General features: G+C 35.3%; 8 protein-coding genes across 11 annotated transcripts; 4 read left to right on the forward strand and 4 right to left on the reverse strand.

Annotated features, from left to right (window-relative positions):
- The first annotated feature begins 21,460 nt into the window (after positions 1-21,460).
- Positions 21,461-33,609, forward strand: LOC109813476 (aldehyde dehydrogenase family 2 member C4). Its single transcript, XM_083072638.1, has 9 exons — positions 21,461-21,682; positions 23,225-23,367; positions 30,684-31,067; positions 31,760-31,849; positions 32,215-32,388; positions 32,474-32,611; positions 32,817-32,954; positions 33,059-33,120; positions 33,232-33,609. Exons 1-9 carry the CDS (start codon positions 21,580-21,582, stop codon positions 33,503-33,505), a joined length of 1,506 nt encoding a protein of 501 aa, XP_082928764.1. The 5' UTR covers positions 21,461-21,579; the 3' UTR covers positions 33,506-33,609.
- Positions 33,610-43,013: 9,404 nt separating this feature from the next.
- On the forward strand, positions 43,014-49,128 carry LOC109813456 (aldehyde dehydrogenase family 2 member C4). Of its 2 annotated transcripts, none has more exons than XM_083072647.1 (9): positions 43,014-43,173; positions 44,549-44,691; positions 46,565-46,948; positions 47,432-47,521; positions 47,786-47,959; positions 48,062-48,199; positions 48,345-48,482; positions 48,588-48,649; positions 48,745-49,128. In XM_083072647.1, the coding sequence occupies exons 1-9, from the start codon at positions 43,104-43,106 to the stop codon at positions 49,016-49,018; spliced, it is 1,473 nt and encodes a 490-aa protein (XP_082928773.1). In that variant the 5' UTR covers positions 43,014-43,103; the 3' UTR covers positions 49,019-49,128. The 2 variants fall into 2 exon arrangements, with proteins under 2 accessions (XP_082928773.1, XP_082928778.1); XM_083072652.1 differs by having other exon boundaries at positions 48,729-48,899.
- Positions 49,129-53,156: 4,028 nt separating this feature from the next.
- MBF1C (multiprotein bridging factor 1C) lies at positions 53,157-53,922 on the reverse strand. Its single transcript, XM_020377659.3, has one exon. It carries the CDS (start codon positions 53,827-53,829, stop codon positions 53,389-53,391), a length of 441 nt encoding a protein of 146 aa, XP_020233248.1. The 5' UTR covers positions 53,830-53,922; the 3' UTR covers positions 53,157-53,388.
- MSH7 (MUTS homolog 7) lies at positions 53,900-79,106 on the forward strand. Of its 2 annotated transcripts, XM_083072655.1 has the most exons (18): positions 53,900-54,034; positions 70,422-70,738; positions 71,167-71,707; positions 71,832-71,927; positions 72,019-72,074; positions 72,274-72,340; positions 72,771-72,866; positions 72,952-73,083; positions 73,199-73,232; positions 73,529-73,576; positions 74,403-74,599; positions 74,705-74,831; positions 74,930-75,207; positions 75,588-75,782; positions 76,975-77,379; positions 77,709-77,805; positions 77,964-78,091; positions 78,418-79,106. In XM_083072655.1, the coding sequence occupies exons 2-18, from the start codon at positions 70,491-70,493 to the stop codon at positions 78,892-78,894; spliced, it is 3,222 nt and encodes a 1,073-aa protein (XP_082928781.1). In that variant the 5' UTR covers positions 53,900-54,034; positions 70,422-70,490; the 3' UTR covers positions 78,895-79,106. The 2 variants fall into 2 exon arrangements, with proteins under 2 accessions (XP_082928781.1, XP_020233249.1); XM_020377660.3 differs by lacking the exon at positions 53,900-54,034 and having other exon boundaries at positions 70,358-70,738.
- On the reverse strand, positions 54,845-55,249 carry LOC109813451 (AT-hook motif nuclear-localized protein 17). The gene has a single exon (XM_020377642.1). It carries the CDS (start codon positions 55,247-55,249, stop codon positions 54,845-54,847), a length of 405 nt encoding a protein of 134 aa, XP_020233231.1.
- Positions 79,107-82,295: 3,189 nt separating the features above from the next.
- GNL2 (GNOM-like 2) lies at positions 82,296-88,409 on the forward strand. Its single transcript, XM_020377641.3, has 3 exons — positions 82,296-83,115; positions 84,135-84,610; positions 85,123-88,409. The coding sequence occupies exons 1-3, from the start codon at positions 82,546-82,548 to the stop codon at positions 88,187-88,189; spliced, it is 4,113 nt and encodes a 1,370-aa protein (XP_020233230.1). The 5' UTR covers positions 82,296-82,545; the 3' UTR covers positions 88,190-88,409.
- A 2,198-nt stretch (positions 88,410-90,607) lies between these two features.
- Positions 90,608-93,996, reverse strand: LOC109813475 (Alcohol dehydrogenase transcription factor Myb/SANT-like family protein). 2 transcript variants are annotated; one of them, XR_003805501.2, is made up of 2 exons: positions 92,729-93,996; positions 90,608-90,907 (listed from the first exon to the last, which is right to left on the reverse strand). XR_003805501.2 is itself a non-coding variant. In XM_020377667.3 (2 exons), exon 1 carries the CDS (start codon positions 93,874-93,876, stop codon positions 92,803-92,805), a length of 1,074 nt encoding a protein of 357 aa, XP_020233256.1. In that variant the 5' UTR covers positions 93,877-93,996; the 3' UTR covers positions 90,608-90,907; positions 92,798-92,802. The 2 variants fall into 2 exon arrangements, 1 of the variants encoding a protein (XP_020233256.1); XM_020377667.3 differs by having other exon boundaries at positions 92,798-93,996.
- Positions 93,997-109,050: 15,054 nt separating this feature from the next.
- Positions 109,051-114,246, reverse strand: LOC145954842 (uncharacterized). The gene has a single exon (XM_083069540.1). It carries the CDS (start codon positions 114,244-114,246, stop codon positions 109,051-109,053), a length of 5,196 nt encoding a protein of 1,731 aa, XP_082925666.1.
- Positions 114,247-144,179: the final 29,933 nt, after the last annotated feature.

The following is a 144,179-nucleotide window of genomic DNA, read 5'->3' on the forward strand; positions in this document are numbered from 1 at the left end:
ATCATACATATATAAATATAAAGTATATACACATATGTCTAGCCTGGAGCTCAAATCAATGTACAAAATACATCAAAATAGCTACAATAAGTAGCCAAAAACAACAAAACATCAAATATCCACTTCATCTGCCAACTGCAGACTTGCCTCAAGACACCAACATATCCCTACTCTGTTCTCATACATAGTATGATCATTGCAGTCCAAACCACATGGAAACAACAAGGGTAAGCTAGTGAAAAGAATCAACATATGTATATATAAATACAGAAACTATCAACAACTACAGCTATCAGCATATCATTAAGTTCATCATGAATCAGCATACAACACATCACAGCATACATCTCACATCATTCAGCAATAACAACATTAAAATAATGCGTCATCACGCATATAAGCTCGGAGATCTCCTACAACAGCTCAGCCTTACAATAGCTCAGCCTTACAACCTACAACAGTTCAGCCTTACGGCCTACAACAGCTCAGTCTTACGGCCTACAACAATTTATATCAGCATGCAGCACAGCACAACATAACAACATTAACAACATACAACACAACTTAACTTTATACAACACAACTTAAACATCATAATTCAGCATAAACATCTCGCAGCACAACAAAATCATCACTTAACTCAACAACATTCATCATTAACAGCTTAAATCAGCATATATCAGCATAACATAACAGCATTAACAGCATACAACACAACTCGACTTTATACAACACAGCTTAAACATCATAATTTAGCATATATCAGCATAACATAACAGTATTAACAGCATACAGCACAGCTCAACTTTATACAACACAGCTTAAACATCATAATTCAGCATAAACATCTCACAACACAGCAAAATCATCACTTAGCTCAACAACATTCATCATTAACAGCTTAAATCAACATATATCAGCATATTAAAGAAACACACATCCGCGCCCAACCCAACTAGATAGCTCCAAGGCTCAAACGTGCCCAGCGCAATTCAAATTGCGCCCGGCGTGCTAGGAGGCAGAGACTCCAAGGAGTCTCACGCGCCCGACATGCCAAACCCGCGCTCGGCGCAGGGAAGGCAAAGACCTCCCCAAGGTCTCATGTCCGGTGCAATACCAATTACGTCCGGCGCCACCCCTGGTAGAGACTCCCAAGGAGTCTCCACGCCTGACGAGACGTAGTCACGCCCGGTGCCACACCAGAATCCCAAAAAGGTGAGTCCCTGACTGATCTCGTGCCCAGCACGGTCCAAGCACGCCCGGCATGAGCCATCCAGGGGCTTCCATTCTCAAACTCGCCCGACGCACACAACCTTATGCTCGGCAAGATCGACCAATAGAACCCTCTAATGGTCACGTGCCCGGTGCCAAGAACTGCGCCCGGTGTGCTACCAAGCAGCAACTCTCCAAGTTCAAAAATTTTCCCCAAACCTGCAAAAATCCAACAGCCCAAGCACATGCAAACCATCCAAATAACCACATTTTCATCCAACAACATGAAAACCAAATCATTTCCAACATGCAACCATAAACACATCAAAATCCCCAATTTTCACCAAAACCCTGAAACCTGAAAATACATTTTTGCCTCAAATCAGCACCTCAAACATCCAACATCAAACAACTCATGAGTTTTTCAACTCATTCTCAACCAATCCAGCGAAAACCTAGCTTTCCTTACCTCGGTAGAGAGATTCCGAGCTCCGGGAAGAGAAAGGAAGAAGAAGGAAAAAGGAAATCCAACACTCGGCTAGCTTCGCACGGCTTCAATCTTGAGGAAATGAGAAGAATTGAGGAACCTCCTAGGTGTTCACTGCTTCAGCTAGAGAGAAAAGGAATTTGAGAGTAAGGAAAAGAGAGAATGTAAGTGAGGGAGATGAGAAAAGAGAGAAGAAGGTTGCGGGGGTCTCACATATAACATGTATTTTTAATAAAAATTAGGTTTAGATCTGTTAAATTATAATATAACATAATCTGACTTAATTTTTTTTTTATCCTTAATCGTAATTGTAGATATAAAAACTTGTAAAAAATAATTATAATATATATTTATACTTTGAAAAATTATATGTAAATTTTTTAATATTATAAATATATGAATAAGTATTTCCCCCACGATCTAAATTTTTGGATCCTTCACTGACTATAATCATCGACAGTTTGTGTTTGACATTCTAGAATCAGAACGGGCCGTTCTGGTTCCAGATGCATTAAGGAAATTTGGCATCTACTTATGTATCTATGTGGCATCCACGTGGCCAACAGTTAACTCCGTTTAAATAATTTGGACGGAAGTCAACATTGCAGTAATTTAAATTATTAGGGACCAAATTGAAACCAAAAATTAAAGTGAGACTAAATTGAAACAAAAAAATATTATAAGGGACCAAATTAGGTTTTTAACCTTACTATTGCTTTATTTTATTTTTAATATATACTTATTGTGTATTTTTTCTCGTAATTTATTTTCTCTCATTGTAGTGCAATTATCCTTTTTAATAACAATTTAAATTTGGTTCATAAATGATTAGAAAAAAAAATTCTAAAAGTTGAATTTCTTAAAGTTTCTTACTATTGGAGTAAATTTGTGTTTGTGTTGCTTAATGTTGACATGACACACTAAGGACCACTTTTTTCATTTTTCAATGTATGAAGCAACTCAAATGAATTGCTTCCATTGGAGATGCCCTAAACATAACTGATATTTGTGAAACAATATATATATATATATATATATATATATATATATAGAGAGAGAGAGAGAGAGAGAGAGAGAGAGAGAAAAGGGATTTATTTACTCAAATAGACTTACTTCATTCAATCGTTGAATTTAAAGTTATTAAAGTATAGATCAAATCTGTAAATTAAAAAAAAAATAAAATAATTTGATACTTTGTTTCATTAATTCAAATTAATGTATAACATAATTTTATGATTATTCATTAATTTGAATTAATGAAATAAAGTATTAAATAATTTTTAAATTTTTTAAAAATTTGCAGACTTAATTTATACATTAAGAACTATAAATTTAACGATTGAATCATTAAAATTTGATGTAAAATATAAGTTATTGAACGGAATAAGTCTAGAATAAATAAATAAATATAAATAAATATATATATATATATATATATATATATATATATATATATATATAATTAAAAGAGGTCCTCTTTTACTTGTGAATGTAATATGTTGACAACTCAAAATAATATGCGATATATCTATGATGAAGCAATGCATCAAATGCACGATTTGTATTTTGCGGTGCCTTTTCATTATACATTAAAACTAAACTTATGTAAGGTGAAGCAAGATTATTCTAAATTTAGATTTCTACTAAAACCTATTTCATATCCACTAAATACATATTAGGATATTATTAAAGATCAAACTTATGTTCAGTGAAACAAGGTTAGTCTAAAATTACATATTTAGTAAAACCTAATTCAGACCCTCTTCTCACTTCTCATAAATATTTGACTAAATTGTATTTTTTATCGCCTAAAATATTTTTCTGAGATTTCTTTAAAAAAAAGTTATGCAATTTTAGTTCTCAATTTTTTTTAAAAAAAATCAATTTATCTAGAATTGACTGTTAGTAAGTTCTGGTGTAATATGATAACTTTGACATGAGGCTAATTTTGATTTTCTATAATTTATAGCTCGTAAGTTTTGTATTTTTTAATTGGAATTTTAATTTCTTAAATGTTAAAATCAGACGATTTTAATTCACATGTTCCCTATTTTTCAAATTGGCAAGTGAGTTTGTGATTTAAAAAATGGCAAAACTAATAAAGGTTGATTAAAACTCGTGATTTTTTCCTTTTTTTTTTAAAGAGTAAAATATATGTATATATAGTTATTTAAGTATAATTAGTGTTGTTTTTTAATTAAAATTAAAGTCTACCTTAATCATATTATACGTATATTTAATTAGTTGTTTTTTAATTAGTGTTGTTTAATTAGTTATTTAATTATACTAATATATGTATATTTAAGTTTGCCCAGCACATGGATAATTGTGGGCTTATGAATATACCTTTGTTGGGAAGAAAGTACACTTGGCATAGGATGCATCAGGGATTCGCCTCATTACATAAACAACTAGATAGAGCCCTTAGTGACGTGCATTGGACAAGAGCCTTCCCAGAGGCCGTGGTGGAGGTTCTTCCCCGAGCTCACTCAGATCATCATCCCCTTATTCTTCGTAGCAGTGGGGGTATATGGTCACGCAGAAAAGACCCTTTCGGTTTGAAGCAGCTTGGTGTTCGCATCAAGGATATGAAGCTGTGGTCTGGAATGCTTGGCAACAGTCTTCGGGGAATATTTTGGAATCACTGAAGTGCATACAGGAAGCCTCACTAATCTTTAATAAGGAAGTGTTTGGGAACATTGGTCTCCGTGAGAAAATTTTGGGAGCCCGATTGGGAGGGCTTGAAAGGTACCTAGAGAAGGTTGATTCACGTCGTCATGCTCTACTATACCAAGAATTATTTCAGCAGTATGAGTTGGTTCTTCAACAAGAAGAAACCCTTTGGTATCAGAAGTCAAGGGAAAAGTGGATAAAATTGGGCAATAAAAATACTGCATTCTTCCACACTCAAACAGTTGTGAGACGAAAGCGTAATAGAATACTAGGATTGCACTTGCCGTCAGGAGCTTGGTGTACGGATGGGAACCTGTTGAAGCAGGAAGCATTGGCGTATTTCAAGAGTTTACTAGGTGCTTCGGAGGCTATGCCTCAGGTGCTACCACCTTGCCCTATATCTTTATCTATGGAGGAACAAGCTAGTTTGGAGGCTCCGGTCTTTAAGGCGGAGGTGTTTGATGCCCTACAAGGTATGAAATCCTTTAAGGCCCCAGGACCTGATGGATTCCAACCAATTTTCTATAAACAGTACTGGTACATGATAGGGGATGATGTGTGGCGATTTGTGGCTTCAGCCTTTGAGAATGGGAGAATTGATGCTCATGTTACTGAAACTCTATTGGTTCTTATTCCTAAAGGTGATCATCCTCGTACTTTCAAAGATTTTCGGCCCATTAGCTTGTGCAACGTGGTATACAAGTTAGTCTCTAAGGTGTTAGTTAATCGGTTACGGCCATTTCTTATGAGGATAGTCAGTCCTTTTCAGAGTAGCTTTATTCCAGGAAGGGGCACTATGGATAATGTGATCATTCTTCAGGAAATCATCCACACTCTGTCCAAATCTAAGAAGAAGAAGGGTGATGTCGTTTTCAAACTAGATCTCGAGAAGGCATATGATAGAGTGGATTGGCGTTTCCTTCAAGAGGTATTAGCAGACTTTGGGTTACCTAATAGGCTGGTTAATTTGATACTTTCAGGAGTTACGTCAGCCAAGTTGTCTTTGTTATGGAATGGTGAATGTTTAGAGAGTTTTATTCCTAAGCGAGGGCTTCGCCAAGGTGATCCCTTATCACCTTACTTATTTGTCTTATGTATGGAGAGATTGGGCCATATAATTCAAGAGCAAGTTTCTGCTGGGGTTTGGGCTCCTCTTAAACTGGGTTCAGATGGCCCCCCTTTATCCCACTTGTTTTTTGCAGATGATGTTCTGTTATTTTCAAAAGTGACACCATCGCACATTAGAATGGTGACTGAGAGTCTACAGAGGTTCTGTAATGCATCTGGACTGAAGGTGAATCTAACCAAGTCTCGGATGATGGCTTCTAAAGGAGTTCCACGAAGCAGGAAAAACTCTTTGACACAAATTACAAATATCACTTTCACAAATGATTTGGGCAAGTATCTGGGTTTTCAGATGTTGCGTGGTAGGGTTACAACTCGACATTTTGGTGAGGTTATGACTAAGGTGCAAGGGCGCTTGGCTGCTTGGAAGGGGCGCCTTTTGTCTCGTGTAGGTCGGGTTGCTTTGGCCAATTCTGTGCTGAGTGTTATCCCGTCATACACTATGCAGACACAATGGCTACCTTCTGGGACGTGTGACCAGTTGGATGCACTCAGCAGGAGGTTTATTTGGAGTGGGGAAGGTGCACGGAAACTTCATTTAGTGAAGTGGGAGACCCTGACTCGACCAAGGAAGGAAGGAGGTTTAGGTGTGGGTATAGCGCGGAATAAAATATTTCGTTGTTGGGTAAGTTGATTTGGGATTTGTTTCATCATACGGACAAATTATGGGTAAGAGTGGTCATGGCAAAATATAGAGACAGAAATGTTACTAGTTTATTGCAAAGGCCATGTTCTTATGTTCTGACTTCCTTGCAGAGAGCTTTTGAGGAGCTGCGCCCGGGGTTTCGATTCCAGTTGGGTGATGGTAAGGCCAGCTTCTGGTTTGAGAATTGGGTTCATGAAGGGCCACTTGCCAACGAGAGGTACCTTTTGTTCATTTACATGATTTAACTTTACGTGTGCGGGATGTGTGGCAGGATGGGAGGTGGCATTTAGAACAACTCCACTCTCTGGCTGTCAACAGAACTCCAGGCAAGAATCCTTAGCATGCAAATTTGGCTGCATCCCTCCGCGTCGGATGGATTTGTTTGGGAGGCCTCTACAAACGGTGAATACCTAGCTCGGACAGGGTATCGGTGGCTGTGTGATAGGGATCTGGTCCTTTCCGGTGGGTGGCAATGGATTTGGAGGCTTCCATTGTCGGAGTCGATTCGATTTTTCTTATGGCAGGTTTTCCATGATGCTCTTCCCACTAGTGCCTTGTTGGTGCAACGACATGTAACTCCTGACGGGCTTTGTTTGAGGTGTAGAAACGAGGTGGAAAGTATTGCCCATGTGTTGTTTCGCTGTGAACATGCGATCAGATTGTGGCGTCTATTACATTTGGAGGAGGCGATTTGTTGGTGGTCGGGATCTTGGCCAAACTGGCTTAAGTTGTGCTTTCAGAGGTGCCATATCCTTCCACTCATTGCTTGTTGGGTTCTCTGGAAGATGTGTAATGAACGGGTTTTTAATGGGTGTGACTCTTCTGTGTGGGAGGCCTTACGTCGGGTCCATGCTTTGCATACTACCATGGTACATGCTTTTGCGGTAGTTGATGAACACACACCACATGATGCGGGGCTTACGTTGGTCTCTTGTATCTTTGCTGAGGGGCTACAAACTAGTCTACATGTTGACGCCAGCTTCAATACAACATCAGGTCAAGCAGGCATTGGTGGTCTTGTAAGAGACTCCAATGGTAGGTGGCTATGGGGGTTCTTTGGGGCAGTTGAGGCTGTCGATGCCCTTCAAGTGGAATTACTTGCCATTCTTCACGGGTTGCGGATTGTTTGGAGCCGACGCATACAGTTTGTGTTATGCGTTACGCATGATATCCAAAGTACTCACAGATTGACGGCTATCCTTTACTCAATTAAGGATCTAATGCATAAGCCTTGGACGATTCAGTTTGAACATTCCTTCCGAGAAGGGAATAAGTGTGCTTATCTATTGGCTAGACGGGGACAAATGTGAGGTCTAGAGGTGGAGGAACTTGTTTCCCCTCCACATGAGGTGGAGTCTCAGATGTTAGCGGACATAGTTGGAGGTCCGTTTGTTAGATTGTAATTTTGTTTTGTTTTTCTTTTTTTGTCGGTACTTTACCAAAAAAAATATATATTATACGTAATTGTATATTAATAAAACTTGAACTAAAATCAAACAACAATAACAATTATACTTAAGAAATTGTATTTAAATTTTGTTCTTGTAACAATCCATCATAGTTACTACACTATGTACAATCACTACTAGCAACGTGTTAGGAAAGATAATTGTATCTCATGATTCTTGCTGAAAATATGGAAATTATAATATTATAATAACTTAATTATAAGAACAGAATCATCAAATTGGAAATACATATTTATGTATATATTAACTTTATTTTTGAATAAAAATTACAACTCAATTATTCTCGATTTCTCTTTTATTTACACAGCGGAATTAGATTACTGGAACATGCAATTTAGAAATTTTCTGCTGATTTTTTTCACTAAAAATTGGCAAATAAAATAACATATTTGTAGTAATAATGTGGGATTTGGTGGTTAAAAAAAAGGAAGCTTGATAGATTTAGTCTCGCCTCAAGCAAACTAACAGAGAATGAACGAACTGAAATTATTTCATTTAAAAATTTATAAGATAAAAAATATATTTAAAAAAACAAGAATTAAAGATAATAGAGAATCAAAAGTGAAGATAATTAAAAAATCTACTTGGCTTGCCACTATTACGTCTTAGTTAACATGTCACAAGGAGTTGGCCAATGGTTAATTCATGGTTAGCAAATGATTAAATTAAACTTACTTGATTTGAAGATTTGAAAAATTAAAATTGCGTAATTAAAAAATACAATCGTAGATTAAAAATCATAAGAAGATAAAATTGTAATTAAAGTTTAAACATCTACTATTTCCAAATTCAAATATTTAAAAAAAACTTATATACGATGATTAAAATATAAATAAATATTAACTAATTTTATTATTTATAATAAAATGATCCTTAAAATTAAATTTTATTTATAATCTGGTGATATTAATCATGACGTCTATCTTTGAATAATTATTAATCATATGAATAATTTATCTAATATCTTTTCCAACATGATATCTCTATCTTTTTCCTTGATTTTGCGTTAGACACATGACTGATTGATCTCAATTTGGATTTTTAACCGTGGAGGCAAGGTATGATGTTGATTCATCTCAATCAATTTCAGACGTTACTTGAAAAAGTGAAGTTTTATATTATATTTTGTTGCAGTTTGGAAATTGTCTATTTTTTTTCCTAAAACATCAAAGTTACAAGTTGGTGCTCGCCATTCTAACCCTTGTGGAGGCCACCAATTGTTCCAGACCCGTTTTGTTAATCGTATTAAGTGGTTTAAGGTGTTTTGAGCTTTCATTATTTTGAAAATGGCAGTGTTATATACGTGAAGAGGTGTATCACCTTATGAGTTTGGGTTTCTTGAGCTATTACTGTAGCTGTGACCATTATTGCAAACCCCCACATCTCAGGAAATATAACTACAATATCTCATATTTGTAAATTATTGCAAAAATAATATGTTAATCTGAAACAATTTTTTCCAAAGAAAACTACTATAATATGATATCGTTGAGGACTTCTTTTACTAAATCTATAGTTGAGAACTTAGTAACATTGTTTATGGAGAAAAAGAAAGTGATGATTGTGGTTTTGGCAAAGGCAACATCGCGATGGTGTTGAAACTGAGGTCTGGGTTTGTGGTCATGCCAAACAGTACTGTCCTAGTTTACTGAAATGTTAAAAGGATTCACAATGATACATTACTCTTTAAGGCAAATGTTATCGCACGTTTCAAGTTATTAATGTTGAAGATTATACAAATTCATATTAGAAAGTTTATTTTAGTTCGTAATTGATCATAGACAACAATTTATAATAATATTTATTATTAATTAAATTAATCCAATTTTCTTAAGTGGATAGTTTCTGTTAGAGAATTGGAAAATAGTGACAATTTTGTTTTTTTGCTTACATATTATGAACTAATGTATTTATTATAATTTTGATGGATAAAGTTTCATTAAAAGTTTGGTAAAAAAGACAAAATAGTATAGGACCATGGCAATAACATTGTCAATGTTGGTACTGTTGAAAATTTATGGTCATTTTGATTCAAAGAAACAAAATGAGAGAAGGGGAAGGAATTGAATTTTATAAATAGAAATGATTAAATATTTTGTTTAGTTGAAAGGAGGAAGAAAGATAGATTTTAAAGGAGGAGAAGAAAATTAGTTTTTTTTTTCATTTTAAGTTCACAATGAGAATCGGAAAATTTTAAAAATTAATAAGTAAATTACATTGAAACTCTTAAAATTTTGTGAAATTTTAAGAATATTTCCTACTTTCTCTGCTCTTACACTAACCTCCCTCAATTGTTTGAAAAATACTACATTAGTATCTCTTATACATTACTTTAATCTCTGGATTATTTTAAAAACAAAATTCATATTATGACTTCCTAAAATAAATGTCATTATAAATCTTTAAAAAGTAGAGAATACTAATACAATTTTGTAAAATATGTAATTATTTTTATTCTATATATATATATATATATTATACAACACCTCCCTTTCTTATTTCTATAAAAAAAAAAAAGTCAATTTTCTTACAAATTCCCTCACTTTAGAGGGAATTTATTTTTGTCCTACTTCATAAAATTTTCATAATTCTTCACTATTTCTCTTGATCAAATAATACCAAAATTTTAATTTCTCTACATTTATCTTCTCTTTCTTCCTCTTTTTCTCTATTTCCCTTTTACCAGGCTAAAGAATCGGTCAAATAGTCACGTCAACTCTGCAAATGTTTGTGGCTTGAAGGAAATTTTTTTTTTACCGTTTTGTGTCGACAAATAAAGAAATTAGAAAGAAATCTTAAAAAAAAAGGAAAAAAAATGGTAAAAAGTAGTAGAATATGACAAAAGGTTATAATTGCAATATTATCATTCGCAAAAATTTGATTAGAAGTATAATTTATGAAAAAAATGGTACAAAATACAATTAAGTAAAATATTTAGTTTATATTTTAATAAAATATTAACAAAGGAGCATAATTCGTAAAATTTTCAAAATTTGAGAGTAAAATTCATGAAAAAATTATTTGTCTTTTTTTTTTGGAAAATTGTGAACTATATTAAACACTTCATAATAAAAAAGACTATTATTTTCGTTTCTAATTACAAAACTTTTTAATTAAGTTATATTCTTAAAAAAAATAGTTAATTTAATTAAGAGTATTAAATTTGTTAATAATTTATATTATTTTTCAAAATTATACTTAATATCTATTAAATTAAGATTTTCAATTTTTATTTAACCATTTTTACCTAATTAATTAATGTTTGATAGAGAAATATCTATTTATATCATTTTTCAATTCTAATAAGAGGGAGAAAGTTTTTATCCACTTAATACTTTTATTTAAAAAGAATGATAATTAAATGAGAGTATTTTAGAGAAATATATATATAATTAATGTAAATGACAATTTGCAAAAAAATCTTATAATCAAGGACAAGAAAAAAGTGAAGAAAAAAAATTTATATGTGGAGACTAACCTAGTATAAAAGTAAAATTTTGATAAGAAAAGTCTTATGGGCTAGGATTAAAGGGTGAACATATATATATATATATATATATATATATATATATAAACTAGTTTTTTACCAATTAAGAAAGATAATTAAAACGATTTAATTTTTATAATTTTATATAAAGTATATATTTTTTAAAAATATATTTAACTATGTATAATGTAGATAATGTTGTTATTTATTATCTAAGGAGTATTTTTAGATTAAGAGTAATAAATAAAATTAACTTTGTTAAAATTTATTTATATTTGAGTCAAAAATTAATTTTTTTCTTATATATAGATATAAAGAAAGTAATATTATTTAAAAGCTAAAACAAATTAAAAAATAAAAGTTTTTGTTTCACTTATTAAAAGTTCATTCTTAAAAATATGAGTATGAGATATTTCCATATTTATTACAACTTCTTAAAAATTATTCTCAAATATTATTCATTTCTAATAAAAAAAGTTATCTTAGTATATTTTATACAAGTTTATTCTGACGCTGATAGAGTGAAAATATATATTCTCCTGAGAATATGAAAATTTACATTCTAACACGTTAATTTCTCTAATTAATTATTTTTAATTTAAACTAACCATATTCTCATGAATAGTTACGTTCTAAACATTCTAGCAACACAACACAATAGGTGCCAATGGCGAAACCTATAGAATCATCCAACAAGGAAACATGCGAATCAGAGATAACTTGCACCTCCTTTATTAGTGAGAATGGTGGGAAATGGGCTGAACGGTTATGAACCATGGTGTGAACAATGATTCATCTTGATTCTTTATCTAGTGAATGATACTTCATGAGTGTGGTGATGGATGATCACACAAAAAATACTCCATAGAAATGTTAAGCATCATAACTCAAAGTTAACAATCTATCTATCTATTTATAATATAAAAACTGTTATTTTGTTTTTTATTGACATATTAGTCTATAATATATCTAAAACGTTGTAGCAAAAATACTTACGTATTATTATATAATGTCCCTCTTATTTTAATATTATCTAAATATCTAAATTAACTTTTCCATATTGTTCCTCCACCGTCGTTGCTCCATCATTGCAACGATTGCTCCTTTATCGCCTTCGTTGTCCCTCATCATCTACCCATCTCGTTCATGCTCATCATCCAAATCCTCTAAATCTTCACCGATCACGCCTCTTTGTTGAAACCAAAATTGTTATGTATCTATTTATAACGTATGAATGTCACCTTTATATGAGAAGTTGAGAGAGACTTTGCAATTTCAATTTTCAATGTTACAAACATGTCAATTTCACAATAAGTATGTCTTCTATTTACAACTCTCTAATATTAAATATTTTATTCAACCCACCTCTACATGAGAATACAAGAGAGACTTTAGATTGTGATTTTCAACAACAAACATGAGAATGAGAAATTGACAGAGTTGACATACATTATATGGGTATGAATAAATATGTCATAATTTGAAAATATTAAAAATATTTAAAAATAAAAAATTATATTAAATATTAAAATTGAATAATAGTAGAAAAGTTATTAAATTTATAGGTAAGAATATATTTATTAATCAAAATTATATTAATTATACAAAATATTTTTTAATTAATTTATATATATGATATAATTTAGAGTTGTTATATAATGAGTGTAGAATTACTTGAAATTGAAGTATAATAATAAATTATGCATGAATTTTTCAAATTTAAATATATTTTAAAAATGATTGGGGTTTTTAATAACAAATATGAGGAGAATTGAGAAATCGGGAGAGTTGACATAAGAGCACATGGTCGTCTTATTTTTTTTCTTACTATATTCTTAATTTTGTTTCTTCATATAATGTGAGATTGGAAAATTCATTTCATAAACAAGTAAAACAATGTTCTTCTATTATCAACAATGTGTCAATTTTACTATAATTTTATTTTTTATTTACAACTCTCTAATATTAAATATTGTATTCAACTCACCTCTACATGATAATCTGAGGAAGACTCTATGATTGTGATTTTCAATGAAAAACACAAGAATAATTGAGAAATTATGAGGGTTGACTAGTTGGGGTAAATTTTTTTTCCTTACTATATTCTTAATTTTGTTTCCTCATTTGAAATTTGAAATTTAAAAACTCATTTCACAAATTAGCGAAACAATTAATGTTCTACTATTGTGAAATCGATTTTTAATGTTTTGTTTCGATTGATATGAAAAATAACGGAAAGACTCTGAAAATATTTTTAATGTTTTATATATTCTACAATCTCTCACTTACGTGTTCATTGTTTATATATTTTTTTATTATTTTCTTAAAAATTGAAAGTGACATTTTCTATAACATTATTTTTTTACCATTATCTATATCACATCACTTATTGTTTTATAAATTTGATATAATTTTATCTTTTTTTATTTGTAGTTTTCAACAATAGACTTTAGTGAAATTGCGAAATTGAGAAAGTTGGCTAATGTGATATTTTTAACTTTTTTTCCTTATACATAATTTTCAAATGTAACAAGCCAAAAAAATTCTTAAAATTCTTATAAAACTTATTTTTCATCTCATTTGTCAGAACATTTGTTTCATGCTCTTTTATTTATTTATTGTTTCTTATTTCTTAATTTTTTATTCTATTTTCTTATTGCATCACTGCATTTTTTTAAAAATTATTTTTCCTCTTAAAAGCTTAAATATGTAATTTTTTTTTATCATTAACTTAATTCTTATATTATTTTATATAAATGATATATAATTTTTTTCTTTCTAATTACCAAATAAAAGTTGATTTTTTTTATAAAAATTATAATTGTGATTATTGTTGAGCAATATTTTTTTTATAACTAGTTAAATAACTGATAATTGAAAATTATATTTAATTAATAATTATATATTATTGATTACATTAATTTTAAATTAAATAATAAATTTGATTAAAATATCAGTTATAGAAAAATAGAAAATAGAAAATAATTATTGTTAATTATAAACAGAAAAGAAAATAATATAATTAATAAATACAAAACTTTGTATTAGGTAGTTAGAAATTATATTAAATTATTATTTACATATACTAATATTAATATGTAATTAAGAGATTGAATTTGACTAAAATGTTAGTTATATAGAAAAATTATAATTAGAAAGTAATTATTATTAATTATACACAGAAAATAAAATAATATGTAATTATTATCAATGCATCCATACAGTAATTTAAAATTATATTACTTGATCATAAAAAATAGATTAAATAGTATTTATATACAGATATTAATGTGTAATTAAGAGATTAAATTTGATTAAAATGTCATTAAAGAAATTAATTAATGATATGTAATTATTAACTCATTGTTATTAAATAATTGATAATTGCAATTTATATTTAATTAGTGATTATATATATATATATATATATTATTGATTACATTAATTTTAAATTAAGAGACTAAATTTGATTAAAAAAATCAGTTTTAGAAAAAATAAAAAAGTATTTATTATTAACTATAAATATAATATGTAATTATTTATCATACTAATTATTAATTATATTAATCAACTTATATAAAAAAATTATGTGTATTATCATTCGGATTCGGATACACTAATTAATTTGAAATTGTATTAAATTCATATTTATATATATATTAATGTGTAATTAAAAGAATGATTTTGATTAAAGTGTCAGTTTTAAAAAATAATTAATAATATTTAATTAGTATTAATTAACGATATTTCATTATTACTAATTATAAACAAAAAATATCTATTCATATTTATAATTTATAAAATGAAACAAAATGTTATCATCATCAATAAGGTATTTATTGGCGCATTGTAGTGTATATTCATATTTATAATTTATAAAATGAAACAAAATGCTATCATAATCAATAAGGTATTTATTGACGCATTGTAGTGTATATTCATATTTATAATTTATAAAATGAAACAAAATGTTATCCTAATCAATAAGGTATTTATTGGCGCATTGTAGTGTATATTCATTTTTTTATGACCATTGACCGTTTGAAAAATGTTGAAATAAAATTACACAGATTATTTTGATGAGGTACACACAAGACAAAATTTTATTTATCAAGCATTCTAAAAAAATATAATTAAAAATAAGTTTGATTTGATATAGCATCATTTATTATAATTTTTTTCCTCTCTCACTTTTCTTTTTTACATGTTAATTTGAAAAATATTATCAAACTTTACAATATATTTATATATATATATATATATATATATATATAAAAGTAATAATGAACTACGTCTCTATGTACAAAACATAATACTATACTATATATATACAGTCATCCAAAATATCCATACTCTCCTAGTGTCGGTCAAGTACAATCAAACAGTTACCCAAGATGGTAACTCTGACACTAGAACAAAACTTCACATCTCACAGTGATCACAGCTACCAGCTCCAACCTAACATTGACCTGCTCCCATACACAGTATGATCATCTCAGTCCATCCATATGGAAACAAAAAGATAAGCTAAAGTTCAATAAATAACCATACAAGTATAGGATAAAAATCTATACTACATATTCATTCAATCATGTCCCAAGGGACTTCCATCCCACTCAATCATCAACTCACCAAACATGAAGTCAAACACCATACACTTATCATAATAGTAATCATGCAATAACAGCAACTCATGACAAATATCAATGCATATCAATCATCTAATGCGTTGTCATGCATTCACCTAGGAGACCTCCCTAATAACAGAGCAGTATAAGTGACATCCCATCCTACCGAAACCACCCTAACCGTTTTCACGCCAATGCGTCTGCTCGGTCACAGCTAATCGGGATATAAATCCTCACTCGGGTTTACTCGGATAATGACACTTACACACTTGGAAGTCCAGTTCTACCGTCAGGTATAGTACAGCTAGGTACAGACTTACCACGACCTTAGCATGCATTACCAAGTCACTTGTGGAGTTCACCCACTGACTATCCGCAAAAAACCACGCACCTTCCCCAGTACTTATTGGATTTATATCCCTCGCTAACTGAGGGCTTGTGTGTTAGACCACTTGGGTAGCTGAGAGGAGGTCCTACCGCTGGTTGAGTTCACTTACAATAATAGCTTTCATGCTAGTATTGGGATGGCGCCGTTTGAAGCCTTGTATGGCAGAAGATGTAGGACTCCTCTGTGCTGGTATCAGGATGGTGAGTCAGTGGTTGTGGGACCGGAGCTGATCCTACAGACTACTGAGAAGGTAAAAATGATTCAGGAGAGGATGAAGACTGCTTAGAGTAGGCAGAAATTATATGCTGACAAAAGGCGTAAGCCTTTGGAGTTTGTTGAAGGGAAGCATGTGTTTCTGAAGGTGATTTCGACTTCTGGTGTGGGTAGAGCGCTGAAGGCAAGGAAGTTGACACCGAGGTTTGTGGGTCCCCATCAGATCATACAGCGTGTGGGTGCAGTTGCTTACCGGTTGGCTTTGCCACCGTCTCTTTCAAACCTACACGATGTGTTTCATGTATCCCAACTGAGGAAGTATGTGCATGACCCGAGTCATGTGGTGGAGCTGGATGATGTACAAGTAAAGCAGAACCTGACTTTTGAGAAGTTGTCAGTAGCTGTGGTCGATCATAAGCTGAAGGAGTTGAGGGGCAAATCCATTGCTCTGGTAAAGGTGTTGTGGGATGCATCTACTGTGAGGCTACTTGGGAGGTGGAGCAGCAGTGCAGGGAGCGATTTTCGTTTCTATTCCCAAGTAAGTCAATTTTCGGGGACGAAAACTCTTGTTGTTTGGGAGGTTGTGAGACCCCCGTAACTCTTTTTCTCCCTTCCCTCTTTTGCTCACTCTCACTCTCAATATTCACTCCTTTCCCTTGGATCCTTCTTTTGGATGTTACAAGGTGTTGGTGCTGAGTAACTTGGGTTGCTAGCTGGTGTGCGGATTTCCCTCCTCTTCTTCCTCTTTCGTTCGAGCTCTTTTTCGTCTCCGTCTCCATTTCCTTCTTCCCGGAGCTCGGATTCTTGCACCGAGGTAAGGGAAGCTAGTTTTTGCTGTATTTTGGCTGAAAAATGAGTCTAGGAACTCATTTGATTGTTGATGATTGATGATTTGAGCTGAGATGGATGAAAATTGAGTTTCGGGGTTTTCGGTTTTGGGTAAAATTTTGGGGTTTTCCCTTGATTTTGGTTGCATGTTGAAAAAGCTGGCATTTTTGAACTCTTTGATGAAAATGAAAACTTTTGGCTGGATTGCATGCTGGATTTTCTGTTGATTTTTGCAGGTTGTGGGCAATTTTCGAACTTGGGGAAGTTTCTGCTGAGCTTCGCGTTGGGCGCTGTTCTTCGCGCCGGGCGCGATATCAGTTGTGCCATATTTTGGGTTTTCTGGTGCTGCGCTGGGCGCCACCATTGTTACGCTGGGCGCGGAGGCTCCTTGGGAGTCTCTGCTAAAAGGGCGCTAGGCACAATGTGAATTGCGCCAGGCGCAAGACCTTGGTAGGTCTCTACCTTCCCCACGCTGGGTGCGGGTTAGGCCACGCCTGGCGCGTGAGAGCCTTGGGCTCTCTAGCTGAGGCACGCCGGGCGCGGGAACGCTTGCGCCGGGCGCGCTGGCCCCTGGTGCTCTCTGGTTGTGCCACGCCGGGCGCGACCATGAGTGCGCCGGGCGCGTATGATGATGTGGAGTTATATGCTGAAATTTGCTGATAAATGTTGTTTTATGCTGAACTAAGCTGTAATTGATGAATATGTTGTGCTGACTAGATGTTAATGCTGAAAAATGATGTTAAGCTGTACTAGAGGTATATTGTTGTGCTGAGCTGAGCTGTTATTGATGATTTTAAATGCTGATTTATAATACTGTTGTGCTCTAAAATGATGAGCTGAGTTGTGAGTAGTAGGCTGTGTTGAATACTACTTAGCCGTGTTGTATGCTGATTTGTTGTGCTGTGCTGTATATTAATGTGTTGTGTTGTGTTGTAAGCTGTTTGGCTGTGTTGTGAAATGCTGAGCTGTATGATGTGTATGGCCACTATTGTGATGTTGTTCTTGCCGCTATGTCGGTGCTGTTATTAACTACTATCGTGGTGCTGTTATAGCCGCTAAGGCGGTGCTGTTATTGTCGCTATGCGGTGCTGTTATAGCCACTAGAGTGGTGTTGTTATTGCTGCTATGCAGTGCTGAAATTGCCGCTTTGCGGTGCTGATATTGCTGAATTGTTGTGGTGTAGTATAAGTTGTGCGGATGTGCTAATAGCTGTAGCTATTTACCATTTATATTGTTTTATATGTATGTTGTTTTCTTTTCACTAGCTTACCCTTTGCTGTCTCCATGATGTTTGGACTACGATGATCATACTATGTATGGGAGCAGAGCAGGGATAGGTTGGTGGCTGGCAGTAGGTCTATAGCTGGCAGATGGAGCTGAATATTTTTAGTTGTTTTTTTTGTTTTAGTTACTGGGTGTAGTAGCATTTGATGTATTTTGTACACTTTAACTCTATCCAGACTTGGATCATGTATATGTATATATTCTAGACCCTATATGTATACACTTGTTCCTTTCTGTGTGGTGTTTCTAGTGTGTCGTGCCGTGTGTAGTGACTAGCCGGGTTGTTACAATATATCATACATATATGAACCAACTATACAACATAATATTATATAACTTTTTAATCCACATGATAACACCTTAACACCTCAAAACAACATGTGTCTCCCTTTGACAACTTTCAAAGAAGACAACACATGGAGAGTTATACTCATCCAAATAAGTTCAAATCTATCTCAAAAGAAAGATAAAAAGATAATCTACAACTCTTATGAAGACATGAAATTCTAAATAAATCATCTACTTGGCTAAAAATGTCAAAACTCGCAACAGATATGATCAATGTTGACAGCTTGGCTTCTATTTACTAAAATAAACATAACTAGAGTTCTAGACCTCCTTTTTAGATGATTCTAGCGCCATTGGAAATATAACATCCAAAGCTACAACTTTCATGAAGACATCAAGACCAAATTCAGTCATATACCCTCACCTCTGCAGCGCTCAAATCAGCGCTTTAGAGCTGGATTTTTTGTCATCTCAGTTTCATTCCCACGACTGCAGCCATGAACCACGGCTACGGCGGTGGATCTCGGCCATCCTCTCTTTTCCATGGCTACAACGGTGTATTTCTGCCATCCTCTCTTTTACCTCATGGTTGAAACCATGAGCCATGGTTCAAGTGGTGGGTGCATAATTTTCTACATTTTCATGGCTTCCACCTTCGATCTTCACCTTCTCTTCACCAATCTTCCTTCTAAACATGATCTATGCCCATGATTACTACTACATTTATTCAAGCAACCCAAAAACCATACAAATTTCAACATGCATGCATTAAACTCCATGAATCACTCACTTTTCCCCAATTCATCCAAGAACCCCACATCCCAAACAACATGCAACCTACCCAGCTTAACTACTCAGTCCCAAATCATGTCCCAATTGATAATCTAACTACATGCAACCCAAAACATACAAGAATTCGAGTTCTAGCTTTCCGTACCTGAAAATTGGCTCAGAAAACTCAAGAAATAATAAGAAGAAGAATCCCCTCGAAGCTTGACCCGCAGACTTCAATCCTCCAAAACAAGCTTCCTAGCCTGAATTCCAAGAAAAGGCAGAAGAGATTAGTAATCTAGAAGAGAAGAGGAAACAGAGAAATTTTGGAAGAAAAGGAGCTCACGGACCCAGAGCCCTTTTTTCTAAAACTTCTCTCTATATTTCTTTGAAAATGAGCTTATGAAGTTTCGTTCTAAAAGAAAATCTTATATACCCATTCTTTCTAGAATTAACTAAACTCTAAACAATAACTCACTATTTTACATAAATAATTTTAATAAATGTGAGGATAAATATTATATTATAAGAATTATATAATTATAATCCTTTTAATTAAATTATCTATAAATTGGTATGAAAAGAAGAATTGTATAATTACAATTTGAAAATATTAGTAATATCTATCATCTCAAGTATAATAATGTGAAACTACTAATTTTTAGAACATTTTTTCAATACTATTCATCGTGTATTTTTATTTATATCTTTGTTTATTATTTTTATGTCTTTAATTTCAATTATCATTCATGTATCTTATAATTGAGTTAAATTTCAAAATTAGTGTAATAAGAATTCAAAGTAAAAATATAACATATTTCTTTTTAATGTGTATTACCATAATATGAAAAATTAGTTATTTCAATTTATCTAATAATTCATATTAATGGTAGAGTGAACTTAGAAAACTAAAATCACAACAAATATATTATATAAAAAAATTCCATTCTCTTAATTTAGACATCTATGTATAAATCTTTTTTACATTTATTAAATATGATAATGTAACATAACTTTAATCTCTTCAAAATATATTATATACATTTCTTTAACACACAGTCAATATCTAGTTAAGGACTAATGTATGCTTTCGAAACATAATTTTCGTTGATTAAATATTATTTTAATATTTATAAAAATTTCTTATTCAAATATTTACAAAATATTTTATTAATGACCATTAAATATTATATTATTTTTTGTTGTGTCTTTTATTTAATAGTATACTTTAAATGTATATAAATTGATATGGAAAGTTATATATTTAATAAATATAATATATTTAATGAATTTAATATATATTAAGTTTAATAAATACAATATTAATAGTATTACAAAATTTAATTAAATATAATATTTAGTAAATAAACAAATATTATATAAAAATCACTTTATTTTTTTAATTTATAATTTCAATATTATATTAATAAAAAACAATAAATAAATATAATTGTGGCTGCTTCTATTAACATGCTTAAATAACACAAATATCTAAACTTATTGATAGAATACATCGAAACATGTATCTTAACTGATATAATGTATTTAAAAGGAAATTATAAATAATTGTAGCCGCTTCTACAGTTTTATCTTTTGTGTGCCATGTATAAAATTCTCAGTCCACTCGTTATTCCTTGTCTCATAGTCTGGTGAAAAATTGTATCTCACTATTTTTTTTCTCCATTTCTTTTATTATTAAATTTTTAAAAGTATAAATATAACTTCTCTTAGATCATCATTTTCATTCTATTAATTTTTAAAAAAAATTAAGAAATGAAAGAAATAAAGAGAAAAAGATAGATAAGATCTTTCCTCAATATGGTGTGATGCGTATATAAAAGGATAATTATTATTTATTTATTCATCTAATTTTATTCCATTTTTAAAATTTTTCTTTATATGTCATAACATGAATTAATTATCATATTTATCGCTCTTTCTACTTCTCTCTTTCTCTCTCTCTCTTTTTTTTTTAATCCATAGGCCTCATTTATGAGATAAACATTTTGTAACATAAAATGGCCCCTCCTGTCATATCCTTGAGAAGCATTGTGTGAACACTTGAGAGAGAGAGATAAAGATGGCTGGTGTCTCCAATGGCCACGACGGTTCCTCCTTCAAGATGCCCTCCATCAAGTTCACCAAGCTCTTCATCAATGGACAATTTGTTCATTCTATTTCAGGTAATTCAATCCTTTTCTTTATTATTTCTTTTTCTCCTCTTATTCCTATCCATCATTCTCTGTTTTTCTTTCTCTTTTTTATTCCCACCCAATATATTTTTACTTTCACACGAAAATGGAAAAGGCATATACATAAAAATGAGATGAAAACATTAAACATAAAGAGGTGAATAGATAAGAGTTCCCTCACCCTCTCCTCTCAACCATGCAACATTCTGGAATATTCATGGAAAACAAAACTTTAATATATAATTTACATTTTAGTTTCAAAAAAAAAATTATGTAGTTTTTTCCTTGTCGGTATCTCCAATTCACTTCACAGTACACACGATGAATATCGAGCCCAAAATTTTTTATTAAATAAATTATCATCACACAGTAATTGTCGAATTGAAGGTATTTATACATGAGAGAGATATGCTACTTCTTCGAAAAGTTCCTCTGAAACTATTATAAAGTTCATACATGTTAACTTATACACAGTAAAATGTTTATTTATGTTTAACTTGACTACCCATACACTCAGTAGGCAGATGTTTCAGAAGATTATTTTCTGAAATGAATCATTTTTCTATAAGAGAATATGAATTTGGAAAAAGTAATACTACTAATACTTTATTTTTATTAGAATTAAAAATATATTTTTATAAAAGGGTAATAATTATACTAGTATAATACTACTTAATAACTTTATATTAAATATAAATAATTTAATTATTAAATTAAATTTTTTTTTTAAATATACTGTATAATATTATATCGTGAAACAAACTCTCCAAAGGTAGAATACGCGTGCACACAACTATAATCAAATGCAATGACCAATGGCTAATGTTTCTCTCACAACTATAAATGCGAAGGTCAGAACAGAGAAATAGAATGGGAAAGAAATACTAGAAAGTAATAGATGGAGTATTATAAATGTAGTATGATAAAACAATAATAAATTAATGAAAAGTCAAACTACTTTGATCGATTGAATCAAAAAAAATATTTTGAATAAAAAAAAACTACTTTGATCGAGTAATTTTCTCCTTAATTATTAAAATCATGTGATTTTAGTCTTTTAATTATTATAATTATATAATTTTTAATATATTTAAGTTATTTATATTATTGATTTTATAAACCATAAATATATATAATTTAATACATAAATAAAAATTATAATATATAATTTAAATTAGTCAAAAAAATTATATAATTACAATATTTAAAAGATCAAAATTATATACTTGTGATTATTATATTTGAATAATTAAAAGTGTTTAATTAAAATTTGAAGAACTAAAATCACATAATAAAGATAAAAAAAATGTAATTAAATTTTTTATTTGATAAGGAGATATAATTTTTATTTAATAGAAAGTTGCAAATTTTAATTTCTACGCTAAAAATTAAGTTCCTGTCTTTATTATTAAAAAGAGAAGATTAAATAAATGGTGGTATAAAACTGCTATAAAATTGGTAGGGTAGAAACCAAAATTAAAAATTTTTGATGTGGAGAGTAATTTAATTTTGGTTATAAAAATGGAAAAACAGGAAAGGAGTTTGAGACAATAGATCCAAGGACAGAAGAGGTGATTACGAAGGTGGCAGAGGGAGCAAAAGAAGACATCGATGTTGCTGTCAAAGCGGCACGTGTTGCATTCGACTATGGTCCATGGCCTCGCATGCCCGGCGCTGTATGTTATCATTTCTCCATTTACTCACTCTTCTGCTATTAATTTCTCGCTCTGTTATTCGGGTACTATACAGTACTTTTATAAACGTGTCACTTTTGATTTTAAATTTTATATAATATCTTTTTAAAATTAAAATTAAGATTTTTAATCTTAACATTTATGTACCAAAAAAAAAATTTCTTAACATTTATTTTGAGATAGATAAACGATGTTTATTATAAAACTAAAATAAAAATTAAAAAAAAAAACGTGCGCAGACACAAGCAATCTTAACTCCAAATTACGTACAAGCAAACTCAACTTTTCAACACATCTATATAAAATAAATGAATAGGAGGCCCTGAGTCAAATAACATCATCACAACCTTACCAGTATCTTTACCCTTTCCCTTTACTAAATCAGATGAAGTGGAAGCTTCGACTCCGGTCAAAACAAACATCCTTCCAGCTATAGAAGATCTTTCATCCCTCGGGGCACTCCTGGTCTGTCTGGCACCTACAGGACAACTAGTCGACATGTGACCCATCTGGCCACACCTAAAGCACTTGCTCTCGATATGAAGCAATCACGAATGAAGTGAGGTCCACACATCTATAACATCTGAGAGTAGCAGCTCCACTCTAATCCCCACTCCTAGCTATGTCAATAGGTTTCCTTGTGACAGGACTCCTTGTTGTGATTGGAGCCTATCATAAGGCTTCCTCTAAGAACCACCACCACTCTTGGACCCAGCTGGTCTACCAACAATCTTCGTCGACTTGCCGACGCTCTCTAGCCGCTCTATAACCTTCGCATTCTCTACCAAGACTGGAAACTTCGTGATGGCCATAGGCACCACCACTCTCTTCAAATTATACTTCAAGCCTTCAACAAACTTCCTACACTTCCAAGCCTCAAAGGTGGTTTGGGTGTAGAAGTGTGCCAAGTACTCGAATCTTACGTCATACTCAGTCACCAACATTCTCCTTTGCTGTAATCTCATAAACTCTGCCTCCCGAGCATGCCTGACACTCACTGGGAAGTACTTCTCGAGGAAGGCCCTCTTGAAGCACACCTAGTCCACAACCACTCCATGGTCAATTCAGCATTTGACTAGTACCTCTCCAACAATACTCTGCCTCCCCTATCAACATATACACTGCATAGTTAAGCTTTCGCTCCTCTGAACAACCTAGAACTGAAAATATCATCTCTAACTCGCAAACCCAGTGGTCAGCCACCTCCAGATATGCATCACCTCTGAACTAAAGGGGGGACTACACTTCCTAAACTTAGCCAAAACCCGACTCTCCTATAACCCAACTGGTCTTGAGGCACTAGTCGCAGCTCTCTCAGCATCCATCCTAGCAAAGTAGGCATTCTACTATTGCATAGCTATAGCCATCATCTCCATGTCATGAGTTATCTGCTCATGTTCTAAGCATCTTCTATAAAATGAACAACTCATTTAACACACTACATCTCAACTACTCAACATAAATCAGCACAACATCCAACACAACACAGAGTTCAACACAACAAAAGCCTAAAGGAACCACCCCCATAGAGTGTCCCCTAGACTCGAACTGCTCTGATACCATAAAAGTGTAACGACCCGCCATGGCCATCACACTACGAACAACCTTACATACTACTGAAATTCATATATTAAAAGAGTATAATAAAATATTTTTACAACACAAGTTGTTAATCAAGCAACCAATAACAACTAATTATATACAACAAAATATGCTACCATAAGGTAGCCTACAAAAAAATCTATCTCCAGGCACCTCTTGTGGCCTCTAGCAGCTATCTCCAGTCTATCCCTGCCCTGCTCTCATACAACATATGATCATCGCAGTCTAAACCACATGGAAACATGCAAGGGTAAGCTAGAGATAATAAATAACTCATAATAATTTAATCTGCAACATAACAACTATAAAATCATTTTCGCATTCGACACATGAGACAAACAACATATATACTATATATCTTAACATCATTTCAACTTACAGCATAACAACACTATCATCATCCTCAATAAGGTCAATATACAACACAATCACAGCTTAACAACACAACAACGAATATACAACTCATATCAACAACAAATCAACTCATCAACAACTTATGCGTCTCACGCATTTCAACTCGGAGATCTCCTACAACATGGTAAGTAGTCTAAGTGGCTAGGTCCTACCGAACCGACAACACAACAAATTTGGATATCAATCCACAACACGATAATGGTTTCTCAGACTTTGCCACTTAAACAAGGAAGTATAGTACTCGATTAGGAACTAAGTTCCCGACTTCGTACTTTACTCAAATTGGCCACTTGTAATCGATATAGGTCGACCTGACGCCTATACCGTGGTCGCTTTGTAATCGGTATAGCTCGACCTTGCCCCTATACCGTGGTCGCTTTGTAATCGGTATAGCTCGACCTTTCCCCTATACCATGGTCGCTTTATAATCGGTATAACTCGACCTTGCCCCTATACCGTGGTCGCTTTATACACGTGTGCCTCGACCTTGCCCACACACGGGATCAACTAAGTCCTAGAGGAGAACAACACAACGACCACTCCAAGGGACAACTTTCCAAGGAGGGTTTTTCAACAAATTGGGCTCTCAGAGCACCACAACTATCTCAATCCACACAATGGGATGAACAACTTTGAAAACATCTCCCCTAGTCCTAGTGATCAACAACTTATCATCACAGCTTAATCAGCTTACAAATCAACAACACAACTTTACAGCAATAGGCATCATAACAACTTTACAGCAATAAGTAACTTAACAACTTTACAGTAATAAACAACTATAGTCATCAATCTCAACTTTAACAACTTTAAACAACATAGCAAATTTTTAACTCATCATCTTAATCAACTTTCAACTTAAATAACATGGTATATCAGCACAACAACTCATCAACGTTATTTAACAACACATTTTAACAACACAACAACTCATTTCAACTTTAAACAACACAATATTAGCTCAACTCATAATTTACAACTCAATCATCATAAGGTAATCTATTTTCAACACATGGCACAACATACAACTTTATAGTAACATACAACTCTCCTCTAACAACTTAACAATATTATCATCATGCATTTTACAACATATATATGTCCACACATAACATATAGCAACTTTATCAACTTAATTTCAACTAGCTTCAACAATATCATAGATCAACACACAACTTGTAAACAACTTCACAACTTAACTACAACATGCATCTCCAACAACCTCATTAATAAATATTTAATCATATATTAGCAGCACACAATATTTTCATCACATAATACAACCCATACTAATCAACCTAAGTACCCAAATGAGTTCCCAACTCACATACAACCAACAACTTTACAATCTAGCTTCCCTTACCTGAAGATTGACTCAGAATAGCCAAGAAGCGAAATTCCCTTTCCGAAGCTCAACCCGGAACTTCAATCCACCCAAAGCAAGCTTCCTAGTCTAGAGTCTTTCTCTCTAAAACTTCTCTCTAAAAACCTCCATTTCTCTTCAACCACCCAACTCTATTTATAGACATTCAGGAGTGGTCAGAACGGCCTGTTCTGAATCCGGAACGGCCCGTTCTGCACCCCTTCATCATGTGTAAAAATCACATGTAGAACGGTCCGTTCTGAAATCAGAACGGCCCGTTCTGGGACTCATCCAGAACGGCCCGTTCTCTATCTAAAACGGCCCGTACTCCCTCCAAAATGCCTCATACTCCATCTAGAACGGTCCGTTCTCCATCCAGAACGGCCCGTTCTAGGGTCTAAAACGCCTCGTTCTTAACTACAAATTATAGGTAAATTTAGTAGTTTGGAATGGCCCGTTACAGTTTGGAAACGACCCGTTCTGGACTACTGAATCACCCATACTGAACTTTTGGGTCTTCTAAAATAATTTACCATGTTACATTTTTATACTCCCAATTTTTTAAGAGAGAAGCACCGACTAATTTTTCATATTAATGTCATTAAAACATTTAATTGTATGAATATTTTGGTAATAAAATTTAAATTTAGAATATATTAATTATAATTAACAACTCAAATGATATTTATCTGGTCTGTCTAATTTTCATCCTATGTTTCATATGTATAAGAAGAGAATTGTTTCATCGTCCGAAGAGAAGTTTCGAAACAGCGTCCGAATGTATAAAATATTAATATTTTTTAATAAATTTATTATAAAATAATAATTTAATTTAATATTTTATAATTTAAATTATTTTTTTAAAGTTTCGAATATGTTTCGGAACATATTTCGGAATGTGTAGAATTTTTTATATAAAGAGGGAGTATTAATTATTAACTAATTAAGTAAATGAATGATTTAATTACTGAAATTGTAGTTTACTCTACTATTAGTTTTGAAATTAAAATAAAATATATAAATAAGTCCATGTATTTTTTTTAGAGTTTCATTTTTATTTTAAAAAATAGTTTTCCCTAAACATACGTTATTATCATTTTTAATAATATTATTAGTCTGATTTATTTTTACAGTTTAATGATATTTATTAACACTTATTTATTTATTTATTATTTAAATGAAATAAAATAATATATTTTTATCTTTGTTATTTATTATGTAATATATATTTTTTTATTAAATTTTATATCTAAATAATTTTAACTATAATTTTTTTAAAATTTTTAAAATATTTTAATACAATATTTATAATAAAATTTGAATAATAAGTATATCTAATGATTTTATTTTAATAAAAAATATTTTTATAAAAAATATTTATATATTTAAAAATATATTATTATAATTAAATATGAAAATCTTTAATTCTTGAAAATTTTATTTATATATATATATATATATATATATATATATATAAATTAAAAATTAAATGAAATCTTAAAATTAGAAACTTATTTCAGCTATTTTGAAATTTTCTACATTTCGGGAACAAACATAACAAAGAGATAACAATGTCAATTAGCATGATTCACGGCTCATCTCATCTCCGTGCTTGACACATACTATAGCTTGACTTTATTAGAAATTAATTTGAGAAATGTTCAATGTTGGTATGCATCACGCATAGTTGAATTTAAAGAAAGCTTTTGAAAATGGGACCCATCATTTAATTGGTGAAAACAGTAATTTAAAATAAAAATAAATGGTTATTAATTTTTTTGGTCATTAAATAGTTATTAATTAGTTTGGTTGGTAACATTTAAATAATTTTATTTTAATTTTTAATATATTTTATTGAACAACTTAAATAAAATAATATAAGATTCATACTTTATATTGAAAGTGAAAGATTCTTTATAAATTATATAATATTTAAATTGAATAACACACAATAGCATCTATTAGAAATTATAATTAGAAGTTAAATAAATATAATTGATATTATTATTTATCATCGTGATAGAATTACACAATTATTCTGATGTTACTCTTTTAAATAAAAATAAAAGATTCTTTGTTCAAGCCAACTGGCTAAAACTAGCTTTTAACTATTTTCAGTAGGTATATATATATAAAAAAAAAACTATTTTTAGTCCCCATCTGCAGATTAACATTTTTTTTAATATTATATGATAAATATCACATTATAGTTTTAAGAGAAAAAATGGAAAAATAAAGAAATATAATTAAAATACAATAAAATATACATGTTTTATATTATTTGCTAAGTTTTCGTTGTCATATTATGTAAAGACATTAAATTTTGTAATAATACTTTTAAAAATTATATTTAAAATTGCAAAAAAAAAATAAACAAGTTTCTTTTTTATATTATTAACTATTAACAATTTATAATATTTACCAAATTTTTCCATATCAAAATTGTGTAAATAATAACATCGAAATTATTAGGAATTTTAAAGGTGCTATCCTGAGTGCACATGCAGCAGGTATTTTTTGAATACCTGGAAATGGATTTTTCTTAATATAATATAAGCTTTGTCTGTACACATGATGTATTATTGCACAGATAAAGACATAAGGTCAACATTGTGACTCTGTGACACACAAAAAATTAAAATGATTTGGCGTTTTATGAAAACTATGCGAATAGGGCGTGGTCCTTTTTATTAATTAATCTTAGCAGACCAAGAAAAAGAAAGAAAAAAAAAATAGCAGGACCCTACATCCTTCAACTGATACATACCGACACTGTAAAAATATATGATTTTGGTACACTTCATTTTTCATTTAGTTACACGCTCTGTATCTATATAACTTTTCTCTATACATTGCAACCTTCTTAAACCAGATATTAATTATTTAATAGAAATTCAGAGATACAATTTAAGAACTATGAGATAAAGAATGAAAAAATATTTATACTAATTTGACCTAACAAAAATTAAATACAAAATTAATTATTATCAATTTAAAATTGACAGTTCTAAAACCCAACAAATTTACATGAGAATGGTAGAACTTATCAAAATATATTTTCCAGTTTAAAATAATTTTTTTGGAAACTTTTATTTCATTTTACTTGTTATTTTAAAATTGATTAGAGATAATATTTTTTTTCAACTTTAACTTTTTAATAACTTTACTTTCTTTTTCAATTTTTTCATTATTTCGTTCTTTACTTTTTCTTTTCTATCGTGTTTTAAACTTGTTATACGAACTTGGTTCGTTTTCCATTTCTTTCTCCTAATTAATGGGATATCATCTGTTTCTTTAAATCCTATAAATATGTATATTACTAAAACAGGGTGTGATTTGAATATATAGCATTTATGGATGATGACATAATAAGGATTGAAATATTTGAAAGAGTGTTGTAGTCAGCTATCCACCGGAGTCTCGAGGTACCTTGTGTTTAGGAGTTTTGACTTTTGAGTTTGACTTATATTTGGACCTGCAACTCTGCAAAAGAGATAAATAATTATAATAATTGATTATGAAATATAATATAATACTAAAAAAGATAAAATAATGCATGGTGCCAGTAGGATATTTGATGTTATTTGAATATCCAAGAATTATGATTGGTGAACAAATAATGTTGTGATACTTGTTATAAAATCCAATGAACATAAATGCTCAGACCAACGCTACACCGCACAGCATTATCTTTGCAACCTAATCACATGGGATGTTGACAGTGATATCTTGTTCCATTTGTTAAAAGTAGCAAGCCAAACTAGACACGATTCATGTGCAGTAGCCACAAACTTTTTAAACACAAACTAAGAAATATATATTTATACCAACATGTATCTATAATAACATTTTTTTTTTGTGTGTCAGTGTTTTGACGTGCTTAATTAGCGTGTGATTAAATGGATATTCTGTTAATCAGGAAAGAGGAAGAATTATGATGAAATGGGCAGAACTAATCGAGCAGCACGTGGAAGAAATAGCAGCATTGGATGCAATTAATGCAGGGAAGTTGTACCATATCCTCAAGGGTGGTGAAATCCCTGGAGCAGCAAGAACCATACGTTACTATGCTGGTGCTGCTGATAAAATTCATGGAGAGGTGTTGAAAGCGGGAAGGGAGTTCCATGCATACACTTTGATGGAACCAATTGGTGTTGTTGGACTTATCATTCCATGGAACTTCCCCAGCATCATGTTTGTTGGCAAGGTTGCTCCTGCCTTGGCTGCTGGTTGCACCATAGTCCTCAAGCCTGCTGAACAAACACCCCTCTCAGCTTTGTTTTATGCTCATTTAGCTAAACAGGTGTAGCAACACATGCTACTTCTCTCTCATATACTGCTTTTAAGACAATATTTTAGTATGTTTAATTAGGTATTAGTTTGATTAATTTATAAATTGGATTAATTAAAATAACTTTGTCTAGTGCACAATTTATTTTAGCAGTACTTCTAGGTTATTTTTATAAGTTATTTTAACTAATTTACTTTTTACCTATAAGTTATATCTTTTTTACTTTTTACATTTTTATCTTCATTCAAATAATTAAATATGTCTTTTCATATGTTGTTTTACATTTATAAGTCAGCTTATTGACTAATATATCAAACACTTTTAGTTTAACTGTTTAAGTTATAAGTTTTTGGCTATTTAGTCCCTAACTTAAATTATATAAGTTTCAATTAATTTATAAGTTCTGAGTCAATTTATATATATGCCTGTTTTGCCAAATACACTATTAATCTTTGGTTAAAATTTAGTGCAAATTACAAAATCATGAGTAGGAACTTGTTAAAAAGCAAGATTTACATAATTTTTTTAAATTTTTAAATAAATTTTAATCAACATAATTGAAAATGTACTTAAAAAATGAGTTGTTAGTATTTCTTATTCAACAAATGTTGAATTTCTTATAAAACATAATTGGCATTTACAAATTAATTACTAGAGGCTAAGCTGATTTTTATTTATTTTTTATTTGCTTTTATGTTTTGAAGGCTGGAATTCCGGATGGGGTGCTCAATGTAGTACCCGGATTTGGTTCGACTGCAGGTGCGGCAATATGCTCACACATGGACATTGACAAGGTAACTTAAATGTCAAGCATTTCGAAGTACCATGATCTAAACAAGAGTTTAATGGTTATCCAAGGAAAAAGTTTTACACAGTTAAATAATAAAAAAAATTATTATTTGTATGAATTTTGAGCTAATTATGATAGAAGTCAATAAATTTTTATTATAAATGATAAATTATGATTGTATGAAAGTATAAAATTGTTTTATGCTATGTATGCATAGTCTTTTTTTTCTTTTCTTTAAATAAAAAGACTTTTCGTTGATCTATTGTGGAAAGCTAAATTTGTGTGAAGACATATAGTCATTGATCCCAAAATTTAAACATGCAAGTTGTGAAAAAAGTATTGACTTAATAGTGATTTGTGGATGTGTAGGTCAGCTTTACAGGTTCAACAGAAGTGGGGCGAGAAGTAATGCGTGCTGCAGCCAACAGTAATTTGAAACCTGTTTCACTTGAATTAGGAGGCAAGTCACCCCTCTTAGTTTTTGATGATGCTGATGTAGATACAGCTGCTCAGATTGCTCTCTTGGGTGTCATATTTAATAAGGTGGAATTTTTCTTCAAATTTAATTCCACTTTACAATGTAGCCCGATTATATACATCTAACAATTTTTTCCCTTGTTCATTTCAGGGAGAAATTTGTGTTGCGGGTTCAAGGGTGTTTGTTCAGGAAGGAATCTATGATGAATTTGAGAAGAAATTGGTCGAGAAAGCAAAAGCTTGGGTGGTTGGTGATCCTTTTGATCCTAAAGTTCAGCAAGGGCCTCAAGTAAGAATTGAGTAATTTTTTTTTGTTCATAAAAATTATGACAATAGTAATAAAGTTTGAATTTAGAATTTTGTGCATATTATTTCAATTTCTTCATTATTAAACTGACTCTAATAATTACTAAGTAGTGGGCTAATTATTGAAAAAAAATGAAAGTTGTAAAAAATGAAAACCACTTTTCTCAGCTATTGTTTTCTTATTATAGGTTAACAAGAAGCAATTTGAAAAAATTCTTTCCTATATTGAGCATGGAAAGAGAGAAGGGGCCACCCTTTTGACAGGGGGCAAAAGAATAGGCAACAAGGGCTACTACATTGAGCCTACAATTTTCTCCAATGTTAAGGTGCATTTTAACTCCACAAAAGTATGGAATAAGGTTCATTCAAAATAATTGGATAACTAACTATTACATTGTCTTTATCTTTTTATTCATGATATCTTGTTTAGGAGGACATGCAAGTAGTACAAGATGAAATATTTGGCCCTGTCATGGTATTGAAGAAGTTTAAGTAAGTTATTATACATTTATTTATTTGTTGCTAATATATAGCAGTACCAAAAGCAAGTGTTTGTGAGTTTGTTCATGATTCAAGAATAATGTATATATAAATGAACAACAGGACCATTGAGGAAGCAATTACAAGTGCTAACAACACTAAATATGGCCTAGCATCAGGAATTGTGACCAAGAATTTGGACATAGCCAACACTGTGTCAAGGTCCATTCGTGCAGGCATTGTTTGGATAAACTGCTACTTTGCCTTTGGGGATGACATTCCTTATGGAGGGTACAAGATGAGTGGATTTGGAAGGGATTTTGGATTGGAGGCCCTACACAAGTATCTTCAAGTTAAATCTGTTGTAACTCCTATTTACAATTCTCCCTGGCTTTGAATATCTTTTTGTTTTATGCAAGTATAAACAATAGTCAATAATACAAGAGCTTTTACACATACATTTAATCAAAGTAATAAAATAAGGGCATAACATGTTATTGATGTTGGTGGAAATTTGTATCAACAATTTAAATGAAATTTGATATTTTCGAAATTAGTAACTTCTAACAATAATTGATATTGAAGTGTGTGCTTTTCAGGAAATTAACAACAAAATTTTCAACTTAGATTGATTTTATGTTTAGAGATTATATAAAATATTAGATATTAAGTATAAAATATTTATCATAAACAATTTGATAAAATAGTATAAATAAATATGAATAAATTAACAAATACGACTTAAAACAACTGCTATTTTATTTTTTATTTAATTATCGATAAAAATGACGCTAAACATAAATAAATACATGTATTTTAATATTTATAAACATATTACGTTGATTTTATTCATTAGTGTATACAATATTGTTATATTTTGGGTTTTAAACATATTTTTGAATTGAGATTTTATACTCTTTTATTTTTTATTTTTTTGAAAAAAAATGGATTTTAGAAGATTGTTGTTTGACTAAAAATTGTCAAGCAGAAAATAAAATAGTTAAGTGTTTCTTTTTTTTTTTAGTAATTTTTTTTTCTCAAAGCAAGGTATCATATGCTTGGAAACTACGAGACTAATCTCTCAAAGAAAATAAAATATCAGTTAAGGGGGTAACTTCCCTTCCTACTAGTTATAACTTATAAGTATTATTCTATTCACAAGTTCAAGAATTGAACACTTATCATGTGCTTATAAAGGATTCAAGTTACTAGCTGTTTATGTCACACCTTGTGGGATTATACATTAAAAATTTAGATTAGGAAAATATATGATCTATTACAAGGCAAGGGAAAATGAAAATGTGATAATAAACATAAAATATAGTATTCACTACATAAAATAAGTCCTCAAATAACAATCTAATTGTTGAAGTGTTTCATTGGAAAATGTTTTAACATGGATATCAACATATTTTTCTTTTAATAATAATAATATTGATATGAAGTGTTTATTGATTTTATTAATGATTAATTTTGTGTAGCCACTATTCAATTACGTTACTTGAAATCAAAATTTTACTTAAAAGGATTGAGTTTAATGTCATTTAAACCAATAATTTATTGATACATTAATGTGAACTTTATTTTTAATTGTTAGTACATATAAGATAATTAATTGATGAAACGTGTATTTTTTTCATATTAAAACTTTATTTTTAAAATTATTTTATTGTGAATTAATTATATTAAAAATTAATATTTAAAGGTCAGATTAATTAATTAATGAATTTATTGGGCTATTATTTCTATTATATGAAAAATAAGACTTTACCTAAAATTTTATTAATATTCAAATTATACGAGTGGACATTTGTTTAACATATGATAAAACTATTTCATTAAAAAATGTACCAATATACTTTTTTCCCTTAAGTAATGGTATTGTTTTTCTTACTTATGCCATTATTTAATTAATTTATTACAAATACCTATTATTTATTATTTTAAATTATTTCTTTCATACTATCAAACATGTGGATCAATTGATGCAAAGTTATTCAACTTAACTAGTAGTTTTGAGTTTGAATCCTAAGTATATAGTTATATACGTATTCAAAAGAAGAGTTTTGTTACTTGTAATGGTCCTAAAACTAGTGTGTTAAGGACATTTCATATCGGGTATTTAAGACATTTTATGTCAGATGTGACATAAATCTTAATAACATAGAATGTTCGCTTATTTTATGATGGGTCAACACGTGACATAAAAATTTACTTTCTATATCAGGTGCTCAACGCTTATCATAGTAGGAAATACAAAACATGGTGATTTGATACATTGAAACCCATATTTTATGGTGAGTGTGATATTACTCATTATAAAATGTGCACATTCTCTGGTAAGTGTGATGTTATCCGTTATAAAATGCATTTTTTTTAATATCCGGTTTGTTTTATGAATTTTTCAAAACCTGTATAATAGAAATACATTCTAGTACATTTCAAGCAATTCAAATCAACATATTGTTGTCCAATTCAATACTAACCTATATAATATATAATATTTATCATTTAAATTTAAATAATGTATAAATTAAACTTTATGGCAATGAAAGATATAATTAACTATAAAATTAAAGTTAATAATAATTAACATTAATTAATAACAATGTACACAAATATATATGTACCCAAAGGATAAAACTAAAATATAAATATCTAGTCATTGTACACAAATAAAATTAAAACATTGTACACAAATATTATACACATTACAAGTAATAATACAATACATACACTAAAGAGAAGGAGGAGTATCACTTGTGTTGGCCATAGGTCAGTAAAAAAGAAAAATAAATCATGTTAATAATTAAAATAATAACAAATATTATACACATATAACAAGTAATAATATAACACATATGAATATTATAAATTAAACACATTACTGGTTTTAAGTTTGAATATTCTCCCACAATCCTTTATTATGGTCATCACGTGTAACATGTATATTGTCATTGTCGTTGCCCACATTTAACTTACACATACATGTGGAGAAGGAAAGAGTCTCACAAATGTCAAAAGTTGAATCTTTATGGTCTTCAAAACCATACATGTTTTTTCCTTGTAGAATAATTGGCCAATTTTTATTAGCCAGACCAGTAACATAAAACACTTGTTTAATTTGCTTGGTCTATCATTATGAAGGACTCATCTTTAGAACCTTCCTTCTTCAAGTTATAACCAAGGTAAAACTTAGATCACCAGTCTTGACTCCAGGTTACTGTCAACCCATTTTTACACTTAAAAATCACACTCTAAATCTTGTGTAATTAACTAACCATATGTCTTGAATGACTCCAAAGTAACATGAAGAAGTTGTATTTGGGTTAGGGTTTTCAAAAGTTGAGAAATATTGTGACTCAACCACCACCATAATCCCACTGTTTTGCATGGTACTTTTTAGATCTTTCTTTTGGGTAAAAAACGTGTAGTTATTGATATCGTACCCAGTCAAACATGACATCAAAGTTAGGCTCTAATGCTAGGCATTTCAATGTTTCAAAAATTGTATTGCCATTCCCAATTTGGTGCTTGAACCACTTTGACAATGTTATATTATGCTTTTTGCTCAACCGTTTCTCAAACATTCACGAATAAAAAAATAATTTCACCATATCCTTGTGAGTAGTTGGGTAAGGTATAATTTCATTGATGTTATTTAATATATACAAATGTACCTACAACACTTCTTTTCATGTGTAACTCACAATATTTGCACTTTGTAAACCCTTACCAACAATTCTTTCATGATGATGGGACTTAGGTACCTCTATAGCTTCAACTTCCGATAGGTATTCGATACAAAATTAAATAGCTTCCTCTACAATATATCTTTCAACAATTGATGTTTTTGGATGATGTTTGTTCTTCACATACCTTTTTAATATCTTCATGTATCACTCAATTGGATACATCCACTGTAAGAACATCAGACCAAAAAATCTTACATGCACAATTAAGTGAATCATGATGTCAAAAAATGATGGAGGAAAAAACATTTGTAATTGACACAATATAAGAACTACTTTATTTTTTTAACTCATCCAACATTTTATGATCAACTACTTTACTATAAATTGTGTTAAAGAAGAAGCACAATCTAGTTATGGCATATGTAACATTCTTAGGTAATATGTCCCGAATTGCCATAGGGAGTAATTGTTGCATCAATACATGACAATTGTGAGACTTTAAACCTAGTAATTTAAGATCTTTTATTGAGACAAACCTTTTGACATTGGAAGAATAACCACTTGGAACCTTCATACCCTGTAAATACTCACAAAAACTTTTATTTTCTTTTTTAGACAACGTATGACATGAAAATGTTTGTTTACCATGAGCCTGCGGAGCTAATTGTTTTCTTATATCCACGTCAACCATATCTAAATGAGCATTTACATCATTCTTTGTCCACCCCTGAATGTTACGAAGCGTTCCAATAACAATGTCACAAACATTTTTGTGAGACCCTACTTCCCCTATTCATTTTTTTTCTCTCCCCGACACCCCCTTCTCCCACTCACTCTCCATTTCCCTTCACCCTTACTCTCCTTACTCCTCCCTCCTCACTTCACTAATCTTTCTCCTTGGGGTGTGAATTCAAGGTGCTGTTTCGGGTGTTGAGGACTAACTGAGGCGTGGGTCACTTTCTTCTTCGTGGAGCTTTTCCCCTTCTTCTCCTTTTCTCATTCCCGGAAGTTGCGATCTTCATTTTGAGGTAAGGGAAGCTAGTCATTTGGTTTTTCTGGGGTTGAAACGAGTTCTACGAACTCTTTGGTGGTTGAAAATGAGTGATTTTATTGGCTGAGCTGCTGAAACTTTGGGGGTTTTGTGGTCTTGAATCCAAAGTTTGATTTTCTCTGATTTGTGGTTGCATGCATATAAAGCTGGTATCTTTGAACTCCTTGATGAAAATGTGACATTTTGATCCATTTGCATGTTAATTTTCTGTTAAGATCTGCAGGATTGTTGTTCAAAAATGGTGGAGGGATTGTGTTCGCTGTCGCAAACGGCTGAGCCGTTTAAAGGCGCTGAGCGCTTTGGGGGCAGAGAGCCCCTGGAACCAAATGGCTGAGCCGTTTTAAGGCGCTGAGCGCTTTGGGGGCAGAGAGCCCCCTGGAGCCAAACGGCTGAGCCGTTTTAAACCGCTGAGCGCTTTAGAGGCAGAGAGCTAGAGGAGAATCTCTGGAGGCAAAGCGCTGAGCGCTTTGGAGGCGCTGAGCGCCTTTGTACTTTCATAATTGGACTTTGTAGTCTTCAAGAAAGTTGTAGCCTTGGATGTTAGCTTTCCAATGGCGCTGGAATCACTCAAAAAGGAGTTTTAGAACTCCAGATATGGCCGTTTTAGTGAAGAGGGGTCAAGCTATCAGCATTAGTTATAGCTGTTTCGGTTTTTAAAATTTTTCACATGGTAGATGAAGGAATTAGGATTTGGGGTCTTCCTGAGAGTTGTAGGAAATTTTCTTATCATTAATATGATATAAGGATGAACATGATAGAAGCATTATGACTCTAGATATTCTATAATTAGTAATGGTTGTCGTTTTACAATGAGTGATTATGATAAGTTGAAGGTTGTTTTGGATGTGTTTTTTTTGAATATGCTGATTTATGCTGACTAATATTGATTAATGCTGTTGAGCCAAGCTGAGTTGTATGATGTGTTGAAATGTTGTGCTGTGCTGTAATATGCCATGTTGTACTATGTTGAATGGTGTGGTGTTGTAGCCGTTAAGTCGGTGCTGTTGTTTGCCACATACGTGGTGCTGTAATAACCGCTAGCTGGTGCTGATATGTGCCTAATTGAGGGGCCATTATAACCACTTGAGGTGGTGCTGTTGCTGTTGCTGCTGCTAAGCAGTGTCGATGTAGCCGCATCGCGGTGCTGATATTGCTGAATAGTATGAGCTGTGCAAATGTGCTATTAAGTATGAGCTGATATTACTATGCATTTAATTATAGGTTGATTTTTAAAGTATACTAGCTTACCCTTTGCTGTTTTCCATGTTGTTGGACTGCGATGATCATATTATGTATGGGAGTAGAACAGGAATAGGTGGGCGTCTTGGGATGAGTCTCCGACGGACCTTGGAGCTGTTTTGCTTGTGTGGATATTTTGCTTGTAGCTACTTGGGATAGTAGCATTTGGTTGTAATTTTCTTTGGTGCACTTTAACCCTAGTCAGACCAGAACTTTGTATATTTATATATTCTAGATCCTATATTTATATACTTGTTCTATATGTCTGGAGTTTCTAGTGTACGATGTCGTGTGTAGTGACTAGCCGGGTCGTTACAATTTTTCTCCACATGCATGGCATCTATACAATGTTTGACATCAAGTATTTTCCAATACGCTAGTTAATTAAAAAAATATTGACATTTTCTTCCATATACTTTTCACAATTGGTTGTCTTTCATTTTTCCTAAGTACTACAGTTAAGTTATTCACCCATTCATAAATTTGGTCACCAATTAAGGGTGTTGGAGCTACTTCATTTTTCTAAAGACCATTAAATGTTTTCTTCAATCTACACCAAGAATGATTATGACTAAGAAATCTTTGACACCCAAAGTAAACTAGTGTCCTTCCATGATACAATTGATGGTGACATGTGTCATTTTTACATATAGGACAAGCTTTGTGTGCCTTAATACTATAGTCAATTAAGTTGTCATAGGCAGGAAAGTTATTGATTGTGCAAAACAATATCACACGCATGTTAAAAGTTTTGCCAAAAAATATGTCAAACACGTCAACTTTTTTTTCCACATCCTCAAGTCCTCAACCAAGAGACTTAGATAAACACCAATATCGTTTCCTGGTTGTCTTGAACCCAAAATCGTCATATATAACATCACATATTTATATTGCATGCACAACCATAAAGGTAGGTTGTAAATCACTATCAAGACAGACCATGAATTATGTTTACTACTTAAGTTACCATATGGATTCATTCCATATGTAACAAGTCTAAGCCTCAAGCTTCTTGGATCATTGCCTAATTCTATAAACATAGAATCTATTTTTTTCATTCCAAAGATTCATAGAAATGTGTGCATTAGAAAGAAGCGGGCTCAAGATCATGAATCATGTTCTCTAGCCGACCATCCATCTCTAAATCAATTTTTTTTTTGTGTCTGTGAAACTTCTACATGTGGCATGTCTAACAATTTATTATATCATGTCCATATCGTATAGCCTTTGAAAAACACATCAAACAAAACATGTTCTCGTATAATGTTTATTGGTTGCCTTTGCAAATTGAAATAATTAACACACAATGACAATAGAATCTTCCATTACTATCTATAACATTTCTTTGTACAAACTAAAAAAATTCTTCCACTTCATTCTTATATTAAACACTTATGCATAAATAATTTATCCAACTCTGATCCATCACTATGTTCGTTTGACATAAATAATGTCAACATCACTTTTTAATACAAGGTGTCTCCCTACACATTCAAAAAGATAATTTTTGATACTTAATTAACACATAAAGGTAAAGTCTCTTACATTAAATTTGACAAAATTTTAACAATATTTTGCATTGATCTCTAAGTACACAAAATGAAGTGCTAATATCAAATTCATTATAGTCAAGTATGCACCTAAAAAACTACAAGAAACGCAGTTAATCGAAATCTTATTAAATTTAAAACGAGACTTAACTTTTATACATATATTAATCAACTATAAAAATATATTTCTTTTTAAATTTTCCAAACGAACAATTTAAGATTCAACACAATGATTATACATTAATTATATAACCATTGTAATCAACTTCAAATGAAAAATTAAGGTTCACTGACATATATTGATAATTATGAACATTATGGGTGTATACATGTAGCATTACTAAATTTTGTTAAATTACTCAAACATATTTTAAGAGAACAATATAAAAATTCATTATATCTACTAAAAAATCTCTCAAATGAGTTCCAAAAAAGTCACATTAATCATTAAAACAACTCTATTATAAACGCAAAAAAAAAAAAACCACAATAGGGGATAAAGAAAACCTGACTGTAAAGATAAAAATCTCTTTATCGATCAAAATCAGTAAGATGGTTGAGGAGGGAGAAATTTTTAGCTGCAAGTAAATGAATCTAGTGAAATCGAACTAATCAATTATAATGTAACTAAAAATCTAGAAATTACAGTTAAATTGAAATTAATAGTAATCATGACTTAAAAAATTAAATAAATAAATAAAGGTGTGCTAAGCAGCAAAACTATTCACTCAAACGGAAAAAAAGAAGGTTACAAAATTTCATCCATAGAGGGAAGTTCTACTACTCTAATTCACACAATGATATATATTATTGTGGGACAAATTCAGAATCTATTTTATCGCACTTTTTTTATTTCTAAAAATCTTAAGATAAGGAAGGAAATATCTATTATGTTTTTAAAAGAAAATATAATTATAATTATTTGGTGAAATATCTCTAACTTTATTCATTTTATGTTAGTTAGCTAGTTTTAATATATTATTTAATTATTTTTTATTTTTATTATTTCTTTTAGCATTTTATATGTGTTAATTGTGTGGTCTTTGTTTATTTTATGAATATTAAAAAAAAGCTGGATCGAAATTTTGCAATTGAAAAAGAAGAATGGATACGTGTACGATGAGGAAAGAAAAGGAGAAAGCTGAAATGACAAGTTTCAGACTTATCTAGGAATAAATTGAATCTCATTTATCCAAGAACCACAAAACACCAAGAATTCCACATTTTACTTCTCAAACTCAACAAATCAAAGCTATCATTGAGCTAGAACAACTAAGAATCAAAACATCCAACTCAACAAGTTTAATCTGAGTTTCCCTTACTTCGAATTGTTCAGGAATGGGAAAAGGAAAGGAAAAAAAAAGAGAAATCCCAAAATTCTTCATATGACAAATCTTCAAGATTTTCAACACCAAGATTTTGAATCTTTAATCTAACATCACTACTTAGATAGAATTTTAATACTCTTACAAAATCTGAAAGAGTAAAGGGATCTCTTAGACTCCAAAACCTATCTTTTTAAAATTTTTAAGAAAATTAATAAATCATGAAATTTAACTCTTAAGAAAATTTTATACACATCTCCTAAAACTTAGCTAATAATGCCTCAACATACAACAACTCCTAAACAATTAAACTTATACAAATTTCTTAATTTTTAAAATTTTAAAACATTAAAACAACAAATCATATAAATTATATACTTAATAAAATTAATTAAACAATAATACAATTTACAATGTTACAATAATAATATATAAAATGTTAAATTTAAAAATTTATGATTATTTAACTATTTAAAAAGTTATATACGTTTATCTTATAATTTTACCGGTCATAAAAAAATTACATGTCAAATATATAATTCTCGTTTTCCCGTAATAACAACAGTTCTCATCACATAAAATTGTTGTATTTAAAATTTATGCATCAATAATGTAAAAAAAAAAATCTTACAAATCTACCAAAAATTATGACGAAACTAAATTTAAAATAATTATTATAAATTATTTTTCCATGTATGATAATTTTAACTAGATTATTGTATAAAAACATGGTAAACTATTAATTAATTCTACTTACTCTAAATTAGTTAACTATTTGGAGCTGGATTTAGCAAAGAAACTAGTTTCCACAACCAAAATTTGAATCCTCAGTGAGTAAAATGTTTGCATTTAATACAAGCGTATCTCGAATAAAAATTCTCTAAAAGATATATGTTTGAAAAAAAAAAAGTATATACAAATGGAATATGGAACAGATATAACCTTACCAAACTTGTTTTAAAAATGAACTATTTATCACGTGTGGTAATAATAAACCTAAATTATTATGATATAACCGTTGTTTCTCATATATATATATATATATATATGTGTGTAATGGTAATGGATTAGCCACTTTGATAACTGGTCAGTTCCCTTTGTCCTCAATTTTCTTTGTCGGACTGAGACACCTAAGATGACTAATCTCAACACCGTCAAGTTCACCAAGCTCTTCATCAATGGAGATTTTGTTGATTCACTTTCAGGTTCTTTATATATATTTTTCACCAAAACCCTTTTCTCTTTCTATTCTTTAATTTCCTTTACTGCATGCCCTTCACTTTATGTTCTTTCTTTCTGGGTTACCCTGCTCCCTCTTGTTCATCCATTTCTGCAAATTTTCCCTTCTTTTCGCATACACTAGATGAAATGTCACAACTTAACTCCATATAAAGTTCATAAGGAAAACTTGTCTTGTTTAGGGTTAATGGTTAAAGGAAAATTAATTAGTGAATTGATGTATCATGTATGCTTTGGATCGATTTTCAAACCTTTGCCTTAGTGGTTATTCTCAGACAATCGTTTTCTTTTCTTTATTTATTTTTAATTATATGAAATTAAATTATATTTTTTTCCTTTTATTTTTTTATTAATATATAATTTTAATGTTTTTATTTTAAAATTAGTCTTCTTAATTTAAAAATATATTTTATTATTAATTTAATATTTATTAATTATTAAAATTTAATATTATTTAATAATATGTTACTATTTATATGACATGATATTTAATAATATAATATATATAAAAAATAAAAATTAATATTAAATTTTTTTATTTATCTTTATTTTAATAAATTAATAAATTTTATTTATATATATTTTTAAATATTTTTTACCTTCAAATATCATATTATTTAATATAACATTATTTATTTATGAATTAACCGTTAAAATTTAATAATTAATATATATTAATTTGATGAGAGAATGAATTTCATATTTTTAAGATTTGAAAGAATAAATATCCCTATTTAAAAATATAAGAATTAAAACTATAAAATGATGAAAAAAATTAAAAATGTAATTTAATTTAATATTTATTTAATTTATATTTTTAACTTCGAAAATAATCATGATATAGTTGCTTTCTGCGTTCATTTAATAACTTTTTTATTTTTAATTTAGTATTTTATAGTATATATTTTTTTATCCCCTCTGGAATATAATTAGTGAGGGAACGTGAATAACAAGATTAGGCCGATTCCGTTGTCGACAATATATTATTTTTCTTTCTTTTCTCAGAGGATAAAATAAAGTTAATCGTGACTCATGAGTGATGGCATAAGCGACCTCTAAAGTTATTTGTTTTTTAATGTCTTATAAGGAAACTCGGTGTTTTATCTGTGCCTAACTTTATCTTTATTTATTAAAATAAATAGAATAACGATACAATTTTATAAAATTTTCTCGAATCATCCTTCAAATATTAAAATATTAATATTTTTAATAAATATATAATAAAATAATTATTTAATTTAATATTTTATAATTTAAAGTATTATTTTAATTATTCAAAAATGCTTTTCGGAATATTCTTTCTAATATTTTATTATTTTTGAAATAAAAATGTGAAAACAGGAAGGGAGTTTGAGAGCATAGACCCAAGAACGGGAGAAGTAATCGCAAGGATCGCAGAAGGAAGTAAAGAAGACATCGATGTTGCTGTGAAAGCGTCACGTGTCGCTTTTGATCACGGTCCATGGCCTCGTATGACCGGCGTGGTACGTTATCATTCCTTTCTTCATTACTTTTTTAATTTCAAATTAATTATTAAGACCGTTTGTTTTAAATTATCAAAAATCATATTTTCACTAATCATGTAAATATGTTAAAGTTGTGAAGTGTGTGATTCTTGTCATGTCTTGTCACTTGTTCAATAAAAGACCATAGAATGGACAAAATATATTATAAAAAAATATTTTTATTTATTGATAATTTATTTTAAAATATAATATTTAATTTAAAAATTATTATGATAAATAAAAATTAAATTAGATATGAAATTAATATATATATATATAAACTTTTTCGTTGAAGAATTTTTTTTAAAATAAATAAAAATTCGTATTTAATATATCAAAATTAATTATTTTAAATTTTATAATTTGTAAAAAATTATATTAAGACAACATAAAATATAACTAATTTTATCTTAAAATTCAGTTATCTATTCTATCGTGTTGATTTGTTGATAAATTATAAAATCCTTATTTCGCATTTGTATGCCGATGATATCATGCCTTACGTCAGTCTGTATAGAAGCATATTTTCATAGACAGAATTCCCATTTGAAGTGTATATTTTTTTTTTCTTTTTTACATAAACACCAAATTGTCATTTTATTTAAGGCATCATTGGATCAGCACGCCACACCTTCCAAGACAAATAATGCACATTTGCTTTAGAAAAATGCTTTAAACATATTTTCTTTTAGAATATAATAAACCTCTACCCCATTTTGAATGAAATGAAGAGAGAAATAACAGGAAATAAAAAATAAAGAAATAAAATGATAAAATAATAACAATTTGATAGCAAATGTAAAAAAATATATAACAAAAAATAAACTAAAAATTAGTTACCTATAAATTGTTAATTAGGGTGAAAAAATAAATCATGACCCACAAATCAGTGCACAGGCCTATCAAAAATTGGTGATCAGACCATGTATTGTGATTTATCAACTCGTTTTTTTTTTTTAATATTCTTTATTTATTATTTTTAATATAAGTTTAATTAAGTTATTTTATATTTGTTTTGTATATAATATGTGATTTATAGTGTAATAAATTTGTTGTGCATTTGATTTATTTTATTATGTAGATATATTGATTTATATAAGTTTTTTAGATATTAATAAAAAAAATATGTTAAAAAAGTAATTTAAAATGAATATATAAACTTTTTTTTTCTTTTTTTTTTTTGGGCCAGCCTTTAGATAGTGTACTATGATCTGTGATCTATTTTCTTTTGATAGATCATACCAACTTGACTCGTTTTTGACAAGTAGGTCTAAACGATCCATGCCATCTCATTTAATTTGCCATTCCTATTGTTAGTAGTAGTATTGGACTTGGTCCTTTTTACTTAAATGTTGGGTTTGAATTTTATGTATGAAAAGAATATGATTAGAGGGGGATATCCAACTAAAAATAATCAGTTAAATATTCTTCGATACAGATTAGTTAATAATAAAATTAATTGATATGTATTTTATACCAATAAAATGATTAAAAAGAATTAGAAATTAATTATCAGAGAACCTGATATAGGTTCATCAATACTCTTTAATCTATTACGTTAATGGTAAATGCTTCGGCCACTGTTTAAAGGCGGTAGGTTGTCTTGGAGTTGTTTACATTTTTTCCCCCTTTTATCACAAAAAAACTCTTTAATCTTTTTTTTTTTTTTTCTTTGTATTTCTTTTCAATATAATTATATTGTTTATTATATGTATTATTTTAATTCTCTATTTTTATTTTTCATCCAAGTTTTTAAACATTCATAGTAAGACTCACCTGAATTGAGTTATTACTTGTCAATTTTCGTGTTGTTATGCAACACATTGAACTTAACATGATTCTCTCCAAGCAGGAAAGAGCAAGAATCATGATGAAATGGGCAGATTTAATAGATGAAAACGCAGAAGAAATAGCAAAACTGGATGCCATTGATGCAGGAAAGTTGTACCATAGGTGTAAGGCTTTTGAAATTCCTGCAGCAGCAAATACTATACGTTACTATGCTGGTGCAGCTGATAAAATTCATGGAGAGGTATTAAAACCAGCACGAGAGTTCCATGCATATACTTTGATGGAACCAATTGGAGTTGTGGGACACATCATTCCTTGGAATTTTCCTAGCTCCATGTTTGTCTCCAAGGTTGCTCCTTCCTTGGCTGCTGGTTGCACAATGGTCCTCAAGCCTGCTGAACAGACACCTCTCTCAGCTTTGTTTTATGCTCATCTAGCTAAACTGGTATGTTTTCTCAGAATAGCAACACATTTTTTAACATACTTTTTTAACACACTTTTTACTATTTGTTAAAGTTTCTTAGAAGCTACAAAATCATATATGGAAACCAGTTAAATAAAGGGCTAGACATTCAATTTTTTATTTCTTAATAAATTTGAGGTTTTTCAATCAATAATAAAGAGAGTATTTAAAAAGGATGTTTGTTAGAAGAGAAACTATTACATGATCTCAACAAGAATGCGTGTTAGAAGAGAAATTATTACATAATCTCAACTATTGTTGTCTTGGTCAATCTCCATGTGTTATGTAGAGATTGACTACGACCATGGCCACTTAGTAGTTTTTGAACCATATAATAATTTCTTGTATTAGAGTTTGTATTGGTATTTCTCATTCTACAATTTTCTTAATTATAAAGCACAATTGACATTTTCAAGTTAATTATTAGGGCTATGATGATTTGTTTTGGTTGCTTGTGTTTTGAAGGCTGGAATTCCAGATGGAGTGCTCAATGTAGTACCCGGATTTGGCCCAACTGCAGGTGCTGCAATATGCTCACACATGGAAATTGACAAGGTAAATTAAAGTCAAGCATTTGGAAGTACCATCATTTAAATAAAGTGTTTGAGAATAGAGTTAATTAAACACCACAGAGAATTCAACTAATTGGTTATTAAATATTAACAAACTACACAAATCAAATTTATATTACATTTTAATCCAAAATCTTAAAACATCAAATTTATTGTCTTTTTTATTTATATATTACTCAATATATCTAATTATTTTTAATGTGTGAGTCTAATAGTATTTGCTTGATTGTGATTTGTGCATGTGTAGGTCAGTTTTACGGGTTCAACAGAAGTAGGGCGTGAAGTAATGCGTGCTGCAGCTAATAGTAATTTGAAACCAGTTTCGCTTGAACTAGGAGGCAAGTCACCCCTCGTAGTTTTTGATGATGCTGATCTAGATAAAGCCGTTGACCTTGCTCTCTTGGGTGTATTGTATAACAAGGTGAAGTTTTTTTTTTTTTAACAAGTTATTATCCCCTTTACAAAGCAACCCATTTTTGTACATTTTACTAACAATTGTTTATTCTTGTTGTCTGGTTTTCAGGGAGAAATTTGTGTTGCAGGTTCCCGGGTATTTGTTCAGGAAGGGATCTATGATGAATTTGAGAAGAAGCTGGTAGAAAAGGCAAAAGCTTGGGTTGTTGGGGATCCTTTTGATCCCAAAGTTCAACAAGGGCCTCAGGTATGGATATATAGTAGCATAACCTCCATCTTGTTCTTAACTGTTTCAGAAACAGAGAAATGGGATAAGTGAATATCAATTAGGAATTTAGAAAGTATGGCATTGCATTATCTCCTCTATTGACTTGCACAACTTTCTATTGCAGGTTGACAAGAAGCAATTTGAAAAAATCCTTTCCTATATTGAGCATGGAAAAAGAGAAGGAGCCACCCTTTTGACAGGGGGCAAAAGAGTGGGCAACAAGGGTTACTACATTGAGCCTACAATTTTCTCTAATGTTAAGGTGAATTCTAACTAAAAAGTATGGCTTCATTAGGACAATTGCATAACTAAGTAGCTAACCATCATATTGAATTATTATTTTTTTTACCCTCAACAACATATTTAGGAGGACATGCTAATTGCCCAAGATGAAATATTTGGTCCTGTGATGGCACTGATGAAGTTTAAGTAAGTTGAAACCTTTTCTCTTTTGTAGTACTATTATTAAAAAAAAAAAGTGCATTGTTTGATGAATCCTAAATTTAAGCATGATATATGAGCAGGACCATTGAGGAAGCAATTACAAATGCTAACAACACTAGGTATGGCCTAGCAGCAGGCATTATGACCAAGAGTTTGGATACAGCAAACACTATGTCAAGGTCAATTCGTGCAGGCATTATTTGGATAAACTGTTATTTTATCTTTGGAAATGATATTCCTTATGGAGGTTATAAGATGAGTGGGTTTGGAAGAGATTTAGGATTGGAAGCCCTATACAAATACCTACAAGTTAAATCTATTGTAACACCCATTTACAATTCTCCTTGGCTTTAAATTCATATGTTCTCTTTGTAAACTGTAATGACTAATGAGCAAGACATGAGTTTCTGCCAATATGCTTTCATCTAAGCAATAAAATTGGGCACATTTTACCTTGCATACAACCCAATTCACATGAAGTATTTTACCCAATGAGTTGTGCTTTTATGCTCTGCATTTTTTTCTCTCTCTCTTGAATGGAATACACTTAAAAACAAATTAGTTGAAATGTATTATTTTATTTTTGGTAAAATTTTAAATTATGTAGATTTGAACTACATGCTTATGATGAACGAGACAAAAAAAATGTTTATAATAAAAAAGGTTTTCTTTAAAAAGAACAAATGATTACAAAATGTAATTTAAAATGTTTTCTGTAACGACCCAGCTGGTCACTACACACGGCACAGCACACTGGAAACACCAGGCAGATAGAACAAGTATATAATATAGGATCTTGAATATATGTATATACAAGGTTCCAAAAGTATATAATATAAGATCTAGAATATATGTATATACAAGGTTCCAAATCTAACTAGAGTTAGAGTGTACAATAAAAATACATCAAAGCTACTACACCCAGTAGCTAAACAACAAAACATCTAAATAGATCAGCTCCGTCTGCCAGCTACAGACCCTACACCAGCCACCAACCTATCCCTGCTCTGCTCCCATACATAGTATGATCATTGCAGTCCAAACATCATGGAGACAACAAAGGGTAAGCTAGTGTAAAGAAATCAACATACACATATAAATATATGAATGGAAACATCTACAGCTATCAGCACACTCGCACAGCTTATACTACACCACAACAATTCAGCAATATCAGCACCGCTCAGCGGCTATAACAGCACCACAATAGTGGCTAACTGCACTAACATAGCGGCTATAACAGCACCACAATAGTGGCTAACAGCACCGACATAGCGGTTATAACAGCACCACAATAGTGGCTAACAGCACCGACATAGCGGCTATAACAGCATCACAATAGTGGCTATAACAGCATACAGCTCAGCATTTCACAGCACAGCACATCAGTATACAGCACAGCACAGTAAATCAGTATACAACACCGCTAAGTAGTATTCAACACAGCTTACTACTCACAACTCAGCTCATCATTCTAGAGCACAGCAATATCATATAAGACATCATTGAAAATCATTAGTAACAGCCCAGCTCAGCACAGCATTAAACATCTATCACAGCTTAACATCATATTTTCAGCATCAACAACTAATAAGCACAGCATATCATCAAATTCAGCTTAGTTCAGCATAAAACAACCTTTCTCAGCAATTTCAGCAAAGTTTAACAGCTAAAAGCACATCAAGTCAAAAATACTTCCTTTTTACACATGCAACCATGAAACAAGTGAGAGACCCAAAATTCATCAAAAACCCCAAAAACCCCAAAGTTCATTTTCAGCACTTCAACCAAAAATCAGTAACATCAGCCAACAATTTTGAGTTCCTAGAACTCGTTCACAACCAAAATCAGCAAGACCTAGCTTCCCTTACCTCGGCAATGATTTCCGAGCTTCCGGGAACTTGAACGCAGAAGAAAAAGAGAAGGAATGGAGCTTGAACGAGAAAGGTCAACTTGAGCAACTGATTAGAAGAAGAAGAGCTCCGATTCACCTACTCAACCACACCACCTTGAATCCAAACGGCGGAAGTGAAAATCAGGAAAGTGAGAAGAAGAGAGTAAGGAGAGTATGAGTGAAAGGAAAAATGAGAGTGAGTAAGCAAAGAGAGTCGAGGGTAGAAAAGGAAAAGGAGAAAGGGGTCTCACATTTTCCACTGTTAATATCTTTCATTAAAATTTAAAATATATCTTTTACAAAATGCTAGAAGGTTGCTTTCAATCAAAACCTGGTGTAAAAAAAAGTTGATAGAAAACTCCTTAGAGTTGACTAAGCTCGATCAAGATTAAAGAGCCAGTATTCCTTAGTTGAGTCAATAATCACTTAAAGTGGGAATCGTTATAGTTTTAGACAATACAACAACTAACAATTTTTTTTACACAAATATAATTTTGACACGCATGATAAAATCAAACATGATTCCACTATAAAATCTACAATTTTACCATATACAACGTAAAACTAATTTTTAACCTATTTTCTCTACAAATAAAGAAATATTGGATTAGTGTTATTTTACATCATTTTAATCAAAATTCAAATTTTATTTTGATAAATTATATTAATATTTAATTTACGCTTTATTTCATATTTTATTGAAATAAAACTAATATTTAATTAAAAATAATATTAAATACACCAAAAGAAATTCAGCTGAATAATACCCTACTGTTTGAAAAAGTACAAATAAAATATTACATAAACGTATATGCGAGACTAACACATCAAATGTAATATAACATTGTATATTTAATAGATAATTTAAGGGTATATTGGTTTAATACTTCAAAAATTTTAAAAGATATTTTTTTATTATAAAAAAATCTTATGATATTTAATGAAAAATTTTTAATATTAAAAAATTAGATAATATTTAATTAAGACAATCAATATTCTTTTAAGAGTATGTCAAAATTTGAAAATATTTAATTGATAATCATGATTTTTTAAGAATATCTTGATATTATTTGATTAAAAAAATTTACTTAAAAAAGTCTTTTATATTAAAATATATATATAGAGATTTCAATTGCTTATTTTATTAGAATTTATATGTAATTTACTCATTCAATAATCTTCTCTCTCTTTTCTCTTAGTCTTTTGTTTTATCTTTTTTATTTCTCTCTCTTTCTTATTTTATTTTCAATTTTATATTCTCTCTTTCTCTTTTTGTTTATCTTTTTTATTTAATTTTTTTCTTTTTCTCTCTATTTTTGTTCTATAATTTTATATCTATCAATATTGATGTATAGTTTGACAATATTTTTTAATTATTGAATATTTAAAAATATTTTTAAATTATTAAATATGACTCATAATTACATTTAACTATAATGTTTGATTTTCAATGAAACTTAATATTAAAACATAAAAAAATATATGGTAAAAAATAAGTATTTCAAATAAATTATCTAATAAAATAATTAAAATTTTAAATATCAATTTTTAAGTTTTTTTCATCTAAATACAACTTAAGAGAAAATTTTAATTTATTTATAAAATTAGTATGTGAGATGTATATTTGATAAAAATAAAAATAAAATATTGAGTGTGCATAATTATAAGAGTGAAAGTTTTATTATTTAAATTATATATAATATCATATTAAATATAATTAAAATAATATATATATATATATATGTTAAAAAATTATTTATTTTTAATAATTTATATGTAATTTAAAAGAAAAAATTATAAAAACAAATAGGTTTAGTCATCCATCAAGTTGTTAATGTCACTTTTGATAATCTTACCAATTAATAAATATTTAATTTTGAACATATTATTTAAATTTAATAATATAAATAATAAAATATCAACTTATAAAAGATTATATATATCTATACTTTATATATAAAAATAATAAATTAATTCATAATTATTTTTCATCCTCATATCATCACTTCATTTTGAATAATTTTATCCTTAAATTTTTAAATATAAAATATAATATTAAATATTAAATATTATATAATCACTAATCACATAAAATCATTCAAATCTTCATATTTTTAATCATCCTTATTACTTAATCTTAATTATTCATTTTATATTAAATAAAATACAAAAATATAAAATACGTCACCTCACTAATATATTAAAAAATTACTTATGAAAATATTAGATAATTATTAATCAATTGTATATTAAAAGCAAAAAAAAAAAATAATACTTTTATTTTTTCATTTAAACCTTATAATGTTATTTTTTTTAATTAATTATATTATTTTCTAAAAATCTATATTATCATTTTTAAAATCCAATAAAACCATACAAATCTTATAAGTTCCATATAAATTTATTAAAATTTGTATTACAATATTTAAGTATAATTATTTTTAAAAATATAAACAATTACATTGCATTTCTACAGTGTCTTTAAAATTTTGTAAATCTTTTTATAATAAATAATTTTATAAAATTCTAATAATAATAATAATAATAACCCCCAATCAAGTGCAAAAACTAATATTGCATAGGCAAAGGCGAAAATAATTGACAGTTAAAATCGCTAATCATTTCCATTAACATCTCGTTTCAACCTTTAGTCGTGGACTCTAAAAAACTTGCACCCTTCAAATTCCCCTTATCGTTCACAACATGAAAGCAAACGCACACAAATTTCTTTCTTTCTACCAAAGTACCAATGATCTTAAAAACCCTATGAGTATGAACTAATGCTTACACACACACACATCAATCATCACAACAGAAAGCGCTGATAAATTCACTTTCCGACTTTGCCCCTCAGCTTAACACCAAGCACCCTCTCCATCTTTGCCAGCACGGCCTGGTTCGGCACCGCCTTCCCGTTCTCGTACTCCTGCACCACCTGCGTCCTTTCGTTTATCTGCTTCGCAAGCTCCGCTTGGCTCATCTTCTTCTCCACGCGCGCCTTCTGGATCGCCTGCCGCACCTCCCCCGCCACGCGCTCCAGCGACGCCGCCTCCGTCACCTCGTCCAGCTTCCTCGCGTACACCGCCGGACTGCCGCCCGACTTCTTGTTGGCGCCGCCGTCGAACTTCTTCACCGTCGCCACCTCCGCCCCCGACCGCAGCGCCGCGTTCACCGCCTTAGGGTCACGCAGGTCCTGCGCCTTCGGCTTCGCCTTGTGCAGCACCACCGGCTCCCAGTCCTGCCTTATCACCCCCGCCGATCGATTCGGCATCGTAGAAGAACCAACGGAAGTGGTAAACTGGTAATCGATTATTTGGAATCGGAGAATGAAATGATTACGCGATGCGTTTGCGTGAACGGTTGAGCAGTGGCGGTTTTTTTATATTGGTGGCGACGTGTCTCTGGAACGTTCCATCTTGCATGTCTGACGTGGACGGAATTCGATTCGGGTTTTCTCGCGAAACTTCTCTTCCTTGGTAAAGTATCACCGCCGTCGAACTTCTTCGAATTACTTATTACTACCATTTTTCTCCGGTTATTAAATAATTCACACGTTCACAAATATTCATTGGTGAATTGGTCTAGGTCTTAATAAACTTTTTTAAAATTATTCAAGACAAAATTTACATAAATCTTTTGAGTTATAAAACTTTTTGAGTTAAAGACTAGTTTATTCACAATTTAATTTGTAATTTTTTAAAATAAGTTGTATAAAAGAGTTTTTACAAATTAACTTATATATAAGCAATGGCAAATGCTTTGGGACAGTCATAAAATAATGATCAAAATAAACATGATTTGTTTGGGGATTGGATTACGGTTTCCCGGTAGCATAGAAAAGGCAAACAAAATGCTAGCAAATTATTAATGGCGACCCACAAATCTTCTATTACTTTTGGGAACAAATTTGGTACGTTATAGAATCTGGAAATATGTACGATGCACGTGGAGACTAAGGGGTTGCATGATGTCACAAGTTTTGAGGGAACACGTCAGGTTAATATGGTAGGTAATTAAGGATGAATTAAATGAAGAGAATTTCTATCGTACCTTTAATTATCGAAGGGTTTTGGTATTGTTAATAATGTGAATGTGTTGTTGATGTGTATTTATGTGTCATTATTTAAAGTCTATGTTAGTTTTAATTTTTTATTTATTTAAAATTCACGCCAGTTATATGGTTAATTGAAGTTTACGTTTTTAATTTTTCTTTTCCGTATCTTTCTGACTTCTTTCTTGCTTCTTCTTCTCTCTCTTCTTGGTTCTTTCTCGTCGACGATTTGGCCCTACGGGCTGGCGAGTGAGACGGCGAAGGCGGAGATCGCGATCGCCGACGAGGCGTGGAGGAGGAGCATGGCGGAGAGGGAGAGGACATCAAAGCGGTCGTGGAAAGTGACGGTGGCCCCCAGGGTGACGGAGGGTTGACAGAGAGTGATGTTGGTGACGATTCTTGAACTGGACAGGACGCATAGGCCCGTGTTCTTTCTGCGACTGAACCGGGCCAGGGCCTCGACCATGTCGCTCCCGCCCGGGATTTCTAAAATAAAAGGGGTCATAGTGGGCTCGGGCTCCCGGGTTATAACGAGCGGCGGTTTGGGATTGTTTTTGGAGCCGGGAGGGCGGCCCCTGGGGTGCCTGACAATTTGTTCTCGCTGGCTCGCGGAGGGGATGTCCACAAATTCTGTTTTCATTTTCCCCGTATATCTTCACGAAGCAAGAAAGATGTCAGAAAGATACGAAAAAAAAAATTAAAAAAGTGAACTTCAATTAACCATTTAATTGATGTAGATTTTAAATAAATTAAAAGTTAAAAATGACATGGACTTTAAATAATGACACATAAATACACAAAAGTTATACATCATCGACAGTACCAAAACCCTTCTTTTATAAAGGGTTCAGTAGTAATGCCCTTAAATGAATCCATATTAATAATAAGAAAAAGGTTTTCACTAGGTCAACATTAGGCACTTAGGAGGACCAACTTAAGTCAACCAAGGATCTAGTTGTCCTGTAATCACCTATTGTTGATGGGACCACTCGATTTTCAAGAAAATGGAAGCTACACATGTTGATGAGTGCATAACTGTTGCAGCTAATTGTGAGTCCCATGCATTTATGTTGGGACCCATAGTGGTAGTTGATATGGATGTGGTGAAACTAATGTCCTTGGGTTTCTTGGACAAACCACGACAACCAAATCTGCATGTGGCATCGACGTTGTCACTTCCAGTTATGCAAGATATGAGAAGCATACAATATGCTCATGAAGAAGAGGAAGTGGTTATGGTGGATGGAACTCCTCTTACCTTATTACTTAATGAAGGTAGGTTTGAGTATTATGTTTATCGTTATAATGATAGTTTTTAATGATACATCTATTCTTTCATGGAATGTTTGCAGATTCACAAGTAAAAAATGTCAGTCTTTCATGCGACAATTGTTGGTGCAATTTAAAACTTCTCTAGTGTTTTATTTTTGAAACTCATGTCTCTTTTGTATCTTCTAAAATGTTTTAAGATAAGGAAGAATTTGTTTCAATTTCTGTGGTGGAAGCTTATGGTCATTTTGGGGGTATTTGGGTTTTACAAGCTATAAGATGTGGGTTCTAGGTACATGTTTTAGGTGTTATGAACTAGTGTGTTACTTTGTCTCTGGTATCTAGGGGTTCCTCTTGGTGTATTTTAGTTGTTTATGCAAGCCTGTCATATCCAAAGACAGGATGAGATGTGGTCTCATTTAGCCGAGTTGAGGAGTATTCTTTCCCCTAAGCTTTATTAGGAGATTCTAATGACGTCCTTTTGGAGTTTGAGCAAAAATGAGGAGTTTTGTCTCAAGTTAAGGTTGAAACTTTTGAATGAAGATTGAACAATTGTGGTTTGGTGGATATGGAGTTTTCTAAGAGTAAGTTTATGTGACAACAACCTTGTAAAGGGGAATTTTTGATCTTTCACAAATTGGATAGAGGGGTCTGTGATTACCAATAACATTTGGGCTTTCATAAAGCCACTATAAAGCATATGGTTCGTTCCCAATTCGATCATAATCCCATTCTTCTTTGGTGTCATCACTTAGTTGCTTATAAGGATAATCGCATCTTTCGATTTCAAGAGTCCCAATTTACCCATCCGAAGTATAACATGGCATAAACATATGAGTAATGTTCCTTTTTATTTTGATAAGGTCATGCAGGATTCTATTAAGTTTAATCAAGAGGTTTTGGTAATATTTTTTTTTGAAAAAAAAGGTGTTGGAAGCTCGACTTTGAGGTGTTCAAAGGTGTTTGGAGGTGGTGGACTTGTTGAGGCTTATTACTCTCCAAAAGGACCTGTTGCACAAATACAAGCAAGTTCTTTTTCAGGAGGAAACATTCTAGTTCCAAAAATTCAAAGAACATTGAATTAGATCAGGAAGCAGGAATACTAGTTTTTTCATGCCCAAATAGTGGTTAGATGGAAGCAAAATAAAGTTCATGGGTTGTTTATTGCTTTAGGGGAGTGGTGCACCAACCTTATTGCATTACAAGAGGGTGATTGCAACTTTTTTTTTTCTTTCAAGATTTGTTTTGTACTACGGAAAGGACGGGGCACTTAGATCTTCCTTTTATGCCATGTGTTCTATTTACCGAGGTCAAGTCAATGCTTCTTGAGTTTGTATCCAAGGAGGAAATTTTTCGAGCCTTTATGTTTATGAAATCTTACAAGGCATTAGGGCGGGATGGTTTTCAACATGTTTTTTTCAAGATGTATCAGAAAGTAGTAGGGGATTATGTCTGGCAGTTCATGAAGAATGCATTTTTTGTGTGGATCTTTTGACCTAAAGGTAATTGAACCTTTGTTGGCTTTTATTTTGAAGGTGGACCACCCCACTACCTTTAAGGAATTTAGACCCATCACTTTGTGCAATGTGATCTACAGGTTGATCTCAAAGGTCTTGGTGAATAGGTTATGACCCTTTTTATCCGATCCAAATAGTGCTTGCTAAGTTTTATGATGCATTAGGCCATGAGGTTAGCACCCACAAGTCCAAAGTCTTTACTTTGGCCAAGGTTCTTCACAGTAGAAAGGAGAAATTGATTACTATCACCAATATTCAATTTACCACTAATTTGGGTAAATATTTGGTACCTTTTGTTAATATTGCTGATACTCTTTGGAAAGTCTCAAATGTTTGGGATGAGGGATGTTGGAAACTCAATATGTTGCATACCATTCTTCCCGATCCTATAATCAAGCTTATGACTTCTAAGAGTCTTTTTTTAATGGCTCTTATTCCTGATGATTGAATGTGGTCCCCTTGCATGTCTAAACAATACACACCAAAAAGTGCTTATAACTAGTTGAGAAATAGAAAAGATGTGTTAGAAGTATCACAATAGTGGTCTTGGATTTGGATGGTGCTGAATGTGGATGGGAATTTTAGTTTGAGAGCTGGTAAGACAAGTTTCAGAGGACTAGTGAGGAACCACTTGGGCGATTTCTTGCAAGGATTTTATAGGAGTTGTTCCCGTGTTAGGAAACACACTTCAATTGTCCTTGTTGTAACGGGTCGGGTCTTAGGTCTCGGTCTTCTCGCTCCTATCCGGGTAGTCCGATGTGAAGGGGGGGTGTGCCTGCAAAGACACTCCAACGCTCAAGTAAGTGCTCGGCGTAATAAATGCGGTAGTTGAAAGTTGGTTACGTACCTTAAGAGGGGGTCTATTTATAGTGTTTGTTGTTGGGCCGTGATTAGGGATTGGGCCCCGGAAAATTAGGGGACTAACCTGGCGTATTATGCAAATTAACCCTTCCGTAATCATACTGGTGAATGTCGTCAGTTCGGCCGAGCACAACGAGATGTTCCATTTCGTGAATGGTCGGTGTGATCGGGTACACGGACTATTCGGTTATAAATTAGAGTGCTCGGCCGGGTCGGTTCCATACAATTGTTCGGTCAGGTCGGCCCATACGTATACAACCCCCACAGCGTCGAGGATGTGAACGACGAAGACGGTTGAAAATTGTTCTCTCGAACGCCGCAGTTGTGTAGTGCCGTAATGCATCGGACTATATTAGTCGAGAACGTGATCTTTATGAGTGGCAGTAATGATGAATCTGGCCAAGATGTTGGCCGAGACCTCGGATGAATGGTTATTATGCTTAGGCCGTTGATGGGGTGAACCCGAGCTGAGACCTCTACTGGACAGTGATGAGGCCGAGGTCTAGGCTAGTTGAGGCTAAACCGATGCCTCAAGTGGACGAAACCTACGCTGGGTCTTGTTACTGCTCACACGCGATCTCGGTTGGACGGACTTTGTGCCGAAGTATAGTTACAAAACTCAAGCCGAGACCTTTACTGGACAGTGCTTAGGCCGAGGTCTAGGCTAGATGGGGCTAAACCGATGCCTCAGATGGACGAAACCTACGCCGGGGTTTGAAACGATTGGAGTTTACATTTGGGCCTCGGTGGATACGGCCTGCCACGTTGGCCCTAGCGGTTACGGGCCCAACGGTTACAAAATCTGGACCGTTGGATGGCTTGGATCGAATGGCTGGGGTGTCGGGACGTCTTTTCACCTCCCCATTCACCTTGCCTATAAATAGGGGGAGGGCTGCTGGTGAATTTACCTGTTGTAAATTTGCCGAGCGCTCTCGACTCTCCAGGACTAACCGAAAAAAACCGACCAAAGGTAAATTTTGTATTCTTTTTTCTTGGTAATAAATGGATAAGGGTTACTCCTCGGGTAGGACTTGTACATCCTCGGAGGCGTCGGGTGCTTCGTCGGATCGGGAGGGGTCGGATTCAAGTGAAGTATCGAGGCTGCCTCCCCTGCAATGCGAAGTCGTCTTTCCTATTTTGCTGAGCAGGACGACAGTGGAGACGAAGTGGTCGAAGTATCACCCCCCAAGACTTTGGCCGTGGCCTTGGCGCAAACAACCGAGGTGGATGCTAGGGGTTTCGGACGGGTTGGCAATCAAAGTGTTCATGCCGAGGCAGGCGTCGCCGAGGCGGATGAAGACGCTTTGGCAGTGGTTGACGCTGGTCGGAGTAAAGCCGTGGCCGTTTCGAGGGTTCAGCCGAAGGCGAAGATTGATTACGGTACGGTGGAGATGCCCGGGTATGAATGGGTGGACGGTGAGGTCGGTATATATTTTTCAAAGTTATCCGACCAAGAACTGTTAGACACGTTCGTGTCTCTAGAGAAATGTTTCGGGAAAGGGGAGGACGAGATCTCGCTACTTGCCGAGGCATGTGAGGACGATGGGCCGAACACTGATTTCGTGTTCTTGGAATCGGGGTCCGATGAGGACGACTTTTTCTACGCCTACATGTGTTTGTTTGAGGATCTCGAGGTGACATTGCCCTTTGATGATTTTCAGATGGGCGTCCTCCGTGCTTTAAATGTGGCGCCGACCCAGTTACACCCTAATGCCTGGGAGGCCATGCAGGCGTTCCGGAATCTATGACTTTGTCTCGGCCTAACACCTCGACCCCTTGCTTTCCTCTATTATTATATTTGTCGACCGAGCAAGCCTGTAAAGTGGGTGTCGCTAGCCCGAGTGCCGAAACGTGGATTTCTCCGAACATTCACCTCCTCTTATAAGGGATTTAAGAGTGGGTTTTTTAAGGTTCGTTGGGGTTCGGATTTAAGAAATTGCTTTTATGACCGGGAGGGCAGCCCACTATTCCCCTTCTATTGGACGAGGCGGCCGACGCGGTTCGAGGCGATGCCTTTTTCAAAGCTCCCTGCCGAGGATAAAGAAATTGTGGAGCTTCTTGACAAGTTGCCGAAGGGCATGCCTGTCCGAGACCTCTTGGACGTATTTGAAACGTCTCACTTCGAGATGGCTTTGCTAGGTATGTGTGTTAGGCTTCGGTAGTGTAGCAGTGTTTTAAATTGATGTTAAGACTTTTTGTGTTGCAGGACTGATGGCCAAAGGGGACCTTGACGTGACCGCCATGCTCGCCAAACGAGCGAAAGATGCAAAGGCTAGCGGGCAGGTGCCGCCGGCGAGGTCGGACCAGAGAAAGAGAACAGGGACATCTCGGACACGTCAGACTGATCAGACCGTGGAATCCGAGCAAACGGGCCCTTCCAAATGTCAAAAACAAATCACGCTGGAACAGTCCGGATGCGGGGCGTTTGCTGTCTCGGCTGTTGTTGCTGGTCAAATTTTTTGGCCCCGGCCGTCCAGTCCGAGAACCTGGTTAGCCTGGACCTCACTACCGGAGGTGGGCTTCAATACTTGGAGGGTATGTCTACGGAGGCCGAGTATAAGCTCTTCTGCGAGCTCGATGTGCGGACCTCATTGGTGGCCAAGCACGTGATGATGAGATCGGCCGTCTCAGTTGAGCGACTTCAAGCCCGGTTAAAGGAGGCCGAGGCCACAGTGAAAGAGGCCTTGACTGCCAATGCAAAGGCTAACGAGTCGGCCGAAGAACTGAAGAAAGCGGCCGACGGCTACAGGAGGGAGGCCGACGACTTGAAGTTGTCGGTGCAGAAGATGAAAGTCGAGGTCGCGGCTGCTGCGACCGAGATTGCTAGGCTAAACGAGGCACATGCCAAATTGAAAGCCGAGGCCACCGATAAGATCCTCGATCAGCACGATGCGGGATTTCGGCAAGCAGTCCGACAAGCTCAGTACTTCTGCGAGATCCCGGCTGATTTTAACTTTGATGTCAGTCGGGATTTTTATGGGGGAAAGTACATCAGCTATGCCGAGTTCCCTAAAGGGGCTAGCCCTGATGACGAGGCTCCCCGCCGAGGCATCTCCACACAAGCACCGGAACCACCACCCACGGAAGAGGATGACCCAATCATAGACGTGGTTGGTGACGGGAATTCGGGGGGCTTGGCCGATAAGTAGGGGTCGGCTTTGATGGTAGAGTAGGTTGTTTTTGTAACCGAGCCGTTAGTGCCTTTTTGTAGTTTGGCCATTGGCGCCGGTGCATAGTTGATGATTTTTTTTGTAAGTAGCCGTTATGATCGGATATATTTGTTTTAAATATACCGCATTCCAACTTTCTGCGTTTATACATTTAAACTTTGTATGTGTGGCCGAGAGGCCTAACCTTTCGATTTATGATTGTGATCAACGCGTGATGTTTGTTTATACGAGAGTGTTCGGTACCCGTGAGCGTTAGGTTAGCGACGCCTCGTTCCAAGTTTACTCGTTGCGCTAGCGTGTAGTACTCTGCCTGTGTCTAGTCGAGAAGGGTTCGTTTTCGAGTGCTCGGCCAAGGATCGTTCGGTTATGGCGCATATTGCGTGTGATGCTCGGCCTAGGTGCCTTAGCCGAGGACCAAAACCTGCATAGCGTAGTGGTCGACCTAGGTGCATTCTTAGCCGAGGGGGGTCTTCTGGAGGGAGACTCGTAAGGCGCGAGTACATTTTCGAGCGAACGACCGAGGCTTGTTCGGTGCCGACGCGTTCTAGCGTAGTGCTCGGCCCAGGTGCATCCTTAGCCGAGGAGGGTACTCGGGAGGCTGTCAGACGAGTACGTTTTCGTGTGGTTTGCCGAGGATAGCTCGGTGCCGACGCGTTCGTGCGTAGTACTCGGCCCAGGTGCGTCCTTAGCCGAGGAGGTTACTCGGGAGGGAAACCTGTCAGGCGCGAGTACGTTTTCGTGTGGTCTGCCGAGGATAGCTCGGTGCCGACGCGTTCGTGCGTAGTACTCGGCCCAGGTGCGTCCTTAGCCGAGGAGGTTACTCGGGAGGGAAACCTGTCAAGCGCGAGTACGTTTTCGTGTGGTCTGCCGAGGATAGCTCGGTGTCGACGCGTTCGTGCGTAGTACTCGGCCCAGGTGCGTCCTTAGCCGAGGAGGTCACTCGGGAGGGAAACCTGTCAGGCGCGAGTACGTTTTCGAGTGGCCGGCCGAGGATTGCTCGGTACCTCTGCGTTCGTGCGTAGTACTCGGCCCAGGTGCATCCTTAGCCGAGGAGGTTACTCGGGAGGGAAACCTGTCGCGCGAGTACGTTTCGTGTGGTCTGCCGAGGATAGCTCGGTGCCGACGCGTTCGTGTGTTCCGAAGGAGGACCTGCATGAGGATGATTTGAACGTGTTCGTATATGCAAATAGTAAAAAAGATGATCAATATTTCAAAAATGTGTTGCATTAATGGAGTGCCTCGTTAAAAACCTTGCCGACCCAAAACCCTCCTTAGGGAAAAAAAGGTCGGTCAAGGAAAAGAGAGCACTGTTACATCAGCTGTAATACACTTTTAAATGTGAGGAGTTCCAAGTTCTCGGAATTGGCTCCCCTGACAAGTACTCAAGCTTGTATGCCCCGTTGTTTAGGTTGTGTCGTATTCGGAAGGGTCCGTCCCAATTTGGGGCGAGCTTTCCTTGTCTCGGATCTTTTCTCGCATCGCCGGTGGCTCTCCACACAAGGTCTCCTTGTCGAAATTCTCTGGGCTTCACCTTGCTGTCAAACCTTCGCTTGTAGCGTTGCTTGGTAGCTTTGGCCACAATTAATGCTCGGTCTCGAATTTCCTCAACTACGTCTAGGCTCGTTCGGAGCTCGGCCTCATTATTTGCTTCATTAAAGTGGTCTCGGCGGAACGATGGTTCTTCGATTTCGACCGGGATCATCGCGTCGGATCCATATACTAGGCGGAATGGGGTTTCCTGTGTGGTCGACTGAGGTGTGCACCTATAAGCCCATAGCACCTCGGGCAATTGCTCGGCCCAGGCTCCTTTTGCTTCTCCTAGCCGTTTCTTTAACTCCTTCAAAATAACCTTGTTGGCGGACTCGGCTTGACCGTTTGTTTGTGGGTGCTCGACCGAAGTTGTCTTATGCTGTATCCCTAGGCCGGTGAGGAACTCATTAAGTTTTCGATCGGTGAATTGAAGACCGTTGTCGGTCACCAGGGTGTGCGGGACGCCGAACCTTGTTATGATGTTTCTCCATAAGAATTTTTGGACTTGATGAGTTGAGATGCATGCCAAAGGCTCGGCTTCGATCCATTTGGAAAACAGATCTACGGCGACGATGAGGAATTTGCACTGTCCCTTAGCGACTGGAAAGGGCCCGAGTATGTCGGCCCCCCAAGTAGTGAATGGCCATGCTGAGGGTATGCTGTGCAGCTGCTCGGCCGGTTGGTGGATTAAGTCGCCGTGTTTCTGGCATGGTTGACACTTCTTTATGAACATTGCGCAGTCCGTATTCATGGTCGGCCAATAATATCCGGCTCGTAACAGTTTGGAAACTGTTGTTCTCACGCCCGAGTGCATCCCGCAAATGCCCTCGTGTACTTCTCTCATCACGTAATTGGCCTCGGCGGGTTCTAGGCATTTTAATAGCGGGGTGGAGTAGCCACGCTTATACAACTGATCGGCGATGACGACATATCTACTGGCTTGCATCCTCAATCGCCTGGCATCGGTCGGATTAGCTGGTATGACACTGTTAATGATAAATGCCCTGATTTCGTCTCGCCAGTCGGGCGTGTTGATTTGTCCGGTGTGGTCGGTATCCACGCTTGCTACCATGTCCGCTTCGACACTGGGGTGGTCGATTTCTTGTTGAATGATGGTTCTCAGTTGTCCTGGCTTCTTGGTTGCGGCCAACCTCGCCAATTGGTCGGCTTGAGTGTTGTCCTCGCGTGGGATGTGCTCGACCAGCACCTCTTCAAAGTTTGACTTCAACTTCTGATAAGCATGGTAATACTTCAACATGTTGTGGTCTCTTACTTGGAAATTACCCCCGACCTGCTCGGCCACCACCTTGGAATCAATTAAACACTTGATTTTCGAAGCCCCCATGTCTTCGGCTAGCCTCAGTCCGGCCAATAGCGCTTCGTATTCGGCTTGGTTATTCGAGGCCTTGAATCGGAAACGGAGGGACTGTTCTAGAATTATCCCTTTGGGTCCTTCCAGAATTACCCCTGCTCCGCTCCCCTGGCAGTTTGAGGAGCCGTCCACATGGAGAGTCCACCAATGTTCTTCAAACTGGCCATGCGGATGGAGCTCATTTATGAAGTCGGCCAGACATTGAGCCTTGATCGGCCCTCTCGGCTTGAAGGTGATATCAAACTGCGAAAGTTCCACTGACCAAGCCATCATCCTTCCTGCGAGTTCCGGCTTGCCTAAGACCTTCGAGATTGGGCAGTCGGTGTGAACCACTACTCGGTGGCTCTGGAAGTAATGTCGTAGGCGTCGGGAGGTGTGCACTAAACCAAGCGCCACCTTCTCTATCAACTGGTATCGGGTTTCGGGATCTTGTAGAAGCCGACTGATAAAATAGATGGGGACTTGGGTGCTTTCTCTTTCCTGCACCAAAACCGAGCTGATCGCCTCCTCGGAAACAGCCAAATACACAAGTAGTGGGCTCAGGGGATCAGGTCTCGTGAGTATTGGTGGCGTCGCCAGAGTTGTTTTCAATGTTGCAAAGGCCTCTTCACATGGCTCGTCCACGTGAAGGCCGAAGCCTTCCTCAGAAGCTTCGTCATTGGGCTTATTTTGTCGGCCAGACGGGGAAGGAATCGGGACAAGGCGACTAGTCTTCCTGAAAGTCGTTGCAATTCCTTCAGGTTGTTCGGGCTTCTCATATCCAACACTGCCTGACATTTGTCTCGGTTTGCTTCTATCCCCCTGGCCGATAACATAAATCCTAGAAACTTTCCTCCTTTAACTCCGAAAGTGCATTTCTCGGGATTGAGCCTCATGTTGTGTTTGCGTAGTTCATTGAAGATTTCGGCTAGGTCAGCCACGTGATCGGCCAAGGAATTGGACTTGACCACCATGTCGTCCACGTAAATCTCGATGTTTCGCCCGATTTGGCCCTGGAACACCTTATCCATTAACCTCTGGTAGGTCGTCCCGGCATTCTTCAATCCAAATGGCATGACTTTATAACAAAAATTGGCGTTGTCGGTGATGAACGCCGTCTTTTCTTCATCGGCAGGATGCATCTTTATCTGGTTGTAGCCGGAGTACGCGTCGAGGAAGCTGAATACCGAGTGGCCGGCTGCCCCATCGACGAGTCGGTCAATGCAAGGGAGAGGATAGGCGTCTTTTGGGCAAGCTTTATTAAGGTCGGTGTAGTCAGTGCACATTCTCCACTTCCCATTCGCCTTTTTGACCAACACCACATTGGCCAACCAGGTGGTGTAAGTGACTTCTCTGATAAATTGTGCCCGTAATAATTTCTGGACCTCGGCATTGGCGGCCTTCCTCTTCTCGTCTCCCATTTTTCTCTTCTTTTGGGCCATTGGTCGAGCGTCTCGGCACACAGCCAATCGGTGGCATACGAAATTGGGGTCGATCCCTGGCATGTCTGAGGCCTTCCAAGCAAATAGGTCCCTATTTTCTCGGACTGCTCGTTGCACCCGGTCCGAATCTGCTTTGCTTAGTAGGGATCCCAAGTATGTGACCTGTTCGGATGCTCGGCCAAGCTGAAAAGGGTTAAGGTCCTCTGCGGGCTCAATTCGTTCCTCTTCGCCTAATCGCGGATCAAGATCGATACCTTCCGCCACCTCCTGTTTGACCGCATTCACACCTCTTGCTGCTGTTATGGGGTCGGCAAGAGGTTGTACCTTCAAGCTAGAAAGGTAACACTCCCTTGCTGTCTTTTGATCGGCATGGACGGTTATTACCTGTCCATCTTTCGACGGAAATTTCATGCACAGATGAGGGGTCGAGACAATGGCTCTTAGTGCGTTGATGGATGGTCGGCCTAGCAAGATATTGTAGGACGTGTTTGCATGCACCACGATGTAGCGGATCTTTATCTCTCGAGATAACTTTTGGTCGAAACCAAAACGCGTGTATAGGTCGATGCACCCTCTCGTCATCACTCTTTCGCCTGAAAATCCCACTAGCGGTTCGTTGTAAGATTCTAGGCTTTGTTCCGGAATCCCCAGCTGTACAAACGTGTTCCAATATAAGATGTCGGCCGAGCTCCCCTGATCGACTAACGTTTTCTTCACAATGCAGTTATGCATTTCGACCGAAATTACCATGGGGTCGTCTTGTACAGGGTCGGCGCCACGAAAATCTCAGTCAGTAAAAGTGATGGATGACATCTTTGGCATTCTTGGCTGGTTCACATTATTCACTGATCGGATAGCTCGGAGGTGTCGCTTTCGTGCTGAGGAGGAGGAGCCTCCTCCGGCGAAGCCACCGACTATTGTATTGATCACCTTCCGTGTTCGGTCATTGTCCTCCCTGGGATGCTGTGATCGGTCTCGGCGTTCAGCCGAACGGGACCGGCGGCGTCGGTCCCTCGGTGGACGAGCTTCACGAAAATGCTCTCTTTCCCTTGACCCGTGGTCTTGGGAGGTGGTAAAGCTTTTGAGGTGACCCTGTTTGATGAGGTCCTCGATCTTGTCTTTCAATGCCGAACACTCTTCGGTGGAGTGCCCCCGGTTTCGGTGGAATCGGCAATTCTTCGCCTTGTCGGCTTTAGGGGGCGTGTTCGCTCTTTTCGGCATCGCCATGATTTATGACGCAAGAGCCTGCTCCATTACTTTGGCCTTGCTTGCATTGAGGGAGCGGGGTCCTCTCGGGGGGCGGGTGTTTAGGGGTTCGGCGTTGGTCTTCCTTACTGGTTCTCGTCCGGGCTCCTTTCGGCTATAACCCTCCTCGGCTCTGGCCTGATTCCGGGTCTCTGCCAACTCCTCCATTTGCATGTATTTTTCTGCTCGGCGTCGGAGGTCATTCATATCCACCGACGGTTTTTTGCACAAACTATTTACGAAGGGTCCGGGCCTGAGTGTCGTGCTCAGCCGGTCCATTGCCACGGCAGGGTTGAGGTCGCTGATTTCCATTGCGATTTTATTAAACCGGTCCATGAAAGTCCTCAGACTCTCTTTTTTCTCTTGACGAACCCCCGCTAAGGCTAGTGAGGTCGTCCTGTACGGCTTGCTCGTTGCGAACTGAAGAGTGAATTGGGAAGACAGTTCGTTGAACGAGTCGATGGAAGAGCTCGGTAACCTTGTGAACCAAACCAGGGCCCTTCCTTTCAGAGACGTGGGGAATATTCGGCACAGAGCCGAGTCGTCTTGAGTGGAGAGGGTTGCTTGAGTCAAGAAAACATTCAAGTGCTCTTCTAGGTCGGAGGATCCGTCGTACTTCTCAATCGGCATGCTCTTCCAATGGTCCAGCAGTGTTGCCTCCATGATTCTCCTGGAAAAAGGATGCCTTAGGGAGTGAACGGTGGTGTCGGCCTTGTTGGCTATCAAAGAAGTGACTGGGGTTCGGGTGACCTGGTCTGTTGGGGCGTGATAGGCGGACTCTTCCACGAGCGTAGGAGTGGTCGGCACATATGTTTGGTTCAGATGCCGAAGCTCAGCGTTCTGCCGGCGTAGCTCGGCCAGCTCTTGGGCGTCGGCTTCTCTTTGCCTTTGGATGGCTGTCATTTCCTCGCGAAGTGCTCGCAAGTCGTCTTGAAAGTTCGGTTGAGTTTGACTAGTGTTCGGCTGGACTTGCTGTATCACAGGTTCCGGTTGGGTCCGAGGCATCCCGTACGGGTAGCGCTCTTGGTTGGTCATGATGGGGTTGCTTTCGGGGTTAGGAATCGGGTGAGTCGTTGTCGATTGTCCTTTGCGCGTTGTTACCATATCTCGGTCTCAGTCGTAGAGTAAAAAGGGGCTGAAAATGTCTCTTCGGCCCCACGGTGGGCGCCAATGTTCCCGTGTTAGGAAACACACTTCAATTGTCCTTGTTGTAACGGGTCGGGTCTTAGGTCTCGGTCTTCTCGCTCCTATCCGGGTAGTCCGATGTGAAAGGGGGGTGTGCCTGCAAAGACACTCCAACACTCAAGTAAGTGCTCGGCGTAATAAATGCGGTAGTTGAAAGTTGGTTACGTACCTTAAGAGGGGGTCTATTTATAGTGTTTGTTGTTGGGCCGTGATTAGGGATTGGGCCCCGGAAAATTAGGGGACTAACCTGGCGTATTATGCAAATTAACCCTTCCGTAATCATACTGGTGAATGTCGTCAGTTCGGCCGAGCACAACGAGATGTTCCATTTCGTGAATGGTCGGTGTGATCGGGTACACGGACTATTCGGTTATAAATTAGAGTGCTCGGCCGGGTCGGTTCCATACAATTGTTCGGTCAGGTCGGCCCATACGGTATAGGAGTGTTGGTGTCTCAACCATTCTTCATGCAAAGATTATGGCTTTTCTGGTTGGTCATCACTTTTGTTGGGATAATGGTTATAGGAGAGTGAAGTGTTACTTATATTCCCTAAGAACGATCCATCTTGTTCAAGAAGCGTTGCATTATTGCCATAGATATGCAAATGAGGTTGTTGTCATCAAAAACTATCTATAGGAGGAGTGAGACTGCTAACTCTTTCACATTTACTGGGAAGGGAATCGTAGTGTGAACTTTCTCACTAAATTGGGATCATCCTCTTCATAAAGATATGTCACTCTTGATGCTCCACTAGAAGGTCTTCGCATGCTACTTTAGGTTGATACTTTAGGCATGGTCTCCTTACATGCTCGAGTTTTTTCTTCTTTTTTTCATTATTATCAATTAAAACTCAAAGTTGCAGTGTTAAACATATAACTTCACATTTTATTTAAATATAAATATACATTACAATTGCTCTCTACTAGAATTTATATATTGAAACATTGAATAATTTTCTCATTTTCAAACTTTAAAAAATATCTCCATATATAAATAATTAAATAATTATTTAACCATTCATTTTCCATATGAAAGTTTTGAATTTTTTCTTTTTAAAAATAGAATATAGGTTTGGTTGGGCTATCTATCACCCATTTATCGACTTAATTTAACTATAATTAATATTGCATATATATATATATATTGTAAAATATATATCTTGTATCTCTCTATTTAAAAATAAAAAAAATTATGAGTAATTACTTAAAGGATGAAGGTCTGAAAATTGAATGTTATTGAAATAGAAAAAGAAAATAAATAAATAAAAAATAATAAAAATATGGTTTAGAAGTAATTATATGAGTAAATTAGTTTAAAATTTGTGTACACTAAAAAGAGATAGCTCCTAATTAATATTATAAATACTATAAAAAATTATTAACTTTGATTTTATAAAAAAAAATAGAAAATAACGGGACACTTAATTTTTAAGATGTTAAGTTGTGACACTATATTAAAACACGTATATAAAAAAAATTGGATATCAAAAAGCTAGTAGACGTATTTGCTCTCACACCAGTAGAGTTAGATCTGTCTTTATGCATAAATTTATTTTAATTTATCTTTCTATTTTTCTTTTGGAAATGTTTATGAAAAAAATTGATTGAGCGGCATATTTACATGTAGAAGAGCTTCCACATATTTGTATTTATTACATATATTTTAAATCAAATTTCATAATTTAAAAATGAATTATTAATGATTAAAAATAATTTTATATTATAATATAAATAATTTTTTATAAAATATAAAGCATAATTTATATGTTTAACAATATTTTTTTTATATAATATTTAAATAAATATATTTTACAAGTGAAACATATCGTGTTTATTTATATGAACAATTTATTATAAATTTTATTCATATATAATATACATTTAATCCGTACATTAGAAAAGTATTAATAAATAAATATTTTAAATTTATGATAAATTATTTAAATAATATCGTAAAATTTCAAACAAATTATTGAAATATAATTTAGATTTAAAATAAAAAATAAATAAAAAGACATGTGCAATTAAAAGTAGGAACTATAAAGATAAAAATCAAAGATATTTTAAAATAATTAAAATAAAAATTTAGTTAGACTCTGATTCCCTAAATTATTTATTTTAATTTTAATTTACGGTATAAAACACTCGCCTATAAAATGCCAAGCAAAATTAAGGAGGAAAGGTAAAGAAGTGATACCACTGAATACTGAACACTGAACACTATAAAACTCTCGTCTCTTCAGCTATTATTACCGCGCACTGCTCAAAGGCTTCAGTGCTCAATTTGTTTTGGCGCCAAAAATATCCACACTATGCACAAATATTTTCCCCGAATTTCCGCCGACCGGCCGCCCTCTGCGGCCAACCGCAACGTCGCCGCCGCCGCCAAGCAACCGCCGCCTGGTGATGTCAGAGGGACCGACACGCCGCCGGAGAAGGTACCGCGCCGGGTTTTACCTTCGAATTTCGCGCCAAACGAGAATAACTCCGGTCCCTCACTCTTCGATAGCATCATGCACAAATTCGTTAAGGTCGATGATAACGAAAGAGTTTCTCAGAGGTACGCTTCGTTATTAACCTTTTCCGATTCGTTAACTTAGGGTTTCTTGGAATGCGAGAAAACGGAATGTGTTTAGTTCGTACTTTGTAAGGTTTCGATGTTTTCGTTCTATTGCTTTCGTATTCGTTTGCGTGAAAGGTAAAGCACTGGTGCAATTTGTTTCGATAGTTTATTAGGAAATAATGCTAGTGGAATGTCATTGAACTTTTCAGTCAAGTTGATAGTACATTGTAGGTTTAATCGAAGCACGGAATAGGCATTTTTGGAATTTGAAATACTCGAACTGAATTTCAGTTTCTTAGCAAGTTAGACAGTACTGAACAGCAGACGCCGTTGAAATTGGAACTGAAGCAGTTTCAATATCGTAATGGAAAGTGCTGCTTTTAAACCGTGTTTACTAGTATCTTATGCGCATTTTTTTTTTGCAGGAGCCACTTATTGAATGCAAGTTTGCCTAAATCTTCTCCACCAGTGGGAATACGTGCTTATTTTGATCGTAAAGGGGTGAACAAGGAAGAAGCAGCTTTTCAACCTCTGGTGAAACCTCAAAATAATGCCGTGAATTTCAAGGAAAAGGCTAATCAGGAAAACATTGCGCTGGTTGAAACTGGCAATGATGTTGCTGGACCAGAAACCCCGGGGATGCAGCCTCTTGCTTCTCATGTGAAGAGAAGTCGCGAGGATGGATCCAAGTTTAGTTCCTTGCTGAATTCTGGCAAACGAGTCAGATTTCTCGAGGATTCAATGGCATTGCACATGACTAAGAAGGAAGCAGAAGTGGCAAACAAGTTTGAATGGCTTGATCCTTCTCGAATCAGGGATGCTAATGGAAGAAGGTTGAATGATCCTTCGTATGACAGGACAACACTTTACATTCCTCCAGAAGTTTTGAGAAAAATGTCAGCATCACAGAAACAGTATTGGAGTGTCAAATGTAAATATATGGATGTTGTGCTATTTTTTAAAGTGGTTAGTCAATCAAGCTCTTTGAATATTGAAGTCTTAATTCCTCTATTGCCTGTGGTTTATTTGTATTTTTTTTATACATAACCTTTAGTTAGTAATAGTATCCCACAATTAATGATCAATGCAGGGAAAATTTTACGAGCTTTATGAAATGGATGCTGACATTGGCCATAAGGAGCTTGATTGGAAAATAACATTAAGTGGTGTGGGAAAATGTCGGCAGGTGATTTAAAATTTATATATATATTTTGGTTCTTGACCTGTTTTCCTGTTAGTTTATCTCTTCAGTGTGTGGTTTTAACTTGTTGGTTCAGGTTGGTATATCTGAAAGTGGGATTGATGATGCTGTTCAAAAGCTGGTTGCACGTGGGTAAGGATGGCATGGATTTGATTTGATAGTTGGTACTATATTTATTATATACCAAATGGTGATTTTGTGGACCATATAGATCATTGTAGGCCATAGCTAATTCTAGAAAGATTGGATTATGTGTTAAATCTCAATAGCAATTTTACTTGTTAATTTCCTAATTAACTTGTAGTTTTAGCATGCTGCTTTCATTTTGAAGGTATAAGGTTGGACGAGTGGAGCAATTAGAGACATCTGAAGAAGCAAAAGCTAGAGGAGCTAACTCTGTAAGTTCTCCCATCCTTGCAGTTACACGGTTACCTTGCTTCAGAAGGTTCATGTAGATGTTTTCAACATTTGGCTATGCTTGATGAGTTGTGCATTATCCTTCAACAAATTGTATTTTTATTCTGTAGCTTACAGTAACTACATGAGAGATTAGTCCAGGTTTCTATTTCTTCTGTTAATATTCTGAATCTCATGTTTTATTGAATCCAATACAAAGCAGGGAATTTCTTCGGAAGTTTGAAATTGATATTGGGGGCTGTAAACTTGACATGACACACAGTTGTCATTTGAAAATGTTTCTTTTTGTTTTGTTGATTAAATTATTATAACAGACTTCAGGAGTGTTTGTGTAATATTGTATCCATTATCTTTTATGCTTTTTGAATTGACTGGTTTTTTGCATGTGTGACCCTCACTGCTGGATTGCAGGTTGTTAAGAGAGAATTAGTTCAGGTAATCACTCCATCAACCAATGTGGATGGTAATATTGGTCCTGATGCTGTTCACTTACTTGCAATAAAAGAGGTTCTTACTTCGCACTGTTACTTGGTTTTCATATGCTATTATAGTTATGTATGATGGTGATTGGTGAATTAAATGTTTTCTACAGGAGAGCAATGGCTTGGATAATGGTTCAGTTGTGTATGGATTTGCTTTTGTTGATTGTGCTCGGCTTAGATTTTGGGTTGGCTCTATAGACGATGATGCATCCTGTTCTGCTTTAGGGGCTTTATTGATGCAAGTATGCTCCCAATACCCTTTCTTTTGCCAATTCCTGATTTGTATTTAGTTTCTGAGAATGATCATTTGAATTTTTCCAATTATTAGCTAATTTGAATCTGGGAATTGGATTTTAGGTGTCACCCAAGGAAGTTGTGTATGAAAGTAGAGGTGAACATTTAGAAGTCTTATTGCTTTGCCTTTAACTTGAAGCAAAATGCTGGCTACACAGTATTTGATACATTTTTTTATTGACACTACTAATGGGTGAATTTTATGTGAGTTGCTCTGAATAACTTGAGCTGGTGATCCCACTTTTTATTTATTTGATCTCACAAAAAATCACCCAATAATAAAAAATTGTGTTGGAAATAATGTATTAAGGAGTGTTACTAGCATTCCTCTTGACTTGAATGCACTTCAATTCTAAACTTTATGTCTTCATGTTAAAATATGATGTTTTACAGGGTTGTCCAAAGAAGCTCAAAAAGCACTTAGGAAGTTCTCCTTAAATGGTGAGATGTGATCCTTCATTATGGTTAGGGGTACACTAGCATAGCATGATATTGAAAGCATTCTAGAATTTAAATGGGTGTTTCTCCCACTTTATTTACTATGCTTTGCCTTCGAAGCTGTATGTGAATTACAACACTAGCTGAAAAATAATCATTTTGCAGTTTTGTGCAATACGTTAGCAGAAAACATCTAGTGGTGATCAATTATTGTGACCTATGTTATTCCTTGGTGGAGCTTGTTTTGGCTTGACTTAAATGATAAGCCATGTTTTAATATTTTTATTATAAAGTGTACTTTATAATGACCTACACATTTAATCCTTCTACTGTATCCCTATGATATATATATATATATATATATATATATGTGTGTGTGTGTGTGTGTGTGTGTGTGTGTATGTATAAAAAACAAAGAGCTTCCATAGGAATCAGGCTGCCTATCCCCTTTTTGGAAATATGCCAGCTATGGCATGGATATTACCTTTGTAATACTGTGAATGGCTATATTTGTACATTTCATATTATGTTTTATGTGCTGAATTTCTTCTAATTTGTTGTTTGAGTGAAAAAAAGATTATGCTCTTACTATACATGATCTCCTGTGTATCAACTACAATGTGAATAATTTGAGAAATGTTGCATTAGAAATAATTTGGAGTTTGCAAATTTTTGCTCTTTGTTGCATTTAGATATTTTAGCATAACATCATCTTTTTATAGCATAAGGTTTTCAAAATATTTTGTTTACTGTGCTAAGTTGAATTTGTTCATTTTAAATTTTGAAAAGCATCCTTGAATCTCATAGTTGGTTTCTGCTCCTCTTGCAGGTTCAGCAACAATGCAGTTCACTCCTGTGCAATCAACCACTGACTTGCTGAACTCTGAAATTAGGGATTTAGTTTACTCAAAGGGATACTTCAAAGGCTCGTCTCATTCACTTGATCATGTACTGAGCAATGTGATTCATCGTGAAATCACCTTGTCTGCTCTTGGTGGACTGATTGGTCATCTGGATAGATTGATGGTACACTTATATGCTTAGAATGATGTTCTTTTTGAGAGGGTTAACACTAAAAGTATCTGCATGCATGTTATTTAGTATAATTTATCTATTCCACTTTTCATACAGTTAGATGACATCCTACAGAATGGGGATTTATATCCATACCAAGTTTATAAGGGTTGCCTCAAAATGGATGGTCCAACAATGATAAATCTAGAACTCTTTGTCAATAATGAGGATGGTGACAAATCAGGCTAGTACTTGTCCTGGCCTGGCACTCTTAACTTTCCAATAAATTTTCATTGGAAATTTCAGTGTGAAATCAAGACATCTATTTTGCTTGAGTTTCAGGTTCATTGTACAATTGTCTTGACAAATGTGTAACTTCATCTGGAAAGCGTCTTCTTAGGAACTGGATCTGCTGTCCATTAATAGATGCTGAAATAATTAACAACAGGCTTGATGTAGTGGATGACCTAATGGCTAACCCTGAGACTCTGTCACATATTGCTCAACATCTTCGCAAGCTTCCAGACTTGGAACATTTGCTTGGCCGAATTAAGTCCAGCCTTCAATTATCAGGCCCTCACTTACTGCCATTGTTGGGAAAGAAAATATTGAAGCAGAGGGTGAGTTCTGCTACTGTTTTTCATGTCAATTTTTGTAAAGGACATGCTTATTATTTTAGTCTGATTTCTGAACAATTTTTCTTTACTCATTTTGGAGCCAACTTCTCATTTTAATACCATGATACTAGTGTCTGTCATGTCTAAATTACTTAGTCACATGTTTCATGTGATGAAGAATGGAGATTGGAGTCTGCATTGGTTAAAAGGAAAAATGTGGCTATTACATAAACAGTGATATTGGTATTGGAAAAATTTATCTATAGTTTATGGGAAAAAATTCTGATCATATTGTTTGTTGAAAATTTGGTTTTCCAATCTGGATAACCTATATATACTTGTTCAGGATTTTTTGACTAAGTAATTTATGATATGTTATACAGGTGAAAGTGTTTGGATCACTTGTGAAGGGCCTTCGGACTGCTTTGAGTTTGTTGCTTCTTTTACAGAAAGAGCAGCCTTTAATATCATCTTTGACCAGAGTTTTTAAACTTCCAATTCTGACTGGTAGTAATGGGCTCGATCAATTTCTTGCTCAGTTTGAAGCAGCTGTAGATAGTGACTTCCCAAATTACCAGGTAACTTTCTTCCCTATTGGGTTTTCAAATAATTATTAATAATATGAACTGAAATTTCCTCCACATATTTTTCCCCGTCCAAGAACTATTCCTGACATATTTTTTATTGAAATTGTTAATTTGGAATATAGATTGGTTTAAAATTGGAATGCACCATTGCTGGGTGGGCTGCTATTTCAATTGGAAATTAGAATATAAATCATATGCTGCTGGTTACAGTTTTTGTTATTTAGAATGAAGTAAATTTTATTTAACAGTGTAAAGATTGAATGAAGTAAAGTTCACTGAGAAGTATTTCTTCTCACCTGTCACTTCTACTAATGGTGAGGGATATATTTATAGTTTGCAATATTGGATATATGATTGAAATGGAGGTAATTACTTTGCATAACACAACCAAATCCAAGACTGTGGAGTGTGAAAAAATTTGATATGCATTGATCTGCCTGATGACCTTGATAGAGGCAAGCAGCGAACTCAACTGTCCATTGGCCCAACACAAACAAACAAGCATTCTGCCAGACAACAGTGCAGGGAGTGGGAGATTTAACACTGCCAATGGCTGGTAGAGCGAAATTGGGTAATGTGGGGATTGGCCAAGTAGGAATTTGTGATTTTGCTCCTGGAAAGCTTGGGGCTTACAAGCCAAAATGTTTAGGATGCCAAAAATGATATAATGGTTAGCGAATTTATGCATGAAGGCATAATATAACATTCTGGTTTGGGGAGAGTCCAAGCTTCGAACAGTAATTGGCACTTGAATTTGGGGCTTAGGCGTTTGGGTTTGCCTGGCCTGATTCTGGTCATATTCTAATTTCACCTAGGCTCGGCCAAATGAAAATTACTAAATCTGTATTTTGCTTACTCAGCCTACTTGGACTAGTTTATTAGGTTTGGTTCATTTTGACAGTGTTATAACCCTTTTAGCAAGTTTAATATATTACACGAAGATCTTTCTAATTGTTTCAAAATCATCATCATAATTATTATATCAATTTCTACTTTGTTTTTGTTAAAAGGATAAAAAGTTTGCAGCACTGTTGATTCTTACTGTAGATAATTGACTTTTTAGCAGTTTGATGTATGGGAAATGTTGATTTTCAATTTCCTGTATTATATGGTAATGTTTGTGAACATATATGCAGTGGTGTATTATCTTCGAGTGAATGACTAACTGTATAGTTGGTGCTAGAATCATGATGTTACAGATTCAGATGCTGAAATACTCACAATACTTGCTGAATTATTTTTGGAGAAAGTTGCTCAGTGGTTTGAAGTTGTTCACGCCATCAATTGCATTGATGTATTAAGATCTTTTGCTGTTACTTCTAGCTTTTCCTCTGGAACTATGTCTAGGCCAGTCATAATGGCATCAAAAGCTACAAGTAAAGACAATGGAGGAACTGTGCTCAAGGTGAAGGGACTATGGCATCCATTTGCCCTTGGAGATAGTGGATGTTTGCCTGTCCCCAACGACATAGTCCTTGGTGAGAATGAAGATGGGCCTCATCCTCGCACTTTGCTTCTCACTGGACCAAACATGGGTGGAAAGTCAACACTTCTGCGTGCCACGTGTCTAGCTGTTATTATGGCCCAGGTTTTTCCCTTTTCTCCGGTTTATCTGTTTGATTAAACTAGACATCACTGTTGGGTAATTAATTGTTAAATAGACGATTTTGATCTCACTGGCTGGCTACATGTATATGAACAAATTAAAAACGAAAACTGTAGCACATCATTTCCTTCTGATAGGGAAAAGTATTGCACAAATTGGAAACAGAATGGTCATTTTATTTAAACAGATATTGAGGGTGTTGATGCATGATGATACTATAAAACCACATGGGAAGTGCATGTTACATTTTATGGTTTACTGTCAGATTGTTCTGACGCCTCTTTTATAACATGCATCCAATGTCTTTGCAGCTAGGCTGTTATGTGCCATGTGAAAGTTGCGTTCTCTCAGTTGTTGATATCATCTTCACCCGACTTGGAGCAAAAGACAGAATCATGACAGGCGAGAGTGAGTGGTCTAACAAAAGCAAAATGTGCTTGATGAATTCGTGACATGCTTGCATCGACATTAATAGAGTTTTTCAGAACTCGGAACTGTGGTCTCAACATGTGAGTTTACCGGATTGATTTTATGGATTGCTAATACTGGCAAATTGTCTTTTCTAGGTACCTTCTTTATTGAGTGTACAGAAACTGCATCGGTGCTTCAGAATGCTACTCAAGATTCTCTTGTTATCCTTGATGAATTGGGTCGGGGAACCAGCACTTTTGATGGCTATGCGATTGCATATGCAGTGAGACTCTACTCTTTACTAATCTTTATCATTTTCTTTAATGAAATTTTTGGTTCTAGTTTTTTAAGTACTCTGCATTTCTATACTTTACTGAGTGGACATGCTTAAAAGTTAAACACTTAAAAAAAGTCAAATAGAAAAACAGTGTAACAATGGCTGTTTCTCTGTAATGGGGTCATCCATCGAAAGAAAATGACCTTGCAACATATGATCGTGTTAAGGTTCTTCTGTTATCCTGTAATACATTTTAGGTTGTTATTACTATCACCTTTATTGGTAATGTTTCAATATTCTTGTCTCGGTCAATAATTTCTGGATGTGTACAGGTATTCCGGCATCTGATTGAAAAGGTTAACTGTCGCATGCTATTTGCCACACACTACCATCCGCTGACGAAAGAGTTTGGGTCTCATCCACGCGTAACACTGCAACACATGGCTTGCGCTTTCAAGTCAAAATCTGATACCTATTCCATGCGTGATCAGGAACTAGTTTTCCTATACCGGCTTGCCTCCGGAGCATGTCCAGAGAGCTATGGGTTGCAAGTTGCCCTCATGGCTGGAATCCCAGAAAAAACGGTAAACGTTGCTTCTAAGGCCAGCCAACACATGAAAAAATCAATTGGACAAAGTTTTAGTTCAAGCGAACAGAGATCAGAGTTCTCAACCCTTCACGAAGAATGGTTAAAGACCTTGGTGTCCATCTCACGAATAGAGGATTGTAGCTCTATTGATGAAGACGTTTTAGACACGTTATTCTGTGTGTGGTGCGAACTTAAAACCTCATTTATATCAGGAAAGTAGAGAAGATGTGGGGCGCGATAGGTATGGCAAGTAGTCTGATTTCAATAGTATACAACTGCATGTAAAATTATTCTTAAGTAGATTTTTGTTTTCATTTTGGGAAATAGAAGGCTTCCTTGTTCGGGAGAAATTTGGACGAGAAAATAATGCCATGGAAAGGTTTGGAGCATGCATCTATTATTTTGAATAATGATCATTTTACATTCTTGCGAGGTGTGAAATGTGTGCCAGGAAGAGAGGTAGAGAGAAAATAAGATAGTAAAATAACGAGAAAGTAAAAAAAATAGGCTAAAAACTTATTTTGGTCCCTTATAATAATTGTTTGTTTCAATTTAGTCCTATTTTTATTTTTGATTTCAATTTGGTCCCAAATTAATTAATTGGTTTCAATTAAGTTCCTAATAAATTAATTGGTTTCAATGTGAGATTTTCGTCCAAATTTCTTTAACGATGTTAATTGCACGTGGATGTTACATAGATGCATGGGTAGATGTCACGTGGATGACACGTAGATGCAAATTTTTTAAAAATATCTGGAACCAGAACGTCCGTTCTGAAACTAGAACGGACCGTTCTGGATGCACTCTTGGTGTGTTAATTTTGCATCTGAAATGGCCCGTTCCAGATGCAAAATTAACACACAAAGAGTATAGCAGAACGGGCCGTTCTGAAACCAGAACAGCCTGATCTGGATTCAGCACGGGCCGTTCTGGATTCAGAACAGCTCGTTTCAAAACTGAGAATAGAATATTATTTATTAATTTTATTAAAAAATATAATAATTTTGAAAAATATTTTTTTATGGTAAAAATTTTAAAATTACTTATTTTTATAAAATACAATTATCTTATAAATAGAGTAATAACTTTTTCTTTTTCTCTTTCTATCTGAATAAATATTTAAGTGTCACTTTATAATTTTTTGTAACTTATTTAAAATTAGAGGAATAAAATGATAAAAATTAATAAGATAAACATGATAAAATTATTAATTTATTTTCTTTTAGTGTCCTCTAAATTTTTACATTCATTTAAAACAAAAATATTTTGTATGTTAATTTGAATTAATTTAGCGAAGTATCATATGATTTTTAATTTTTTAAATTTTTTTATAAATTTAATCTATACATGAAATTTTTTTTAATTTAACAATTAAATTCTTAAAAATTTGATATAGAACATTAATTATTAAATAAAATAAATCTATCAAGACTTATTATTGAAGTAAGTAATTTTTTTTTCATTAAAAATGAAGATAATTTTACCACAAAATAAAAAATAATTAAATAATAAAATAAAAAAATATAAAAATATTAATATATTTATTATATTAGATATAAAAACATAATTAAAATATAATTAATAATATATATTTTATAAAATTATTAATTTTATATATAAAAAAAGAATGAAAAAAAATTTAGTGGGGGCAAGTGCACTCACTATGAATAACTTAGATCTGTCCCCGCATATGGTTGTGTGGTAAAATGTTAGTCCTGTGTATCCTCTTCCTTTACTTCAGGTTCTACCTCTTCGAGAACATGTTGTTGAGGTACATCGTTAATGACTTCAAGGAAAAATACCATATCATTTCATCCTTTACTGGTTTCAATTAGGTCCCTAATAAATTAATTGGTTTCAATGTGGGACTTCCGTCCAAATTTCTTTAACGGTGTTAACTGTTGGCCACGTGGATGCCACGTAGATGACACGTGGATGCCAATTTTTTTTGAAAATACCTAGAACCAGAACGACCCGTTCTGGTTGCACTTTTAGTGTGTTAATTTTGCAACTGGAATGGGCCGTTCCGGATGCAAAATTAACACATCAAAAGTTCAACCAGCCCGTTCTGGTTTTAGAACGGGCCGTTCTGGTTCCAGTTGTTTTCAAAAAAATTTGGCATCCACGTGACATCCACCTATGCATCTACGTGGCATCCACGTGGCGAACAGTTAACTCCGTTTAAATAATTTGGACAGAAGTCTCACATTGAAACTAATTAATTTATTAGGGACCAAATTGAAACCAATTAATTAGTTTGGGACCAAATTGAAATCAAAAATAAAAATGTGACTAAATTGAAACAAACAATTATTATAAGGGACTAAAATAGGTTTTTAGCAAAAAAAAAAAAATATGATAAACAATAAGGAGAAAGAATGGATGTAAATGAAATTTAATAAAAATCGATGGGATAAGTAAATTTATATATATATATATATATATATATATATATATATTTGAATTCATTTCATGTTCATTATTACAAAAATAATTATTTAACATCATTATTTTCACTTTTGTGGTACAATCTTGTCACTCACAATGTATGAATCAACCATATCACTGCATTATCTCCATTTTTGGTTGTTGAAGAAAGACCAAGTGTATAGAAATTGCAGGAAAGATAGTAAAGGGTTATGTGATTATTACTTTGAATAAATAATATGAAAATGTTAATAAGTATCCTAAGTTAGTAGGTTCACTGCTTAAAGAAATTAAAAGTAGAACTTTTTATTACTGAAAAATAAAACAACACACTATTGTATAAATTTTACGGTATTTTTAAATAAATTATTTTATATGTTGATTTTTGAATTAGTGTCTTAAAGACATTGATTAGTTAGACCTTAATATATGTACTTTATTAATCATAAATTGTTAATGTCGGTTGATTTTCAATAATTATTTTAGATAATTTTACATTGATAGTGAATATTTGTTAAACTATTACTTATCAATCATACCAAAACAAAAATGAAAAGGTAATGAAAGTTGTGAACTAAATTTAGTCTAATTTTATTCGGAGTATTGTAGATCAAGAGACTAGTTACAAACAGAGAAATTCAAACATTGGCACTTGACAGACCGTGATTTTCCAAGGGACCAGTAAGTGATTATCACATTGGGGACAGGAAAGGGAATTTATTTTTTATATAAAAATTGTGTTATATTTCTATTTTGTAGTCGAATTATATACACGATTCATTGAATCGGTGTTATTTATATCTTCTGATAAAATATTTTTTAAAAGTCTATTGATATTAGCAAAAAAAAAGTCAAATACTTAAATTTTTCAAAACCTTAAAATTATATAGGTGACATTTGTGTTGATGTAAAATTCATCCTTAAGCCTTTATTTTTACTAGAATATCAAATCAACACGTCAGAAAAATGAAAAATGAAAAATTAAGAATTAATAATTTATTTTTGTTTATTTTGTAACTGTAAAAAAGAAAAGATTGATCAATGGTACTCCAAAATTTCGTTGAAGTAGCAGATTAGACTATTTTGTACATGCATGCAGAATTGCATGGAGAAGACACTTGCAACTTTTTCAACAAACATAACATTACTCCAAAACAAAATGCTACATCTCCTCCCAAATATCAATTTGTGACCATAGAAAAGTTATCAATAGAACAAAACAATAACAAATTAAATGTACGACTTCTTCAGCAAAGAATCCGGCAACCATTTTCCCGACGATTGTTTGTGTCCTCACACACACGAAACTGTCGAAAACTCCCTCGGCCCTTTCCTTGGTACTCGGTCTTCTCCAGTCTCACAGAGCAAAAGTAAAAGACGTGCAGGCCCGTAAGATGCAAGGTGACACGAACATTTCCCGAAGGTCGTAGAGGCTGATGACGCAATGGAGGACGCAGAAGATTTGACGAACGAGAGCGAGTCTAGTTCAAGCAAAAGGAAGAGAAGAGAACTAGGGCTATCATGCATGCTAAACACCGAAGTGGGAGCTGTCCTGGCAGTTATTCGTCGTCCAGAGTTCACCAGTCCCTACAACATGGCTCCCTCGGAGGAACACTACGACTCCTCCATCGTCACCTCCCTCCGTTCCCTTCGCTCTCTCATCTTCAACCCTAACCAGGAGTGGCGCACCGTCGACCCCTCCATCTACCTCTCCCCCTTCCTCGACGTTATCCAAAGCGACGACGTTCCCGCCTCCGCCACCGGCGTCGCCCTCTCCTCTCTCCTCAAGATTCTCAAGTTCCAGGTCTTCGACGACAAGTCCCCCGGCTCCAGGGAGGCCATGGAGTCCGTCGTCTCCGGAATCACCAGCTGCAGGCTCGAGAAAACCGACCCTGTTTCCGAGGACGCTGTTATGATGAAGATTCTTCAGGTCTTGACGGGGATAATGCACCACCGGGCTTCTACTTTGCTCACCGATCAATCTGTTTGCACCCTTGTCAACACCTGCTTTCAGGTCATCGCCTCCTTTCTAACCTTTCTTTTTCTCATCTTAATAATTTCTACTGCTTGTGTTCTATGCTTCTTAACTACTTTACGTATAATCTTAACTGCTGTTATTTCTTTCCCTTGAAATTAAAAAATTTAAATACTTTGCAACTATCAATACGTGATAATCCTCTGCTGGATAATTTTTTTTTGCAGTGATTTGACTCACTTAATAATATCTATCAGCTACTGAATTACCAACTATCGATGTTTTCAATCAATATTTAATTTAAGTTTTTCAATTTATGAATTAATTGCATATTATATACAACTTAATTGAGATTATTTGATATAGAATCACCTATAATTTGGTTAAATTGCACTTTCACCGTCTCTATTATCCAATTTACAATTTTAGTTCTCCAATATTTTATTTTATAATTTTAGTTTCTTAATTTTATAAAATCTCTAATTTTAGTTTCATCATTAAACATTTAATATTAATTGTGACATTATATTATATAACATCACAATTAATATTTAGGTTAACATCACTCTTTTAATTTTATTTTTAATTTTTTTATTATCATTTTATGAGATAAAAATGAAAATAGAAATAAAATTTAACTTTAAAATTATCAAAAGTTTAATAATCACAACATCCGTTAAATGTTAAGTCATAATAATCAGCATTACAATCTTTAACTGTTAATGATGATTGAAATCAAAATTGAAAATTCCATACATTGGAGACTAAAATTGTAAAATTAAAAATTAGAGAAATAAAATCACATAATAGACATCATAGAGAAAAAAAAAAGTGCAATTTAACTTTGTAAGAATTATTGGTGAAGTTATATATATTCAAATGGAGGGTATATAGTCTAATTCTTAGAAGTAGATGGAAACTGATTAAAATTATTGTTAAAACTACCAAAAAATAATTGGGAGGTCAAGAATGTTAATTTTGTTTCTGTATCTTTTCTTTCATAAATGACATTATCTTGCTAGTTAACAATATTAGAGGATTTAAAATACCACTTTCAGGTTGTTCAACAATCCGCGACTAGAGGAGATTTGTTGCAAAGAAGTGCAAGGTACACCATGCACGAGCTTATACAAGTTGTGTTCACGAGGTTACCAGATATTGATGAGGATAGAGAGGACTCAGAATCAGACATGGAGGATGGTGATGAGGGTGGTGGTTTGGAATCTGGCTACGGTGTTCGATGTGCCATTGACATATTCCATTTCTTGTGCTCTTTGTTGAATGTTGTGTCGATAGTTGAGGCAGATGGGTCTGGCTCTCACACTGCTGATGAAGATGTTCAGATTTTTGCATTGGTTTTGATAAACTCAGCGATAGAATTGAGTGGGGATGAGATAGGGAAGCACCCAAAGCTCTTGAGGATGATCCAAGATGACTTGTTTCACCATTTGATTTATTATGGAACATGGTCTAGCTCCTTTGTCTTGTCCATGATTTGCAGCACTGTCTTGAATGCCTATCACTTTCTCAGAAGGTTAGAGACATTTTAAGCAAAAAAAAAAAAAAAAAAAAAAGAGAGAGAGAGAGAAGAAAAGCTTCGAGAGAGATGAGAAATATCATCCAATCTTTCTAATATTCTCTGGGTTAAAACTTATTAAAATCATAAATTTTAATAAATTTCACTATTAAGTTAAAAAAGAAATTCATTAAATACGACGTGTAAATAAAATTTATGATTTTTAATAAATTTTAATCAACAATACAAAAAATATTAGTAAAAAAGTGTTATTGACATTCCTTTACATAAATAAGATTTTTAATTTACAAAGAGTTAATATTAATAAATCCCAATTACATTTTATACTGAACTTAGTTGGGTATAATTTTTAAAGTAATTATTACAAAAGTTAAAAATTTTATTATACATATGATGAGATACCAACTTTACACTCTTAGTGCATTCTAATTATATTCTTTATTCTTACTGCTTGAGGGAGAGAGGTTGAAAAGAGTTTCATTTTTTTTATCTTTGATTTTGTTTTGTAGCTTTATTCGTTACCAACTAGAAGCTTTCTTTGGATATGTGCTGATCAGAATTGCAAGCTTTGGCAGCACAATTCCTCTTCAAGAAGTAGCAGTTGAAGGAATAATAAATTTCTGCAGACAACCAACATTCATCATGGAAGTGTATGCAAACTATGACTGTGATCCATTTTGTAGGAATGTGTTTGAGGATGCTGGCAGATTACTTTGCAAGCACTCATTTGCACTGAATTCTCATCTCACAAGTTTGCACATCCAAGCCTTTGAAGGCCTATTGATCATTATTCACAACATTGCAGATAACATTGACAAGGATGGTCCAGCATGTGACTTAGGTTCATACACAATTCAATTGTCTGAGTATAGACCCTTTTGGGAGGAGATGGATAGAGAAGACGACTTGGAAGCTTGGGTGGAACATGTAAGGATGAGAAGACTTCAAAAGAAGAAACTTCTGATTGCTGCAAACCATTTCAACAGAGATAACAAAAAAGGTCTTGAGTACCTGAAGCATGCCAAGTTAGTCTCTGATCCTCCAGATCCTAAGGCTTATGCTTACTTCTTTCGTTACACTCCAGGTGTAGACAAGAAAGCAATAGGGGAATATCTTGGAGACCCTGACACTTTCTACCTCCAAGTACTCAAAGAATTCACTGACACATTCCATTTCCAAGGCATGGTTCTTGACACTGCCCTTAGATTTTATCTAGAGAGTTTCTGGCTGCCAGGAGAGTCACAAAAGATTCAACGAGTAGTCGAAGCGTTTTCGGAGAGATTCTTTGATCATCAATCCTCAGACATGTTTGCAAGCAAGGACACTGTTCTAATCTTGTGCTACTCCCTCATCATGCTCAATACTGATCAGCACAACCCTCAAGTTAAGAAGAAGATGACAGAAGAGGATTTCATCAGGAACAATAGAGCAATCAATGCAGGACAGGATTTGCCTAGAGAGTACCTTTCTGAGCTTTATCAATCTATCTCCACGTGTGCATTTGCCCTTTCTCAAACCACTGTGTCACTAGACATGAGTCCAAGTAGGTGGATTCAGCTCATAAACCTGTCCAAAGTGGATCCAACTTTCACACAATGTGACTTTGATCGCAGAATATGTAGAGACATGTTTGCCTGTGTTGCTGGTCCAGTAGTGGCTGCTCTTTCATCGTTCTTCGAGCACGCCGAGGAAGAGGAGCTGCTGCATGAGTGCATTGAAGGGTTGTTCTCAGTTGCAAGGATTTGTCAGTATGGACTAGAAGACACCCTTGATGAGCTTATAACATCTTTTTGCAAATTCACCACACTGCTAAACCCTTATGCTTCCATAGAAGAGACCATGTTTACCTTTAGTCATGATTTGAAGCCTAGGATGGCAACAGTTGCTGTTTTCACCATAGCAAACTACTTTAGAGACTCAATTCAAGGGGGTTGGAAGAACATAGTAGATTGCTTATTGAAACTCAAAAGGCTTAAACTTTTACCCCAATCTGTCATTGACTTTGAGGCATCAGCTGATGTCCCAGCAACACCTGAATCAGGTGCCACGTCTCCAACTGATGATCATAAATTTGGCAGTCAGAGAATTGCTAGCATGCTCAGTCGATTTTCGCTTCTTTCATCAGATAGCATGGATGATGGCTTGACCATTGGTAGTGAGTTTGAACAGAACCTCAAAATGATCAAAATGTGCAAAATTGGTAGCATCTTCATCCACAGCTCCAACATTCCCAAAGAGAGCTTACAAAACCTTGGGAGATCTTTGATATTTGCAGCTGCAGGAAAAGGCCAAAAGTTCAGCACACCAGTGGAGGAAGAGGAAACAGTTGAGTTCTGTTGGGATTTGGTCACTGCAATATCAATCGCTAATGTCAATAGATTCCATATATTCTGGCCAAACTTCCATGAGTACCTTCTTGCAGTTGCTCAATTCCCCATGTTCTCACCAATCCCTTTCGCAGAAAAAGCTATTCTAGGCCTTCTCAGGGTCTGTCTCAAGCTATTTTCTGCACCAAGAGAAGACAAACTAGCTGAGGAACTTATCTTCAAGTCCATAACTCTAATGTGGAAGCTTGATAAAGAAATCCTCGACACGTGTCACGAAGTCATATCGCAAACAATAAGCAAAATAATCATTGATTACCCAGCAAATGTACAGACTCAGTTTGGATGGAAGTCAGTGCTGAATCTTTTATCAGTTGCATGGAGGCATCCTGAGACCTATGAAGCAGGAATTGAAGCCTTGATAGCATTATTCTCTGATGGAAGTTGTATATCACGCACAAACTACACATTTTGCATAGATTGTGCCTTTGGTTGTTTCTTAGCCAAGAACAGTCCAGTGGACAAAAAGAAGAAGATACTAGACCTATTGGCTGATTCAGTAAACTTGTTGGTTCAATGGCACAGAAACCTGTACACAGATCCAGGAAGTAATGCTAGTGCATCAAGCTATAATAGCAACTCCTCCTTGGAGGACAATAACAGAGGTCCTTCTGCAAACTACAACATGAACCTGTTTGTGAAACTTGGAGAAGCATTTAGGAGGACAAGCTTATCAAGACAAGAGGAGATAAGAAACCATGCAGTTTATTCTCTTCACAAGAGTTTCAACCTAGCTGAGGACCTTCTTTTCACATCATCAAACTGCATCAACTATTTCAACCTTGTGATTTTTGCTATGGTTGATGAGCTTCATGAGAAGATGTTGGAGTACTCAAGGAGGGAAAATGCAGAGAGGGAAACAAGAAGCATGGAAGGGACCCTTAAACTTGCAATGGAACTGTTGTCAGATATGTACTTGCAGTCATTGAGACAAATAACTGAGAGTCCAGCATTCAGGACATTCTGGTTAGGCATATTGAGAAGGATGGACACATGCATGAAGGCTGATTTGGGGCAATATGGAGCATCAACTTTGAGTGATGTGATCCCTGATTTGTTGAGAAAGATCATATCACAAATGAAGGAACAGGGGATTTTGGAACCAAAAGAAGAGGATGATATGTGGGAGATTACATATATCCAGATACAGTGGATATGCCCTCCTCTTAAGGAGGAGTTATTTCCCTTATAGACCAAATTTTAACCCCATTTTTTGACTTTTCTTTTTCACACCATTCATTGGTTTTTGTAGCACACTTCCTTTGTTTTTCAACTTATGATGTAAAGCGATAGTGTTGTTGTATTCCCTTAATCTTAGTGGACACTTCTTCAACATAAAGCAGGCATTTTCTTGTATCACAGATTGCAAAACTAATGTCATCGCTTATTTTACATCCTTGAGAACCTTCTAATTACGCTACTATGTATTCCACTACTTAATTCTGACAAGTGTAAACTATGAATGCATTATTTTTTTCAAGGCTTCAATTCTAACTCATATTATACTCTTCTTTGTATCACACTAGTACTAGCGTCCGACCCAGATGTTGTTTGTGATTCCTCAGTTTACGGGCAAAGTCAAAAAGCATGTATGCTAAAATCTAATACAACAATGGCCATGTATATATATATTTTTAATTATAAAAAACAATATCAATTTATTTCTTCAAAATTCTCGACAAAACTTTAATCCCTCAACCATCAATAGTATCATTAATTTCGTCCTTCATTCATACAAACTTAACATCAATTTAATTAAACAAGGATAAAGGTTATCTAATTTTAACATTTAGTCTCTCGTTTCGTTTACAGAAAGATGATTATAACTCGATATCAAATGGACTAGAATAACGACATCATTATATTTTGGAAGACCGAAAAAACATTTACTCTTTTTCAATAAATTTTAGCGCTCATGTCTAATGGGTCCATTATAGTATTATTTTCTCCAACTACTGAAAATTTGAAAACAAAGTATATGTTGTCTTACAAAACAATGTTTTTAAAATCATACCATTCGTCGAAACGATTTCCTTAGCTCAATACTGAAATTAAAGTACTACACAACTAGGGATAATAAAAATATATTTTATGTTAATATAAAATTATAAAAACTAATTAAAACTTTAAACCGATATAAAAAATTGTATGTCATACAAAAGATTTATAATAAATAATTAAAAATAACAATTTATACGTAGCTATTTTATTTATTTTAAAAATACAATGTTATAAAAACTAGTTTCTATACTTTTTTTTATCTAACTGATTTTGGCTCATCCTTGACCAGTTTTTTGCTCTTAGCAATTTACTGAATCATCCGATTGGATTAGTATGGTTAAACAACAATGCTGTTTGCTAAAGAGGGAAGTGTGAACAATACACATTTTAACACAGTATATTATAGAAAAAAAAATTATTAAAATTTTTTTTTTTTAATATATCTCACTTCTCATGAATCTCTTCTAATTTTATAATTTTTAATAAATTTAAATCAATAATTAAGTATATATTAAAAAAAAAGGGTGTGTTGCTACTACCACTCTTGCTAAGGAATAAAGGAAGGACCATGGGGCCCATGATAGAACCCAAGGCCTGCCATCGTTTGATGCTGAAAACGGTATCTCCTACTCAATATATTTCAAATTTCAGTTTCCACTTTCCAGAATGACGGATATAAAAAAACGGTATGATTTTTGTTTAATTTTTAACAACCTTGATGTTTCCACTTTCCAGAATGACGGATATAAAAAAACGGTATGATTTTTGTGTTTAATTTTTAACAACCTTGATGTTTTTGTTATAAACTTATAATATTTACAGTAAAAATAAAATGTTAAATATTTCAAACATGTTAAAGGTGTGTTTGGATGAGAAATTTTAAAAATTTGAATTACTTTATTTTAATTTCTATCATTTTTTAAATATTTTATTTAAATAAATTAATTTAGATTTTTAAAATTTTTAAAATTTTAAATTCTTATATGAAAATTTGATTTTCATCATAGGTATAATTAATTTTAAATAAATAAATATATATATATATATATATATATATATATATATATATGTACACATTGAGATTTTAAGAATAAATTTTATAAAAATAAATATTAACCAATTTTTAAATACTTAAAATTTTAAAAATTAATATTAAATAATATTTAGTAATTTTAAAATACTTTTGAAAGTTCAATAATTAAGATATAAGAGAGAAATGAAATATATATAAGTGAGATGAGAAAGAAAGAATATGAAAAAATTTAAATTCTTATTTTTTTTTTGAAAGAATTTAAAATTTTACTATTTTAAAATTTTTCATAAATATTTCAAGTTACTTGTAAATTCTTCATTCAAACAAATTATTTCATTTCAAGATATTTAAAATTTTTCAAAAAAAAATTACTATATTTAAATTTTTCATCGAAACACAAAAACAAGACTTTGGAGAGTCTAAGGAGCAATTCTAACAGCACAGTGCGTATTAGACATGACAAATAATAAACTCGCCGAAATAACAAGAATGACAGCGAAACCCTTGCTCAAATTATTTTAATGTCGTTTGTAGTTTTTAATCGGTCGTGTCTAGACTAATTCAGTGGAGGTGCACTTAAGTTTAACATACTATTAACATTTAATTTCCATCCAAAGGTATATGTTCGGATGAAATGAGTTACAGAAATGTTCTGCAAATTATTTAAAAGTGCCCCCAAAATTTATAGCAGGTTACCCATACAAAAATATTACTCTTTCTAATCAACTTCCCTATTAATATTATCAGGGTACACAAGGGTTGAAAACCTTCCAGCGTGCAGCTCTATGGCAGTTTGTAAACAATCTTTCCTTCAAAACTGGTGCACTCTATTCATATAGATATCATCATTCATCACCCTTTCCAAGATTATATCTCCTAAAACAGAAAAATTAATAAATAAATAAAAACTGCAATATCATTTTCAAATACTACAGAAGAATCAGATATCCTGCACCATTAAAATTAACAATCAATCGCGTAAATATATGATTATAAATCCAAACAGACAGTATGAAAGCACACCTCTTATGCATAATGAATCATTGCAATTCGAACTGCCCATAACTAGATCTTTTCTAAATGCTAGGTAAGTAAATGGTGTTAGAACAAAACTGCACTTTGAATATCATTTCATCTTCAAAAGAGCATTTCACAAATACCATTACCAATCAATGTAAGTAGATTACATTATACAATTCCTTAATTAAGTTGTTTGGCTCCCGAGGTGTAAATATTGAGCCATCTCAGCTTCTTAACATATTATCAAATTAAACAAACAATATCGGTCGCAGCATTTGCTACTCATCAAAACAAATGTTAAATTGTCAATACCAGAATACCTGACTCTTTTATTGTTTAGTCCGAAGAATTTTAGTAAAATATCTTTAAGACCCTGTCTAAGTCAGGTTATTGGGCTCTACCGTTGCATTTCATTTCAACAATATCGGTCACAGTATTTCATTTCATAATCTGATGTAAGGATTCACATACCAAAAAAAAGTCTAACCAACTTAAACCTATGATTTTATAGGATGCGCATGAACTGTCCAAATAGCTCAGTAAAATATCTAGAAAACCAAGTTCATGCCCAAAACTGTGACAATCCATCACAAAATGCCAATTTCATTGATTACCAATTGCACACACGCGCCAAACCATTTATTCAATTGATAAGGAAATGATTGCCAAGATAGAGTGGACTGCAGTCTATGAATGCTAGCAACTACAAACAGCCTCAAGAAAAATAATAAAATCATGTTCAAGGCCATCTCCCAAAATCCAAATCAATTAATATAAAGTGAAGCCTATAACCAGCCCTTCATCAGGAAATATTCCTATATCTGGAAGTAAACCTTAAATAATATTCACAAAGACACAAACAGTATTTTTGTTAGAAATAAGAATTCATTGAACACCTTAGGAAATTAATTCAACAATAGTAATATTCCTGTAAGTATAACACATTAATCCAGAGAACTATCTAGGTGTCTAGGGACACGCAATTCGGAGACACATCAATATCTTTTTTGTTTTTGAACTACATAAGTAAGTACACACTTGAACTTCAAGGAAAAGTTGAAAAATCCAAAATGTTCTCCAATTGTTTCATTTCATACCAAATAAATTTAGTCATCACATTCAACAAGAAAAGAGGCCGAAGCATCTGCATCCAAATCACAGTGGCACCATAAGGTTGCATTAAGGTAAACAGCTTACTTAAGTACTTATTGAAATAATTACTTCTTATGTAAGTAATAATGTATAAGTTGTTTATATAATTGAAAAGTAACATAGTTATACTATTTTCTTATAAGTTATCACTAGAGCTTATTGAAATAAGCTAAACCCAACATCCGTCATCCAGATACATCACAAGTTATTTTCATAAGCTCTCCCAAACACTTATACGAGTGCTTATATCATAAGATAAATCCAAATAAGCTGTAAATAAGTTCTTCCAAACGCACCTATAGTAAGTAACCAAACTAGCTACGTACATCATTCACTGAGATTCACCCTTAATCAAGTCCTTATCATGTACAAGTGGTTTCATAAATTGAATAAGAAACAAGGTTAATCCATTTTCATTAGGTATTCCAGAGAATTCATTGAAATAAGCTGAAAACAACTTACGAACACATCACAAGTCACATATTAGCATAAGTTATTTTCATAAGCTCTCTGAAATATACTTACACAAGTGTTTATATCATGAATTAAGCTATAAATAAGCTCTTCCAAGCAAACCAAACGAAGGCTACCTACATGATTCATTCACTGAGATTCTCGGCGGAAGTGTCGGTATCGTCCTCCTCCTCCTCCTCCACCTCCTGGTCCCCTTCTTGTATCTTGGCAATCTCAGCCTGAGCCCTCTCGAGAATCTGCTTCTTCTGCAGCTCCAACTCCCTGTTGAAATCGAGCCTCATCTTCTCCAACTCCATCATCTGCTGCCTCTTGCTGTTCTCAATCTTCTCATATATCTTGCCAAACTTGTGAATAGAATCGGCCAAAGCCCGGAACGAAGTCTGGTCCTCCTCATCGGCGTGGTGGTCGTCGGCGGCGCAATCGTCGTCGTCATCCTCATCACTCTCGGACTCCCCAGGACTGTCCCTCATCTCATCGAAACCATTGGACCTGTTCAAGTAAACCCTAGTGTTCATAAACACATACTCCCCAGAATCCACCCCACAAGCAAGACCATACTCTTGCCGTGCGGAGGAAGCCATAAACATGTCCATCTTCTTGAAGAAGGCCCACTTACACGAGCCCAGGCCCATTTCGTCCACTCTCGCCTTCTCCTTCTTGTACCTTCGTTTCAGCTTGTCCAACACGCTTCTACACTGCGCCACGCTTCTCTCAACTTTCAGTTCCTCAGAAACCTTCTCTGCAACCTCGTTCCATTCCTCTAACCTCAAACTGTTCCTCCCCAACTGGAGAAACTTCTCGCCCCACACCTCCAACAGCACCAAAGTCTCGTGCTCGTTCCACTCCTCCGAACCCGACCCCGAACCGTACGAGAATTTCACACGTGGCGCGAACTCGTACGAGTTTCCTCCACCCGTTACCGATACCTTCCGCTTCTTCGGGATCCGGGGATAGGCCACGTCGTTTTCCTCCATTGCGCCGTCGTACCCGTTCTCCTCGTCGTCCTCCGCGTCGTCGAAATCGTCGGGGTCTTCGTTTCCGTCGTCGAAGTCGTCGGGCTCCTCGTAGCGCGGGGGGAGTGGGCGGTGGTAGGAGGCGGCGCCGCCGCGGAGGGGGTGTTTATGGCGGTGGGAGGGGTTCTGGCGGATGAGGGAGAAGGACTTGGGAGGGTACCTGGCGTCGTCTTCCATGTCGTCCATGTGTTGGGATCGAAGGGGAATCCCGATTCTAGATTTGGGGAAGGAAGAAGAGAAAAATTGGGTTAGGGTTTTTGATTTGTTTTTGTTTTGTTTGTGCGGTGTCAAGTTTGGGGAATTTTTCGATTTTCAGACACGTGTTCGCTTTCCTTCTTTCGTGTTTGTGAGGGACGCGTGTTTGGGCTCGATGTGAGTGTCGAGTCCGTCTAGCACTGGGCTGGCCCAATAACTGTTATTATTTTGAATACTGTTATTTTAGGCAGATGTTAAACACACCTCCACTCTCGTATAAACATACCCCTTTTTTAAAAAAAATATATAAAATATTTAAATTACCCTTTAAAAAAAATGAAATTCCTAAATTTATACCTCCCTTCCCTGCACCCCCCTTCCCCGCACCCCCCCTTATCCTGTATCTGCATGTAAACTTTAGTCTGGAACGGCACCAGAACGGGCCGTTCTGCAAGAAGAACGACCCGTTCTGCTTTCAGAACGTCCCGTTCTGCAAGCAATACGTCCCGTTCTGCAAGCAGTACAGGCCGTGCTGCTTGCAGTACAGGCCGTGCTGCTTGCAGTACGGGCCGTACTGAAATCAGTACGGGTCGTTCTGCTTGCAGAACGGGCCGTTCTGGAGACGCTCTGTTGCAGTACAGGCCACCGCGTCACTTTTTAAAATGAATACCTTATGACTGATTTTAAAACTCCGATTTTAAAAGTCATTTTTGTACTAGTGTTTCTTTCCATAGAACAAGTAAGAGTCTTTCTCTTACAAGACCACCTGTTGACATTGCGCACCCCTCTTCTTTCTCTTTGTGGCACTCCTCTTCTTCTTCTTTTTTCCCGCACCTCGCACACCCCTCTTCTTTCTCTTTCTGGCACTCCTCTTCTTCTTCTTCTTACTGTTACGGAAAGTTCTTTCCGGAATTATATAAAAATGTTCCGGAAAATACTTTCCATAATATTAAATTCTTATTCCGGAAAGTATTTTCCGGAAATGTTTTGTTACATAATTCCGGAAAGTACTTTCCATAATATTAAAGTTACTATTACGGAAAGTTCTTTCCGGAATTATATAAACAATAATTTTACTATTCCGGAAAGTACTTTCCGGAATGCTAATGACTGTAAAAGTACTTTCCAGAATGCTAATGATTGTAAAAGAGCCTTTCTTATGCTGGTTATGGTGGGGCTAGTCCTTTTTTTCTATTCAGAATGACTGTAAAAGTATATTACTTAATGACATTGAGCGGAAAGAGGCTTTGGGAAGAAGAGGGGTGTGGAGTGTGGGGTGCGGGGAAGGGGGGGTGCGGGGAAGGGAGGTGTAAATTTAAGAATTCCATTTTTTTTAAAGGGTAATTTAGACATTATATATATATATTTTTAAAAAGGAGGTGTATTTATACGAGAGTGGAGGTGTGTTTATCATCAGCCGTTATTTTATTAGTTCTCAAAAATATTTTGAAAACAAGTGTTTTGAAAAAATAGAGAAATATTATCTCTTTTACAACTTTTATTTCTATTTAGTTTAAACTTTCTCTAGGCAGTGATTTAAAACTCAAACGGATCAACTTGATTAGTAAGTCACTAATTCAATCACTTAAATTGATATATAATTTTATATTACAAATATTAATAAAATTAAGGTATTTTGTGTCTTTATATATTTTGAATAGTAAAAAATTAATGTTTTATGTGTAGAAAAGTGATGTCTCATAATTATTCATTGTGAAGGATAAAATAAAATAAAAATGAAACCAATTTAAAGAAACAGTTATACTGTTAGTAAAATTTTGATACACAAAAGGATAACTGGTTTAGATGTTTGATAAAATAAAAAAGGACAAAAGGATCCATATAAAAATAGAAATTAAGACAATTATTAAAAGGAGTATCTTTAATGAGTTTTTTTACTTAAATAATACTATTTAAAAAAAAAATACGTAAATAGTAATTGTGCAAATTTATTTCTCCAACTAGCACCATTTACTGTTCACGTTTCAGAACGGGCCATTCCGAATTAAAAGATAACACATGGAAAACAAATCAGAACGGGTCGTTCTAAAATCAAAATTAGCACATAAAAAGTGAAACTAGAACGGCCCGTTCTGTTTTCAGAACAGGCCGTTCTGCTTTCAGAATAGACCGTTCTGCTTTCAGAATAGGCCGTTCTGACCTACAAATAAATTTTTTTTTCGATTTTTACTTATCAAATACCAAAACTCAGAAACTAACATTAAATAATTAAATTAATTGAATATTAACATTATAAATATATCTAAATAAATTTATTAAAATTCAATACAACAATAAAGATCAATGGTGGTAGAAACTGATTATGTTGTTCTCTAATGTCCATCTTTGTTTTAATCCTGCTGGACTTTGGCCGACCCTTGAAAGTTCTCTTGAGTTTTGAATTTGGCCACAAAGTTGGACCAGTGCAAGTAGACCAATAATCTTCATGTTAGAGCTCTCCAAATGAAATGTTTGACCCGCTGAGAGATTTACAGTAAGACTAAATGAAATGTAGTATGATTGCAACAAGTTCCAGAAAGGTATACGAAGGACAATTTGGAAAGCTTTGAAGGGACGCCCAAAGTCTAGCAAGAATAAAACAAAGATGGACATTAAAGAACAACATAATCAGTTTCTGCCACCATTGATCTTTATTGTTGTATTAAATTTTAATAAATTTATTTAGATATATTTATAATGTAAATATTCAATAAATTTAATTATTTGATGTTAGTTTATGAGTTTTGGTATTTGATAAGTAAAAATTGAAAAAAAATATATTTATTTGTAGGTCAGAACGACCCGTTCTGAAAGCAGAACGGGCCGTTCTGGTTCCACTTTTTATATGCTAATTTTGATTTTGGAACGACCCGTTCTGATTTTTTTCCATGTGTTATTTTTTAATCCGGAATGGCCCCGTTCTGATTTCAGAATGGTCCGTTCCGAAACATGAACAGTAAATGATGCTAGTTGGAGAAATAAATTTGCACAGTTACTATTTGGATAAAATTTTTTAAAATAGTATTATTTGAGTAAAAAACTTTATCCTTAATATAATGAATAGTTATTTTAGACTGTTTAAATTAAAAAAATAAATAAAAAGAGAAATAACTTAATTAAGTTTTCTCTCCATAGTTAGATAAAAAAAAAGTGAAGAAAAAATAAATAAATTTTATGTCTCATTAATTTAATGAATTTCCTTTTTAATTTAGTGATAGATGTGACTTAAAGTATATGATTTTTAATAAATTTTAATTAATAATAAAAATTATTAGAATGAATGTCTTTTAAAGATATTATCAATATCTATTTAATTTTAAGAATAGGATAATATTATCACTTAAATTGTGTGTTACATTTATTTTATATAAGGGTTTACGAATAAAATTAAATTATAACCAAACGCCTACGAACAACCATCTCTTCTTTTATAAAAATATATTTTCTGCATAAAATAAAACACCTACTCTACAAATTCCATTTCACGATCTTGTCGACAAACCAATTATAATTGGTCCATGCCATTGTGTTTTGTCAACAAATGACGGTCATATTAATTAACAATTAATTTTTCGCATTAAAAATTGATTTCCTTTAAAAATAAATTATGTTGTATTTTTAGTTTCTATTTTTTTTTATCCATAATTTTAATCTTTTAAAGTAGTGACATTAGTTTTTAATTTTAAAAATACAAAATTTTTACTTCTAATATTTCTACCTTTGCTTCACGATGAACGAATCATATAACATAATTAAATAATATTTTACCATCTTACTTTTTTTTTCTTTCAAAAGAGTTGCGAGGTGTGTTGAGCCAAATGAATTAGAACACTTCAGCCTATTTAACTTAATTACCCGAGTAAACAAAATTTATCAAAACCAATATTGTGGAAAGAGATTCCAGTACGTATGTGTCTGCAGCACAATATTTCGTAATTTTTTTATCTCTCTTTCTACATACAAAACGAAACTTAATTTTATTTATTTGAGGAGTAATAATAATACACTCTTTAATGCATCCATCTTAACATACACTTTTATTTATTAAAATTTATTAAAAATTATAAAATTATTAAAAAATTATTAAATTATTAAAATGTGTGACTAACCAGATTTTGTCTTTTCAATAAAATTCAACTAATAAAATAAGAAAAGTAAGGTATACTTAAAAGAGTTAATCATCTATACACTACTAGTGTAAAACTTTTTTACACTGACAACCAATTATATATCTTAATTGTATCATGTTACTGTTAACACATTTACTTTTAACAGTGACATAACACAATTAAGAGATATAATTAGTTGTCAGTGTATACAAATTTTACACTGACAGTGTATATGTGATTAACTCTACTTAAAATATGCATATAAACCAAACACATAAACCAAACACCACCAACCCACTATAGAAGAAAAAAAAACATGAATCCAAAACTAGAAACAAAGAGCAATTATATAAAGTAAGCATAAACACTGCCGCGTACTATAAGAATAAGAAAATTACGTTGTCAAATTAAAATAATTAGGTAACAAATTTATAAGAGGTATAAAAACTCATAATTTTATGATTTGAATTTTTTCCAAACGACTAAACATTGAACTTTGCACCAATTACAGAGAGGGACACGAAATGGTGAATAAATCACGTCACGCAACACTGCAGCCACGCAGCATAACTAGTCCAAGGCTCCAAGCAATGATGCAGACTGGTCCTTATTACACTTATAGCTAGTTTTCAATTAGATTATTTTATTTATTAAACAAATTAATCTTCCACTTGAAACAATTTTATTTAAATGAAGTATGACCATTATAATTTATAAATAATAAACTTTTCCATCAACATTTAATGTTGCTATACGTACATATCGAGAGTTCAATTTAAAATTTCCGATTCAATCGAAAACAATCTCACGTCAATTTGTAGAAGTAGTCGGTGGTTTTGTTTTCAATTAGTTGTGAAGTCTGCTTCTGATCTAACTCGTTCTTCTTCCTTTGTGACTGATATATATACTGAAATTAAGATTGCCATAAAGTGTTTAAATTGCACATACTTGTTTGACTAGCCAAATAGTATCTCTGAATTCATGCCACTTGGTCCATATTCATTACCCCATCACCATCTACCACCAATAAATGGTGCCACCACCCCGACAAAATAATTCCAATATACTACATTACCCAATATCATGCAATATGCTCACTATTCTGTATTACTATGTTGTATCTCATGCAAATCAAGTGATGGGACCTCTTGTCAGAGAAGGCCTATGCCCTCGGTATAAGGTACGTATTTACTATAGAATTAATGGCTGCATAACAATTAACAAACAAGAACTTTGATTCTCTCTTTCAAGTTTTTTTTCTTAAGTACAATTCTTTATTAAAATGTATTCCAAATCATATCATAATATACATCTCATGCATGAATCCAACATTTTATTTAATAAATTTTATAATTTTTAATTAATAATAACAAAATTGTGATTGAATGTGATAGAATAAGTTACTCAAATCGAAAATAGTTGTAAAATCTACCATGTAACACGAGATTATGATTTTTTTTTCAATATTAAAATAATATTTAATCAATAAAAGTTACATTTTAGACTAAAATCATAACTTATCAACCCTTAAAAAAAACGAATAAGTTACAAATAATTAATATAATTTCTGGAACGAGACAAAATATGAGTGTGGGCATGCAACATGGCCAATCATGAATGCGAATATGGAACGTCACGTTACTGGCATGTGGTAGAGCTGGACTATGACTGTAAGGGAAGATAAATTGTGAGGTTGCAATAAACAACACTCTCCTAACCCTTCAACTGCACATTAAATACTAGTCTTTTTTTTACGTTCTGAAATAGTAAAGGTTATCATTTATTCGCATGCATGCGAGAACTATATAAATGCATGCGTACATGGGGCAAGAGTGTGTGAGGGAGAGAGAGATAGTCCTACACGGTGCTGTGAGTGTGAGTGAGTGTGTATACCATTACTAGCCACAGTTAATATTATTATGGGGAGGAAGTTCGTTTTAGTGGTTGTTTTAGGGTTATGTTTGGTGTTGGGAATGTCCGAATATGTTAATGCAAGGAACTTGGAGAAAAAATCAAAGGAAGAAGTGAAGAAGCCAGAAAATTGCATTGATGGAGGGTCCATTGGTGGTGTTGGAGGCCTAGGAGGTGTGGGTGGTTTAGGAGGTGGTGGTGGTTTAGGAGGTGGTAGTGGTTTAGGAGGTGTGGGTGGTTTAGGAGGTGTGGGTGGTTTAGGAGGTGGTGGTGGTTTAGGAGGTGGTAGTGGTTTAGGAGGTGTGGGTGGTTTAGGAGGTGTGGGTGGTTTAGGAGGTGGTGGTGGTTTAGGAGGTGGTAGTGGTTTAGGAGGTGGTGGTGGTGGTTTAGGCGGTGGACTTGGAGGAGGAGGTGGTAGTGGCATTGTGGGGGGAATTGGTGGAGGCATTTACAAGGGAATTGGAATTGGAGGGGTTGGAGGTGGTGTAGGTGTTATAGGTGGAGTTGGTGGTGTCATTGGTGGATTCAACCATGTTCAAGACAGTAAGCCTTGAAAAATTAAGGAGTTATACGTTCAATTTGAATTGTGATGATAGTACTATGATTAGTGTTTCATTTTCACAGTATTATGGTTTGGCATTGTTAATTTGTTTACTTTTTCATCAGCTAGTGTTTCATTTTCAGTTATGGTTTGCCGTTCATTTGATGTAAAAGATCCTATAGAAATACCCGTGTCGTTCTACATTATGTTATTTCTATATATGCCATATCATGAGTTGTAATTGGAGTTCATGAACTACGGTTACTATTTTACTATATATGAGGGAATGGCAATATTTTGTGTTAGTTTGTTGTTGAGAAAGTTCTATTTGGTTTGTCTCAATTCTCTCGGTACAATTAATATATCTATTAAATAACTTTACTTAATGTGAAATGATTTTAAGATGATATATAATATAATATTAAAGTAAATAACTCATCTTCATAGGTCATCTATTATAACAGGCATCGCCTAAGTTGCTGCTATAGGTTTTAAAACATATGACTTGAACTATTCTACATGAGATTATTCGTCATCTGATTCGAACCCTCGGATGGTAGAAATATCTCATTAAAAGTATAATATCAGATTGTCAGGTAGAAATTCGTAATCATAAATTTCGTTAATACTTCGTACACCTATCATATATGATAAACAAAAATAAATAAATAAGCAGTGAGATGATCCGATCTGTAGTTTGTGTATTAATTTACTTCACGTAATCTAGTTTTATCAGTTTCACAAATCAGAGATATCTGACAGAAAAAAGATGTCGTTGAGTTGAGAATGGGATTTAGCGTTACTCTGACTGAATCAAAATAATCGTGTTACTGAGATAGATTCATCGATTCGTATAACTGTACCCGAATAATATTAACGTAACAAAGTTAATAAAATTACGAGAGCAAGTGCATGATCACGGCTCGGATCACTGTTGTAATACTATAGAACCAGTGTTCAATAAATTCACTCTATAGAGATAATAATGGTCTATGATTTTCTTATTGAAAACTGAACTTACAACCAGTAATACATAATTATGGGAATAGATAATCCAAGTCAAACATGACATTGGCTAAGAGGAGAAGAGAAGAAACATAATTTAGAAAGTAGTACAGACATACAAGTTTCACACCCCTAATACAGTTACTATGTATTATATATAAAATACATATTACAGTTACTAATCATTAACCATTCTTATTTTCTGTTTCATTGATCAGCAACTTCCATGTTTTGCGCCTCTCACGGTTACTACGTCTTGGTTTAGATATGTTACTTTTGTGCCCACTTGTTATCACAAAATCCATATCAATCACGTGGGCTTTTGTATGCATGAATGTGCTGCATGGTAAAGTTTAAACATGAATAATTTTATTTTCATGACTTAGTTGAGTTTTAACTTTTAAGTGAAAGGATTTGAAATAAATGTGTTTCGTGGAAGTCAATAAAGTAAGCTCGATCGATCGATGGATCAAACTGAATAGTGTCATCACTTGATTATAATCAGAAGATAATAGAATAAAGTAAATGCATTATTGACGGTAGCATATAAGTAAGGGTGGCGAGGTGCATTAAACTGTAACATGGTCAAAAGTGGCCCTTGAAATTAAGAAAATTATTATGCATGGTTTTTACGGATCACTCATGTTCTCGTAGAAAGGAAATTAAGTAGTGGGTTTTTTTGGTCAATCTTGGTGCAAACTATAGTTAATCTCTTACTCTCAATGGTTGAGTGGATAGGATAGAATAGGCGTTATGTTCCCTCGGTCGGTACCACGTTTTTCTTTTTTTTTTTTTTGGTTGATTTTTTTTTTAATACTTAGGAAATCAAAAGTTAATGAATGATATGAGTATAATAATGTATATAAGTATTACAGTAATTAGATTTTTTTTTTTAATTCCAAACTATTCTCACAAGCTTACTGTGGACTATGGACTAATCCTTCATTGCATATAGGGAAAAAACTTGCAGAGAGTTGGGACTTTTTTTTTTTTTTTTTTCCAGGAATAAAGTGAAGAAATTGGAAATTTAGCGGCAAACAGATTATTGCATAAGAATAAACGATAAGAGAGATGAAAAGAAAGTGATTGGAATTGACATTTGGACACCAATAAATTATTTTTATCAGCGGAGAGTACAATATGAAAAATTAAACTTATACATTCATTTCTATTTTCTTATCAGTCGATTCAAGTAATTTCAGATAACTATAAATTATAAAAACTCCGATGGATGAAAAGAAAATTATTGAAATTCTCTTAATTTTGATTCTAATTTTCGGTAAACTTGATATTTGAACATAATCATAAATACTCTAGTAATATCTCTCATTTTTTTAACTTTCTTTTTGTCATATAATAACATTAATCATATCAATCATTTATTTTCCTTTTCTTTTTCTATCTTTCTGAAGGTGTCCAAGAATATATTTTTTTTGTATTAAGAAAATTTTCGCATTTTTTTTATAAGATTGTAATTAATAGATATGCATTGTTATTATAAAAAAAAATAATATCATCAACTAATTAAAAAAAAATTATTATGAATTTTAATATAGTTATTATAAAAGAATAAATTTATCATACTTGTAAAATGTGTAATTAAATGATATTTATACACTATTATTTTTTAAAATAGAAGGATTTATCTATTTTGAATTTTACGAAACAAAATTATGATTTATCTGAAATCAAGAATGGGTATATTTTAATTGCTCAAAATACATGTTCTAACCATTAGCCATATCAATATTTCGTCTATGTAGCTATGTAGAATATTGTGTACATATTTACTATGTTCTTTATAATTAAAAAATTAGAAAATAATTTGTGTGCCTATCTCTTCATGTAAAAGAAATACACTCCTAATCATATTAACTTCTAATTTCTGCTCTTAACCCGTATCTATACTTTCTTGTTTTATTAATCAGCTACATTAAATTTTTTTTCTATACTTTCCTGGTGGCCATGCTCATTGGCTTCTTAACAAATAAAGTTGGAAAAGCCATTGCCGATAGTAAAATTTTCTACAACTACACAAGTCAAAATGTTTATAATTATAAAGGTGGGAATCGTTCAATTTTCCCCCATTTAATTAGATAATTTTTCGGTGTTGGTGGACATACGTGTGTTTTGAAGAACTTAGTTGAAAATCACTGCAAACAAGGTGTCATTCCCATCCAAAGAAGAAAAAACATAAAAGGCCCCGTCAGAATTTTTTGTCAAAAGGGAAATTGAATCTGTTCCGGCCACGGGACGAACTAGGGTTTTCTCTAGGTCAAGCCGCGAAGCCAGAGCATTCAAAAGTGTAATCTGTCTTCCTAGCTCTAGGGTTCTAGGTTTTATACTTTTGTGTTTATGGGCTTCGTGGACCCCGCGATTTTCGGGATTCTCCTTAACCGCTCTTATCCTGAAGCCAAGGGAGTGAGTGGTTGTTTTCCAAATCGGTATTTTTCCGAGAATGCCTTTACAAGAGGACCTATCGGGAAAAAAGGCGTATCCCCTCTCGGGTGCATGTAATTTGGCGTTATAGCCGAGTCGCCACACCCCGTCACGGTCCAGTCGGGAGTTAGACGAGTAGAAGGTCCAGTCGGGTCTTTACCTAGACAATGTGCTGGTCGGGTTTTTACCTAGACGACGTGCTAGTCGGTGGTTTTTTGCCTAGACGATGTGCTAGTCGGGTTTTTGCCTAGACGATGTGCTAGTCGGATTACGACCTGGACAGTCCACTTGCCCTTCAGCCCTGAGCCTAAAAGGCGATAGGGCTCAAGACATGGCCACCTGGTCGGTTATTTGCCAAGAGAAGGGTCGCTAACGTCCTATGACCGAGAAGGGAATCAGGTCGGAAAACGACCTGAACGGTCCACTTGCCCTTCAGCTCTGAGCCTCATGAGGCGAGAGGGCTTGAAGTCGAGTAGTCATATGTTTCCAAAGATCCCATCAGGCAAAAAACCGAGTGACCCTCCTTATAGGCGAGTGGAGTTGGGTTAGGGGCGAGTCGATCGGAGAGATGAACTCGGTCGTGGGCCAAGCGGCATCCGATCCAAAAGAGATCAAGTCGGGCCATTACCTGGATGGCACACTTGAGTCGTTCCGAACATAAATTGAGAGAACGTCTCGGCCAATAGCCGAGACGGTACATATGGTCTGACAAGTCATGTCTCTTCACCTTACTCGAGGTGGGACATGCATTTATTGCGAAGCCGGCGTTGCAGAGGCGTTAGTAAAGGTGGTGCCACGTGGCAGCATTTATCACGAAATATTAAATGCCAAAACGTCCCACGCGCTTCGTGACTCTTGAGCGTATTTTTTCATGCGCGTTGTGACTCTTGGGAGTACCTCCTCACACACGGCCCTTCGTTGCTATAAATAGGGGTGGCCCCTTATGTTGTTAAAATTTTGCATTTCCCTTTCCATAGCTTTTCTTCCTCCGGTGGTGGCTTTCTCCTCCGTTCTAATCTACGGCGGCTGGCGGTGGTTTTGTGCCCCTCTTTTGGTAGGTGGAGTTGTGAGAGGAAACCTTTAGGTACGCTCGTATTTATTTTACCCTCTTAGTGGATTTTTCTTGCAAGCCTTTAAGTTTTAGGTTAAAACTAAGGTTATATTCACAATGGCTAACGCGATTTATGGGGAATTATATGGATGGGTTAAGGATGATGCATTGAAATGCGAATCTTTGATAAATTCCTGCGAAGCCATGGATAGCTTCTGTAGAGACTATGTAGTTTGCCGGGGTGGGGATGAAGTGGTCGCGTGTGAGCCTTGTGTTGATAAGGAACCAGTATGCATTTGTCCTCCCCCAACCGAAAAATTTACCTTTTGTTACACCACTCTCATTTCTAAGATTAGAGTGAGATGGCCCCTAACCGACTGTGAAAAAGGGGTACTTCGAGCTTTGAATGTCGCCCCAACCCAACTACACCCAAATAGTTGGGCTTTTGTACGGGGTTTTGAGATTTTGTGTGAGGGGATCGGGATAATTCCGACTGCAGATAAGTTTTTCTACTTTTTTGAGAGTAGGGTTAGCAAACGTACGAGCTGGGTGTCCGTTAGCGGAGTGTCAGGTCGGGGTTTGTTGTCATTGTTTCAGTCATCCTACAAGGATTTCAAGAAATCATTTTTCCGAGTGCGTAGTATACCGGGTCATGAGAGTGTGTTCGAAGGGTTTCCTTTGTATTGGAATCGGGGAACAATAGCATTTGGTGGACTAGATTCCAAGAAGCTTTCCGAGAGCGATCAGGCCGACATTAAGAAAATTGAAGATTTGAAAACCTTTTTCAACACTGGGAAACTCCTAGACCTAGAGAGTAGGCCTCAAGAATTGAAAATATATATAGGTATAATGTCGCTTTGAATGTTGAGAATTCCTTTTGTCTGTTTAAACCTGTACTTTTATCATAATTTGTTTATGTCTTGTAGCGAAAATGGCGAGCATGAGCAATCGGGAAATGATGAAACTCTGGAAACGACAAAAGGGGCTCCAAGCTTCTGCGGTGGATGAGTCGGCGACCGAGAAGGTGGCGGAGACCGATAGTCCAGTGGGGAAGTCGAGAACTGCTGGCGAGAACCCGCAGAAGCGTCGCCGCGAAGCCGACAAACCTATATCGGTAGTTAACCTTGAGACGGTCGTAGCCGCGGAGATGGACAAGGGCGATACGGAAGTTCAATCTGCCGAGAGGACCGTGAGTGTATGTCTTGGCGAAAATTGGGAACCAGTTGACCATGGGGCTGGTCGCAGCGACCTCCCCTCTTTCTGGGATGAGAAGTTCAATCATAGCGCGCACCTTCGAAATACCGACTGGCTTGAGGGCGACCGAGGCGACTTGGAAAAAATGAGTGCTTTTACCATTGCCAAGGGGGTCGAGTCACTTACAAATCGTCTCTCTGCTCTTTCGTTGATCAACGAGGACAAAATTCGCGGCTTAGTGAGGGAGACTAAGTTGCAGGGGAAAAGGATCACATCCTTGGAGGATGATTTGAACAAGAGCAAATCCGAGTGCAAGTGGGTGTCTAGTGAGCGAGATAGGTTACTGGAAGGTCGCCGTACGTTCGAAGATGAGAAGCAAGCATGGCTCGCCGAGAAGGTGGCGCTGGAGAACGAGTTGGCCGAGACGCGCCTAGCTCGAGATAAATCAGCCGATGCCGCGAGTGTCTTCGAGAACGACTTGTCTTTGGCGAAGCTGGAAGTCGAGAAACTCGAGAATGACCTTGAAGCCGCAAAGGTGGATTCTATGAAGAAATATGTTCAAGGCTTCGACGCGGCGACTTCCCAAATAAAAATTCTGTATACCGATCTCGATATCGGGGGCATGGGCTACTTCAAAGAGATTGTCGATGGGCAACTTGTGGATCCTCCCGAGGATGATTAAGTCTATGTTGCACTTTCCTGCTTTTTGCACTTGTCTTTTTTGCACTTGTTTAATTTCGTGTTTCTTAAACGTGTAACCATTTTGACTTTCGTGTTTCAAGAACTTGCTTCGTTCTTTATATACTGTGTACAATTTCTAAGTTAAAAATTGAATTTCAACGAATTTAATCGCCAAAAAACCGACTTGGAAAGATGCAAGTATTTTTTCTAAGTTAAAAATTGAATTTCAACGAGTTTAATCGTCCAAATACCGAGTAAAATTACCTAGTCGTCCAAATGCCGAGTAGACAACCTCGAGTTTGAATCAACTATCTAAATTATCTAATCGCCAAAAATCCGACTAGGGTAGATGCAAATATTTTTCTAAGTTAAAAATTGAATTTTCCGTCTAATCGCCAGCAAACCGACTAGGGTAAATAACTGTAAAATCACCGAGTCGTCCAAATACCGAGTAAATTTACCTAGTCGTCCAAATGCCGAGTAGAAAACCTCGAGTTTGAATCAACTATCTAAATTATCTAATCGCCAAAAATCCGACTAGGGTAGATGCAAATATTTTTCTAAGTTAAAAATTGAATTTTCCGTCTAATCGCCAGCAAACCGACTAGGGTAAATAACTGTAAAATCACCGAGTCGTCCAAATACCGAGTAAATTTACCTAGTCGTCCAAATGCCGAGTAGAAAACTCCAAGTTTGAATCAACTTTCAAACTATCTAATCGTCAAAAAACCGACTCGGAAAGATGCAAGTATTTTTTCTAAGTTAAAAATTGAATTTCAACGAGTTTAATCGTCCAAATACCGAGTAAAATTACCTAGTCGTCCAAATGCCAAGTAGGAAACTCCAAGTTTGAATCAACTTTCAATCTATCTAGTCGTCCCAATACCGACTGAATACGCCGATAATTTACTTAAATGAAAAACACAGTTGAGAATACTGGTCGTCCAAATACCGACCATAAACATCAGAAATTAAACTAAGTATTAAACTTGAATGTATTGATTGAACTACCCGTTCCTATATACCACCCTAATCATGCGAGGGGGCCGAGGTTGATGTTAATCTTGGTCCGTGGATTCAGATGACTTGCAATCGGTGGTCGATCAGTATTTTCAAAGTAGGAGTACTTCTAAAGCATTTCTTGTTATAAAAACTTTAAGCTGTAGTCGTGGTAATTTGAACCTACAACTAAGCACTGATTCATTGTTGTCACTGATTTGTGTGAACTGCTCGTTCTGGGTTATTTATACTCGCCTAGTCGGAACTTAACCAACAATCACGAGTTTTTTCAATCGAGTTATTTATACTCGCCCAGCCGGACTATTGCCGACAATCACGAGTTCTTCAAGTTATTTATACTCGCCCCGTCGGACTTTTGCCGACAATCACGAGTTTTTTCAATCGAGTTATTTATACTCGCCCAGCCGGACTTTTGCCGACAATCACGAGTTCTTCAAGTTATTTATACTCGTCCAGTCGGACTTTTGCCGACAATCACGAGTTTTTTCAATCGAGTTATTTATACTCGCCCAGTCGGACTTTTGCCGACAATCACGAGTTTTTTCAATCGAGTTATTTATACTCGCCCAGTCGGACTTTTGCCGACAATCACGAGTTTTTTCAATCGAGTTATTTATACTCGCCCAGTCGGACTTTTGCCGACAATCACGAGTTCTTCAAGTTATTTATACTCGCCCAGTCGGACTTTTGCCGACAATCACGAGTTTTTTCAATCGAGTTATTTATACTCGCCCAGTCGGACTTTTGCCGACAATCACGAGTTTTTTCAATCGAGTTATTTATACTCGCCCAGCCGGACTTTTGCCGACAATCACGAGTTTTTTCAATCGAGTTATTTATACTCGCCCAGCCGGACTATTGCCGACAATCACGAGTTTTTTCAATCGAGTTATTTATACTCGCCCAGCCGGGCTATTGCCGGCAATCACGAGTTCTTCAAGTTATTTATACTCGTCCAGTCGGACTTTTGCCGACAATCACGAGTTCTTCAAGTTATTTATACTCGCCCAGTCGGACTTTTGCCGACAATCACGAGTTTTTATCCATGTAAAGAGAAAAAGCTCATGAAAAGGAAACAGTCAGATGACATTTATTAGAATTGGGGAGGGTGGTGCCTCATTAAAAACCTCCTCAGCAAAAACCCCTCATATTTTTACGGGGAAAAAATACTGAGTTAGGAAAAGAGTGCACCTAATACAAAGGGGGAGAAAAGTCTAGCTATAATAGAAGCGTAGGTTTGCAGCATTCCACGTTCTCGGTATCCTGCCTCCATCCAAAGTTCTAAGTCGGTAGGCCCCTTTGCCGACCACATCATCAATCTTGTAAGGGCCAACCCATTTAGGCGATAGTTTGTTTTTCATCTGTGTAAGTTGAGCGCGCCTCAAAACTAGGTCGCCTACGACAAAATCTCTTGGGTTTACCTTAGTGTTGTACTTGAAGGCTGCTCTTCTCTGCGCCGCTACTTGATTTATTCTTGCTCTTTCTCTTGTTTCTTCGATCAGGTCTAAATCAATTCGTCTTCCCTGGTCAGATTCTTCTTCAGAAAAAGCGGTAGTGCGTACTGAAGGCTCTGCAATTTCAATCGGGATCATGGCGTCGGTTCCGTATACCAGATTGAAGGGGGTATCTTGGGTCGTTGAGTGAACAGTCGTGTGGTACGACCAAAGTACTCGGGGAAGCTCTTCCACCCATGAAGCGCCTGAGTCTTGTACACGTTTCTTCAAGCCTGAGAGGATTACCTTGTTGGCCGACTCGGCCTGGCCGTTAGATTGAGGGTGTTCGACGGACGTGAATGCCATTCTGATTCCGACCTCTTTACAAAAATCACGAACTCTCGCGCTTGCAAACTGTGTCCCGTTATCGGAAACAAGCATCTGAGGGACTCCATATCTGCACACCACATTCTTCCAAAGAAATGCTCTGACCTTTTCTGCTGAGATGGTTGCAACCGGTTCCGCCTCGATCCATTTGCTAAAGTAGTCTACTGCTACTATCAAAAATTTCAGTTGCCTCACAGCGATCGGAAATGGACCGAGAATGTCAATCCCCCATTTGTGGAAAGGCCAAGGAGACAGGATCGAATGTAGTCGCTCGGCGGGGGAATGGTGCAGGGTAGCATGTCTTTGGCATCCATCACATTTCTGGACCCAGTTGACGCAGTCATTTCTCAAAGATGGCCAGAAGTAACCTGCGCGGGCGACCTTGTACACTAGAGCTCGGCCTCCGATATGACTGCCGCACATACCACTATGTACCTCGTCCATCACCCTCTGCGCTTGCGACGTGGTCAAACACCTCAGGAGAGGAGAGCTAAAGCCCCTTCGGTACAGCCTTTCGTTGATGACAACGAACCTGGCCGACTCCCTTTGCACTAACGATGCCTCCTTTTTGTCTTCCGGTAGTTCCCCCCGAGTCAGATATGCAATGTATGGTGCCATCCAAGAATTTAGCTCTTCCTGGATGAATAGGATATTTCCTTGCGCCTCGTTTATGCTCGGCCGTGACAGCGTTTCTTGGATGACTGACCGAGTAGCTCCTGGTTTCTTTGTGCTTGCAAGCTTGGAGAGCAGGTCGGCCCTGGAGTTTTGCTCTCGTGGTACATGGTTAAGTGTGAATTCTCGGAAATTTTCCGAAAGGTGCTTAACCTTCTCCAGGTATTTGGCCAGTTGAGGGTCCTTTGCTTGGAAGGTGCCGGCTACCTGTCCTGTGATTAATTGGGAGTCACTTCGTGCTGATAAGCTTGTCGCCCCCATTTCCTTCGCCAATGTCATTCCGGCCAACAATGCTTCATACTCGGCCTGGTTATTGCTTGCCCGGAACTCAAATCGCAATGACTGTTCCAACAAAATTCCTCCCGGTCCTTCCAAGACAATCCCCGCTCCACTTCCTCCAAGGTTCGAGGCTCCATCTACCGACAGGATCCACTGTGTGTCTTCAGTTCGAACTTCCCCCACTGGTGAGGTTAGTTCCATTACGAAGTCAGCCAGCGCCTGAGCTTTGATTGCTCCTCTCGGTTCGTACTTGATGGAATGCTCCGACAACTCCACGGACCACTTCATCATCCTTCCTGCCAGGTCGGGCTTCTGCAATATTTGCCTAATCGGGTGATCTGTTCGAACTACCACCTCGTAACTCTGGAAGTAATGTCTCAGTTTGCGTGCTGTAACCAGTATCGCGAGGGCTAGCTTCTCCATCTTTTGGTAACGAGTCTCCGCGCCTTGCAACACCCTGCTAATAAAATAAATAGGCAATTGAGAACTACCTCTTTCTTGTACTAAGACTGCACTGATGGCGCTATCAGATGCCGACAAATACATCAGTAAAGGGAGACCGGCTTGCGGTTTAGAGAGTATTGGTGGCGAGGTGAGAGACTGTTTGAGTTCACCGAACGCTTTTTCACATTCATCTGTCCATGCAAAGCGGTTGTTCTTCCTCAAGCACTGGAACAAAGGCAGCGATTTATCCGCCGCCTTGGAGAGGAACCGAGAGAGGGAAGCCATCCTTCCTGTCAACTGCTGGACCTCTTTTACCGTCGCCGGACTTCTCATATTGATGATCGCGGAACACTTCTCGGGATTTGCCTCAATACCACGATGGGTCAGCAGGAAACCGAGGAACTTTCCTGCTTGGACGCCGAAGGAGCACTTCGCGGGATTCAACTTGAGTTGATAACGCGCTAAAGTGTCGAAGCTCTCTTGCAAGTCGGCGTAATGCCGAGAGAAGCTGTCCGACTTTACCACCATATCGTCCACGTATGCCTCAACGTTCCTTCCCAGCTGCTTTGCCAGGACTTTGTCCATGAGCCGCTGGTATGTCGCTCCCGCGTTCTTCAAACCAAAAGGCATGACCCTGTAACAACAAGTAGCCTGATCGGCTATGAAGGCCGTTTTGTCCTCATCAGCTGGGTGCATTCGGATTTGATTGTAACCGGAGTAGGCGTCCATGAAACTTAACAGCTCGTACCCCGAGGCGCCGTCGACCAGGCAGTCTATGTTGGGGAGTGGGTATGAGTCTTTCGGGCAAGCTTTGTTTAGGTCAGTGAAGTCGGTACACATCCTCCAACTTCCATTACTCTTTCGTACCATCACTACGTTCGCCAGCCACGTCGGGTATTGGATTTCCCGAATATGACCAGCTGCCATCAATTTTCTCGTCTCCTCCACTATGGCCTTCCTTTTGTCTTCTCCAAACTTTCGCCTTTTCTGGATCACGGGCTTCGCCTTGGGGTCGACCATGAGGTGGTGACATAAGAAATCGGGATCAATGCCCGGCATATCCCCGACACTCCACGCGAAGGCCGATATGTTTCTCTTTAGCACGGTGACTAGACCTTCCTCGTCTTCCTTGTTTAGAGATACACCAATCTTGACGATTTTCCCCTCGGCCAGGGTAACCTCCTTTACATCTTCCGCTGGGGCTGGTCGGGTATCGAAATGATTCATTCTCGGATCCAACTCTATTGACTGAACACCCCGATCAACCTGTGTCACATATAGTTGTCGCCTCGCCCTCAAACTGTCTTCGTAGCATTTCCTCGCTACATCTTGATCGACGCAGACGACACCCACCTTTCCGCTGGGCAAAGGGTACTTCAGCTTCAAATGAGGCGTGGAGACGACCGCTCCCAACTTATTTAGTGTTGGTCTACCGACTAGTATGCTGTAAGATGATTGAGCGTTTACCACCAGATATCGGATAGTGACAGTTTTCATATTGTCTCCCTGGCCGAACGTTGTCTCCAAGTCGGCGTATCCCCTGGCTATTACCTGATCACCTGCAAAACCAACCAACGTACCTGCGTACGGCATGAGACGATCAGTCGGAATCTTCATCCCGACGAAAGCTTCCCAAAACATTATATCCGCCGAACTGCCTTGGTCCACTAACACTCGCTTCACGTTGTACCCCATGACGATTGCCGAGACGACTATGGGGTCATCCTCGTGGGGAGATACACCCTCAAAGTCGGCGTCCGAGAACGTGATGGCTGATCGGGAGGGTCTCGGCAACTCGGAGACCGACAGTACTGACCGAGAGTACCTCTTCCTTGCCGCAGAAGTCGAGCCTCCACCAGCAAATCCCCCTGCTATGGTGTTGAAGTCTCCATGAATGGCTTGCTGGTGAGCCTCCTTAGATTTTTGCGGGGGGTCTCTCGGGGGAGACCTCCCCTCGCGTCTTCCTCTCCTGTTGTCTTCTCCCTCCTGCCTATGTCGCCTGTCGGACGAGCTCTCACCCTTCTTTCCTGCAATAAACTCTTTCAACCGACCCTCCTTGATAAGGCGCTCAATTTGCCTCCCAAGAACGAAACAATTCTCCGTCTTGTGTCCATGAGCCCGATGAAACTCACACCAGTCAGTTTTGTAGGGCCCCAACTGCCGGTCAGTTGCCTCTGGGAAGTCAAATAATGACGCACTATTTACGTCATGCAGAATGTGTCGCCTGGGAACATTAAGTGGCGTAAACTTCTCCTCCTCCTTGCTTCGTGACCATTCGGCCTTTGGGCGACTGATATGATCGAACTGCCGATAGTTACCCTCCTTTGCGTTGTAGCGATCGCTTCGCTTATTCCAGTCCGACCGCGGTCGGAGATGCTTGTTACTCTCCTTATTACTGCCCCCTGCCTCTCGGTTCTCGGCTGCCCTCTTTATGATCTGGTTTTCTTCCGTCTTGATGTGGCTTAAAGCAAAAGCCCTTACCTCCGACATTGTTTGACAGTTAGCTCTCTCGAGCGCAATGTCGAACGCTCCAGACCGCAAACCCTTCTGGAAGGCGATGACCGCCATTCTCTCATCCAAGGATGCTATCTTCAGAGCCACCTCATTGAATCTCTGCAGAAAATCCTTCAATGACTCCTCCCGTTGCTGCTTAAGGTCAAATAAATCCGACGTGATCGGTGGCTTCTTCTTATTGGCAGCGAATTGAGCCATAAACAGCCGACTGAAAACGTCAAAGTCGATGATGGATCGGTCGGGGAGGCTACTAAACCAATCGAGCGCCGCCTTTTTAAGCGTACCCATGAACAGTTTGCAACGGACTTCCATGCTCCCTCCGCAAATCAGCATCTGAGCTCGGAAATCTGTTAGATGTTGACTGGGATCCTGTGATCCATCGAAAGGTTCGACCTGCGGTATCCGATGATCCCTGGGGATGGCCTCAGCCTCTATGGCCTCCGAGAAAGGCCGAAAATCCCTTGGGACTTCCTGCATGACATCCTCCTCCAACGCTCTGGTGTTGGCTTCTATCCTGGCCTGTAACTCATCCGCTCGCCTCCTGATCTCCTCGTTTTCGCGCTGAATGGCCTCCTCTCTCTCCCTGGATCGTGCATTATCCTCCCGTAGGCCATTGATCATGGCCATCATCTCCTCCATGGTAGGGGGTTGTGAATTGCTGTTGTTGCCGCCTCTCGCCATGGTAAAGTGTAGGTCTTTCTGTATTTCTTGGGGCGTAGGAAAAGTTTTACCGTGGCCCCACGGTGGGCGCCAAAATGTTCCGGCCACGGGACGAACTAGGGTTTTCTCTAGGTCAAGCCGCGAAGCCAGAGCATTCAAAAGTGTAATCTGTCTTCCTAGCTCTAGGGTTCTAGGTTTTATACTTTTGTGTTTATGGGCTTCGTGGACCCCGCGATTTTCGGGATTCTCCTTAACCGCTCTTATCCTGAAGCCAAGGGAGTGAGTGGTTGTTTTCCAAATCGGTATTTTTCCGAGAATGCCTTTACAAGAGGACCTATCGGGAAAAAAGGCGTATCCCCTCTCGGGTGCATGTAATTTGGCGTTATAGCCGAGTCGCCACACCCCGTGACGGTCCAGTCGGGAGTTAGACGAGTAGAAGGTCCAGTCGGGTCTTTACCTAGACAATGTGCTGGTCGGGTTTTTACCTAGACGACGTGCTAGTCGGTGGTTTTTTGCCTAGACGATGTGCTAGTCGGGTTTTTGCCTAGACGATGTGCTAGTCGGATTACGACCTGGACAGTCCAGAATCCATTACCAATGTTCTATTTTTCTCAATGCAAATTATGATACTCTCTTTTAGTGGTTGAAGTATTAACATATCATTAATTATCTGCTTTTTCAGAGGATTAGACTATCCACTCTTAGGTCTTAAATTATGCATTTTAAAGAAAATCTTCGACGCTCAACAGGGACGAGTGAGTAGCTTTTATGGTAAAGTAAAATCATGTTTGTGATTCATGGAGTAATTTTGAGTGGGGCACTTGTGCTTCAAATCTAAAAAATTACATGACACACTCACTACAACCCTAACCAATAACTGACGTTTGCACGCAAATAGAATGAAATGGAATACGTACAATAAATTATAAGACACTGATATTTTATTTATTAAAAAATGATATTTGTATATTGTATTTTTTTTTAATGAACTACATGTATTTTTTATTTTTATTTTCTGGAGATAATGATACTTAAGTTGAATAAGATTATTACATGCGGACAAACCAATATAATATATTGTGTTTAGAGTCTAGAAGTGAACTTGATCATATACATGCTTTGTTTTGCATTAGACAAGAAAACATAGAACCCTTCGATAACACACATCTCTATCTATTGTTTAATATTTGTTGAATATTTTAAAAAAAAAATCCAATTTTCATATATAAATTATTTATGATGATTAATATTATATAAAAAAAATACTTTTTTTGGAATAAAAAAATTATTATCGTTAGAGTTATGTTATCCTCCCACGTAAAATGACTGAATCATCTAACGACCCATTAACATCTTTACATTTATCACTAATTTTTCCTTACAATGCTATTCGTTTGGCTATTTTTTCAACTGATGCTTTCGAAAGATTTAGCATTTTTCTTATATTATTAGATAAAAACATTTCACCCATTCTAATCACTTGACGTCAATCATACAAGATCAAGTAAAAAGTAGAATATATATGGAGAGATTTACTTATTTTAAAAATAAGTTGTATTAAATTTATTTTATTTAATAATTTATAATTTATATTAAATTTTAATAATCTCTAACTTTCAAATTAAGAGTTTTTAAATAAATAAATCAAGTTTATAAATTTTTTAATAAAATTTGAAATTCATTTGATGCTTCATTATATTGATTTAAAATAGTGATTATTTACAAAAGTATATTATATGTTAATTTGAATTATTGTAATGAAGTATCAAATGATTTTTAAATTCTATAAAAATTTGTAAATTTTATTTATTCATCAAAAACTCTTAATTCAACAATTCGATCATTAAAATTCAATATAAATTATGAGTTATTGATATAACTTACTTTTTAGAATAAGTGAATCCTTCATATATATATATATATATATATATATATATATATATATATATATATATATAGGAAGATAGATAGATACAAGAAATTCACTTGCTTTAAGAGTAAGTTTTTATAGACTTATTTCACCTAATAACTCATATTTTACATTAAATTTTAACAATTCAACCGTTAGATTAAAAGTCTTTAACGTATAAATTATGTCTATAAATTTTTAAAAAATTAAAAACCATATAATGTTTCGTTATATAAATTTAAACCAATGTATAAAATATTTTTATGATTATCTGTTAATTTGAATTAATAAAATAAAGTATCAAATAGTTTTTAAAACTTAAATATTTGTAAACTTGATTTATGCATTAAAAACTTTTAATGTAATGGTTGGAACATTGAAATATAATGTACAACATAAGTTATTGAGTGAAATAAGTGGAGTAACTTTATCAAGAATTACTCTTGGGGAATATTTGGTAGAGGAGAAATTTTTAGTTTCTTGGAAATCTTATATTGAGAATATTAGCTTCCCATGTTTGGTAGGGATGTCAAAATGGGTCGCTGCCCATGGGTCGGGTTAAACATCCTAGTTCGTCTGCTTGGTTGACCCGCTAGTTCGTAAGAATTTTTTTGTGAAAAAGTAGGATAAAAATGATTTTTCAAAAATAATATTTCTCGAGAACCTTGTTTTTGAAAAAAATGTAAGTTTTATCAAATGCAAATATTATTATATAAAAAATTCTTTATATATATAATTAAATTTTTATTATCTTTAAAAAATAATTAGATTATAAAATAAGTTTAATGTCATATTTGTGATAATATTTGAATAAACAAATATATCTAACGATGTTATTTTAATAAAGAATATTTTTGTAAAAATATATTTATATACAACGTAAAAATCTTTAATTTCTTGGAATCTTATATGAATATTTTGAGATAATCTTTTATAACTAACCAAATAGATTTTAATTATTTTCACGAATCATGATTCCAAAGATTTGTAATTCTTAGGAATTATGATTCTTGAATATGAAAAACTTCTTCCCAATTAAATGCTCCCTTAAAATAAGTTTACTTATATTTATTTCACCTAATAACTCATGTTCAACATTAAATTTTAACAATCAAATCGTTAAATTAAAAGTTTTTAATACATAGATCAAGTTTGCAAATTTTAAAAAAAATTGAAAACTTTTTAACACTCCGTTTTATTAATTCAAATTGATGAATAATCATAAAAATATTTTATACGTTAATTTGCATCAATGAAACGGAACATCAAATAATTTTCAAATTTTTAAAAAATTTGCAGACTTGATATATATATCAAGAACTTTGAATTCAATGTGCGCACACATACACAAATTATTTGTTACTTTATTTCATTAATTCAAATTGGCAGATAAACATAAAATAAAATGTTTGTTACTTTGTGATATATGAATATAGACACTCGGGTATGAGTTTTTAAAAAAGAGTAAATATTAATTATACAATAATTATTTATGAGCTTTTAAAAAATCAAACAAATACTCCTTATTTTTTTTAATCATTTCAATATATATCGTTTAAGATGATGATGATGTTAATGTTTTATATATATTCTCACACATGCGCACACGCATATGCGTGCATACACACAAGCATGAATACACATGTGCACATGCACACACACCCACATGCACACACACTACTTTTTTAATCATTTCAATATACACCATTTAAGATGGTGATGATGCCAATGTTTTATACATATTCTGTTGGGATCTTGCTTTGGGTTAGTTCCTTTCCTTGTTAAATGTAAATATGTTTTTAATCACAGACCCAAAACTCGACAAATATAAGTTGTAGAAGTAATAAGGTCGTATCCACATGGATTAGATAAGGTAAAATAAGCAGTTAATAACTATTATTGACTAAAGAATAGTTCCATGTTTTGATTTTTTGTTAAGTACAAAAGCAATTAACATAAACTATGTTAAGGATAATTTTGTCGAATAGTTTGTATGTGAAAAAGACAAGAAATGATAATATGGATTTGCGAGGGTTAGATTTCACCGAACCTCACTCTCATGCAATCAATTCTCTTCTCATTGCATACATTGTTTAGTCATCACACAAGTATACTCAAACCTAATATCCCTTAGAGAAAGAGCCTAGGAACATATGTTGAACACCAATCCTTTGAGTATCCAACACGTGAACCTGCATTGGTGACTAGAGTTTGAGACTATTAATGGGTTAAGCTTCATTCCTAGATACATTTCTCATTATGAATTTCATTTCAAAGCTATTTTCAAGGGATATTTCCCAATATTCAATAAAACCTATATCAAGCAATGGGTGATCGATCCAAAGCAAGAATTAAAAATAGAAATGCAATACAACAATGAATAAAATGAGCATTTATCATTAATAAAATGACAGATACAAGAGAGTTTAGTTGGTTACATCTAACCTCACAAAAATGGGTCTAGTCGCTCAATTCCATGAGGGCAAAAACAAAACAAGAGGTGGAAGAAAAGGTGGAAGAACCGAAGGAAAGACCTACGCATAGCATGCTCCCAAACATCGAGAATCCCTTCCATAGCTCCAAGGATCGTCCCACGTGAGAATGAGAAGCCCTCACGATTTTGCCCTAAAATGAGTTAGGCAACCAAGTTAGAGGACTCACGCCCAGTGCCATTTAGTTTCATGTCGGGCACTAGTGTGTATCCAGAGAGTAATGCTAGCTTTCTGCCTCAAACCAAGCATGTTGTAGGAAATCAAGCCCGACGCCATTTGCATTTCCAGCTCAAAAACTCCTCAATCTTAGCTCTAGCAAGTCTCAATCTAAGGAATCCTCAACACCAAACCCTTCTGCTCAATACCTACACTGTGACACCCTTATTACCCCAACACATATACTGTAACTTTACAATTAAATGTTTAAATTTCGGTAAAAAGGGTTCACATGAGAAACTTCAAAAATCGTTCTTCAATAACCACAATATTAAAGATTTAGAAAATGAAACACAAAAGTTTACAAATTATTTTCAAAATGATATTTACAATCCCAAATCCATATAAATTTTTTGTCCTAAAAGTCCTCTGTCCCGATGTCACAATATCAGAGCATACTCCTAATTTAATTGTTGGCATTCTAGATGCCACTCGTAGTTGGATCTTCCTCACCTAAAACATCCACAAAATTGTACGGTGAGAAAAGAAAACATCTATATGTAAAGTACATACAAACACACCACATATCATCTCATCACAACTCATTACTTAATAAAATATTTACAAGTATATATATTTATATCACAATTTATCAATCTCTCATTATCTTCACATCTCAATTCACAAATACATCAATCCATCACAATCCACATAAATCTTACAATTAACAATATCATTTCTACATCCATAATTCACGCCAATCTTACAATTAACACTATACCAAGACCTCGCCACATCTGACACAAGTGATACAGGTTATCAGCACAAGAATTCACACTCACATCTTATTCACATTCCACATATCTCATTTCACATTCATATCTCAATCCATCACAATCCACACCAATCATACAATTAACACTATGCCAAGGCCACGCCACAACTGACACAAGTGATACGGGTTAATTGCCTCATTCATCCCACACCATGCCAGGGTCACACCCTCCCTGTAGCATCACTTACCGAGGGGTCGTGCCATCCCTAGTCATTGATGTGATGAACCACAATCACATCGCAATCCACACAATCTCTTGCAATTAACCCTATGTCAGGGCTTCCATAATCGACGTAAGTGGTGTGTGTTAATTGTCTTACTCATCCCACACCATGCTAGGGTCACACCCTCCCTGTAGCACCACCTACCCAGGGGCTGTGCCATTCCTAGTCATTGATGTGAGACACCACAATCACAATCATAATCACATCCATACAACATCTCATTTTATATCTCAATTCCATGCACAATTCCATATCACATACACAACAGACAAGTCCAACAAAATAAGGGTTTACACACCCCTCAAGCAATTCACATCTAGATCATCAATTCTTATCAAATAATATACCAATAACATTCATAAATTAATATTATAATCAATGAAATTATCAATTTAATATAATTTTAACGTAAACAGTAAAACCCCTAATTATTCCAAAACCTAGCCCACAAGCACTTTTCTACAGTTTCGTTCTCCCTCTCAGATCATCGTTCTTACAAATTAAATATATATTTCTAATCCACAACACATACAGAATCTAATGGGATCCTCAATTTCTCAAATAGAAATAGTCCAATTTTTCTAAAACCTAACTTACAGGCACTTTTCTATAATTTCGTTCTCTCTCCCAGAGCATCATTTTTACAAATAAAATATATATTCATAATCCTAAATTCATACAGAATCACATAAAATAAAGAATTCTCTAAACAGAAATAATTATAAAATTAGGGTTCTTCCTCTACCCAATTCCCTCATGTAACTCTACATATAAATAATCCTCTTTTCTCTCGTACCTGGATAAACAGCAGTTGAACTCAAATAGGAATCTCTTGGTCTCCTCCTCTAAGTGCCCCTTGGTCTTCAGAGAGAAGAAGAGGGAAAGAAGAGAGAACAGAAGAGAATAGGAAGAGAGAATGAGAGATGTGTGAAAATGAGAGGTGAAGGGCGCTATTTATAGGATTTCAGGCTCACCTACCTGGAACGGCCCGTTCCAAAAGTGGAACGCCCGTTCTGGACCCTTCAAACCTACGCAAATTTCTCAACTAGAACGGTCCGTTCTAAAACCGGAACGACCCGTTCTCAAACCCATTCCAGAACGGCCCATTCTCCCTCTGGAACGGCCCGTTCTCCAAACCAGAACGGCCCGTTCTCCAATTGGAACGGCCCGTTCTCCCACTTCATTTTCTAAGCATTTCCTTATTCCGGAACGGCCCGTTTCACTTTTGAAACGGCCCGTTCCGGGCAACGAATTGGGCCCTTGGCCCAGCGAAAAATTGGGCTGTTACTTACACAAAAAGGAGGTGTATAAGGTATTGTTAGATGATTTTCAAGTTAGCTATATATGCACATAAAATTGGATCAAAAGGGAACAAAGAATGTGCAAAGTTGAATGAAGGAGTTGACATTGTTCAAGAATTTATAATCATAAGTAAGTAGATAAGAACCTTATCATATTCTCTCACACACACCCACATATAATATTTGAGAGTCTAGTAATTTAATGACATCACTATATTGTAATCAATAATGATGACACAAAATTCTCATTTCTCTTTCAAACAAACAATGAAATTTTTAATGTTTTATTTCATCTCTTTTCTCTTTATTTCTTTCTACCATATTTCTCTTCAAATAAATTAGCTAAAGATTTTACTAATGAGATAATTTCATATTTGTTGCTCCCTTTGTTATGTATTATAAATAAATAAATAAACTAATTTTATCCATATTTAGGAAATTAATTATATGCATTAAATTTTACCGACTTCATAATATTTTTTTAAAATTATTTTTATTATAAATTTCAAAAGAAATAATGCAATTGAAAGATTATACATTAAAGAAAAGATAGTTTAGAAGTGTATCATTTAATGAGAAAAAAGTAATTGAAATTTGTTTATATTTTAAAAAAAATATGTATCATTTTTTGTTTATAATAGAGAACAACTGAAGGAGTATAATTTTCTGCTAATTTCTCTTCAAACAAGGGTAATGTACAACAAAAAATGTATTATCTTTATCTTATAATGACTGCAATTTTAACATTTGAAAAAATATTTAAAATAAATGATATTTTCACTTTTTAAAATAATGTTAATTAATTTTTTTAATTTATCTCTTCATAAATTATTCAACTATTACAAGTAGTACATTTTTTTGTTGTTAACTTGTGTGTAAAAATCTCAAATAACAGTCATTATAGAATTATATTTTATATGAAATCATAAAAATTAAATATATTTAACTATTTTTTATTTATGTAAAATTAATTATTTTCAATTATATATAAATTTAAAGAAAATAGTATATAATAATCATATACAAGTTTTTTTACATGCAAAATTAATCATATATGAATCTCGCATATAATAAGCATTTAATGTAACCCTACTCCTCGACGACTCCTTAGATGACATACACTATAGTAACATCATTTAACCAACAAACATGTCACTGCTCCATGTCTATCACCACCCTTTCTTCATGAACATTCTTTCCAAGATAATTAGTGGTTTCTCTGTTAAATATTGATTTGAGTGTGAAAGTGTACACAAGTATAGTACTATACCACCCCCACTTTGAGCTTGATAGCATCTTCTCCTTTTCCTTCCACTGCAATTGCAGCCTGTAGTGCTTAATGCTAAACAGTTACAATACGAAGCAAACTTATATTTAATTTTGACCTTTAGGTACATCCAAGAGTCAAAGTCACCAAAGGCTGTGCGTGACATATAAACCCACTAAAGGCCGTTTTTGCATGGGACTTGAGAGCTTAATTTCTCCATTTATAAAAGAAATGTCACATAAAACTAGGTCATCGATATGAACCTGAGTAGATTCTTCCGGAAATTAATATACGATGACTGTATAAAATTCTAAAAACAAAAAGGATAATAAAATAAGAAAAATAAAATAAAATAAACTTATGCTCACACTTATTTGTAAAAACTCTCATATATTAGTAATTTTCTCTAAAAATTTGTTCAAATATACACACATGCATACACCTGGGTCAGATTCGCCGTCTTATAGATTGACTTTTTCATAAAAACCATTTTTTCTATGAATTAGTTGAATCAGTGTAAGCTAGGAGACTAATCTTGTTTATGGATCAGAATGCAGAGTGTGTTTCTGGTATACATTTGAAAATGGTAGCGAAAGCTTACTTTCTATATTATCATTCCATATATTGGATTTGGATCGTGCAATCTACTTGGCGATGGATATGTGCACTGCTAATTGCTTGTTTTAATTTTCATGTTTATTTTCTACAAGGGGGGAAAAGCTCTGTTACTTTCGTGTTTTCTTGGATTGACGTTGATTCTTGACAAATAAATAGGAATGGTTGATTAAAAGAATTCGTTTTCCGAAAAGGTATATATGTTTTCTATTTCATATCCACACGTTTCCGTTAATGGATGACATTTGGACGTTTTATAATCATAAGAATTATAATGATAACATTTTGTTTGACGTATGTTGTTATTATTACAAATCCTATTGATAAGTATCTATTTTACTTAGAAATTATAATATTTTAGACACTTCTCTAGGTGACACACCTAGTTTAATAAATTGTTTTTCTTAAAGTTCTTTTATTTATTTTTTAAGCTCAACAAATTTTTTAGGGAACATTCTATAAGGTGTTATAGATATGATGTCGTACTAAGTATTAAATTTATGAAAAATTTAATCTCTCTTAAGTGGTAAGTTAGACATACCTTTAGGAAAAACCTTAAAGAAATCTCTCAATAAGGGTAATCTCACTCAATTTGTTCTTTTTCTCAAGCTTTATATAGGTAAGGATCATGTATATACCTTTTTATTATCTTTTAAACAAGTTTTAATCTGATTAGCATACATAAATTTCACACTCTTACTCTCACCGAAAGAAATAGACTTTTCAAAGCAGTTTAGTAGGACATGATTGGAAGATAACCATGATCTATTATAAAAATAACATCTAGTTAATTAAGAGGCAAGTAAATCAAATCAACTAAAAACTGCTTTTCATAAATTATAATGGGACATTCTAAACAAATGCTATAAGTAGTTATATATAGGACCATAATGAGAGTCTCCACAACCAAATTATATTTCAAACAAGACACATGCAAGCTTAGCTTTTTGACACAAGCAAGAGAAATAAAAGAATTATAAGTTGCACCAAAATCAAATAGTACAATAAAAAGTTGCTCATATATTAAACACATACCTTATATTAGATTGTTGGACTAAGTAGCCTCAACACCACTAAGAGAAAATACTCTTCATGTAACCTTTAGATGCTTAGATTAAGAACTAGTAAGTTGTGGCCACGAAGGCTGGCCACACTACGGACTAATGTGACCCTTTTCGTTGTAGTTAAAGCAAGTGATTTCTTTGTCAAGACAATTGTAGTGCTCATGCCTACGTTGTCCACATTTCTTGCATCTACCAAAAGGTGTAGAAATAGATCCACCTACACTTGCAACTCCACTCATAGCAGAAGAAACTCCACTCATAATAGAAAATCCAGCAATAAACTTACTTTCACTTCCTCCAACTTTATTCCCTTATAACTTTGCAGGTATAGAGTATGGCTTACTCCTACTCAGACCTCTAAATCTACGTCCTCTATTCGGACCCATACTCTGGTAGTGTGCAACACGTTCCCAGTTATCATGATCATATATCCTACAATTGTTCACCAATGTTGGATAATGTTAGATCTCCCAGGCTTCACAAAATGGTTCATCTGCACCTTGCCTGAAAGTAGTGATTTCTGATTTGGCCTTAATATACTTGGATGAAGGATAGAATCTATTCACAAACTTATTTTCCACATCACCCCAGCTTGTCAAACTTTGATTTGGGTGAGATTGTAACCAAACTTTAGCTTTTCCTGTTAAAGAGAATGGAAACAACCTCAAGTATACAGCTTCCGCATCACCTTCAGGAATTCCCATTGTTCCACATAACTCATAGAAATTTGAAAGGTGTGAGTATGGGTCCTCATGATCAAGGCCAACAAATTGTTGTGAGCTAACCAAAGTGAGGAAAACAGGCTTCATCTCCATTGCTCTAGAAGTATTTGGAGCTGCAATGCTAGAGAAATGCCTAGGACCATGTTGTTGTGCATAATCACCTAGGGTCCTTCTAGGAGGCCCAGCTGGTCCATGTCCACCATTATGAGTGCCTGTTCCTTCTTCAGCCATTTCTGTTTCAAGGTGTGGTTGATTTGATGAAGTAGAAGAACTCAGAAGATCTTGCTATTGTTTTTGGATTCTCTCTAACTGTAACGACCCGCCATGGTCTCTACACTTAGTGGAATCGCACTACTACTAGTGAACTAAGGAAAATATTAAATTGGATAACTCATACATACAGGTATAGATAAGAATAAAAATAACCAAATTCTTTAAATACAAAATAAAATGCCATATATGTACAGTCATCCCAAAAATAATATTTCCTAGTGCCGGTCAAACAGACAAAAATCGCTACCCAAAATGGTAACCCTAACACGAGGATCAAACTCCCCGTCTCGCAGCGGTCACCTCGACTCCAAGCTAGCCCTGATCTGCTCCCATACCAAGTATGATCATCGCAGTTCCACCACATGGAAACAGAAGGGTAAGCTAGAATTCACAAATGAATCATAATAATCTATATTACACAATCGTATTCATAGAGTCACACCATACAGTCTATCCAATACTACTCATGCATAAAATACAATCCACCAATCATGAAGTCAAACACCACACTTCATCATATTAATAATCATACAATAAATGCATCTCATGACAGATATCAATGCATATCAATCATCTAATGCGTCGTCACGCATACACCTAGGAGATCTCCACAACAATAGAGCTGTATAAGTGACATTCCATCCTACCGAAACCACCCCAACCGTTTTCACGCCCAATGCGCCCGCTCGGTCACAGCTAAACAGGATATATAATCCTCCCTCGGGTTTACTCGGATGATGTCACTTACACAATTGGAAGTCCAGATCCACCGTCAGGTATAGCACAGCTGGGTACGGGCTTACCACGACCTTGGCATGCATTAACCAAGTCAATTGTGGAGTTCGCCCACCGACTATCCGCAAGGATCCACGCACCTTCCCGAGTACTTGGTTAAGGGAATAACCCTCGACCTCATACCCCGCTCCAACACTAGCTAAGGACTTAGAGGAGACTCACCCAACCCAGTGGCCTATCTGAGCACCACTCTCCCAAATCCAGTGGCCTCCCAGAGCACCACTCTCATATATCAGTGGTCTATCCAAGCACCACTCTCAAGAGACTCTATGTGAGCTCTTCCAGTTCGAAAATATTTTTCCTCTCCTCAAGTCCTAGGCTAGACTCATGCCATAGGCATCACATGCAATCATGCATCATACATCATAATGGTCTGCCCACCATCATGATCAACAATCATACACATGTCATAAGACATCACATGCAATAATGCATCATACATCATAATGGTCTGCCCACCATCATGATCAACAATCATACACATGTCATAAGACATCACATGCAATAATGCATCAATTCATTCATAAACTTATTCACGCTCGGCGTAGCCTGAGCTCGCCCAGCCTAATCCCAGCCTGAGAGTCCCAAGACTCATCCACGCCTAGCGCATTCAACCTGCGCCCGGCCTAAATTCCAATAACAGAGTTCACAAACTCTCATCCACACCAACAAATCCAGCCACATGCAAACACAAAATACAATGCATAGACTCCATACAACTTAAATAAACCTAGAATCAACATGCACCCATCTGATGCATCAAATTCACTAGAACCCCCATTTTTCCAAGACTTTGAACAATTAGCGAATTCTCCGATCCAGCCATGGATCCTCAACTTTCATGCATCAATTGAGTTTCTAAACTCACATGCAACTTAAATAACAAACATTCTAGCTTCCCTTACCTGAAGATTGGCTCAGATAGCCAAAGACTGAACAAAAGTATAATTTCCCCTCGAGGCTCAACTCGGAACTTCAGTCCTCCCAAAACAAGCTTTCTAATCTGAATTTCAAGAAAAGTCAGAAGGAGTTAGTGATCTAGAGGAGAAAAGGAGTCAAACAGAGAAATTTGGGAGAGAAAGGAGCTCACTGACCCAGAGACCTTCTCTCTAAAACTTCTCTCTAAAAACTCCAAAACTCCTGAAGGCCCCCAACCCCCTATTTATAGACTTTCGGATTGGCCCAGAACGGCCCGTACCGAATTCGGAACGGCCCGTTCCGAACTCCCAAATCACGCACAAAATTAACGCCCAGAACGGCCGGTTCTGAAATCAGAACGGCCCGTTCCGGAACTCATCCGGAACGGCCCGTTCTCCCTCCGGAACGGCCCGTTCTCCCTCCAGAACGTCCCGTTCTCCCTCCAGAACGGCCCGTTCTCCCTCCAGAACGGTCCGTTCTCCTTCCCAGAACGGCCCGTTCTCAACTACAATATGTAGTTCAATTCAGTAGCTTGGAACGGCCCGTTCCAATTTGGGAACGGCCCGTTCTGGGCTACTGAATCAGCCTCTTTTTTTTTTTTTTTTTTTTTTTAACAATGTTACACTAACTGTCTAAGCCTTCTTGTGCTACTATTGTTCCTCCTTGCTGTTCTTTCAATTTCAAGGTCAAAATGTAACTCCTCGGCTGGAGTTTTCCCTCGCATACAATTCCAAGAAGTTTGCACAGCAAGGTGAGTCCACAAAACACAACAAGACAAATGTATCTATATAATATAACTATTCACAAAATGAATTATTTACACAATTACAAAATCACAAGATTAAGAATTACTAAATATAACCAAATCCCCAGCAACGGCGCCAGAAACTTGATGAGGTTTTTCGCAAACCCACCTGGCAAGCGGACCAAGTTTCGATGTAGTAATTAAGTATCGTCCTCAGGGATTTGGGAGTTTAGTAATTCTTACACCAATGATTAATAAAGAGATGTCGATATGATTGGAAGTGAGTTAATGTGAAACAAAATTAACACGATAAAGTAAAAGTTATAAGAACAATTATATAAAACAAGGATTGGACCCTGGGCACTTGCTAACTCTTAAATTTCCTTAAAATAAATATGATTTCATCTTCATGACTTCCACGTTCATTTAGTAATTCAACAAGATCCCTCAAAATTGAATCCTAAAGTAATTAATCTAAAACATGATTCCTCTATGTTTTATGATTAACACTTTGCATTAAGAACAATGACTTGAACAAGGTGGCTAAACAAATCAAGTCTATTCCTAGAGCAAGAGATGTTTAGGTGCAAGATTCAGTTTGGGTTTTCAAAAACGTTTTCCAACCGGATTCAAAAACCAAATATCATATAACGGGTGATCAAGCCGGTATAAGCATTAAAAGTAGAAGCAAGCACAAGTAATGAGAATGAAATGCATATATAGATTTAAGAAATAGAAGAGTTAGTAGTTACACCAAGACCAATCCTCAAAAGATTTAGCCACACATGGCCATTACAAGATCTAAGAAGTAAAAGAAGAGATTACAAAGTAAAAAATGAGAACAAGGGGTTGGGCTTCGTTCCCAAATGACCCAGCTGCCCAAGTCTTCGTTCTTGATCCGTTTCTCCCTTCACGTGCTTCCCAATCTATTTTTCTCTCCGTTTTTCGTCCTCCTCGTACGTGATGTTCTGTTTTGTGCCTTTTCCCCCTTTTATATGAGCTCTAAAACAGGGCACAAAGTGATTTTTTTAACTCCACCACTGTGGCTGTAGAACCACAGCTATGGCTGTGGAGAGTCCTTCAAGATGAAGCAACTCCTGGCGCTGCAGCTGTAGCTCCACAGCCATGGTTGTGAAAACTCCTTCATGATTAAGCAACTCCCTGAGCTGTAGCTGTGAAACCACAGCTATGGTTGTTAGTCTCTATGGCTTTCCTTGATCTCCCAAGCCTCAACGCTCAAGCTTTGGACCTGGAGCTTTAACTTCAAGTCTCTGGAACCAAAAATGAGCATTCCAGATTTCCACAGCTATAGCTGCAGAACCACAGCTATAGCTGCAAGTTTCTGGCCTTCAAAATTTCTCCCCAGATTTCCACAGCTATAGCTCCAGAACCACAGCTATGGCTGTGGAAATCTGTCTTCTCAATTTTCCTACAAAAAATGGAGGGAAAACATTAGGATTTTGCTACTACTCTTCTACCCTTTTAGTATACTTTGATTCTTCCAATTTAAGGGCAAAATAACATATATAAATATCTACAAATACCAAAAAGAGTACCAAAAGTTGAGTGCAAATCATACATAAAAGACACTCAACAACTACCCCAACTTAATCTCTTGTTGGTCCCCAACAAGATTCCAATCAAAAACCAAAAAGGTCACTTCCTACCATGAGATTTCTTCTGTATCAACAATAGGTAAACACTCAATCAATTCACCATCACAAACCAATTTCCTACTCACTGAGGTGCCCACAACAACAACCATGCCCGAACACAAAAATTGCAAGGCAAATCATAGCATGAACATTACAAACCAATATCTAAACATACTCTCTCAACAATGGCTCTCCAGGGTGAGTGTTTCTCTCAAGTCCATTCATCATTTCTATGAACATAAGCATTGATATCATCTCTTCAGTACTACTCTTTGAGAGAAAATTAAGGATCACAAGGACTTTTTTTTTTTTTTTTTGAAAGTTGAGGGTTGACTGAGGCTTGGTTAACAAAGGAATGTGGTTTTTCAGATTAACCGAGTTTAAACTCAAGAGAGTAAAATGAACATGAACCAAAAACTCCATCTTGCTCACTCTAAATATTCAACTCCAACCAGATCTCTCAGCCCAAATTCTTCCTCTAATTACACACCCTCTTTCCTTAAGATTCTTTGCCTAGATTTCAAGAGGTCCCTCTCTCTTTTAAGACTCTTTGTACAGGTGCTTGCTTATTTTGCTCTTGATTTGATTTGATTTTTTTTTTGAAAATCAAAATAATGACAGAATGAAAATAACAAGCACACTTGAATGTGAACAGAGAAAAATGATGGAGGGGTGACTCTTCCCTTCAACTTGCATTGGCTTACTTTCTCCATTTTCTTTCCACTTGGCAATTCTTACCAACTACCCCAACTTAATCCCCAATTCATTTTCATTTACTCTCAAGAGTTTGGTCAGGGTGATGAGTTGGTATTTGGGAAAGGTTTAAGGTGATTTGAAGGTTAAGGCTCAAACAGGTTTTAAAGGATGGATTCAATTATGGCTGGCTGTTTGGCTCTAGGCTTAAAAAGATTTCAGTTATTTACAAGGGAATGCCTTGATCCTGTCCAAAAATTTCTCACAAGAACAATCATTCAAGACTCAAACAATGCAAACACATATGCTATGATGATGGCTCTCAAAGTATAAGTGTATATGATAGATGCACTGTTTAGTCTCTCTCACTCACCAGCTTGGCTAAATGTTCAATTACTGATTTTTCATGCCATACTAATCAAATAACTCACAACTTCATGATCAAGCAAATTAGATGAGTACAACCTCAAAGCAAGTCTCAAAACAAACCATTTCAAGGTGAATCAAAAGATGTGTTTTCACTTTTTGTTGATCTAAAAGCCATCTCATTTACTACCTCCCAAGAATGATTTTCAATTTTTCCCAAAAAATATCTATATATATATATATAATTATATATATCTATTTACATTTTTTTTGTATTCGCACTACTGCTCTCAGAGTAACTAAGGTGCAAACTCCAAACAAAACAATTAGTATCCTAAATTCAAACATTAGCAATTGCACCACCAAGTATGACATTCAACCAAAACACCAGAAGTTTAAGCATCTAACCCAAAACAAGCAAATCACCAAACAGTTTAAACAATTAACAGAAATTTAAATGACTGAAATTTAAATTGACAGAAATTTAAAATTGCATGAATTTAAAGTAAAACTCTGCTTCTTCAGAAAATGGGCTCAGAAAGTGGGTGACAGTGACCCTTCATCCTTAAATCCTTCTTCATTGTCCTCTCCTCCATCAATTCCTTCTTCTTCAGCTTTAGCATCAGACCTCTGTCCTTGTTCACCTACATGAGGCTGCTCAGGCTCACCACCTCCTCCTGAAAAGACAGGACTGTCCCCAGGCCAAAGAATAGCATCTTGAAATTGCTCCGGTGTGGGCCAAGGATATAAGCTTCCACCAGTATTGGCCTGATGTAACGTGTAGTTGTAAAAATAGGAGTGCAAAGCCAATTGCCCTCGATGATTAGCGGCTTGTTGAAGTTGCACATGGCGAAGATGAGCCATTTCCAATTGGTGCTGCTCCTCCATGTGCTGAAAGTGTTGCACCATACAAGCCTGCATGGTAGAAAAATCGAAAGGACCAGTTGGCGGAACTGGAGGTGAGGTAACTGGTGGTGGAGGTTGGGAATGGGTAGGTGGTGGGTGTGATCTGCGAGATGCCCGAGGAAACTCTCGTCGGTTATAGCAGCGAGCATTGACAAACACATGATCTATCTTCCTCTTAATTGGGACCAACGGCTGAGGAATCACCACTCTTTTAGTTTTACATAAGCCTGTAATCAATCCAGGGAAAGCTAAGGGTCTGATAGCACCAGACTTAGAAGGTTTAGAGAGAACAATAGCATGAATTTCATTTGATATTAAGGTAGCTATGTCCACATCCTTCTGTAGCAATATACAAAAAATCAACTTTGCCTTGGAAATGGTAATGTCAGAAGTGTGTGTGAGTGGGATGACATTGCTGTAGAGGACGGCCTGCCATAAACGCACAAGTGATTTCAAATCGGCTCGAAGAATGTGGGTGGGTTGGTTCTTCGTGCCTGTTTGATATTGGCTACCTGGAAGGCTCAGAGTCTCAAGCACCAAATTAGACATCTCCTCATTCATTGGGGTCTTCATGAGCTTCCTATAGTCATCTTCTTCCGGGATGGTGTACTCAGTTTGCAAGAATGTGTTGATGGCCTCCAGATCATAAGAAATGGTTTTACCTCTCACCCACGAGATTCTATCCTTGGAATCAGGTCGGACAGGGAAGGCATTAGCATAGAACTCTCGAATGACGATTTCATTGTATTTGTCTTCTGGCTCGCCAATCTTGGTCCAATTCCTCCTTCTATATTCATTCGTGAAATCTATTAAAGGAAGCACTTTAATCACCGGACGCTCAGCTATAATTTGACGGCTTTCCAAATCCAAAAATCTCTGTTGCTTGTATTTGGAGCGAAATCGGCTTGGAAGGAAAGTGAAATTTCTTGGTGGCTGAGGTGAGGATGGTGCTTCTTCGTCCTTAGAGGATGATACTGATGGGGTTGGGGAGGAAGTAGCCACTTTCTTTCTTTTTTTATCAGCTGGGATATCATGAGTGGCTCTAGAGCTTCTGCCTGAACCTCCCCCTCTTGAACGAACCATCTGAAAAGTAATATTATCACCCCCAAATTTCCAATCAAGTTAGATACAAACTCAATGCTTGGAAACACAAGCCCTTGGAAACATTGAGATATGATAAGGAATTAAAATCAACATTAAGAGCCCCAAAATTGTTGCACAAAAAAAGTTAATCCTAAAACAAAATCAGCCATGTGTTCCAAGAAAAAAAAAATCTTACAAGTACAGCAACAACCAACCCACCATTCATTCATAGCAAGAATTAACACTCCACTACAATGATTTTACACATGAAGCAAGGAATGCATATTCACTTAAACAATTGATCAAGCACTTGGTGGATAGGACAAAGAGAAATAACATGCAAGTGCATTCTTGACATTCAAGGTTCAAATTTAGTCACAATAAAGGAACATTTCAATGGTCAGTTTTCTCACATGCTCATTATAGGCAAATTAGATATTGCTCTCATTCAGACATTTTGTCAAACACAAAGCAGGCATAAAATGAGAATGATCATGCATGTGCAATATTGAAGGATCAAACACCCAACTTCAGGCTTTCCATGCCAGAAATGACACACATCACAAATAATTCCATCATTCTGTTTTAAAGAACCCAAAGAGTAACAAAATCATGCTTAGAGTTCAAAAGAGTAGAAAAGAGCAAGCAAATGTTTCATGCAATGTGGACGGAAGGAAGAAAGATGAAGACTTTACCTTGAAATCCTAGCAAAAAGATGGGTGCTTTGGTGTTTATGAGTGTGATAATGGAAGAAAAATGGAACCTTGATGCCTAAGATTGGAAACTTTATAGAGAGAATGTGAGGAGGAAGATGAAGAGTGGGGAGATTGATGGGTTTCGTGTGTGGAAGAAGAGAGAAATGAAGAGGTGGAGAGAGAAGGGTTCAGTTTTAAAACTGACCCATATGCTTAAAACCTTTCATTTATCATGCATCTTGAGTACCAAGGTTTCAGAATTGGCGCCAGAGATTTGGCGCTATGGCCGTGGCTCATGGCGCTAAAGCTATGGAATTTTTAACATGCAATTGCCAAGACCGAAACTTAGCGCTAAGGCTGTGGATATTGGCGCTTGAGCGCTGGGGATTCAACATTCAACCAAAGAGTTGGCGCTTTAGCGCTGGACGTGCCGCTCAAGCGGTGTGATTTTTGAGCTCAAGAGAGCTCCAGGGACTTGGTACTATAGCCGTGAATGCTGGAGCTTCAGCGCTAAGTGAGTGGGTTCAAACAGGCATGCCAGAGACATGGCGCTATGGCTGTGAGATTTGACGCTTGAGCCATGGGATTGGAACATATCACAAAATGGACCAGAGAGTTGGCGCTAAGGCCGTGGGAACTGGCGCTAGAGCTGTGGTAAATGGTTATACACTTGTGATCAACCCGAGATTTGGCGCTAAGGCCGTGAGAACTGGCGCTAGAGCTGTGGTAAATGGTTATACACTTGTGATCAACCCGATTGTTGGCGCTAAGGTCGTGGATCTTGACGCTTCAGCTGTGGAACTTATCATGCAAACTGGCTCAAACAGAAACTTGGCGCCTTAGCTGTGGGAGCTAGCGCTGCAGCTTTGGAAATATTCTCACATAAAAGGCTTAAACAGAAAGTTGGCGCCATGGCTGTAAGCCTAGCGTTGGAGCGGTGGGACTTAGCTTCTCTCTTTCAAGTAGAAAAATACAAACTGATAGCTCACTTTTTTTTCTTGACAACTTAAAATAGCATTATGCACATTAAACACTAGGCACTAAACTATACACCCAAAACCATCAAGCATGATAAACTCCAAACAACAACACCTTTTGAAATCAAAATGAAACTCAAAACTCAAAATACTGCACAATTAGCTTATAAAGCATCAAAATACTTCCTAAATACTAACACAATAAGCACGAACAAGACTTTCAACCTGCATTATCAAACATTCAAAACACTAAGTGACATGCATTATGAAATCAAACATATATATAAACAAAAACTCTTAACTAAACACTACTCAACACATTCCAAACAAGAAACATCAAAGATGATGAAAGCTAGCATATCAATGAACAAAAACTCTTAACTAACACTATTCAACACAAAACTCTTAATTTAAACCAAAAATTAAACAAGAACATGCTAATTTAGTGTCTTTAGCTTGACAGCTCTTGTATGGTCATGGCTCCTTCAATTGAGTGATGGTAGTGAGTCTTTCAACTTCACCACCCAAATAATGTTTGAGCCTTTGACCATTGACTAACCAGGTTCTTCCAGTGGCAGGATCTTCAAGCTCAATAGCTCCATATGATTTAACTGATTTAATTAAGAAAGGGCCTGACCACTTAGATTTGAGCTTCCCAGGGAAAAGTTTCAACTTGGAATTGAACAGTAATACTTGCTGGCCAGGTTGGAAGTTCCTGTTCAGAATCTTCTTGTCATGGTACATCTTGGCTTTGTGCTTGTAGGACTTAGAAGACTCATAAGCTTGCAATCTCATTTCTTCTAGTTCATGCAGTTGAAGCTTTCTTTTCTCCCCTGCTGCCTTCAAATCATAATTTAAGGCCTTCAAAGCCCAAAATGCTTTGTGTTCCAATTCAACTGGTAGATGACAAGCCTTACCATAGACAAGCTGAAATGGTGAGAACCCAGTAGGAGACTTGAATGCAGTCCTATAGGCCCATAGTGTGTCATCTAACTTCAAAGCCCAATCCTTCCTAGAACTGGCCACTGTCTTCTCTAGGATCCTCTTCAACTCTCTGTTGGATACCTCAGCCTGCCCATTGGTTTGAGGATGATACGGTGTGGCGACCTTGTGCCTGACATTGTAGTGCTCCAGAACTTTTTGCAATTGAGCATTGCAAAAATGAGATCCACCATCACTAATTAGTACCCTTGGTGATCCAAACCTGCAAAAAATGTTTTTCTTTAAAAAATTTATGACAGTTCTGGCATCAGCTTTTTGCACAGCACTAGCCTCCACCCATTTTGAAACATAGTCTACCGCCACAAGGATGTACTCATTGCCCAAGGATGATGGCAGAGGGCCAACAAAATCAATTCCCCAACAATCAAAAACTTCCACTTCTAAGATGTTTTGCAGGGGTAACTCATGTCTCTTGGAAACTTCCCCTGTTCTTTGACACTTATCACAGCTCTTGCAATGTTCATATGCATCTTTGAACAAGGTTGGCCAATAAAATCCAGATTGGAGAACCTTTGCTGCTGTTCTTTCACCATTGTAATGTCCACCATAGGGCGAATTATGACAATGCCAGAGAATATCTCTAATCTCAGCCCCATAGACACATCTCCTTAGCAAACCATCAGCACCTATCTTGAACAGATAAGGATCATCCCTACATAGTAGTTAGAATCTCTAAAGAACTTCTTCTTTTGTTGCTAGTTGTACTCTTCTGGAATAACCCCTGCTGCTTTGTAATTTGCCATATCAGCAAACCAGGGTCTTTCACTTACTGCAAACAACTTTTCATCTGGAAATTCTTCTAAGATTTCCTCTTCTTGACTGGTCACCTCCTCATTGACAAGTCTGGATAGGTGATCAGCAACATGGTTCTCACACCCCTTCTTATCCTTGATTTCTAAATCAAACTCTTGTAATAGGAGAATCCACCTGATCAACCTTGGCTTTGAATCTGCCTTTGTCAACAAATACTTGATAGCAACATGGTCAGTATAAACAGTGATCTTTGAACCCACAAGGTAAGAACGAAATTTTTCTAATGCATACACTATAACAAGTAACTCCTTTTCAGTTGTTGCATAGTTAATTTGATTTTCATTCAGCACTTTACTTGCATAGTGAATAACATGAAAAATTTTATCCTTCCTTTGGCCCAAAGCAGCTCCTATAGCATAATCACTCGCATCACACATTAGTTCAAAATCAAGTTTCCAATCAGGAGTAGTGATTATAGGAGCTGAAACAAGCTTGCTTTTTAACAATTCAAAAGCATGTAAACAATCATCATCAAAATCAAACTTGTTATTTTTAAGAAGAAGGTTACTGAGAGGCTTAGCTATCTTGGAGAAATCTTTGATAAATCTTCTGTAGAATCCTACATGCCCCAAGAAGCTTCTAATCCCCTTCACATTGATTGGTGGTGGCAACTTTGAGATGATATCAATCTTGGCTGGATCTACCTCTATGCCCTTCTGAGAGACTTTGTGGCCAAGAACAATGCCCTCTCTGACCATGAAGTGACATTTCTCCCAGTTCAGCACCAAATTAGTCTCTACAAACCGCTTGAGAACAATGTTGAGATTATTAAGGCAAACTTCAAAGGACGAGCCAAACACGGAGAAATCATCCATGAAAATTTCTATGCATTGCTCCACAAGATCAGAAAAAATTGCAAACATACACCGCTGAAAAGTAGCTGGTGCATTACACAATCCAAATGGCATCTTCCTGTATGCAAATACACCAAAGGGACAAGTAAAAGTTGTCTTCTCTTGGTCTTCCGGATCCACAACAATCTGATTGTAACCTGAGTAACCATCCAGAAAACATTAGTAAGCTTGCCCTGCTAACCTTTCAAGCATTTGATCCATGAAAGGCAATGGGTAGTGGTCTTTTCTTGTGGCTTGATTCAATTTCCTGTAGTCTATACACATCCTCCACCCAGTCACAGTACGAGTGGGAATCAATTCATTCTTCTCATTATAAACCACAGTCATACCTCCTTTCTTAGGCACAACTTGCACAGGACTAACCCAAGCACTGTCAGAAATCGGATAAATCATACCAGCCTCAAGCAACTTGGTAACTTCCTTTCTCACCACCTCTTTCATAGTTGGATTCAAGCGTCTCTGAGGTTGGGCTACTAGCTTGTAATCCTGCTCCATATGAATCTTGTGCATACAATAGGAAGGACTAATCCCTTTCAAATCAGATAGGGTCCAACCAATAGCACCTTCATTGGCTCTTATAACTTGAATCAATTTATCCTCCTGTTCTTTTGAAAGCTGGCTGCTGATTATGATTGGTTTCCCACCATTTTCTTCTAAAAAGACATACTTTAACTGTGGTGGCAATTGTTTCAACTCCAGCTTCACTGTTTGATCTTTCTCTTCCTTCTTCAATTCTTCCCTTGACTGAACATTGGTTGATGAGCTTTCTCCTTTGTTCAATGCATCAACCACATCCTGGACTTCCTTATCTATGACTTTATCCAATTCTTCATCAAACATAGACAAAGCCTTCTCCAATGGTGATGAATTCTTGAAATTGCTTTGAGTTTCCAAATACACATCATCTAATACGTCAATTCTGAAACAATCCTTATTGCCCTTGGGAAACTTCATTGCTTCAAAAACATTGAAATTCACCTCTTCATCTTGAACTCTCACCTTAAGCTTTCCATCATCCATGTCTATGATAACTCTAGCTGTCTTCATGAAGGGTCTGCCCAGAATCAATGGAACTTCCAAGTCTTCTTCCATGTCCATTACTACAAAATCAACTGGGAACATGAACTTGTCAACCTTCACTATCATATCTTCCACTATGCCATGTGGAAGCTTAATGGATCTGTCTGCCAACTGTAAGGTCATTCTTGTAGGTCTCACTTCCACTTCTCCTATCTTCTTCAGCATGGATAAAGGCATCAAGTTAATACTAGCTCCAAGGTCTAAGAGTGCCTTACCCACTGATAGATTACCGATTGATACAGGGAGAGTGAAACTGCCTGGATCTCTGGATTTCTGAGGTAGAGACTTCTATATAATGGCACTGCATCCTGCCTCAAGCTCCACAGTCTCTTCTTCAAGAACTCTTCTCTTCTTAGTTAACAATTCCTTCATGAACCTAGCATAAGTGGGCATTTGCTCCATGGCTTCAGTGAAAGGAATATTAATCTGTAGCTTCTTGATGATATCCAGAAATCTCAGGAATTGCCTTTCTTTTTCTTTCTTGGAAGGAGCATGAGGGTAAGGTAAGTTTTTTTACAGGAACAGTAGAACTGACTTCCTTGCCCTTCTTTTTATTCTTCTCCTTCTCAACTTCATTTTTCTCTCTTATTTTTTTACTATCTACACTTTCACTCTTATTGTTTTCTCCATCATTCTTCTCACTTTCTTCCCCAACCTCCTTCAATTCACTATTTTCTTTCTTATTATCAGCACCCTCATTATTCTCACTCACTCCAACATCTTCACCAACTACCTTCCCACTTCTTGTAGTTATGGCTTTGCAATGCTCCTTAGGGTTGGTCTTGGTGTTGGCTGAGAATGGGCCTCCAGACATGTCAGCTAATTGTTTAGCTAGCTGACCCACCTGCACCTCCAAATTTTTTATGGATGCCTCTGTATTCTTCTGGTTGTTCATAGACACCTGCATGAACTGGTTCAGAGTATCCTCCAATTTGTTGGTTCTTTCATGCATAGAAGGATAAGCAGGCTGATGTTGCTGTTGTTGTTGTTGTGGTGGCCTATTGGATGGCCCAACTTCATTCCTCCATCCATAACCTTGGTTGTTGTTATTTCTCCAACCTTGATTTCCCTGCATATAATGGTTAGTATTATAATTACGGAAATTAAAGTTACCTCCTTTTTGTTGGTTTCCCACATAATTAACCTCCTCTTCATTTGAGTTCTCAGAACAGTGACCATTGGGATGATCTCCCCCACAAAAATCACATTTTAGAGAAGAATTTGCTTGAGTTGAAGAAGAAGCAATAACATGAAGCTGTTGTGGAATCTTGGCCATCTGCTTAGTCAGTGCTTCAATCTACTGGGACAGCAGTTTGTTCTAAGCAAGAACTCCTCTTTTATGAGATTGCATCATTAGTGCTAAGATCAAGAACTCCTCTTTTATGAGATTGGTGTCTTCCATGCTCTGCTTGGTGATCAGAAGATGCCAAAGATTCTATGATTTGAGTAGCTTCTTCTGGACTTAAATTCATCATGGTGCCACCAGCTGCTGCATCCAGTAACATCTTCACCTTAGGCTTGATTTCATTCACAAAGAAGTTAAGTTGAGCTATATCCTCAAACCCGTGGTTAGGAAATTTTCTGAGCAATGACTTAAATCTCTCCCAGGCTTCACAAAATGGTTCATCTGCACCTTGCCTGAAAGTAGTGATTTTTGATTTGGCCTTAATATACTTGGTTGAAGGATAGAATCTATTCACAAACTTATTTTCCACATCACCCTAGCTTGTCAAACTTTGATTTGGGTGAGATTGTAACCAAACTTTAGCTTTTCCTGTTAAAGAGAATGGAAACAACCTCAAGTATACAACTTCCTCATCACCTTCAAGAATTCCCATTGTTCCACATAACTCATAGAAATTTGAAAGGTGTGAGTATGGGTCCTCATGATCAAGGCCAGCTAATTGTTGTTAGCTAACCAAAGTGAGGAAAACAGGCTTCATCTCCATTGCTCTAGAAGTATTTGGAGCTGCAATGCTAGAGAAATGCCTAGGACCATGTTGTTGTGCATAATCACCTAGGGTGCTTCTAGGAGGCCCAGCTGGTCCATGTCCACCATTATGAGTGCTTGTTCCTTCTTCAACCATTTCTATTTCAAGGTGTGGTTGATTTGATGAAGTAGAAGAACTCAGAAGATCTTGCTGTTGTTTTTGGATTCTCTCTAACTGTCTAAGCCTTCTTGTGCTACTATTGTTCCTCCTTGCTGTTCTTTCAATTTCAGGGTCAAAATGTAACTCCTAGGCTGGAGTTTTCCCTCGCATACAATTCCAAGAAGTTTGCACAGCAAGGTGAGTCCACAAAACACAACAAGACAAATGTATCTATATAATATAACTATTCACAAAATGAATTATTTACACAATTACAAAATCACAAGATTAAGAATTACTAAATAGCACCAAATCCCCGACAACGGCGCCAGAAACTTGATGAGGTTTTTCGCAAACCCACCTGGCAAGCGGACCAAGTTTCAATGTAGTAATTAAGTATCTTCCTCAAGGATTTGGGAGTTTAGTAATTCTTACTCCAATGATTAATAAAGAGATGTCGATATGATTGGAAGTGAGTTAATGTGAAGCAAAATTAACACGGTAATGTAAAAGTTATAAGAACAATTATATAAAACAAGGATTGGACCCTGGGCACTTGCTAACTCTTAAATTTCCTTAAAATAAATATGATTTCATCTTCATGACTTCCACGTTCATTTAGTAATTCAACAAGATCCCTCAAAATTGAATCCTAAAGTAATTAATCTAAAACATGATTCCTCTATGTTTTATGATTAACACTTTGCATTAAGAACAATGACTTGAACAAGGTGGCTAAACAAATCAAGTCTATTCCTAGAGCAAGAGATGTTTAGGTGCAAGATTCAGTTCGGGTTTTCAAAAACGTTTTCCAACCGGATTCAAAAACCAAATATCATATAACGAGTGATCAAGCCGGTATAAGAATTAAAAGTAGAAGCAAGCACAAGTAATGAGAATGAAATGCATATATAGATTTAAGAAATAGAAGAGTTAGTAGTTACACCAAGACCAATCCTCAAAAGATTTAGCCACACATGGCCATTACAAGATCTAAGAAGTAAAAGAAGAGATTACAAAGTAGAAGATGAGAACAAGGGGTTGGGCTTCGTTCCCAAATGACCTAGCTGCCCAAGTCTTCGTTCTTGCTCCGTTTCTCCCTTCACGTGCTTCCCAATCTGTTTTTCTCTCCGTTTTTCGTCCTCCTCGTACGTGATGTTCTGTTTTGTGCCTTTTCCCCCTTTTATATGAGCTCTAAAACAGGGCAAAAAGTGATTTTTTTAACTCCACTGCTGTGGCTATAGAACCACAACTATGGCTGTGGAGAGTCCTTCAAGATGAAGTAACTCCTGGCGCTGCAGCTGTAGCTCCACAGCCATGGCTGTGGAAACTCCTTCATGATTAAGCAACTCCCTGAGCTGTAGCTGTGAAACCACAGTTATGGTTGTGAGTCTCTTTGGCTTTCCTTGATCTCCCAAGCCTCAACGCTCAAGCTTTGGACCTGCAGCTTTAGCTTCAAGTCTCTGGAACCAAAAATGAGCATTCCAGATTTCCACAGCTATAGCTGCAGAACCACAGCTATAGCTGCAAGTTTCTGGCCTTCAAAATTTCTCCCCAGATTTCCACAGCTATAGCTCCAGAACCACAGCTATGGCTGTGGAAATCTGTCTTCTCAATTTTCCTACAAAAAATGGAGGGAAAACATTAGGATTTTGCTACTACTCTTCTACCCTTTTAGTATACTTTGATTCTTCCAATTTAAGGGCAAAATAACATATATAAATATCTACAAATACCAAAAAGAGTACCAAAAGTTGAGTGCAAATCATTCATAAAAGACACTCAACACATATGCAATGGACGTAAACTACATATTATCATGCATGTGGCACCAGTAAAAACATTACATGGTGTTTTGTCGCTAGCAATACACATAGAGTAGTCTAGGAATACATGTTAAATCACACTCTCAATACACTCTCACTAAAAGGACATACTACTAGGATTTGGTCGAGATAGTTGAGTTGCACAAGATATAATCCCATGCACGCAAAGGGTAAGATTGAGACTTCCAAATCAAGTTATCCTTGGAGAACTGATCTCTAAGTTTTTACATAAAGGGGTCTTCCTTAATGTTGTATTCTGTATCATACTCTTAAAAACATGTTTATGCATATGTTACATGTCAAATAGACTCTATGCAAAGTTATTCACATGATCTCATTAATTGTTTTATCACATGTCTTATCTTATCATGCCTTTCATCAACGTTCATATATAGATGCATATAGATTCATACACATCTTAACTTCATAACACAAAAAATGACATCATGTAATCTAAGAAATATCATACAAAACTCGTGGACCGAACGATGTTCAACAGTACACTTCCCGCACTCAATGTGATACTTTTAGAGGATTACATTGGCCTCTTTATGGACTGCACTTGGCATAATTGAACTCACGTCCGATGAAAACACAACATGGAGCCCTTGGAGTGTCCACGGTGATGAGCATTAACTCCGCTTGACAAAAGTGTCATAGGGAGCCCCTTACAGCTTTTGCATCCCATGCTCAGCATACAAGATCCCGAGAGCAATATTTGCTCTTGGCCTTGTCGATGCTCGAGACAAACCCAAGGTGGTGCCCAACGTTGTATTAGAAAACATACATTTTGTAGAATCCTTAATTTTCGAACTAAAGTACCAACTCAATTTTTCACAATTCATTTGATAAAAATGTTTTAAATAGATCATGCCTAACCTTAATCAATTATTTCTTCCTTATGAAATAACTCTTTTGTTACATTGTTTCGGATGCTATGTGTAATCCTAAATATGTAATTTATATATTAATTCATCATATAACCTTATGATAGAACTATCAAATTATGCTCCTTTTCTTAACCCTTATGGGTAAATTAAGAAATAAATTTGATATTTTATCCTAATTGATTATACACACAACAATAATTCATGTGAAAAAAAAAAGACTTATTATATTTAAGTATAATCAGTCATAATATTATATCTAATTCTTTATGTAATTTTGAACAACAAAATATTTAATTTTAATTAATTAAAAATATTATGACTAATCAATAATTAATTAAAATTATATACATCACTAGACAAATCTTTTTTTTTTAAGTTCTCTAAAATAGAAAATTACTATAATTTTAAACTTTATATTTCTTACCGTCATCAAAATTTAAGACACATATTATTTAATAATAAAATATGTGCCAACTAAATTAACAGATACCTTTAAATAATCCTTTTGAGTTTCAATGTACCAACAAATCAACAATTATATAATTTATTATTTATTATTTTATAAGTAATTGAAATAAATCATTGATTGAAATTCACCTCCAATTTAATAATTATAGAAATTGAAATTCATGTCAATCTCATTGCACAATATTAGTCGGTTAACACAATTATAAATCAATGTCAATCCACCAACATATTCAAGTTTAAAACTTGCTACAATTTAATGGTCTTTCTATGTCTAAAATTTATATATATATATATATATATATATATATATATATATATATATATATTAATCAAATAGTATTTTAATATAATAGCAATTCAGATGCAAATATCATATAACACATATGAATCGTAAAATTGTACAATAATTTATGCCTAATAACAAAGTCATCATGAATTAAATCTAACGATTATAACTCAGTTTAAATCATGAAATTGTCACAATAATTTTAATAAATATAAATTAAAATTAAACTTAATTATAGCAATTGATGTAAATTAAGACAATACATCTTCTCAAAATTATAAATGTGTGTGCACAATACAAGGATCGAAACAATAATAACCCATCAATATCATGAATGTACTATATTCATTCTCATATATATCCGTTTTAATAAATATATTTGATTAAAAACATAAAAATTACGAAAATAGGGATTAAATATAGAAGATACATACATTTAATTGAAATAATTCAATATAATTAAACTCTACGATCACCAATATTGAAATTTTAAATAATAAACAAATTCCTACATTTAAAATAAAAATAATAGATCATTGATCATTAGCACATATATGATTGTATTCGATATAACAATAGTAGATATATAATCAATTACTTCAATAACAAATAACGGGTAATGAGGATTCAATAAAAAGGAAACATACAATAATTGATAATTTAAATTAATAGTAAAAATAAAAATGAGTTGAATAACAAGACTACAAAATAGGATCTCATACAAAATGTAAGAAAAATAAAACCTTAATGTATAAGTTATAATAGTGAAAACGTACATCTTGTAGTCATTGTTATCAAACTACTAAATATGTAATGGTATTTAAAAATTTAGAGCAATAGAGAGGTTTCTTTTAGTCTTTGTCCTTCCTTAAGCCTATTAAACAATGGAACACCATAGACCATTTTATAGGTAAGATTTAGGGACCCCCTACTTTATTATCGTAATAACCCTCC

Source organism: Cajanus cajan, chromosome 1 (genome assembly GCF_000230855.2).
Source record: "Cajanus cajan strain Asha chromosome 1, NIPB_CcT2T_4, whole genome shotgun sequence".
Taxonomy (NCBI): Eukaryota; Viridiplantae; Streptophyta; class Magnoliopsida; order Fabales; family Fabaceae; genus Cajanus; species Cajanus cajan.

Bases quoted from the DNA above. Each gene is read 5' to 3' on its own strand.
- LOC109813456 (XM_083072647.1), top strand. From the start codon at position 43,104: ATGACTAATCTCAACACCGTCAAGTTCACCAAGCTCTTCATCAATGGA. The intron at 46,949-47,431 runs GTATGTTTTCTC...TGTGTTTTGAAG, and splicing joins ATGCTCATCTAGCTAAACTG to GCTGGAATTCCAGATGGAGT. The intron at 48,650-48,744 runs GTAAGTTGAAAC...ATATATGAGCAG, and splicing joins ATGGCACTGATGAAGTTTAA to GACCATTGAGGAAGCAATTA.
- LOC109813451 (XM_020377642.1), bottom strand. From the start codon at position 55,249: ATGAAAACAGAATTTGTGGACATCCCCTCCGCGAGCCAGCGAGAACAA.
- GNL2 (XM_020377641.3), top strand. From the start codon at position 82,546: ATGGAGGACGCAGAAGATTTGACGAACGAGAGCGAGTCTAGTTCAAGC. The intron at 83,116-84,134 runs GTCATCGCCTCC...TACCACTTTCAG, and splicing joins TTGTCAACACCTGCTTTCAG to GTTGTTCAACAATCCGCGAC. The intron at 84,611-85,122 runs GTTAGAGACATT...TTTGTTTTGTAG, and splicing joins GCCTATCACTTTCTCAGAAG to CTTTATTCGTTACCAACTAG.
- MSH7 (XM_083072655.1), top strand. From the start codon at position 70,491: ATGCACAAATATTTTCCCCGAATTTCCGCCGACCGGCCGCCCTCTGCG. The intron at 73,233-73,528 runs GTGAACATTTAG...GATGTTTTACAG, and splicing joins AGTTGTGTATGAAAGTAGAG to GGTTGTCCAAAGAAGCTCAA. The intron at 75,208-75,587 runs GTGAGTTCTGCT...TATGTTATACAG, and splicing joins AGAAAATATTGAAGCAGAGG to GTGAAAGTGTTTGGATCACT.
- MBF1C (XM_020377659.3), bottom strand. From the start codon at position 53,829: ATGCCGAATCGATCGGCGGGGGTGATAAGGCAGGACTGGGAGCCGGTG.
- LOC145954842 (XM_083069540.1), bottom strand. From the start codon at position 114,246: ATGGCGAGAGGCGGCAACAACAGCAATTCACAACCCCCTACCATGGAG.
- LOC109813475 (XM_020377667.3), bottom strand. From the start codon at position 93,876: ATGGACGACATGGAAGACGACGCCAGGTACCCTCCCAAGTCCTTCTCC.
- LOC109813476 (XM_083072638.1), top strand. From the start codon at position 21,580: ATGGCTGGTGTCTCCAATGGCCACGACGGTTCCTCCTTCAAGATGCCC. The intron at 32,389-32,473 runs GTGGAATTTTTC...TGTTCATTTCAG, and splicing joins TGGGTGTCATATTTAATAAG to GGAGAAATTTGTGTTGCGGG. The intron at 33,121-33,231 runs GTAAGTTATTAT...AATGAACAACAG, and splicing joins ATGGTATTGAAGAAGTTTAA to GACCATTGAGGAAGCAATTA.